Below are 125,275 nucleotides of genomic sequence, written 5' to 3'. Positions count from 1 at the left end.
GTCTTCTTTAGCATGATGCTCCAAAGGGCCACAGCAGACCTCAATGAAAGATATATTATTCTGCAGACTGTATGTGAACTGCTCACTTTACCCTATATCTATGTAGTTCCTAGCTACATGTTCACTGATAATACTGTCATGGCCAAATAACTTCTGGTTGACTTAGGGAGCAGACAGAATATCTTTTTGCATGCAAAAAGCATATGGACATGAATTTAATCCACCTAATCTCTCCATGCATACTGCTTTTGGCTGGGATAGAGTTAATTTTCTTCATAGCAGCTCATACTCTATGTTTTGAATTTGTGACTGTTCTTGCTGAGCAGTACTTAGGCAGCATCAAGGTCTCTCTTCTGCTTCTCACACTGCCCCACCAGCAAGGAGGCTGGGGGTGCACACAAAGCTGGGAGGGGACACAGCCGGGACAGCTGACCCCAACAGAACAAAGGGACATTCCTAGGCATATGGCATCATGATCAGCATATAAAGCTGGAGGAAAAAGGAAGAAGGGGGAAACGTTCAGAGTTAAGATGTTTGCCTTTCCAAGTAACCTCTATGTGTAAGGGAGTCCTGCTTGCTCAGGGATGGCAGAATAGCTGCCTGCCCATGGAAGTACAGAATGAATCTTTTATTTTGCCTCACTTGTGTTGGCAACTTTTGCTTTTCCCATCACACTGCACTTATCTATAGGTTTTCTCACCTATTCCTTTTCCATTCTCTCCCCAGTCCCCCTGGGAGAGTGAGCGAGTGGATCTGTGGGACTCAGCTGCCTATCAGGGCTAACCCACAACATATTGGAGTGAAATTTCTAGTGGGCATTTGACTGCCTAAACAGAGCTTTCACTGTCCAAAGAGAATCTAAAGTGAGCTTGAGGCTATGCTTCAGACTTGGAGGGTAAAGGTCAGTGCTCTAAGGTTTGAGGTAGACAGGCTTCCTGAGCCATCACGCTTGGCTTGCAGTTTTGTGTGTCATCATTTAGATAACAGAAAGGATGGCCTGTCTGTCCCAAAAATCTGGGAGAGTTATTCTTAACCATGGGATTGTATTGGTTTCTCCAGCCGTATGCTTTCCCTACGTACCTTGCCTTTACACCCTTGTTTCTTCTATAAAGATGGCAAGAAAATGAAATTCAATTATATTTTATTCCTGTATTTGTCTTGTTTTGCTTGTTGGCTTTTTTTTTTCTCCTGGAAAGTCAGAGAAATATTTGAAACCAATCAGTGTAGCACAGTGACAGGAAAAATCCATCAGCAATTCACCAGAGTTTACTTTTTCACTGCTAATGATGGAGGATTTAATAATAATCATAAGGTAAGAGTTGGGAACAGGCTTTCTAGTGCATTTTTTATATATCTCCTTGGTACTGATATCTGGGATGTCGTTCCTGGACACAATATGTAATGATATTTTTCTGCTTTGGGCTTCTCAAATCTCTTTTTGGATATCTTGCCCTCCCCCAGTTAACCACTACATGCTTCAGGACAGGGCCTTCCTCATTATTTGGAATTGTACTACGCTTCTTACAATGAAACTTCAATATCTGGAGCTACTGCCAAGGGATACATTAAAAGAAAAAAAAAAAGGAAATGAAGAACTTAAGTTCTTCCACTTCATTTGGAGTTCCTTAGCTTTCTTGTATTTCAAACTTTTTTTTTCTGATGTTAGAATCATAGAAACATAAAACAGTTTGGATTGGAAGTGATCTTTAAATGTCACCTAGTCCAATCCCCTTGCAGTGAGCAGAGACATCTTCAACTAGATCAGGTTGCTCAGAGCCCTGTCCAGTCTGACTTTGAAAGTTTACAGGGTTTTACCACTCTCATTGTAAAAAACTTCTAAATTAGACATAAGGATTGTTGTACCCTACAAGCTCAGAGGACATCAGTCCCTTTGCATTATCCTAATGGACTTAAAATATAAGTTGCTTACCAGGAACTTGAGTTACAAGAAAGATGTAGGGATATTATCAATTTTATTTTCATTCCCTCACATGTAATCCAAAAACTATTCTTCTTGAAGATAAGCAAAAGTGACATGAAGTTAATAATCAGCTCTTGCTGTAGAGAAGCATCTCAGTATTAATTGTGTCTCTCAGTAGGGAGACTTCAGGCATATCACTTCCACCCACACTGACCATAAAAACAGTAGTGTGAATTGTTTCACGGTTATATCCGTATCAAGCTGATGCCAATTTATGACTGTCATGTTCTTTTTAAATACTGAACTCTTATTTTGTTTTGATCTATACAGATAAGACCAGTTAGCTTCATTATGAGGTATGATTCCATAAAGCTGTCTATTATTTATATTACTGAGCTGTTTGAACTTCACTCCCTTCTGAAACACCAGCCTAGCAAGAGAACTAGCTTATCAGGCCTATTGTTACTGAAGGGCTTTTTCATATTTGATGGTTTAAACATACCTAGTGTTCTCATTTTAGCTTAGCTTTCTAAACCATATGTTTAATTATAGCATGTTCTTGTAGCAATGGTGTTTGTTTTACTCTTTCTTCAGAATGGTCATGCATGTGTTTGTTCAGATTACACAGAGGGCTGGTGCTTGAGCCTGGTAGCACCCACCTCTGTCCTTCTCTTTTCTGTCCTACTAAGTTCCATCTGAGAACAAGTTGCCAGTGGGGATCTCAGGAACAGTGCTGACTTTGAAAACAGTGTGGCTTGTATTAGGCCTGGTAGAATCATGGACTGAATTTTTTACCTAAGTGAGCTGAAAAGAGTTTTTTTTCCCCTACTCCTTATTGAGTACAGACTTATAAATTCCATACTCCTACAGCCTCTGACACAAGAGACTTTCACTGAAGTAAGGCTGCATGCTACCCATCAAGGTCTTCAATGCTGTAGAGAAATACTTGTTCAGACTGTGAAATTATCTTTGAACTGTTCAATTCTGCAAGTGCAAGACCCTCAGGGAAGAAAGGCCTGCAGGTTAGCAAGTGCAGCCTTTTCTATTTACTAGCAAGCCCTCTGTGATGTGGGGTCAGCCTCATCCAAAAGAACATATATGCCTCACTTACTTGCAGATGAAAAGTTCTGACCTCCTGTTCTTGTGCTGGCCAGTGAGATTCCTGTATTGATCATCCTTGGTCTCCGTGTTCTCCACCTGCTGAGTGGAGACCTCTGAAGCACTTTGAATCTCATCATGCAGAGAAAAAACAGTGTGTGGCCTCTCTCTGGCACAGCAGGCAGCTTTTTTGGAGCTATCAACCTTACAGTCATATGTCTTTCTAGAATCCACTTCTGCTTTACAGGTTTCAGCCACCTTTTCTTTCAAACTACTTAATAGATTAACATATATCAAGTTAAAATCTCATTCAAATTTTACTTGGCTTTGAGGATGTAGCTTCTCCTTCAGACCAGAAGGACTGGGTGCACATTAGTTTGCCTGTCTAACTATATTAGTTTCTCTTGGTTTATTTAATAAAAGACATTGTGACTCACAGTAAACAATGCAACACAGAAAGTAGTGTAATAATTTTTTATGGTGAGTTGCATAGTAGTTCAATGACAATGTTTCTTGAGAGGTGCAGCCCTGGTTGATCAAGATCTTCTCTTCAGTAGTGAACATGTGATTATGAATCTTCTGTGGGAAAACACATTTCTGGCAGAGAGTGATACCTGCTGTAGGTATCCTCCTCTACTAAGGAGGAGCCAGCGGGAAGGAAAATACTACAAATTCTGGGATAGACTGAAGATTCACAAACTGCTCCAAGGTCCCTTAGACCAGAGAATGAATATCTGAATATCACCTCTCTCATGTCTAAGGGAATGAGGAATCATTTTCATGTTCTGCCTTTGTGGCCGTCACCTATCTGAGCACATGCCCATTTACTCCCTGCAGGAGAGAATGCACCACTCCCTGCAGGCCCACCTGAGCTATGACTTGAGCTACCAGAGGAAGAACACAGACTGCGTAAGGTAGTAGGTCAAGTAAAGCCTATGTGTCAATACCTGCAAGGCATACCAATATTAATGTGCTTGGTAGATCATCCCTGTCTAGGGAAAAACATGAATCTGTGAAAAGAGAACAGAAGAACTGCAGAGAGAGCAGCCCTTGCCAGGAAGACTGGGGATACTTACAGTGAAAGATTTCCTTTCCTCCAGCCTCATAGCAGCCAGTTCCTTACAGGCAACTTCAGGGACAGTTGAATTTCAGTTCAAAGGTCTGTGAGCACTTGTGAGCCTGATGTCTGAAGGCAGAACTGAACTTGGGGTCCCTCCTTCCCTTTAAAGAGGGTCCCACCCCCCAAGATAAAGCTGCTTTGGCTTCCACTGCAGAAGGGCTCTTTTGCGCAGCACAGCAGAATCCATGCAGTAAAAGCACAACTCAGACTGCAAAATCAAGTAAGCATAACCTGGAAGAGCTCTTGGTTTGGGCAGTTAGACATACTCGTGATTTTCACAAGTTAACATGTCTTATCAGTTACAGAGGGTGAATGTGACTTTCTGGTAATGCTTTGCACACTGCAGCTCTGCAAATCTTAGTGACATGGAGCACATTTCTGTTTTGTTACTTACTAATGAATGCTAGGCTTGGCAGTCGCTGCAGATCATTTTGTTGAAGTATGACAGAACCATAATCTGTAGAATGAACTAGGATATAATGCCTGTGACTCATGAGTAGTTTCATGGAAATAAAGCTCCTTCATATCGAACACAATATTTAGAAAACCATATCTGGATTCTATTGGAATTAAGTCCACCTGTTCCTCTTTCCTTGCTTGGCTTACAAGATTGACCTGGAAACCTTTGAGGGCTTTTTTACCCCTCCCCAACTCGCAGAAACAGCAGCTGTTCCAGGAACAAGAAAGGGTGTAATATGATAGCTGAAAAGAATTTATTCTGTGGTCAAAATACCAAATGAAAGGGATGCTGTGCTAATGCATGAACAGAAGGACTAGATGAGAGGATCTGTGCAGGCACAACCTAGATAAGTTACCACAGCTGGGCAAGAGAGCATAAAGACTGGCAAAGGATTAATCTATTAAATTCAAGTATAGACTGAAGTATTGGGGGCAACTTATTCTTTCTTTTCAGAAGTTGTACTTGACTGAGAAGTAACTGCAAGTGTTGGAGTACAATTGTCCAAACATTTGATTACTGATATTTGCTGGCTGTCAGAGGGAGTTGTTTGTTTTAACCTGTGACAGTAAATAGAGGGATGAGGTTATTCAAAGCCTAACAATCACTTAGTATTTTTGAGGGAATTAGGGTATATCTAACAACTATAAATAAATTTTAACATTGAATTACAAGTTTGGCTCATAAAAATAACTGCAGGTTACATGTAATATCTGCTCCATGTTCAGATAATCACATTAAAATGCAAATAAGCTTATATCAGGTGGGGTGCTTGTTCAGATTTAAACACCTATCAGTGGCAAGTCGGCACAGGTATAAACTTACTTGGCTATTTTTTTATTTTATTATTAAAAGGTACTTTAGAACATGGAGCCTGTAGAGAGGAACATGGACTCCAGGTCACACAGAAAGAAAAAAGGAGTATATGCTAGAAATTATGATTCTGAAGATGTTTTAAAGACAGTTTTAAATTATCAGTAAAGGACATAAATGCTGTTATGAAGGAGATATGTCAACTCTATGCCTTACTTAAAAGAAGAATATGCAGAATCAGTAGAGAGGTGATAATTACTTTTTCTGTGGCTGATACTGGCATAATGCCCACATTCTGATCTATCTTCATTGAAAAATTAAAATGGGTTACTAAAAGGAAAAAAGAGATGCAGTGTTCAGGACTAGGAACCTTATTCAAAGAATGCTAATAATAATTACACAGCTACCATAAGAATATACTAGGAAACAACTCACAGAAATGGTACTAAGAGCTTCAAACTCCAGTGGGAAAGGAGACAGCATTTTCAATAATTGAGTGTAAGAACACTGGAACAGAGCTCTGATAGGAGAAGGTTAATTCTCTACTGCCACTGTGGGCAAGGAGGGTCTCTCAGAAGCTATTCCACTTGCACAACACGGCATTTCCCCATAGTTTTTCTGCAACCTTAAATAAATCTATTAAAGCCATTAATTCAATCTTAAAAATTATCACTTGTGAAATTGATATGGCTACAAGACATGAACACAGTGTGAGAGTAACACACTTTTTATTCATTGTAGATTTGCACAGGGGGCTTCTGTTAAAACTTCACTCTACATTCATGGATATTTTAGTCTTACCTTCTAATTTACTTTCATGTTGAAAGGTACATAAAATATGCTTTGCCCTATAATATTTCTCCTAACACATGACAAAGAGAGGAATTCAGCAGAGTTTGAGGAAAAATCAAAATCAATTTTTGGCAACTTTGAACCCTGAATTTGTAAGTACAATTGTCTATCAACAGCACTGGGAAGATAACTTGGGCAGCCTGTTGCAGATCTGCAACTCTGAGAAGATCTTCATAGTGTAGTATGAAAAAATTATAAAAATGCTGAAGTTTTTTTTCTTTATATCATTTTTATTACCGTACAAATGCAACCAAACAACTTCATTCTTGTAACATACTTATACTTGTCACAAGTGGCACAGGAAAATCCCCCTATTGCCTTCTGTTTAAAACACCAGAAATCTGGAAGAACTGCAGAGCTCTTCACTCTGTAATAATGTTCCTTTTCAAGACTGCTTTTTTTATTTGTCAATTCTAAATAAGCTACAGTGAGAAGGGTTGCTTTTTTGCTTTGTTATTGCTTTCTAGATGGCTGCTGAACCCCAGGCAGCTACTAACTACACATGAATCTAAAGATTCGGCAAGTGAGAATGAATGGCAGAATGAATTTCTGTAGAATTCGTCCTTTAATTGTAGATACTGTTTCTATCTCTGTTTCACTAAAACCAGGGCTGATGCCGCAGCTGCTGAGCCATACGAGGGCAGCTGCTGCAGATGAAGCTCCATCCTCATTCTGGTCAGCCACAATGTGAATGCCTGCACTGCCTCTCCTCTTCCCTCAGCTGAATTCCTTTGCCTTTTAAAAATTCCCACTGCTGTCTCTATTAGGTGGAAGAGACACTAATGATGTGCATGAAGAGTCAGAAAACGAAATGACAGGAGGAATGGAAAAAAGACTGTGCAGCACCCTTATCTACACTTGGAGTTGAGCACCTGCAGTTCCACATCTCATCAGGCAAAAACACTGTTTCTTCCACTGCAATATCAGTCATGTTGCTGTTAATGAGTAGTCATTAATTCTGCATTTTCACTAATCAGAAGTGTTAGAAACAAAATTAGGAATCTTGAGAAAATGCTACAATTCTGGTTCATTAATCTGTGTTTTTTGTTTGGATTCTTCTGCATTTGGTATAAAAGCTCTAAAATCTTAAAGGACAAAGCATAGGAGTTGTGCTAGAAGTGACATAGTAGCTTCACGAGGCTTTTTTCTTTTAGAGGGAATTTGAATGCCAGATTTTTTTAAGGCACAGAAAAATGAACAAAAGCCTGAGTCATTCTGACTTTTCAATCACAGTGGAAATAGCAGGAAATGGGATGTTCCCAACTTGCCATTGTGCTTATCACATTCCTGTTCATAATCATGAACATGTATAAGTGTCAGTTCTATATTTTTGAGATGAAGATGAAAGTATTGATATCTTTTATGACCATTGCTGGAGAGGGACAGTACTGTCCAAAGTCCTGCCTATCAAGAAGTAGATGAAAACAGGGCTAATGAGTAAGTGCCAGAGCACTATCAAAGATCTGCTGTAACATTAGAGTGTGAGTATTTCAGCAGGCCAGTTGCTTCATTGGACAAGTGTGTGAGACTTGTTTCCTTGCCACGGATAGAAAAATGAAGTCATGTTGTTCATTACAACACTTGATCACTATGAGGATGATCAAAAGCATGAAGATGGTGAAGGGACAGGGCAAGAGATGTATGAGAAAAGACTAAGGGAGCTGTGATTGCTTCGCTTAGACAAGGCTCAGGGTGCTCTTATCAATGTGTATAAAGAATTGATGGTGAGAGTAAAGAAGGTGGGATGGGATTGCTCTTAGAGGTGTCCAGTGACAGGACAAGAAGCATTAAACACAAATTGAAGTAGATGACACTTCCACTGAACATAAGAAAAATTGAGGTTTTTTGCAGCGAGGCTGATCAGATGTCAGGATGGGTTGCCCAGAGAGGTTGTGGAGCCTCTCTCACTGGAGATGTTCAAGAACTGTCTGTATGCAGTTCTGTGACATGTGCTCTGGGATAATCCTGCTTGAGCAGGGAGGTTGGACCATGTGCCCCACCTGGTCTCTTCCAACCTTACCCATTCTGTGATTCTGTGAAATGGTTCAAGAGGCCTGAACTGAATCCCGATAGATTTAGGGCACTGCCCTTCACATCCTGGCAGCCGAGACAGCACTTCTCACAAGCTCCCCTGCCCCCGACCAGGTCCCACCGTCAATGGCTCCCTCTGTGATTCTGTGAAATGGTTCAAGAGGCCTGAACTGAATCCCGATAGATTTAGGGCACTGCCCTTCACATCCTGGCAGCCGAGACAGCACTTCTCACAAGCTCCCCTGCCCCCGACCAGGTCCCACCGTCAATGGCTCCCTCTGTGCAAGCACCTCCAGTGCGGACCGGCCATTCCTCTCCTTCCAAAACTGATGTTCCCCCTTGGAATGTGTGAGTTCCTGCCAGGCAAGCGACACGCAGGGGTTACTCCCGACTGGTGCTCTGCCTGGAGCTCGCTGCCCGCGGCCGCACCCACGTCTCCTCCTGGCACCGCGCCCTGCCCGCACCTGCGGCCGCCCGCGGGGTCGCTCCCGCCCGCACTGCCCATTGGACCAGGAGCGTCACGCGCCCGATCCATGCCTAGCGCCCGGGCCGGGAAGCCGCGGCTGCTGATGATTCACTGGCTGTGGCGGGGCGCGAGTCTGCAGCATCCCGCCCGCCGGCAGCATCCCGCCCGCAGCATCCCGCCCGCAGCATCCCGCCCGCCGGCAGCATCCCGCCCGCCGCATCCCGCCCGGCTCCCCCGCAGCGCCGGCTTGTCTCGGGCTGGCGGGGCCAGGGAGCTCCTGGGAGGCTGCGCCTTGCTCTCGGGACGAAGCGGCGTTTCGGGAGCCAGCCGGCAGCGCGGCCGTGCCCGGTGCGGTAAGCGCGGAGAGGGGACGCCGCTGCGGGGCAGGGGGTGAGGGAGCGGAGCTGGGAGGGGACGGCCCCGCCTTCCCTGCCCTGTCCTTTCCTGTCCCTTTCCGCCCCTTCCCGCCCCGCAGTAAGGCTCACGTCGGTGCCTGCTCCAGCCTGGGCGCTTGGGAAGCTCCGAGCGCCCGTAGTTCAGCCTGCGGTTAACAGGTGTCTGAAGCGTTTTGGAACAGAGACCAGTCGGCTCCCGCAAGCCTTAAGGTCTGGAGTGCTGCGCTTTTATGTTAAATAACAATAATAATTAAAAAAAGGATGAGGTGGTACTGTTCGTTTGGGTGACATGGAAAATGCCGGCTGTAGAAACGCTTGTGTTTCCTTTCTGAATTTGCAACGGAGAGATTTCTTCTGTATTCAAAAGCAAAACAGCTACAAAGCACGAGCTTGCTTGAAATACATAGAGATTTTTTTCAGTGTTCTCAAATTGTATGTTGTGTTTTGCTCTGACTGCTGAGCATTTGAATGAACTTAAAAATTGAACATAAAACGTTTAGGGGGGGAAGAAAAAAAAAGCAAGATAAGTTTATTGTATGTTTCTTGGGTTTTTTTTGTTTGTGTTTTTTTGGGTTTTTTTGTTTTTTTTTGTTTTTGTTTTTTTTTTTTTTTTTTTTTTTTTTTTTTTTTTTTTTGTTTTTGGTTGTTTTGGTTGTTTGTTTGTTTTTGTTTGTTTTTTTTTTTGTTTTTTTTTTTTTTTTTTTTTTTTTTTTTTTTTTTTTTTTTTTTTTTTTTGTTCCAGATGGCATCTCCTTCCCATTGTACTTTTAGGCTGAAGGGATGACACCTCTTCTCCATACCATACAGCCTTTGATTACTTCTGTTCTGTCTTGCCTTCTTCCCTTTCCCTGTCTGCTCTTCCCTAGTCTTCTGTCGATTCTCATACTCCTTCCCCCCCTCCCCCCCCCTTTCCTTCCTTCTCCCTTAACTGCCTCTTTTTTTAATAGTTGTCATCTCAGTGGTCTCCTACTCTGGTGAGCCCTCTCTGTTGACAGTGACTGTTCACGGCAGTTCAGGTCCCTCTCCTGAACTGTCTGCCATTCTTTTTGCTGGAGAGGATGACCTCAGTGATGAGCTGGCAAAACTCTCTGAGCAGCCTCTGTTCTCTGACATTTGCCTTGTTCATCCTATCCTACCAGCCTTGTTTGGCACTTAAAACTGGACGGTAACTGAAAGCTGGTTTGGCACTTTTGCTGCGACAGGCATAGCTGGTAGAGGGACGGGGCAGCAGTGGCAGTGCTGTCTAAAACCGCCTCGGCAAGGCTGGTCGGGCTTCACTGAAGAGAGCAGGTTCTGTTCCCAGGTGTGTTTCCCAGCCCACTGCTCTGTCTTGGAGCTGCTCCTGTTTTGCTCCATTCCTCTCATTTGAGCTTTCCAGAGGCTGTATTCACAGGGATGCAGATTTACGTAAGTGCTGTGGAAATAAATAGATGTTTTGGTTTCTGCTTGGAGATAATCAGGCAATGGTCTCACACTCAGCTTGTTTTTCTTGTCCATTTGTGGTTTTCTATTCAGGCTCCTAATCAGAGAGTCAAGATAATTTTGACAACAGGAGTAAATACCTGGAAAGATGCCAAGGGAACTGCAGATCTCCATTGGCTGAGGACAGTGCCGCTCCATTCTTCACAAAAATAAGGAGATATTCTGTGTATGAATCACAACCAAATATGTATAAAATAAATCAAGCTATTGCAAGAAAATAATTTTTTTTTAAGAAAACAAAATCCAGAATATGAAGATCTGGACAAAGTAATTTACTGCATATTCTTTTGCTGATCATCCATGTACACATTATGGTGGAAGAGGTTTTGAGTCAAGCACAGATGATACTCCTGCACCTTTTCAATAGTTTAAATCAAATTTCCAGTCTTTGAACCTGTAATAGCAGCTATTGCTGGTAAAATTTTATTACAAATCTTATTACAAATAGCTGAAGGCTTTATTCTGCATACTTACTGCAATGGGCCATGGTTGTACTGTTTTAGTGATGTTTCCCTGGCATCTAGTTACTTTTTTATAGCCTAGTGTAACACAGAAACGTGGCAGGGATTAAGAATGGGAACATTCAGGTGTGTGCCTGTGAGTTGTGTACTGCTGTCTGATTTACCTGGGAGGAAATCTGCATTTGAGGCACCACAATAAATTGTCGTCTTCTTAAGCAGCACTGGAGGGAAGAATTAGATTAAAGACAGGGAAAAAACCCAGTTCTTGTTCAGAAAAATCCCAAGGCAATTTGACTTTTAATGAACAGCTCTATTTCAGTGAGTGCTTGAAATTGTCACTGAATCAATTAAGGCAAAATTTCTGCATCGTGTCGTAGGCTAACTACAAAAGTTCAAAAAGTACTTGTCATACAGGTGTGGAAGTTTTCAAGAAAAGCTGCATAATTTTATTTTATTAGTTCTTGAGGAAATGTAATACATAATTCAAATTGAATTACGTATTTTCAAATTTAAAAGCTTAAGCGTTATTCTGCATCAGAGAGATTACGCTTTACAGACCCTGTGTGGGTGAGAGCATCAGCTGAAGATTTTTCCACCACAGCACTGTCAGACCCCAGCTGTGAGATACCCAAGTGTGGGCGTAGCTCTGACAAATGGTCTTTTGTACCTGGGAACAGAACTATTTCTGCAGGGAGAACCACCAAGAAGTAAATAGGTGCTATGGGAGGTGTGCTGTGGCCTGTACTTCAGACCAGATGAACGTTACGTGAAGATTAGGGTTTAATTTTGCAATGAGAGAGAGGAAATTGTACTCTGCTTCCACTCTGCTTGTCAGCCTCAGCGCTGCGGTGGCTTTTTCACTGATGCAAAGCTAAACCAGAGCTCTTAAATGGTGCCTGAACACACGCTTCCATTTTCTGGGCTGTGCAACCCTATGAACATCTGCTCTGCATTTAAACCTGGGCCTTGCACATTGTGGTGGGGCTCCCTGTGGGGTTGGTAAGAGAGGCCTGTGCAGCAGCAGCTGCTGCAGGGCACGGGACATCTGCAGGCCCAGGTCATTGGCAGGAAGGGAGCCCAGGGAATTCTAGCTGTTTATCAATGCTGAGTTTCCCAGGAACAATCACACAAGAGTAGTTCCTTCTTTCAGCCTTGCCCCTATTAAAAATAGTCAGTTTAGTTATGGCTATTTGAAATATTCCTGAGTGTCTCCTGTTCTTGGATTCAGTCGTTTTCCTGGCTACATGCAAGACTATGCTTCCAGTGTTTCTTCATGACTTGTAGTCTAGTCAGTTTGGGTAAATCTAGTCTAGTAACCTTATGCATTGAGATAAATTCTCATTAAGATTTTTTTACTTTAGAAGTTAATTTCATCTTTTAGTTATTAAAAGTATGATAGTACTTGTTCTGTCTCTACTGTGGAGGCTGCTATTTTTTATAGGTTCTTACATGATAAAACAAGTAGAAGTTATTTTAAAAGCAATTTATAGGTACTCGTATTCTGATGGAGCCATTCCAGTTGACCTGCAGTGTGCTGTTCAGTAAGAGTGTGGCGGGGAGATGCTTTCCTTTCTCTCTGCTCAGAATAAAGCTCACCATCTAAGCACTGAGCTTTCTGTGAGAATAAAGCTAACAGAAAAAGACATTTTAAAAAAATTTAAAAAATTAAAAAAAAAAAAGACTACTTTGCTAAGCCAGGAAAATGAAGAAAAATAATACAGCCCAAAAGCAGAAACTTTTGGGGCAGGCCAGTTGCAAACTTGCATTACAGTTCACTCTTACCTCATCAGTGGATATGCCAGGGCTCTTTCACTTCAGGGTTTTCTATAACAAATCAGCCTGGGATCTCTGTGATATTACTGAAAGGTGAAAAATTTGTAGTGAGAAAGGTTAAAATGGGCAATATTATAAACAGCTGAGGGAAAGGCAGCCTTTCTCTTGGAAAGTGTTGAATATACTTATATATAACATTGATGTCAGCATTTGTAACAATATAGGACTGAAAAAGCCTCAGTATTTTAGTGCTCACTAATAGGGCTTCTTCCAGTCAGGTTGATCTTGAGGGAACTTGGGTTAGCAGCTGCCATACCTGCACATCTATGAGAAGGTTGACTTTTAGTGAGGAAAGGAAAATGGGCTCAGTACTGATTGTGTAATCCTGCCCTAGATGCAGGAAATAAATGGAATTATGGCTAATCCTTTTTACTTTTAGATAATACTGTCTCTTAAGACTGTGCATGCCAGCTGTAATTTTTAAAGCTTTTGGTGCTGGAGTTAAGCTAAGCTTCAGTGTGTTTTGGGAGCAAGTCCCACTAGCTCTATACTAACTGTTCCATGTCCCTTTACTGTTAGTGCAGGACTGAAACTTTTTAAGAGCAAAAGGAATACAGAGCTTCTGTGATGCTATGTTAGGTATAGAATTCCTTGTCTTCTCAGAAAGGCTTATGAGTGATCTTACACAGTATTTGCTTTATTTGTTTTTAGATCCATACAGTTGCCTGTGAACTCATACTGTGATATTATTTCATATTAGTTTCTGCCCTAATTTCCATGTGGCCCCTACCGAATTGAGCTGCTAAGTGGGCATTAATGTTTGCATATATTGTTATTGACTTTAGGAAAATAGTTGGCAAACTGTTTTGATCTTTGTTAAATTTTACTTTAAAGTCATAATGTTATCACTTTTAAACTAAGTGCAAACAGTATCTATACAATTAGCATGCAAATTGTGTATAATGGTGTGGAAACTTTTTACAGCGCACATAATGCAGGATATTAAGTGTTAGTACCAAGATATTAAGCATTAGTACATGGAAAGTAAGATATTTTAATAAGAATTTGTGTGTGATGCATAAATAGTTAACTGTTGGAGTCTAGTTTACATTGCACAGTTATAAGGATAATAAAACGTATGTTATATGATGTATAATATAGTAGTATGAAGCGCAGATGTCTGTAACTCTGTTACCTTTCTCATCCTTAGTTCCCAGGTTAAACAGTGACTAAACCAGCTTTTTTCCATTGTTATAAAGTCCTTTTGTGATGAATCCAACATTATTCTTGTTATTTTAGTGCAATAGCCCATGCAGATAATGCTGTTTGTGAACAATGGTCATAAACATAACCACTGTCACCATTGTACTTCCTTTTCTCTCCAAGAAAAGACCTAGGTGTCATGCACTCAGAGTTGGCATGCATGATTGATTTTAAATTGTACTATCAGTTTCCAGATATCTTTTTTTTTTGCTAAATTTCACTTCTTTTTTATAGCTTGCTTTTCTCTCTTTTATTGCAGGTAGGATTGGGTATTCCCCTGAAAAGACCACAAGTTTGATCTCAAATCATGCCCATCTTGGATCTTGAGAATTAGAAAGAAGCAAGGACCATTAGGGTAAGAATTTGCTACAGACTACCTCCTTGTCTGTGGCTGGGAGTGGCACAGCTTGTTCAAAGCGATAGCTGTGTGGTAGAATTGTAGAAAGATGGGGTCTGTATTACTTTTCAGCTGATGCAATGCAGCAGAGTAAATAAGTTTGTGGGGTTTTTTTATTTGCTTTTTCTCTGACTTCACCTCTTAGTCTTTGGGATGGAGTAAAAAGGAATGTGGGGGTGGCTGCAATATTCCTCCCTGCAGAATATTGTTGTTGGTCTGGGGACTTAGGGGATATGGGAACAGCCTGTGTTGTTAACTTCTCATAGCAAATAACTTCTGGTTTAATTGTACTGCCCAGATGATGGAGCTGATGCATCAGGGTGTAGTGCTAAGCTTTCTCAGGCTGGGGCTTCTCACAGTTTGAAATGTTGCTACTTTTTTTCCCATGTCTAGCTCTTGGGATCTTCAGAATTTGCAAGGGGGAAACTTCTATGAAGACTATGAAGTGCTTAGATTCCATGGCAGTAAGCAGAATAGAAGTATGTAGAAAATAAATGTAGTTTTTCATTGAAATTTTTTGATTGAAAAGTTGTTCGTGTCTACCATACTGGTAATTTCTCTTGCTCCAAAAATGAACAGCACATGATCAGTCCACATGATTTTATTTTGTGCATGCAGGTCAGCTTCGGAGGTAGTTGTTGCTGGTTACATACAAGGCCAATTTCAGATATACGCAAAAACAGATATGCCTTTGTGGCCCCAGTGATGGTGCAAGCCATGAAGTTGTGTTGCAGATGTGATGTGTGTTCAGTTTTGCTTTTACAGTAACTCATTTTGAAAGGTAAGTGGCTGAGACCCTCATGCAATTGCATGGATGATGTCCAGATTGAAGCAAATAGTCAAACTGCACAGCATTTGATGCCCTGCTGCTGCAGTTCAAAGTTGTGGATGTGGTGCAAATATAGCCCAACAGTCAAACTAGCTCAGGACCACTGGCAGCTCTCAGGCAAGCTTGTAGCCTTACAAACTTTCCCACAGGTTACAAACAAGTTTTCATGAAGGTATAATTTAACTCCAGGAGTTGCAGTTGGGTCTCCATGGGGAGTGTCTGGGTATCTGTTGACATCTGCAGAGAGCAATCCAATGCTCCAGGAAAAGGCCATGAGCATTTGCCCTTTTTAGTTTCCAGGAAACTGATCTGCCTGAATCTCCTGGTTTGCAGCACTGAACACAGCCCTGCTTTGGGGTTTCTTGAGTAGTCAAAGTGAAGCTTTGTGTTGCTTACTTACTTGCTCCTGAAAGAAGTGAGCTGGACTGAGGAAAGACTGTCTGCCTCCATACACATCAAAGTCAACAGAGGGGCTTTCATGTTTACCTTAAACAATTCCTGTGCCCCCCAGAAAAACCCTCAGCAAAGTCATTTGGAGAAGCCCTCTGTCACGCTTCAGACTGTGGGATGAATCACTGCTTTCCATGCCTGGCAGAAAGTGTGTTTTAGTGCATCTCCTGGAGGAATGAATTCCTTGAAACCCTTGCCCGAAGTCCCTCTGTGACCTGCTGCAGCCTGGCAAATGCACCTGACAAGTGGCTAGCATGCCAGGTCACCCTGCTTTGCTCCTCCTCAGGAGATGCAAGGTCTTTCACTGTGGTGCTCCTTGTACCACCATGCTAGACTGGCTTTTTAAGTAGAATGAAAGGTTGGTATTCACATGCTTCAGGCTGAGGTTTTGGAGGTATTTGGACAGACAGAGCTTACAAGTGAGCTGTAAACTGGTTTGGGACAATGCTAATGCTTAGCTGTACTGGATGATTTAGAGGGATATTTTGTATGTCCCTCAAAGCACAGATTAGCCTGGGAGCTGATGACCCAGGTTTCAGTTAGCAGCTCTCCCTCTGATAGTGGCTTGTCTACAGTGAAAGTAAATCTTGAAACGTTGGCAGTCAGTGGTGAAACTCTGGAGCACCCAGTCCAAACTGCATACTTTGTGTTCTGGAGGTGGCTATACTCACCATAAACCGTAACTGGGCACTAGAGACTAGACTGGGAGAGAGATTTGCATGTAGCCCAATTAATCCCATCTGCCTGCACCTGAGATGGAAGAAACAAAATTTTTAAGACTGTTCATGTATCCTACTCTGAAATTTACTGCCTGTAGATTTCAGCTCTTTTTATGATACTAAAAGGAGGGAGGTGACTGAATATTAGTGATGCCCTATGAGGAATATATAAATGACAGACTTGTCTGGAAGGCTCTAAAAGAGAAAAGCAGCCCTTAAACAAGACTGGGCTAATAAAATTTGTCAAGACGTCATCAACAAAACAAAGAGAAGGGGAAGAAAAATGGTGGGAACCTTGTGTAGCACCATGTAGTCTCTTGGAGTGCAGTCACAAAATGAAATACAAACTCTTGTCACAAAATGAAATACAACTGACAGAGCTGAGATGGGAACAAACTAGGACAGGAATCCCATGAACTGGGTTGTCCATTATTGCCATCTTTCTTTCTCCTCTGTGCTTTGGGCTACTTATTTTTGCTGGAGGCTTTCTGGGTGGCTAGTAGGGGGGTGAGCATAAAGTGGAGAATCTTCTTGTCCTGACCCAAGAACAGGGTTGGTCACTTCTCTCCCTGTCCCCCTGACCTTTCCTGCTGTCAGGTTGCTTATTGTGAAAACTAAACTGGTTTGGGTTGAAAAATAGGTCCATTTATTGTTTTAAAGGATTTATCACAAGTCAAGTTTTGATACGTGTTTAAGGTTATGAACATTGTAACTAGGTATGAAGTTTTACTTTTTCGGGTATAATATTTATTTAAAATTGTTTTGAGGCATTACTGCCAGCATTTGCTCATGGTAAAATAGTTGCAGAAAGAACAATTTTTTTAAATTTGAAATGCTGTTCATATTCCCTGGGTGAATGCGTTTCTCATTTTGTGCCTCATTTTTGTTCTTTATGTATGGTTCTCCTAGCACTTGAAGCCTTGGTCAAAATTACCCAAAGCTCAACTCGCTTTTACATATAGTATTTTGTAATATGTTTTAAGTTGGATGTCCTGACTCCAGCTGCTGCAGCAGCAGATGTTTTGTGCAGAGATGTGCTCTTTTTTGGTGTGCATAAAACAGTCTCATATTCTGAAAAAATTACTCTGCAAAATGCAAGTCCCTAATACAGAGTGGTGGTAATGACAGAAATATCTATCCAGATAATTTAATGATGCTTAGGGTTGTATTGCGGTTTTTGTTAATCCATGGGGGAAATCACTCATTTTATTTTCCTTCTTTAGTGACATATTGAGCCCATTTATCAGCGTAGAGAAATTTAGGTTGGAAGGGACCTTTGGTGTCATTTGGTCCAACCTCCTACACAAAGCATGTTTGACTAGATAGGTAAATTTTAATTTGTATCTAATTTGAATTTCCTGTTTCCCAATTTTTTGTCCATTGCCTCTTGTCCTCTTACTCTGCACTTCTGAGAAGAGCCTGGCACCATCATATCTGCACCCTCCAACTCTAACTGTAGACAGCACTAAAGTCTCCCTGGAGCCATCTCTTCTCCAGGTTGAACAAATCCTTAAGCTTTCATGCATCCTGTGCTTCAGCTCCCTAACCATCCTTGTGGCCTTTCACTGGACTTGCCCCAGTGTACCTATGTCTTTCTATAATTAGGATACCAACTGGTATATGGTCTTCCCAGTGGTGAGTAGAGAAGAGTAAACACTTCTCCTGACCTGCTGGTACACTCCTGTTAATTCAGCACAGTACACACTTGGTGGTCTTCGCTGCAAGGCACACGGCTGACTCGTGTTCAGCTAGTTGTTCATTGCAGGTCCTTCTCTGCACAGCTACTCCCCATCAGTCAACCTCCAGCCTGCACTGCTGTGTGGGGTTATTCCCTCCTGGATGCAGGACTTTGCATTTGCAGTGATGATCCTCATGAGGTTCCTGTTGCTCCCTTTCTCCAGCTTGTCCTGGTCTCTCTAAGCAGCAGTCTGCCCTCCAGCCTCTTGACTGTCCCCCACATAATTTGTGAACTTGGTACATGTCCGCTCCATTTCAGCACAGTATCAGTCCCTGAGGGGTACCACTGACAACCAGCGGCCAGCTGGGCTTTGTATGGATAACATAGTAGTAGTCTGGCTAATTCTCCACTCAGCATTCATCCTAAGATGCAGAGGTTGGTGGTGTTCATTATGTATTATTTTCAAGCTATGAAATCTATATTCAATCAGAGGAACCTGGTTTTGATATTCTGTACACTTACACACATCTCTGTGGAGGTGAAAATAAGTTTTCTTCTTTCCACTGAAGAGAAGATCTGTGTTAACTGTTGGTTAGCCAGCCAAGACGGGTGAAGGAATGGGAGGGGATGTGATAGCCTTGTCTGGATGAGGCAGTGGCTGCTCCAATAGATAAGAAAACATTCTTTATAAAACCAAAAGATGTGCTAGAAGTATGTAGTCTCTATTAACACAGTTCATATCCACAGATACATATTTATTGAGATGCAAGATGTCTGCCCTGAGGCTGACTTCTAATAGAACTTCCCAGCAGGCCTCATCTAACTCTGATTACACCTGGGACTACGAGTACTATGAGTACGGACCAGTGTCATTTGAAGGCCTGAAGGCTCATAAATGTAAGTTCAGTAGAGACATATTTTATTGCAGCTGAGCTTCCTGTCTTAATGTTCCTACTCTTCATTTGTGGCTGATTATTGCACAAAAATATCTCTCTCCTAATTCTTAAGATTTTCTGCAATGAGAGGTATTATTCTATTTATTAGATTATTATAATTGTCTATTATTCTGTGTCCTTTTGTTGACTGTTTTTCTTGTGCATGAAAGAACCAAGGCTGTGGTAGAAATTTGTCAATACTAATACTGCCAGAAAAGTTTACAACAGCAGACACAGCCACTGCTGCTTCTGGTGACTACTTGGTATGATCTGTGTTGCTTTGCTCTTGCTCCTTTTTTAATGGTAAAAAGGCAGTGGTGGACAGCCTTACTGCTTTTGTTTTTCTTCATGGAAAATAAATGTAAGGCTTTTATAAGATCTAAAATAAAAGAAGAATTTTCTCCTTCTGAGCAAACTTTTATCATTGGGACTTTCCTCATGGGAGGAGTGTGCTAAATTCAGTGTTCTAATAATACTGTTTTACAGTAGAAGTAATAAGTGGACAATAGGGACCAGAGAGATGAAAAATATGGGTTGGAATTGGGAGAAAATTTAGCTAGGACAAGCTAGTAGAGCTAGACCAACATTTATCTAAAATCTAGACAATGGCTTTGGATTTTATGATTTATTTTTTTAAAGGAGATGGTTGTGGGGGGGAAAAACAAATAAAGAAGGGGAAAAAAGTAACAGAGACCAACTCAGATTTACCTGATGGTTTGCAAGCACTTTGTCAAAGACAAACAAACAATCTTGTTTCTTTGTTTCTGATCTGGATACACTGTGAGAGGGTTTGAGCATCAGTCGTCAAAGTACTGGGAAAGGGTCTCTTCAGCGCTGGAGCACTGGTCCAGGGTGGGATACATACTTGCTAAAGTTATTAATGCTAAAAAAAAAGGAAAAAAAAAAGAAAAAAAGTAGAATTTGGTTTTTAGTCTGAATTGTACTTAACCTTATTTTTTCTTTCTGAAAAAAAGTCTGCTGGTTAGTGTCTGTATTTTTACAAATGAGCGGTACCTGAAAAACTTAGGTTAGCTTTTGTCATGTTTCTAAATTATCTTCCATACTTCCACTTAATCAGAGGCCAAACCTGATTGCAAATATTACCAATTGCAAAGATTAGCTGCAGTGTTATGTACATACCTTCTTTTTAGCTCGGTGTGTCAACCAGCATGATGGGAGAAAAAATATAAATGATAGTTGTCTCTGGATTGTGGAAGGCATAGCTGCAAATCAGATCTTGGATTGCCATTGAAGTGATTGCCGTGCTAAGTGTGGCAGCTGAGCTTCCCTGTCCGGCTGTGTCGTTCACAGAGCAGGAACATTCTGGACAGCTCTTACTAGAGAACAGGACAGAAGTAAAAACTGCTTTTCAGGTGGAACTTGATGAAAGATGTCGTTAGTAGTACTGAATCAGTGGCCTAGGAAATCCCTTCTGGTTGTTTTTTTTTTGGTGGTTTTCTTTTGTTTCTGTTTTTTAGTTTTGTTTGTGTGTTTGTTTTAACTGATAGAATGGAGTTGGCTCTGTTACCTTCAGTGTTACTGCATGCATTCCTCTGAGGGCAGAGTAATCTAGTAAAGGAACAGTCTATGCCTGTGTTGTGTATGTGATGATATTTCTTGACACGGTGTGTTCTTGGAATGTGTCTTGTTCTGGCTATTAGCAGCTGGGTTGAGACTGTTGTGAAATATGGAGGTGATATGATCAGACATGAAGTTCACTGAAATCCTAAGACGAGGAGGAAGGAGGGGAGGAGATTACACGGGGTTGTATTAGGAGGGACACCTTGGATATTTATGTTAATGATGTTAATGAACGCCTGTAACTTTTATGTCGGAGATCTCAATGGGGAATGGACTCCAGTCTAGGTGAGGCAGGCTGGCAGTAACACTTGACCAGCTGTAAAACATCATTGGCTCTTCTTAAAGATAGAGGTGTATGATTTTTTCTTATTATTACTTATTTATTTGATATACACTGTATTCAACCCAAAATGAGAGGGCACTGTTTTCAACCATAACATAGGAGGAATTCTACAAGAGAGAGCTGGAGGACACTTTTGGATTAACGTTGATTTAATTAACTGTAAGCAAGGGGAGATTGCTAATATTTGATGTATATATAAAGGAACTCAGAAGACTGTTTCTGAAAGCAGAGAAAAATTATTCAAAGTGACCTGTGAAGAAAAGGATTGACAAAATAATCTAGTACACAAAAATACATTTCTTTAAAAAAGTGGAGGTGGGGAGAAGATGAGGTATTCAAATGCCACAGTGACTTTTCAAATATATGACTGGAAAAAAAAAAAACAAACCAAAAAGGATGTTCTGTCTGAGGAGGATTGAAAGCAGGAACTAGAAATCAGAAAATCTACAAGAGTAGAGACCAGATGTTTTGTAAATTAAAGCTTTAGAAAGTAAATAGACAAATATATTAAAAGATACTTGTGACTGGCAGAGAAAAGAACAAAATCCTTTTTTGTGCCTTTGAAACAAAGACAACCTCAGAAACATTGGAGAGGTAAGATAGGTAGGAATGATCAGGGCAGTCAGATCTGCTGTCAGGATGTTATGAGTCTATTATAAAGAAAAGGATGGTTGAAACTGCAACTTGAGAAAGTCATGGTATACTTTTACAATCTATTCATAACTTAGGGCAGTATTATAAACGTAAGTGCTTCATGCCATATTTTTTGAACAGAAGTTGTGTTATGTACTGTTTATTTTGAGTAAGTGTTCAGAAGTTAGTAGATTTGGATAATTTGCACTTGAGTGAGACCTACATGAAATACTGAAGAGAACTCAGGTCGTCATCTTGTATTTTAAACAAATCCAAATAATGTAACTGATACAGCAGAGGGTTCGAAGTGTGGCAGGAGGCACAATTAAGCAAGGCAGATGTAGCTTTATGCTCAGTAAATTTAGGAATTCCTTTGTGGGGGAGGAACAACAAACAAACCACAAGACAGGCTTGTTATTCATCACATAATGCTGGTGGGTGTGAGTTTTGTGGGGAGTAGTAGTTTATCAGAATTATTTTTTTTTAAATTCCCCCTGCCACCTTAGTTAATGGCTTAAGTTTTGCAGCTCGATCAATATAATCTGTGTGCATATTTTTTAGTCATCTTGGTCACACTTTACATTCTGGTTATCAATGCAGTTGCATATAATTCAAGCATGTCTGACTAACTGGCCATTACTAGTAGCTGGTTAAGTGGTAAATTTTTTAATGGGAGTATTTCTTTTTAGATGAAATTTTCGGGTATTACAAAGTCCAGCAGGATGGTAGATAATCATGAATTATTTTCTATTAGTAAGGTCCAACACCAGGTGCATCTTGAACCACTGCATACAGGCTATACTTACAGAATGGTTCTGAAAGGAAAGTAGGGCCCACAATTAACAGAAATAAACTTATTCCAGTATACTTTAAGTAAAAAGGGGTATTACAAACTCAACTCCCCCATCACGGAGACCTATACTTGCACCGCCCTCTAGTTATTTTACACAGGGTGTTGAGAGGGGAAGATGTGGCATAGGAGAGATGGAATAAATATTGCAGTGGGAGACTTGAAACTTAACCTCCTTACTTTACTAGAGAAAGGAATTAAGGAGCGACTTGATTTTCAAAGGGAGAAAATCTCAGGTTGCAGCAGGCATTTTGACTTTGCAGGGAAAGAACAAATGATTTGAGTTGATTTCCAATTTTCACATATGCCTTTTAGCATGGAAGATATTTCACAGTGGGAGTGTGATTAACAGCTGGGGTCAAGTACCAGGCAGGATAGCTGATTCCTTGCGTTTTTGTTCTCTTTAGTTAGTGCTGTAGGAAATTCAACAGTTCTGTGCTGTGCCTGCTGCACTGGGTCAGACAGATCATCGTGCAGCTTTAAAGCCAGTGAGGATCTCTGAGGTTTGGTAGTGGCTGTGTAATGAGGGGTTAAGGGTAGAAAGGATTCCAGTCCTGACCAAGACTTCCTTCTTGCATGTTTGTGTGTTAATTGTTTTGAACTTCTACGGTGGAAGTTTTGAAAACTTGCATAAACAAAAAATAACTAACTGATAGTTGAAAAAGTAGCTGGACCAGGTCATATTTTGTGTTGGTGTTCTGCATCTTTGGACCTTGATTATCAGTTAATTGTTGTCTGGAGATATGTTTGTCCCACTTGGACCTCTCTAAATCAAGCTTCTGGAAACTTTGAACTTCCCTCAGGAGCAATTGTGGATCAGCTTTTGTTGTAGTTTTATACTTTTTTATTTTTCCTAGTGAAATTTCCCATACCAACAGTCTCTTGCTAGTAGGCTTAGACTTCATTGTTTGTCTAGCTCGGGCCTTAATGCTAAATAACCTCGCCACACCACATAAATTGCGTAAGGGAAACTCCATCCCCTCTGCAGTCACATTTGGGGGGTGGGGGCGGAGGGGAACATTAGGCAGTGAGGCTTTTATGGGGGAGGGGGAGACCGGAGTTTTTGTTTGGTTTTTTTTTTTCCTCTGCGGACGGCCAGCACTGCCTGGGCGCCCTTGGGAGCTGCCGAGGCCCAGAGGAGCTCCTGTTCGTCCCCCGGTGAGAGAGTCCTTGCTGTGCTTGCTGTAGAGGGTGGTCGCACACCACTCTGTTGTCACAGGGGCTGCCACTCCCTTGTGCGGTTTTTTTTTTAGGGTCTCCCTGCTCTTCGTTGGACGGAGCAGCAGCTCCGTCTCTCGCCAGCCGCCGCGTCCTTGGCGGAGGGGTGGGGGCCGGGCCCGGCGTGGAGTGCCTGGAGCGAGCATTTTTTCGGAGACGGCTGGCCTGTAGCCGGCACCATCCGCGGAGGAGCTTCCGACCACCCCCCCTCTGGGATACGGCAAGATAGTCCGTGGAGGGCGGGTAGGGGGGCTCGTTTTGGATTCTCAGAGCAGCTGCCGCCGCTGAGATCCGCCATTTGCCAGGCGGGGTTCGTCTGGAGGTCGGCCCCGCTCCCCTGGCCCTCCCTTCGCCTGTCCCCCCCTTCGCCTGTCCCCCCTCCTTAGCAAACACTTTCGTGTCGTTAAACTGACACAACTTTGAAGTCATAAGTGGGCATAGATTTGTTTTAAGTAGGACTGGCAAATTTATCTATGGTCCATTTGGTACAAATGAGAACAGTAGGTACATTTTATGCACACGGGTAAAAAGCCATGCTCTTCGCAATGACTTCTGTATTTGGCTATTGCATTGGTGTTTTCCTTTTGATTAACTGGTGGCTTGACTTTTTTGTCCAAATCCGCTTGGCTCCTCTGACGTTGTATTGCAGTTTTCTTTACTCAAGTTGGAAACTCAAAAATTATCCAAAATTATCGTTTATATGTTGATTATTCATATTTGTTGAAGTAGCAAATAGTTTTATCTGTGGTTCTGTTTATTTCAAAACCCTCTGTCTTGCCACTAAAAGAAAGCTAGGTCTTCCTAAACATACTGTGTCAAAGAAATCCATTAAAGGTCAGAAACCTAATGGTCTGGGGCAGAAATAATTTAAAATAGCAGGAGTTCAGTTCTACAAGGACAAAGGATTTTCCTGCAAATCAGATAAATCTCTCTTCTGAGTTCTAGCACTGAAGTTGTTTCCAAAGCACAATGCTTGGAAATGGGCCAGGCATCACAAAGGTAGCTGCTCTTATTTTACTAACCAAGGGAAATAAGCGTCTTCCCTCTTTAATTTTCTTTCTAGTTGGTCTAGATATCAGTAAAATTCAGGCTAGAAATGAGAATTTCAATGGCAGCTTTCTGTTTAAACATAGATAATGATAAATTTTATCATTCTTCCTCTTTGCTGCCCAGGAATAAGCTACAAATTATTTTAGATTTGCAGTCATGGTGTATGTAGAAGGCAGCTTTCTGCAAGTGCAGGTAAAATACTGATCATCTTGTTTTCTCTTTTTTCACCAGATTCCATTGTGATTGGATTTTGGGTTGGTCTTGCAGTTTTTGTCATCTTCATGTTTTTTGTCCTGACCCTGCTGACGAAGACAGGAGCACCTCATCAAGAGTGAGTTTGAAAATGGGAATAAGAAATCCAGCCTACTAAGTGGCACATCTGGTCTCTTGCAGCCCCCAAACAAGCAGTGACAATGCTGACATTGTACTGGCTCAGCACGGTCTTGTTCTAGTCTGTTCTTACGAATCAGTGCAGTCTGTCTTCATTTCAAACAATCTGAGCATACTCATGCTAAAAGGAAGTTTGTGGGTAGGCTGCCAGACAGGTACAGGTGCTTTTAGATTACTGTTCTGCACATAAATGGCAAGCTCTAGGTGAGCTCAATTTATCTTGGAGTGGAAGTGTGAATATTGATGGAGTATATGCAAATAAAAGATAGTGCGGATGCTAAAGGAAGGAAGCTGAAATCTGGAGGTTTCCACATTTGTGTGTTCAAATCCAAAAGGTAGATATCAGTAGTCTGTACAAAATCTTCCCTTAACCCCCGAGGTCTCAGAGTGTCTTAGTTTCTGCTGAGAAATTCCAGTAGATGCTGAAGTACAGATCAGCTCCATGTTTGTTTAAAGCCAGGGTGCCTTGAAAGTCCTTTATTTCTTATTCTTTTTGGCTGATAATTATGTGTAGACTGTACCTTGCCTCAATGATTTATCTGCATTTGCACAGCACCCAGGCTGCCATTGTTCCTTCGTATGAGAAAGTTTGAAGCCACATCTCCTCTCAGACTTGTGTGCCATAAAGTAGAAATAAAAAGCCTCTCTGGAGGTGAGAACACTTGCAGACAGATAGCAGTGATGAGAAGCTGATTGTGAAAGGCAATTGTTAGTGCTTATTGCTTCCTAAAGCAGCCTGTCTCTGCCTACTGGAGGCCCTTTGCTATTTAATCATATGTAGACTGGCTCTGAAACTTCACATAATAGCACATCTCTAAAGACAGGGACACATTAGAGAGGGCATATGTATATTGTGAGCTTCTTCTGTGCTCCTGAAGTTTTGTTTCTGTGAGAAGAAAATAGAGGCAGAAGAATTGAGCTTTCCAGATCCGACTTGTTGGTATTTTTGTTTCCCTTACAGACTGTTATAAAGCAAACAAACATTGCTCCCAAACAAATTCAAAGTCCTTGTGTTTGTGTGCTGCCCCTTTCCCCTAAAGACCTTGTTAATTAGCTGAGCATCTGAATCTGTATCCCACGTATAATTTGAGAGGGGAAGAAGTAATTAAGTCAAATATACAACACAGAGAATTTAATATGAATATTTGTCAAAAGTTTTTACACTTGTAAAAATGTACTTCTAGGTAGCGGAGGCCTGCTTAGTGTCTCCCACTGTTTTTCTATGTTTTTCATCAATTTTCTTGAACAGGTTGTCTAGAGAGTTTGTGAAACCTCCATCTCTGGTCAGCTTCTTCATCCAGATAAACTGATCTGAATTCAGGCCTTGCCTTTATCATCAGGCTAGAGACCTCCAGAAGTCCCTTCCTTTCTAAACCTTAATATAATTTTTCTTCAGTTTCTGAAGCGAGCCCAATTATTCCTTTCTGTATTTACTTTAAACCTCTTTGCAGCTTTGGGATCTGTGTGCTTGAGTGCTCACCCACTTACTAGGTACGCTGAGGTGGCACTCAACAAATCTGAGCACTATTTTTTTGACGTTTGATAATCAAATGTGTGTGGTATTGAACATGGATCATCCAGGAATACACTAAGTGCAGGGAATCCTGTGTCCTCTTATTTCTGATACATGTATATAAAAACTGGAGAACACCTACCTGTAAAACCAGTGCAGAGTGTGATTTTAGTTTGCCTGCATCTTCTGTTTTTACACCTGACTGGATTCTTCATGACCTGGCGTTTCATTAGCGGGCTGTCTTGCAGCCCTCCTTTAGATAGATGTTAATGGGATTCCTAGGTCTTGGGAGAAAGCCAGCTTGATTGATGGATGTGTCTCTGACTTCAGCAAGGCTATTTGGCTGTTCTTTAAAGTACCATTAATGTGAGAGATAAGTGTAACTGGGCTCAGATGGATGGATCCGAGGTAGAATACTCTGATTTTTCTAGTAATATGCTTTTCTTGGCTTAATATAAAGGGGCATGATAGGGTGTATTTTCCAGAATTATAAAAGATGTTCAGAATTGGATACATTCTCAGACCAGAAGGGTCAGGATTTTGATGGGGAGAGGCAGAAATTTAATCAGTTATGGAAATTTTGTCTGTTGCATTTCTCTTTTGTTTGCCTGCATATTAGGATGTGTAGAAGATTTGCTTGTGCGACAAAAAAAATTTGTTGAAAATCTTACTGGATTTCTATCTGAGAAATGCTCTCATTCATCACTCAGGAGTAGCTAGTATGCTTTCTTTGTTTCTGGATGTGAAAATGTCCTTAAAAATACATTTGTGCAATAAATGCAAGAGTTTGTGTAACCTGTCTGTAAAAAATATTGGCTGGTGTAGTGTCAAAGCTTCGTGCAGCAATTTAGGCAAGTTGTACCACTACTTGCAGTAAAAAAATGACAGAGAATTTTTTTTTTCCCAAGAAATCAGTTGGTTTTGGTTAAGGATTCTAAGGTGAAACCCAGTCAGAGAAATGCAGACTCATTGAAACAAAAACTTCTACAGATATATGTATGTTTTTGCTGAATACTTATTCAGGGAGATTTCTCAGGTTCAGGGTAGCACTTCAGGATTGCTACTAAGGATATGTTCAGATGCCCAAGTTCCCCTTAGGATACCAAACCCTGCTGTTTTGGAGGATTGGCTCCTTATTCCTTTCCATCGTTTGCCAAGTACCCCTTGTACCCCAAGTACCTCACTTCAGAGACTGTTGAGAGAAGGGATATTTAAGCTATAGAAGAATCTCAAATGTCAGTCCCAATCTAGTATGCTTCTGTTAGAATGATATACTGGGCAAAATGGTCTGTACCCTGACAGTGCACTCAAGTCCAGTGGGCAGTCGAGAGCTTAATGCTGAGTCCAGCAGACCAGAACCCATAGGCTGGAAGATTCCCATAAAAGGGAGGTTGGGTAAGTTCAGTGGCAGCTGCTTGTTTTGAGTGGTTTTCAGTATGTATGTTGCTCAAGGTGTCTCCCTGAATAAGTCATTCACCTTTCTGCTTTCTTGTTGGCAACTTTTGGAACTCAGAGGGTTGTGTTGGCTCAAATATTGCAAAAGGAATTTGATTGTCCAGGTGGATGTGCTCCCTTACACAGTAAAATTAGGATTTCTGAGGCTGCTTTTCTTATTTTAAGTGTTCTGAAAAGGTATCTGCTGAAGTGTTCTTGCATATTGTAATGAGCAAGACTATGCAAGTTTCTAGTCTAGTTAAAAAAAATTCCTCTCCAAAATACCGAGATGGTGTTTTTGAATTTCAGAATCCAAAAATATCACTGTATATTAGACCACATGTTCCCTGCTCATGAATACAGGATTATTCCTTATAGTATGTCCTCAGCATTCTGGGTCATTGTAAAATTTATTGACATCTTCTATTCTTCCATTTAGATTAGGTTGCTGTTGCCAGTCTTGTGTGCCCCTCTGCACTGTCAGCCTTTGCTCCTTCATAGCTCACTGGATTGTAAAGCACTTTCTGCACCTATGAAGAAATTTTACTTCTCTAGTGGATGCATTTTAAGCTTTCTTCTGCAGTCACTTCTTCCTAGGCTTACAGTGCTTGTTCTTCTTTCTGTGCTTATTTACCACCTTCCCTGTTTGTGCCACAGTACTGCATAGAAACTCGTGGGACAGATTTGCAAAACTATGTAGGAGACTTATATAGTGGTGCTTTTTATTGCATTACAAAGATATAAATGTCAGTTGTCAGTTCTGAAGGCTACTGCAAAATTATTCCAGTCTGTTTGCATCCTGGTGTGTATACAGTAGATTATTAGTTACTGGTCTGAATTGCATCAGTTTAAATGTTATTCTTCCACATGCTTCACTTTGACATGCAGAATGAGCCAATACAGTTTTGACAAACTAGAGAACTGCTTTGATTTGAAGGCTAGTGGAAGTGATTTTGTTAGGACAGGATTCTATCATCTAATGGAAGTAAATTAGCATTTAAGAAGCAGAGATCTTTAAGGTTAACTATGCCTGAAAGACTAATGGTAGGCATTCTGTGAACTCGAAGGTTTTAAGGGTAGATTTCTGAAGGTGTCATCTGAGGCTTTCAAAAACATGTAGGCACTTATCTCTCACTGCAGGCTTGAGAGAATTAAATTACAGCATTTTTCTGAAAAACTCTAAGTGCTGGGTGCACCTTTAGGTGTCCAAATCTGACTCCAGTGTCATTTGCTACATGTTCAGATGTAAACAGTATGATTTTTTAACAAATTCTATATTCTGAGAATAGGTTTAGATTTTCATTGCTCATCGTCTGAATACCTCTACTGCATTTCAGATGCAAATAACTTGCATTTTGTGATGATAGCATATAAAATCAGCCTGAAAAAGAATGTATTACTATCTGTATGACTTCCATCTAGCTTGAGTTTTTCTCACTCCCACGTGTTTATGGCTCCTGTAAAGTCCATGCAGATTGGTGCTGATTTGAGCTAAGATTTATATAGAAAGCTCCAAAGAAATATGTTTCACTGTCCTTCCTGGGCTGTGTGCCTGAATTGTCTTTGAAGCAGTCTTTAGTTCCAGCCCTTCTAATTTGTAAATCTGAATGTCATCAATTGAAGTCGGGAGAAAAGATGGTTTGATGTCTGGACAACCAAGTACTCAAGCTATGCCTTAGTGAGAGCAGTGCTGCCTGTGCCTCAGAAAGATTTTATCTATCAAGGATTTTTTTCTCCAAGTGTTCTTATAAGCCATTTAAAAAAATGTTATTACTTGATACTACTTGATATCAAGAGGAAATCCTGAAGAGTATTTCTAAGCTCATTCAGTGAGGTGATTATTACAGTATATTTACTGGAAGTGCCATTTAAGAGTGCTGGCATTAACTTATTCCCATGGAAAATTATCATGACAAATCAAGACTTAAAATAGCTTCAGCAGAAAATAATCAATATTGCTGGCTTTAAAAGTTTGTGGTAGATAAACCATAGGGTTTCCTTTCTTCCTGATCATAGTGGTTGTTGAAACCACCAAATTTGCTGATAAGGACTCAGATAGTTCTACTTTCATGTTTACTGTATTTTTCTTTTTCCTCCCTAGCAATGCAGAGCCTTCTGAAAAAAGATTTCGCATGAATAGCTTTGTGGCAGATTTTGGAAGACCTCTGGAGTCTGAGAGGGTCTTTTCTCGTCAAATGGCTGAAGAATCCCAGTCACTTTTCCATTTCTGTATTAATGAAGTGGAACATATGAACAAAGCAAAAGAGAGTCAGAAAGGTCCAGGTCTGGAGAGTAATATCCACTTCCAGGAGGTTCCCAGAAGCAGTGGAGTGTTCGAGGAAGACCTACATTGTCTTCCAAAATTTAACATTCCTAACTTTGTGAACACTGAGCAGAACTCTTCATTAGGTGAGGATGATCTCCTCATCTCAGAGCCACCAATCATTTTAGAAAGCAAATTGGTCATGCAATCTTCCCATCGGATCCTTGACTGAAAAAATCTTTTATGTTAAGGTAAAAGATTTGTCCAGTTTGGACCCTTTCTTGGCCTTCTGCTATTTTGACAGAAGGTATTTCAGACCTGTGCTTTTTATTGTACGTAAGACTGGCTGTGCTACTAGAACTCAGTTTAGACAAGAAGTAAAACACTAAATGCTTTATTATGATATTTTCTGTGGTCTAAACTTTTTGCCCAGCCAGCTTTATTTTTGCTTCGTGATTTTTTTTGTTTCTTGTTTTGTTTTTTGATTTTAAAGGACTGCTTATGACCAGCTTCTGAAGGATCCCGTAACAATTTATGAGGACTGTGAAGGCTGGAGCCTGGTACTGGGAAGTGTATGAAAATTCCTTGGCCAAGAAAAGTGTAAATCTCAAAGTGAGACTGAAGTAAGGAATAAACAGGCAGCCTCTGGGGAGGTTCTGTAGCTTCTGCTACTTCCAGTAACGATGCCTGAAACTAAGCAGCACAATAAATATCTGCTTGGGATTAGCTTCAGTTTCTGATTCCTAACTGTTTTTGGTGTAGGTTAAAGCCAACTTACAAAGCTTCCAGAGGGAATACCTTGCAAATTAAATTGTTTGGCTACAGTGTTTACAAAATGCCATCACCACATGCTGCTGACTAAAAGCAAATTGGTGCCTGTACTTACAGTACTTCAGAGTGACATTCCAACAGCTGCCCAGTGATGATGAGGAATTAGTATTCTGCACACAAACACAGACCGTGATTTGACTCTTTTTTTTTTTTGGTTGTTTTAATTGCTGATGTGAACTTCCAGTTCAGTAAGTGTAGGATTCAATAGCTAAATCACAGGAAATAAGAAAAAAACTATTTTTCTTTTGCCAGTGCAGTTACTACATGCAAATGTAACATTAAGCTGGTGTTATATGTTGCTTATAGGCTGAACCTTCCTACACTTTTTGGCTTTATAAACAGCCCTTTCTTTATTCATGGGCCATGGAAGGGCTAGCAGGCTTTGAATTGTTGAGAGCACCAGCTCCAAATGTGAAGCTAAGCTCTGCTTGCTCCATCTTCTTTTTGTACTCAATTGGGATGGTGTTGCAAACTCAGCTACTCTTCCCAATTAAAGGTTTGTCAAGGAATTGAATAAGTGTAGTTTCAACCTTTATTTTTTAGAGACAGAATAAGGTTCTGAACCTTAGAGAGTACTTAATTATATTTCAACTTTCCTCAAAAGATGGTAATTAATGACCAAATGGTTTTAGAGCAAGCACAGAAGATACAGAGGCACCAGGTTCAAATCTTTTGCTTGATTTGGAGTATGCTCTGCAGGAAATTCTTAACTGAAATGAAAATAAGTGGATGCCATATACTGTGCCTGTTTTTTATTTTTTTTTTCTGAAACTGACCTACTTTGTACACAACATGTCTGTGTCGGAGGGAAAATGTAGTAGTGGCCTGCTGATACATTCTCCAGACACTTAAGTGCTGATTAATTAATTCTTCCTTCACCTTACAGATAGGAAAAAGTAGTGAATGGGTTGAATATTTAAAGAATTAAAAACGTGCAGGAAACATATTTGGTTTTTATCTTCTGTGCCCTTGTTATAAACCAGTTATTGCTAAATTTCCTGTTCTCAAATGTAATTCTTACCCTACTTGCTGGTTGTTTAAAGTAATGGGATTATAGTTAAAACAAAGCAGAGACTGTTTTAAACTAGCAGATTTTTGTTGAAAATATTCCAGGAGAAGAGTGAAGTGAACCCTGTTCTAAATGAGCACGGCTCCATGGGCTGCAGATCTCCAGTAAAACATTTCAAGTGCAGAAAAGGCCTTCTTTCACAGGAAGTAGTTAACTACAAGTTTGAAGGCTGTAACTGTGGACTGTTCTCTTCCCAAATTAAGAAGTTTGGGAAATCTGCCTCCGAATGTGGCAACTACTTCCTGCTGAGGCATTTCAAATAACTGCTAGCTATCTGAACTGAAGCTCAACATTGTTCTTGCTAACAAGTTCTGGGACTTTTACTAAGCGTGGCTTTTATAGCCTATTTCTGAATTAGTGAGCTGCCTTCAGTAATGATTGAGCCATTCTTCTTAATTTTTTTTCTTCCTTTGCCATGCTTCAAAACAGAAATGCTGCTTAAAGGAGAGAAAAATCTGTGTAGAATCCCTCTCTTCTGCAATCAAGAAATGAACAGGTTTTTAAAAGCATTTAAAACTGTTTCCTTGAACCATTTAGGTTGGAAAAAGATCTTTCTGAGTCCAGCCATTATCTCAGCACTGCCACAACTAAACCATGTCCCCAGGTGCCACATCTATGTGTCTTTTTAAATCCTCCAGGGATGGTGACTCCACCACTTCCCCAGGCAAGCCTGTTCCAGTGCTTGACAAGCCTTTTGGGGAAGAAATCTCAAAAGTTTCAGATGTTTCAAAAAATGCAGGTCTGATTTTAGAAAAAGAAAATGCTGCCATTCCCAATAGGCTAGCCTAAGTTTTTCTTCTGCTACCTTAAACCTTTGTGGCTTTTCTTTGGGTGTATAAGTGCTACTTTGGGGAGAAAAGGGGGAAGCATTTTGTGTATGGATGCTGGTGACAATGCCTAGATGAAAGGTATTTAATAAAATGACAAAGAGATAATGTCAACTTAACTAACACTACATTTGAATTGTATTCTAAGTGTCCTTCTGAAGCATGTATTAATCCTGTAAAGCTATTTAAGTGTTTGGTTCCTGCCTCTGTTATTCCCTGATGATGATTATACTTTTTTCACCTTATTTCCCTTCTATTTTTAAAGTCCTTCATGCTACTTTTTACAGAAAAATAACCTGGCAGTCCCCACTGCAAAGCTCTCACACCACTTCAGAGACACAGTGGCAGCAACACAGTCTGATTCAGTTTTTCGTTCTGCCTCTGCATTAGAGTCAAAGGCAAATGCAGAAACGTTCTGCAGTCTTCAAAAACAGTTATTTTAAAGGTTTCTTTCCTTTCTTTTTCCTTTTTAGGAACTAACAGAGATATTTTGCCTCAGGGGAAAGGGCAATATATAACATGTTTAAAAAAATTCATCGTTATCCAGAAAACCAATAAGTGCATTCATTATAAAGTGAATAGAAAGTGTTCTGACCAGAGTAATCCTTCAAAATGAATAGTTGGAATTTAATGGTATTTGAAAGTGGAATTTTTGTGAGTTTTTGTATTGTTTGGCCTCAAGCCTCTTCTCAAAACTCACTATAAATGAGTGAGTAGATTTAACTGCAGAGATAGACAGCTCCTCTAAGATAACTACATGCATAAACATGTCTTGTATTCTGTAAGAACTTACTAGGTTATTTATTCCAGTTTTCAAAGGTGAATACTTGCAAAATGTTCTTCTATGTAAACAAGTTTTAGCTGTGTACCTTTTTTAAAAAAAAAACCCCAAACCTAAAATGCAAAATCAGAAAATGCCTGCTCAATATAGAAAAGAAAGGGAAAGGTAAAACTGTGAACTTCTCTACTAAAATCTAGTGCTATACAGTAGTTGAGCTCCAGGTCTTGAATACTATAACACATTTTTTGCCACTTTTTAGCCTCAGGTATGGCAGATATGGGCGCTGAAGAAATCAGGCTGCACACACACACAGAATTCGATTTCGGAATTTCTCCACAAATCTCTGCATTCTCCTTTTATTAACCTCTTCAGGTAAACAGAGCCTGCTGTTGCCATTCAGTTAACTAGAATTCCCAGGACTTTTTGCAAACTCAGTGTTTTGATTCACACACTCCCTCTCAGCTCCAAGGCCGAAACACTCCCTTTTGATTCCAGTTAACTGAATGAAGATGCATCTGACTCAGCTTGTTCCCACATTGGGTAGTGACAGGTAGCCAGGACAGCAGAAGGCAGAACCTTCTACCACACATTCTCCAACAAGAGCAAGAGTTGGAGGCATGTGCTTTCTTGTTTTTGGACAAGAGATATGTGGTTAGCTTTATGAAAGCCTAATTATAACTCAGAGTTATCATGGAACTTTCTGTTCAAAAGAGTCAGGGCAGCACTTGATGCAAGGTCCTCCCCTCCCTGCAGAAGTGGATTTGCACAGCTAGTGCTAGTATACCCATTATTTATCCTTATATTTTCCAAAATAGGTGAAATATGGGATAGAGTGGCTGACTTCAAAATGTATTATGTGCTATCAAATAAAGTCTTCATACATGATAACCTATTTAATTTGCTACATGAACAATTTTGACATGTATTTCAGAGAACCTGAAATGGAACACATTGCTGCTGTCTCTGCCCCAAGTGCCATGACGAGATCTGATCCTTTTCTGCACATCCTGTTGACCTCTCTTGAAGCAATGCATTCTCTGTAATCTGGGTCACTGAGTCACCTAGCCAGCTGCTCACTCGATTTCTTAAAAGCTTCAAACATGAGAATTCAAATTATTATACTCACCTGCTTTGCTATAAACAGACGAATTCCAGCTAAGCATTGGACAATGATTTAAAGACATTATGTTTGATTCTTTTAATCTATCCATCATGCTGCCTCCTGGAAATGCATGATGAAATAGGACAGCATAAGAAGAGGAAAAACATACATAAGGAGTATAGAATTATGTAACTCCTGGAACGATCTCACTGAAATAATTAGTAAAAGCTAATCACTTGTTTTGTCAGCCTTTGCACAATTTCAGGGTATTTTCCCCTTTCTGTACTGTGAAGACTGCTGGAGAGTAAATAACTAATAACTTTAGCAGAGAACTTAAAGCTTGGACCTTAGTTCTCCAAAAGGAACACCCCAACTACAGTCATTCAAGCCCAGAGATAGTCTGTTACTGTGTGGAGTGCCCAATTCATGCTAAATGCCTTAAAAACTTCAGTGAGTGTACAACTACATAAATACATGTAAGAACACAGTGCTCATGGCATTCAAACACTTTTTAAAAAAATTCTTATAGTCAGTTCTCAGCAAATGCTGTTATCTTACATAGTTTGAATTAAATTCTCTGTCTATTTTACTGAGCAGGGACAGTATTATTTATCATTACTGTAAGATATAATGTGGTTTATACTAAGGCACTCTTTTGATGACCTAAGCATTAAACATTTGAGAGAATTTCCAATAAGCAGAAATACTCCCCCTCAGATTCCTGTCCTAGGCAGTGCCCTAGAGTACCCCCATCCAGGAACTGACCTCTCTGGTAACACAAGGGTTGCTCTAATTTTTAAAAAGTTCACACTTCAGGTCACACACTTTAATACAGTCTTACATGTATAGCAAATTGTACAGGAAGTAAATGGTAAGTTGCAGTATTATTCAATTTTATCCTTTTCATTTGCAAAACAGACTCAAATCAATAAAATACAGCATATTTACATAGAGCTGATATTTTATATACAAAGCATTATTATATTTACATATTTTATGAACATACACTAGTATTTTTTAGATAGGATCAAAATATCCATGGTAGAAATACTGAAAATATCTGAATAAGAAAAAACCAAGATTACTATATTAATTGGCAACTGGCCAAACTTTTTTAATATCTATATATACATGTATACAGTCTCATGTTTGTGTATGGGCCAAAAAAAATAATAAACCTTGCACTTGGGTATAATTTGCTACACTCTGCTGTTCTTATGCATGCTCAGTCCCATGCTTGTATGAGAGAAAGTGCATGTTTACTGCTGGTCCCTGAAGAACATGACACATAAATACACATGCACAGGCCTGAACTATTTCACATTTGATTTAAACGACAGCTTCAACCAATACCACAGGGACCTGAAGAGTACATTCTAGCTTTTATCTTCTCTTTGCCCTAAATGAGTATAGTTGATTGAGCTACAACCTCAATATATGTGCTATGGGATTCTTAAGGACTTGCAGCACTGAAACTTCAAACTAATAATTTACTGATTTATTGGACACCCATCCCTTCCAACCACCAAATAGCTATCTTGAATTTTCTTTATTTTAACTTACTGCTTCTTCCTTTTAGCAGCAGGTTTTTCATATATATCAAGTATAATAGCCATGCTCATATTCCCTCCCCAGTCTCCTCTCTGGAACAGGGCAGCCCCTGTGGCTTCAGAGATTCCTAAGGCTACGTTTTTTAGTGGGATGATTTTTCTTTTCCCTCCACTGGGTCCATTTCTTGAAATAGGAGACCAAAAGCTTAGCACACGAAGGTACACGTTGGTGATGCAGTAGGAATTGCTTGCTCCACAGCACAGGTGTGTAACTCCAGCAGGGCCTGAGGAGAGGGAGAAGGCAGTAGTCTCTAACATTGCTTGTTACCTGCCACGATGCCTGTCAGTTCAGCAGAAAGTTACATCCACATTTGGTATTTGGGTAGTGGATTACTCCTGCTTAAGCATACTTGTCTCTTTTGTCACTCAAGGACGATAGTAGTTCATTGGATTTTTTTCTCTGGCCCCTTTTGTAAGTTGCTCAGTATTTTAACTCTAAATTTGCCCACTGACACATCCCTGCAGTCTGAGCTTTAGCACACTGTCTTCACATCTGACTGGCCTCTTTGGTCTGTCAAGATTGTCTATAAAGATATTGCTGTGTCAGATTCTGAACAGCCCATTGTAAAAACCTTATCAATATGGCCTTCCCTTTTAAAAGGGATACCAGTGACTACTCTCACACTGTGTTTTATAGCCTGTTTTAAATCTGCCCCATAACAATTCAGCTAGACCCACTCTGCCATCATTCTGACCAGCACTGTTGGAAATACCAGAGAAGTAAACAAAGAACAGTTTGAATCTGAGCATCACCAGGGAATGTCTGGTCTGCTCCAGCCCTCCAATCATTCACTAAGTTGGAAGGGATTTTAAAGAGAAGGGAAGGAATATTATATGAATTGGAGGGAGAGAAGCAAAATGCTGGAAAAAGATGATTTTCCTGCCCTACAGAATGAAATTCATTATATACTAAACATACAAATAGTTACTCAGTAGTTGAGCTAGTTACTCAAATTGTTCACAAAGGAATCACAATAACACAAGTTATAAACAAAAGTTAAAAATATTCAGGCATGCAGTACACTATCTGAAAAAGGGAATTTTTCAGTGGTAACTGAATTTATGGAATAACCTCAATCAATATTCCTATTATTTTAAAAAAATTGTATGTAGCTTTATTACTAACAAAATATAAGACATACAAAATGACTGGAGTATTGCTCGATGCAAATCTACCTTTGGACATGCAAGATTACAGATAAGATCAGAATGCAATTCAATTTATGTGTGTTACATTAATGATTTTCAATAACATTTTGTACACATAACTTTGAATATTAAAATTCTACTTCTCTAATCAACTGCTACCTAATCATGTCTTCCAGCAGCTGTCTGTCATTCTGAATCCACTGGAATCAGGTGCAGGAATAACAACCCCTTGTTTCTGCAGTTCACGTAAAACATCTAATATTGAATCCAATTCCACTCGAAATTTCTCCAGTTCTTGATTCTTCTGCTGTGCCAGTCTTCGCCACTTCTGAGCCTCATGGGTTTGCCTTGCTTCAGTAACATGATGTGTTAGTTGGGTTGCCTGTAAATTAGAAGCAAGCCAGCGTTGCCACTTCCTAGTCCAGTACTCAGCCACCACTGCCCCTTTGCAAAAATACACCACTTCATTATATTTGATGCTGAGTCTCACAGCGAAAGGCTGACATCATGTGGAAACAATTTGTTCTGAATATTGCAAAAATCATTCTGATAGCAATAAATTCCTTTAAATAGTTCCATTAATGACAGAAGGGTAGAACTGATTATTGACTAGTGAGCCTCAGGAGAATTTAACTTATCCTCTCCAAAGTGGCAAATAAAAGTTTGAATATTTAAGACAAAGCTGAGCATATAACATAAAATCAATCCCCTATAATGAAAATTAACTTTTTAAATTTCTATTTAAATTAAAGTGCTAATTAAAAGAATGCTCTGCAAGACAAACAAATGAAATCTGATGATATATTGTAGGCTACTACTGTACTTTTAAAAAACAAAAGTCCTATGGATTATTAGAAAATGTCCTATAGTCACAAAGATCTGATGCTGCTGCAGATAAAAGTCTGAATTAACTTTGACATGAATCCCTGACATAATCCTATTAAATTACACAAAATAAAAGTGTCATAAGGTATCAAAATCTCCATACTGCTATTAATTGTAATAGATTCTTCAAGGAAAGCTGTACCACTTAAAGGCCATAATTATGTTTGCAGTTTGATACTAAGGATAGCCTGTTAATTCCTTGCTCAGCAATTACCTTTTCTACATTGTTCATTTTTATATCATTCATTTGGAGGACTGTTCGATGCCCCAGTAGAGATGGTTAAAGGTGCAAAACTAGGATAAACAAAACCCAAAGCTTAATACATAATAAGGGCAGCAGCAGGAGGAAAGATGAAATTACTTAGTAGTAATTATGTATACTATTATTTCTATTTTTTAAAACAATACATTATAAAATATCTTAGTAAGTACTATAGGTATTCAATGGAGTTAGATCTCAGAATAGGCAGCAGCAAACACTTTACAGAAATGGTAAAGAAATCCTCACATTATACAAAAGCAAATGAATAGCATAAAAATGAACTGTATTACAGTTGCCTTTAGCAGGACATAACATGAACAAAAATAATAAAATCTTTAGTAGCAACAGGGTTTGTTCTTAATCCAATGACTTGTTTTATGCAGAGCTCTTTTTGGAAAGAAAATGAAATATCTGATGTAGAAATGTGTAAGAGTAAAACCTTTACCACAAAAAATTGTGTACATAAAAGTGTATTCCTTGAGATCTGGTTACAGAATTGTAGAACAGCCCCCCTAAACTAAGTACTACAGGTTTGACAATCTTCCTGTCCAACTTCCCTATTTTGACTTCGTATATTTAATAAAACCTAAGTTAAAATACTAACAAAAGACAGTAATATATTTAAGTGATACAAGCGTTGAAAAAAAATCTATGTGAACAAGAAAACTTCTTCCAGATGACAGAAACTCCCCCGAAAGATAAAAAATCAGGATGGAGACCATGACATAGAATAAAGATGAAGAAAAGCAATGAAAAATTGTTTTACCCATTCAAGCTACAAAAAACTGTATCACAAAGATCCAACCTTCAAAATCACAAACTTTTAGTTTTTGGAGGATAAAGGCCTTTTTTCATTGTTTTGGGTATTGAAACCAGTATGAGCTAGACTGCTATAAGATGTGTCTACACTTTTAATGCAGCTTTTCTGAATAGCATTGCTGGGACTAGAAAATAAAATGACAGTTCAATTGAGGAATATATCATAGCTTAACAAACTCTGCATTACAAACTCTTATCAGTTTTTCAATACCTTGCTTTCCTTGTGTAACTGAAATATGAGATAACCAAATGATACAAGGGGCTTCCAGAGGTCATGTGATCTAGACCTCTACAATAATATCAAGGCCTTTTCAGATCAGGTTGCAAGGAAGTTACAGACCTGATATGCAAGTCACGCACAAGTAATTTTAATTACCACACCAAGGATGGGCTGACCAGGACTGCATCTACATTCACTTGCATCATCAGGCAGCAAAGACAAAACCACGGCTGTAGAAAAAGTACTTGCCCTCCCTGCAGTGCGAGCTAAATGAGCCTGTGCAAATACCATAAAATTACAGTTAAACCAATAAATTGCTCTTGGAAATAAATGCAGTTATACTCTGGTGTACCTTTTGAATTTCTTGCTCTCTTTCTGCATGTCTGGTCTCTATATGCTTGATTTTCTTTTCCAGGCACAAGAAATGTTTCATTTCAGGACTCTGGCTCTCCTTAGCCTCTCTCAGTTCTTCCAACAATTTTGTCACCTACAGTTAAAGAGAAATTATGAAAATTGCTATTGTGTTATCCAGTGTATAAAACAGATTCCTTTCAAAATATATTTGCATTGTTTAATCATTCCATTCAAAAGCTGCAGAACAGAAGACATAAAAGAGAAATCTTCTTTATTCAAAAGCTTTTACAGGGGTTCAGGGACTTAGATTAACATTTTTCACATCTAAGAAGTAGCCTGAGAATATGAAAGTCTAGTCCTCTTTGATAAATCCAATCTTGCTCATACTGTTATGAAGTGATTGTATTCAGTCAATTTTTATACTTCATTAAAAAAAAAAGACAATATTATAATTAGATCTTCTTTACACCCTGGATAAAGACCAAATATAAAATGTACCAGTGTATTTCTAAGGACTAAACTGAGGAAAGACACGCTGCTAAGACATGATTACAAGCCTCCTTTGGTGTAACAATTACCAGGTCAAATCAACTCAACCAATGACTTAAAATTGATTTCCTCATCCTCCAGAAGATAAGGTAAGTTTTCTTATAAAGCCCTACTGGTTTATTCTCATTCTTTGCCTATTTTAAGTAACTTGATATTTCTTCATTTAACATCCTAGGTATTTTTTGGTCACTTTTAATACGTATAATAGTAAACTCAAATGAAAACACTGAAGTCTTTATCCTTAATGACAGCCCTTTGCTCCCCTTAACCATTACATTTGAGAACTTCTAACCCTCTTCAAGCACTCAGCCATCCTTGGCTCTCTGCTGCTGAACTCAAGTAGCTGGAAGCATTGTGTCTTCATAAGATGTTGTCACTCTTACTGAGAAGTGACTCTAAGTTGGCTTCTATTATTTCCATTTTTTAAGGCAGCTTTCTAAAATAACATGGCCTATGTTAGTGCATTTTTGCCTGTCCATTATTCCAGCAGCTTTGAACCTGTGGGCCAAGTTCAGCCACATTTGGGAGCAGAAGTCTTTGTTTCATAAGGTCCATGAAAGTGAGGGTCTGCTGCTTGACTGCCAAGTTGCCCCACTGAAAGGAAGGGCTGATGCATGATCTCACATACATAATTAAATATAATTTAAAAATTATGCTGGAAAGATGTTATGAGGCAAAAAAGCCCCAGGAAAAATGGGCTCCGTGTATTTTGCCAACAACAGAACCTTGTCAAATACAACGCTGTGCTGCGTGCAAGCTGTTATGGAAGAGAAGTACATAGTAAATGGAAAACATCCATAAACAGCATTTCTGAAATCACTATTCAAATAACAATCTTCCAGGAAGCCTCAGGAAAAAATATGCCTTTTTTGAGGTACCATCATTTTAGATAGAGGACTTCATCCTGTTACCAATAATGGTGCTTTTCCCTATCATTACTAACTCAATTTGCAGGTTTTGTTGTCTTCTTTTTTCAGCTCAACTTATTTAACCATTTAATGCTTAAAATGTATTTTATAAGCAGCACAGCAATCACACTAGAGGGCAAAAGCAAGGCTTCATGTAGACATTTCTGTCTGTATAGTCGTGCAATGATTTCTGTAACAAAGACACTCATTTACATTTCCTTAAATGCCAGCACTTTGAATTTGGCCTGTAAAATGGGGGTCATATTGGATGACCACTCTCTTAAATCATCACTGTCATTAATAATCTGTAAAGCAGTCATAGAGGAAACAAATTTATAATATTTGTTTCACTGCACTCTTGCCCTGTTTTCCCAGGAAGAACTATTATATATACTGAGATCACTGGAATGAAACAAGCTTTATATGGAAGGGAAACATCTATCATTAGATTCTTAATATGAACCCGAAGTCTCAGCCTTTATGCTGCAAATACAGAACTTAGTTAATACAACACCTTTTTTGTCCCCCTACAAACCCTCACTTTTATATAAATATGTCACAGCAGAGGTGGAATTTTGCATGGGTAAAATAAATACTGAGTGGCTTTAGTGAGATTAAGATCAATTGCTTTTAATAGCCCTTGCAGATTAGAGTATTATTAAAATTAAGTTAAACTTAGTAATGTTCTTACATCAAGGAGATGGTGAATTAAGTATAGGCACAATGCTCAAACAGGCTATATCCTCTTCCTGAACAGGAGGTGGTAACAAAAAGACTGGTAGTACTTCAAGAATAACAAAAGCATACATTAAAAAAACACTTGAGCTAAAAGATAGACAGCAATTTGACACAACATTAACCCAAAAGCAAAAATAAGAACAAATGTAATTTTTAGGTTATATGCTATTAACAGAAATAGAAGATCAGAAAAAAACCCAGTGAATTTCAGAACTATTACAACTAACTTTCCCTTCCTAAGAGACCTTAACTTTCATAGATAGCAGAGGAGAAAACCAAGCATATAATTGCCTAAGTGAGTTTTATGGCAATGAAGAAATTGAAAAAGGAAGGCTTAATCTGAACACAGAACTTGAAAACAATAATAAAAAAATCCTCTCAATAAGGAAAAAGTCCTGTGGTCTATTTACTACTTATCGTAACTCTCAAGGTAGAGGCTATGAAAGCTTGGATTAACCTGCTGATCAACAAAAAAAAAAATTCAAAAAAGGTCAAGGTGCTACTTCTGTTCTATGTTGTTCTCTCACATTAAAATAACATATTGGATTCTCAGGTATAATGGATGTAGAAGCAACTGACAAAGATACGGTTTCTAAGACTTATTTTACTATATATTATTTGAGGCTTTTTAAGGATGAAAGTGAAAACTCTTACTAGAGTAAGGTACCTCCAATCCAAATTTAAATATACCTCTTTTTGTAGGAGTTGCTCTCGTATCTGTGAAACTAAAAGAGCTTCCTGATGTCTCTGTTGTTCACTGATTTGTTCTTGAAGATGTTTTATTAACACCTACACAAAAAAGATTAAAAATAGTTGGTCATTAACATAAATACCCATGATGACATCTGAAAACCTATGCAGGAGAAGTATGGCAAAAATATAAACAGTATTGTAGTACTGCAGGTGTAAGTGATGTGTGTGTTAACGATACGGCCTCTAACATGTGTGCAAGCTAGATAATAGTCCTCTGCATGGACTGTTAAATAGCACACAGCTACATATATAGTATATGAAAACAAGTCTCAGTCTTCGAGTAACTTTCCTCAATTAAAAAAGTTCTTAAATAATCTAAATGCAATAGCTCCTTCTACCTTCATATTGTGTGTAAAACTAAGCCCAGAAAGCCTGTGGAATCTCCCTCCTTGGGGATACTCAAAAGCCATCTGGACATGGTCCTGAGCAACTGCCTCTGGATGACCCTCCTGAGCAGGGGGGTTGGACAAGATGAACTTCAGAGGTTCCTTCCAACCTCAGCCATTCTGTGATTCTGTGAATACAGTGGCACAAGCTGATTTTTAAAACAGTAGGTCCTGCTTCAAAGAAAGATAAAGTTTACAGTACTATAGAAAGAAATAACTTCAGGATATATCTATATGTAATCAATGCGTCTACTGTATCTTACCTCTTGTGTTGAAATTCTGTTGTTTAGTTCAGCTACTTTAGAAGTAGAGTGCTCCTTTGCATGCTGGCAAACAATCTTCTCCACTTCCCTCTGATGGGAAGCTTTCAGAGATGCAATGTATTCTGCTGTGTCCTCTTGTATTCTGGACAGAGCAAGGCGAAAATAATATGTAATAAAACAGCTACAGGTAGTTCTTCAAAAATGCAGTAAAGTTTCTCACTTGAACATACAAAATATCAAAAATGGTAAAGGCAGCAGGTCTTTGATATTTCATACCAAAACCTTGCAAGATACCAGCACCATCACTTCATTACTTGCTCTGGAGGGATGACAGAGTGGGAAGCCAAAAATATTGTATATGTGCCTCATTTAACTAGAGGCAGCTAGGATACAGAAAATTCAGTCAATTACCTTTTTTAGCTGCTTTTATAAAAAAAAAGGAGAGAAAATATGTGCTTTTAAATCATAACGCCACTTTCTCTTTTAAGTATCTATTTTAGAAAAGAATGTTTTGCAATATAAATATGCCAATTTACTTCTACTTTGACTATGAACAGACCTAAGAGAGACCAGGTGAAGTATAAATATAAGGTATCTACAGTTGGCCAAGTAAATCCTGCTGAAAGCATACCCCAGTTTGAAGGAAAGTATGGGTACCAAATATTAATGCTATACAACACAAAGCATCTAAGATATAATCACAGAATCAGCCGGGTTGGAAAAGACCTCTGAGATCATCAAGTCCAACCCTTGATCCAACACCGCTGTGGTTACTAGACCATGGCACTCAGTGCCACATCCAGTCTCATCTTAAAAACCTCCAGGTACAGGGAATCCACCACTTCCCTGGGCAGCCCGTTCCAATGTCTGATTACCCTCTTTGTAAAGAATTTCTTCCTAATATCTAACCTAAACCTCCCCTGGCAGAGCTTAAGACCATGCCCTCTTGTCTTTCTGATAGCTGCCTGGGAGGAGAGACCAACCCCCACCTGGCCACAACCTCCTTTCTGGGAGTTGTAGAGAGTGATGAGGTCTCCCCTGAGCCTCCTCTTCTCCAGGCTGAACAGCCCCAGCTCCCTCAAGCCTCTCCTCATAAGACTTGTGTTCGAGTTCCTTCACCAGCTTTGTTACTCTTCTCTGGACCTGCTGCAGCACCTCAATATCCTTCCTGAACTGAGGGGCCCAGAACTGGACACAGTACTCCAGGTGTGGCTTCACCAGCACTGAGTACAGGGGAAGAATCACCTCCCTGGACCTGCTGGAATTTGCCCCATGGTCAAAAAAACCAAAATTCTGCTGGTGGCACCAATCCTTTAGTCACCTATTGATAAGATGGGCTTTCCTACTCCTCATTCATCCGTGCTACTGCAGGAATTGAGGCGAACACCACCTGTGCTCCTGTCCCATTAACTAATCGACCCAGCGTCTTGAAGTCCTTTTTAATCGCCCTGGTACTTCTTCCATTAATGTCATCACTGCCAGCCTGGGCTACCAACAGTGGATAATAATCTGAGGGCTGAATTAGCTGAGGGAGTCTCCTACTAATATCCCTCACCTGGGCCCTGGAAGGCAGCAGACCTCCCTGTGGGATGGGTCTGGTTGACATATACGGCCCTCAGTTCCCCTCAGAAGGGAGTCACCTACTACAACTACCCTCCCAGGGGAGCTCCAGCAGATGATTTACATGATTTACATTGAGATATTTTTACTTAAAAGCATAACAAATTTTAGTATTAATAAAAGCATTAATATAGGTTTGCCTGTAGAAAGAACTGTGACAGTGCACTGCTTAAAACAAAACCCAAAACAAAACATCAAAAAACCCTCTGAAACACTCTCAAAATAAACAGTACTAATAAAACTATAAGCTAGCTTCACACATGGCTGACATGTTAATGTGCCACTTCAATTGTGCATCAGCCAACATTTCAACAAGGTTTTTAAAGGAACATGTTGAGCATTTACCTTCGTATGTTATTTTCAGAATAAGCCAGTGCTGCTTGAGACTTCACCCGCTGCTGGCTCATTTCTAGAGACAATCTCTCTAGCTCCTCTTTCAGCTCTGCATTTTCTTTCAGAACTTCTGAGAGATGAGAATCAGAAAAGGTATGTGGTTGGTATATTTTGTCATCATTGAAAATGCTTAGAAAGGGTTCACTGTAGTGGGAATTCCTTTCATCTGTTGCTGAGGTATTCTTTTTCATGACTTCTGTACAGTTTTCCTTATTATTGGTTATGTTTCTCAAATTATTATCAGATAGCATCACCATCCTTTCTTTTTGAAGTTTCTCTACAGTTTTTGTAAGGTCTTGTATTTCTTTATTTTTGGTGACCAGTTCTTCATTTAGTTTTAACAATCTGTCTTTTGCGTTACCTTGTTTCATTTTAGAATCTGTGCACTCTAAGTCTTTATTATCATTTTTACTTCTGAGTTTTAATTGGGAATTTTGACTTTTAAGTTTTTCGATTTCTGTCTGGAGGTTTCTAACAGTGATTTGATGGGTCTTCTTTAGATTCTGAAGCTCCTGCTGAAGTTCTGTAGAACCAGCTTTATTGCCATTCAGTTTTGGTGTTTCACTCATAAATTCACAGGCAAGCAGTTGCTCAAGCTCTGAAAGTCTTTGCTCATACTGTATCTAGGAGAGGAGTAGAAAGAGGGGAACAAAAAACAGTTTCGTAAGTGTACTTTTATTATTAGCTCTTCCTATTATTCTTTAAAGTTACTGCACATCTGAAGCAAGATTTCAAAATAGGATACACATCAATATTACTAACAACACTACTCAATCAGTTCAGAAATTAGTGAGTGAAAAAAGTCTGTGGTAAAACAGACTTTCTCAAAATATTTACTACAAAGTCATCTTATCACAATGGATGCCGTAACCATGGGACAAAAACTGTATTGACAAGAAACTATTTCATTTTTATATAATTGAGTTCTCTTCAGATGTTTCCAACTCAGAAAGGCAAAGTAACATCTTATTTTAGTATAGCAAGAAGGAGTTAATTTTGTCATTATGTATTTGCCACGTGTCAGTTTGCAAACATTCCTGTCACACGCTCAAAATTGTACATATTTCAAAACATCTTAAATTTTAACAGAACAGGTCTTCATTTTTATTTATTTGTAAGTATGAATATAGAAGTATGAATTCAGAGAGACACAGAATCTTTCTTCCTAATGAACTGAGAAAAACCTGACCCTTCTTAATAGCCTGGATGGCCTCTGAGGAAAGTATGATGAGTGATTCATATGGAGAAGAGGTGGAACAACTGGCCAGTGCTTTCCTTTCTTGCTCATTAAGAACCTGTGCAGTTCACTTTTTCCTTGAACTAAAATGCCAGATTTCCATGCTTGCTAACTCAAGTCTTTAGGCTCACGATCAGGTAATTTTTTGATAGAATGTTTAGTGTTCCCAGACGTTCCCTGCAGAAATGCTCTGTCAGCAGACCTTTGAAAGCACAGCCTTTGGTACAGCAAGGAATTAGGTAAGCAGCTACTCTGACCCACAGAGTGAAAACCACCTGTCTTAATTGTAAGAATTAAATTATTAGGCCTCAAGAACCTGTCCTCTCAGTCTCAATACTACCCTAATGATTTCAATGCTATTTTTATCTTAGATGCTGAAGGTACTGAAATTCTGGTTATAAATTCTTTGAATATTTTTGTTTTCCCTTGAATGTCTCTGCCTTTAGTTTTAACCACTGCCCTGTCTTTTAACCCTGCCCCGTTACCTTGTGACTGTTACTTGCAAAGTGGACTATTCTACAAGGCTCCAACTTTTACCTTTATTTTTTGAAATTGTTGTTCCATGGCACGGAGACTTTTCTTAGCTTCATCATCTTTACCTTCAAGTTCTGTTTCTAATTTCTTTATTCTTCTCTCCAAAAATTCAACTGTGTTCGTTTTAGCCGTTTTCTCAGCAGCAGCAGCAGCATAAATCAAAGCAGGCAAAGAATTTGGATACCTTCTTTTTAGAATTCCTTCCATTTCTCTGATCTATCAATTAGAAAATTAAGTCAGAAGTCAAAAAGAATAAAATTCTAAAGAAAAGTGAAGAGAAGTAAGTGATAGAATGTTAACAAATTTCATCCACGTTGGCTCGGTGAAGAAAGAAAACTAGAGATTAATATATTGAGAATTATTTTACATTCTTTACATTTATGCTACTGTTTATAGAAAAGTAAGACTCATCATCTCTTACTGATTGACTTATGCATAATCTTAAAATATTGCTCTGGTCCTTAGAGAGCCTTATGTCAGAAGTACTAAGAAAGTAAATAAAAGAGCTTTAAGTGGAATATGACTCAATGCTGTGAATATGTTTGCTTTTCCTCTGGATTTGCATTCACATTGTACTTTTTCAACTGTTACAGAGATACTTCATAGCGGTATTGAAATTATTCTCCCAATAACAGATTATATGCCTTTTATTTTGGAGTCTGCAATAAAGTAAGACTAACACCTTGCATACAAGATTAATAACACACTCCTCTCTTATACACGGATAAGATATTCTTTGCATTAAAATTCTGCAGAGGCTCTTTCCCATGAGTCCCACATCCCTAACTAATGCAGCTGCCACCTCTTAAAACTCAGGAAGACCCACTTCCACCTGACACTTCCTCAGTAGAAACATGAATTTTAAGGTCTCCACTCCCCTAGTTTTCATGAATCTTGTAGGAATCCAGTCCTACTCTTGAATCAACTTGTTTGAAATTGGTCATAATGTTAAGGGATTACTGAACATGGACAGAAGGAGTCTTAGATGATAAATAGCAAGTTTTGGCTTTTGCCCTGTTGCCCCTTTCCAAGAAATTCTAAACAGTATTTTAAAGGATTTTAAAAGGGATATCAGGTTGTTAGAAGACAGTAGCAAGAAGAGGTCTTTCTAAGTAAATAATTGCAGCTTTTTGTGTTTATGAGTGTTCAACAACACAAGTTACCTTATCATAGGACTTCATGCAATGTTTTATCCTGTGAAAGCACTGGTAAGCGTTTTAAGAGACCTTATCTAAAATAAAGGTTAAATGAAACACAGTTATATTATTGCATACCTGTTGCTCAAGATCCTGAATTCTTTTAGCATCTGCTGCTCTGTCTTGCAAACGTTTCTTCTGTTGCACACACTGATCTCCTGCTTCAGCTCTCAGCTTCTCAACCTATTCAATTTATGAGAAGATAAATTGCAATATATATTCAGAGACATTGTTCTATAGTACAAAAGCAGTTCAAACATGCACAATATAATGGAAGTATTCTGCCACTTAAAAACTGGTAACAGTAATTTCTGTACTAACTCATTCTTCAGGTTCTTAACCTAAGTGACAGCTGAAACTAGCTACGGAAATCAGCTCTGGGACATTCTTGTCTTCATACCAGTAGAACTGTTTCTTTCTCTCATACTTTCAGTATGCCAGCTTGGTTAATAAGCTATAATATAAAGTACTACAGTGCATTCCATGAATTCAGGGTGAGCTTACGAGACAGTTCATGATTTCCAAGGCTATGCTCTGTGATGAGATACAGAAACAGCCAAAAGGCAACATTATGAGGTGCCTAAATAAATGCTGACTCCCAGAATCAGGGGAAGGAACTGTAATGCTCCTGCACTCCCAATGAAGTCTGGCCATGAAGTCTCAAAGCTATAATCTATAACTGAATTTCCTACCCTTATCAGCCACTATGATCTCTGTACAGCAATATTACATCCTGAATATCTGGAAGTATTCCTATCTTGATTTCTCTCCCACACTGGCAATATTAGCATAAGTAATGTTTTTATGTCAGCATAGTTTAACTAATTTGATTGTGTCTATGAAGTCAAAGCTCTTCACTGTTTTTAGGCACTGGTCCATCCTGGAGAAAATGCAAATAAAAATATTTTTTTTCACAGCAGTGATATGCTGATCAAAGTTTGGTACAGTGGTGTTTAAAGGATCTCCTTTCCTGGTTTCTCCTTCAGAAGCACCTCCTTTCATCTGTGATCTCTCTAATAAAACATCATGAAAAAATTCCAAGATCAGTTATATATTTTATCACTGGTAAAATTCTTCATTTCTGTGAATCCTAAATCCAGTGTACTGACAGGTCAGCAATGCAAATCTCAGCAGTATTCAGGATTCATGTATTAGTTTTGTTTATATTTTGAGTGTTTTGGCTTTTTCCTTCCTACTATAGGAACCAGAGATTTTTTCTAAGAAAGAATTTAGAACTAGTACTTGAGAGAAAAAAATAAGTGTTGCCTATGCTACCATGGAGCAAAAAGAGAGAAAAAGAGAATGTCCCTAGTTCTTAATGTAATAATATACTTCTTTTCCTTAGGTCAAGAAATTTGCAGGTTTTAGGGAACCACATTACTTTTGTTTCCAGAAGCATCATCAAGATGTCAAAAAAACCAAAACTAATACATGAAAAAAAAGGGATTATTATGGACAGAATTACATTATACTCATCACTAGTAAAAGAGACAATTTCAAGTTCCAACTTCTTAGATAAAACCAAATATTATCACCTCTAGTCTTAGTTTCTCAATTTCTTGTCTTGCATCTTTAAGACGGGCTGCATCTTTATCCAGAAGATCTTGATTTTCTGCATACCACTGAAGTCTTCTTTTTAAATGAGTAATTTCCTGTTTGTATGATTCTTCCATAACTTTAAATTCATAGGATTTATCACCTACAAGAATAAAAAATCCTTAGAATTGTTTTATTAGTAATTATGTATTGAAGGAGTAATTAGTCAACACTATCCTCCTCAGCACATTTCCTATTTTAACAATCCTGTTACTGCAGTAAAAATTTTAAACCAGATCCTAATTAGAATTTTAAAAGCAACTATATTTGAAAAAAACCCTTTTCTTCTCTCATACATAGTAGTACTCAATGGCTTACAGTTCACCATGGAAAGTATTTAAAACAGAATCTCAGGGATATTCTTGATCAGACTCCAGTAAACAAATTTTCAGCCACAAGATGAATGACAACATAGAATATATTCTTAGATGTGTATTGATCATACTCCTCCCATTTAGCAGATCATACTTTGAGAAGAGACATCGAGGTAAATATCTACTCTTAGCATTGGTGATGCCTGATATTGGAAATGAGAGAGTCCAGTTTCTGGCCCTTTCTCATTATTTCAAACTGGAAAAAGCTCTGATAAGAATGCTGAAAAAAGTCCCAAGACATAAACTATAGGTAAAAAAATGGGCAAGACCTAAATGGGAGACTAAGATGCGACACAGTGAATATTTTCTTTTGAACAGAGCTGTCATACAACTGGAATTCTTCTGTTTTCCATGTCCAGTGAAAGATGGGCAAGAAATCAAACTTAATAGGCAACAACAACGAGTTTGGTTCCATACAGGAAAACACTTTCTAATAGAGTTCCAAAAGTATTGTAACATGTCCTTCACTGTATGCTGTTATTAGAAGTTTAGACAATATTTGGAAATGGTCTAGATGCCTTTCACTAAGTAATATTTTAATAAGAAACAAGTTTTTGTTATATATGCAAAGTAGATAAAATTATTCAGCAAAATCAAGGTGCTTTACTTGATGCAGATGTAATCTGGATTTTTGCTAAGTCTCTCTCCTTCTTTGCTTGTACCAAGTCTACCTCAAGAGCTTGCTTATCTTGTTTGAGATGTCTTATCTCTTCTTGTAATTTAGTTTCTTCTTTCTGGATTTTAGAGAAAACAGTAAAACAAGAAAAACTAAACACATAATGTCACACAAAGAAACCTGAACATGCCTTTTCACCATAAAATGATTAAATCACAACAGTTGTGTCAGACCACAGTAACCATAAGGTCTTCTAATTTTGGTATTCTCAGCCTTGCTATAGCAGAGCATGGGAAAACTTAAGCTAAACATTAAAAAAAAACCCAAACAGATTTTTTAAGTCTTACATAACTGTTGTAGAAATAGAAAACCTCTGCCTTTTGAGAGGGTCAATAAAGAAAATGGCTTAACTTATTTCTAAGACTTAAGACTGTTGGTTAAATGGACAGAGGTATTGTCCAACGGTTCACCTCATTACATTCTATTTCTTGCCATTTTCTGCACACACTCTCTCTTCTGTTTGTCTACACATGATCACTAGCAAAATTCAGGACGAAATGGGATGAAAGGTCTCAGTGCCAGTGTCATATCTGGAGATGGAGCCCCTCGATCCAAGGGATCCACAGGTACAGCAACCAGCAACTGGGGGGCTGAGATTTTGGGGCCAGCCAGTAAACAGACCGATATCTAGGACCAGCATGTGCATGTAATGTGTGTTACTGCTACTGAACTCCCATTCTGATCTGCTGAACAATATCAGGCTGCATGTGCTCCCCATGTTTCCAACAGTATTATTTGTATTTCTGTGGTGCAAGCAAAGGCACTACTCTGTTATCTGTGTGCCTGACCACGTTAGTGTTGTCTGTGTGTCTCTCTCCATCTTTGGATCTTTTGTTCAGTCTCATTACAGGCTGGACCTAAGAAACAGGGAAGTGTAACAGCATCACCTCTGAGGTCACGACTAGAGTAGCCCCTTGTGCCTTAAGAGCTCAAAGCCAGCTTTGCCAGAGCAGGAATGTCTCCACTGGTCCTGCAACTCACAGGATCCAGAACATCTTTTCACTTGCTTAACCAGTTATTGTTTATAACAACAACAAACAACAACAAAAAATGGAAGAAGCAGATTTTAATTTTTCTGGTCTAACTATCAAAGGAAGTGTGTACCAGAACAGTCCCCCCACTTGCAGTAAGCAGAGCAATAGAAATTCCAGAAAACCTTTAATTTTAGCATGAAGCTTATGTAACATACTCCCTTCATAACCAGAAGCATCTGTAGGACTACAAAAAAAGTTACATGAGAGAATAACAAAAGATTCTTTTTACTCCAATGTTCTTTTCTAGAACTTACTTGGTACACAGCAAGGATAAGCAATCTTCTGGCTTTGTCTTATGCAGGAAAGCTATAGAGGTATATCATTAGTTTCTGCAAGCTCTCACAAGGTCTTTCAGAAATGCCAGTAAACATGGAAACACTTAACTTCTTTCAGTGAATCTGTGTCTTAGAGGATTACTTCTGAAAGTTTGTTTGATATTTGTGATGTGTGGAAAATAATTAACGCTGTAGAAGAGTAGCATGCTCCACTACTTAATTTACATTATTAGTCTACAGTATGGATGGTCATGCAGGTTTTTTTAATGAAAATAAGGCTTGGTATGTAACTACCTGTGCTGCTCGAAGCTCTGAAATCAATTCTGTGAAACTCCGATTGCTGGCTGGTTCAGAATCCTGTACAATTCGTGACTGGTTATTAGTCTTCTCTATCTTTTCTCTAAACAGCAACAGCAAAAACAGTTAAGCAGTGTGGTGACTCGGCATACTAACACTGGCATACTGAAAAACAAACACAATCCCCCCAAATGGTACCACAAAGTCAGTCCGTACAGCTTCAAAAGAAAGAAAGAAGCAAAGATGCACAACATTTTTATACAAAAAAAATTCACCTATAAGGTGAAATCTTCTCACCTCACACAAACTTGTTTGTTGGGACAACACAAGGGAGGGAAATAAAAATCTACCTTGCATCAGTGGAACTCATCTGTGGGCCTCTCCAGAGCAAAGATTTGTAGATTAGGAGTACACATGATTGCTAGGTCATTTTTCCTCATTTTCCTCACAGGATGAAAATCTTACAGGACCTACAGTGCAGTGAATTGAATGGTTCCTCCACTACCAGGATCACTTGTGTCTCCTAATCTACTGTGTATCTTACAGCAGTATCAAAACATTTTGACACATCAGCAGAGTCATAATACCAGAACAAATGTAGTGTACGTGTCACACATTCTGATATGAGTATGAATTTCCCCAAGTGGGAGACTCTGGTCTTCCCACAGGTTTGCAACATCATCAAGAAAACTAAGAATTAAGTGCCAATAATTGACATAAATAATTTCTCAAAAGAAGAAACAAACCACAAACCCAAGAAAAACTTGAAAATATGCACTTGACAGACTCTGCAATGGTTCTTCATATATAAAATAATAAATAGCTGAAAACTCCAGAGACTTTAGGTCAGATGTGTAAAAGGGCCTACCTTAGGTCTCTTAATTCAGACATTAAACACTGATTCTCCTTAAACATTCGTTCCTCATTTTTTTTGTTTTGGATTTGTAGATCTTTCATTTGTTTGTATAACCTCTCATTTTCCTAAGTTGAGACAGACAAAGGTAAAGAATGGTAATAAATTACTGTTTTCTCCAGTCCTAAAACAATTGTCTATGACTTGCATAGTTTGCCTACTGAAACAGTGGAAGCAAACACTAAATATTTCGTTACTAAGCTTCTAAAATGGATATCTACTTTCATTATCTACAATTTTGTCCAAACACGTGCTCACTCCGGAGGATCTAAGCCAGTTCCTCTCCAAAGTTATCCCAACTATATTCTAAACTATATTCGAAAACCCACGTTCATGAGTGGGTGCTGATAGATCAGAGCTCAGCCTGCCCATTCTCCAATCTCGTGGACGCAAACCATCACCAATTTGGGATGCTCACAGCCATACTGATAAGACTTTGTTTCTACACCAAGAAACTCCGCTGAGCACCAGCTGGAAGGTGGTTAAACTACCTATTGGATTTGCAAGCATTCAAAAGGATTATTAAGCGTGCGTCGTCTATTCTCCACTTGACTAAGTAATAAGAATCAGACACCTTAATAAAGTTACCTTGAAATCAGCTGCTCAGATTTTGAGAAAAATATCTTAAAACCAGAACTCTCCGGATTTCTAATAGTGCTTAAAAATACTACTTTTCCTCTACATTTGGGGAGAAGAGCTTGTGGCTATTTATTGGCCATAAAGTATTTTCCCAGTTCTCAACTGACAAGTCAGTGATTTTTACAATGGATTTTTACATAGAACTGTGGAAAAACTGAGCCCAAACTAGACACATGTAAAATACTTTTTAAACATGCAATATGTTTGCCCATCACACCCAAATTTCATCTACTTTTTAGATAGCAAGACAACTGTTTTCATGTGAAAGTAATAACCATTAAACAATTAGTTTCTGACACTGGCTAGAACACAGCTCAACATGCAGTGTGGTATACCTGTTGATAACCTTGAATAATGACCTCTTGGTCTTCAATTTCTTTTTGTATTTGTGTTAGTTTTTCTTGAGTTACAGGAATTGTTGCTGTATGGTGGGTCCATCTCTTTTCTTGAGCCATCTCTTCCATGCTTCTTAACTTTCAGAAAGAAAAGGAACACACAAGCAATAAAAAATTTTTGTTAGTGATATGGAATTCTCTACAAGACTACACTTTTATAATATTAATAGTTCAATCTCTTCATTAATGTATGACAGCAGACCCATGAGCCACTCTTATTACTGGAGTTTTATAGAAGCATTAAGAAACAGAAACAAGGTGTAAAACGCTTGGAAAAGTTAAAGTTTTACACTCCCTCTTTTGTTCTCATGTATCTAGATAGGAGGGTATAGTGGAATAACTGGGAATATTTCATACAGATAAAAGACAACACTGAAAAATGCATCAAAAACTAAAAACAGTATCTGGAAATACAGTACTTATCTATAACAGGTCGTATCTGGTAATCTCTGTGAGAGTGAGAGAAATATTTGCAAAAAACCTTGCTGTAAAACTCTCAAAATAGCAAAGTAAAGGAACTGAGGATAACCTAGTTTATCTCTGAAGAAAAAAAACAAGGCAATAAATATAACTGCAGGTATGCATTTATAAAGTAGCAGTGTCTGTGCAAATCTCGATTTTCTGCTCATGAACGACTCATGTAAAGTAACAATAATTTAATTTTCAGAAGCAATGTTCCTCCTCTTCTATAGGGACAGGATACAAGCTGATAAAGTACCTTACTCTGAAGAACATAATTTTCTTGACCCAGATGAGAAAGTTCTTTTTCATGCTGTGTTTTCAATTCTATTATCTTTGTCTCCATTTCCTTCTCTTTTTGTGAAACCTTGCTGGACAGTTGTTGAATCAAATCACGAGCTGTGTTCAGGTCCTCCTCTGCAGCTTGTACTCGTTTTAACAAATACAGTTCTCTATCACAACTTTTGATAGGAGAAAATGATAACTCCTAGTGAAGAAAATTCAGGGAAATGTTACACTCAGCTGATTGTTTACCAGAACTGTGCTCATCAAGTTCACTTAACTTGTTTGTCTGGCTCTCAGCACTCACATAAAGCACTTGAAAAAAAACCCCAGAAAACAACTCAAAACACAAACTCCCCAACATTCTAATAGCAGGACATCCTGCATTTACTTTACTGAGCTACTTTCTCATTTCCAAATTATATATGAGGAAAACCAATAAAAAAACCAACAAGAAAAATACCTTGCATATGAGGGCCACTACATTGCTACCAGAATTATTTTATTATGCATCTTACTTTTTGAAAAGCACTAATGCTTTAGGTATTCAATGAATAATTTTTTTTACACATTTGATAAGGGAGAATGAAACTCCATCATGGTGCCAAAAATTCAGTCATCTTGGAGAAGTCAGAAGATAGTATTAAATATTTAATGCAATGCAAACAGGAAAAAACCCCAAACAGTAGTACTGTTTGACACTCATAACAGAGTATTTTAAGTAGAAGTTTTATTTAACCTTATTTTACCCCAGAATAGTAATTTTTAGAATTTAATAAGCAACTTTAATTATATAGAACCACTCAAGCAACAGAATTATGCAAGCAATTGAAAAGCAGTATGATTATACTTGCATATTTTAAAGGTAAAAACTGGTGTTTGGCAAATACTGAAATACTGAATAAAGACTTCCCTTTAGTCAATCTTTTGATAATTGGTAAAAGTCTTGACAAAATAGGCTTGCAAATGAAGCTGTACGTACTATAATTAGGAGCATCACTGGTTTTTACTTACATGCCTCTTATAATCCACAGCCTGGTGTCCAAGACTATTAACAACTGATTGGCCAGACAAAACTCTGTTAATACTTCTCTCCAAAGTTGGTTGATTCGTTGCAGATCTGATTGTCCTAGTAGCAAATAAGGCTTCTTCATTTAGGTAGAAAGTAAAATAGAACAAAATTAAATACAGAATGTAATGTCCTTTAAGAAAAAATCTGTTCATGTGATCCACCCTGTAGGTATATAAATTAAGTATTCTACAACCTCAATTTTTAATTAAATATAAAAACTTGAGAGCAATGAGATAATACTATGGAAAAACTGGAGTGATTTTTTTTTTTAAGTAAGGAATGACTTGTACTGATGACAAGATAAAATAAAACCAAATGGAACAACTGAAAAAAGTATCTGGATAATAAATACTTCATGAAACAAGGTTAACTTCTCTGCTTGAGAAGTGGCCAATTCTCTAAGTATACATAAACACAACATATTTCAAGCTATGGTGAAGATAAAGCACAGCAATTTTCAAAATGGACTTTGGAGTGCAGACAGCATACAAAGAAATGCAACATTTACTTTCTGCATCAAATAGCAACTTGAATGGAATTAAAAATCAGGAAAGTGCACCCTAGAGTAACTAACATAAATGAAATATTTACTTCTCAGTTCTCTGAAATACAGATAGTAATTACAACTACCATTTCATGTCTGCCTATTAATTTAAGCAAAGAGCTCCTGCTTAGGAATGCTATACCTGAAAAAAACCAGACAATGATCCTTTTTCAAATTTAATACTTTTTACATTTCTCACACTATCCCCTCCCAAAGGTGCTCCCTTAGTGCTGATAATGAGGATTGTTTGATTCAATGCCATTCTCTTCTTAGCTACAGAGGCCCCTGCAGAATGCAGCCAAGTGAGATTAACTTCTGAAATCACCTGAAATTGCTATGGTGAATGGTTACAGCTAGAGAGGGAAGAGCATGTTTGAATGAGGCTAGTGGCCTCATTCTATGATTCTGTGATTTTCTTGGTACTCATCATTCACTTCACCAATTTCACCAGGATGTACAATCTTCTGTCCCCAGGGAATGACACAACAATACACTGAGGACCTCAGTTTGACTGCTGCCACCGAAGCATCTCCCTAGGACAGGTAACATAATCCTAAACTGCTTTTCCCAACACTATTTTCAGGGTTTTTAAAAGCATTGCATGCTCAAAATGCACTAAAACCTGGGTATCTGTAGAGTTACTTTCCTGTGCCTCAGAGATAGCAAACATCGTCTGCAAAGATGCTAAGCTGAATTATCTCATGAAACTCTTCAAACTTTATCCCAAAATAAAAAGGTTCGGACCTTTACTTGCAAACTCAGTTTTCACAGGACTATATTGGTATTCTCCCTTCCACAGTGTTACAAGAGACATGAATAAAAAATAGGACTTCCTTTTTAGTATTTTCTTTGTGCTCTAGAATAGCAAAGATCAAAAGAAGCTGAGAACAGAAATTTGGCTTCAAACGCAGAAGTTAGTGTGTCAGCAAATCTTTACTGTAATGAAAAATGCCACTTGTAGGTATTAATTTTTAAACATCAGTTCTTTCTATTGTTTTGGTCCTACTAGTGAAGTTTCAAACATAGTGGTGGTATATGTGAGTGGAAATGAAACAAGACTACAATGCAAAGATTTATTTGAAAGTCTCTCTCCCAGCAACTTCACACTAATACAAAAAAAAAAAAAAATCAGTACTTACCTGCATCAGGGTTTAGATTTCTTCTACAACATTTGGAATTTGGATTTTTTTCTTTTTTCTTTTTTTTAATGTGAAGCATGACCAGCAAAGATCTCTGTCTCTTAAAACTCAAGACTTCTTACCATAGAATTACCTTTAGACTTTGCTCTATCTGCAGGACTTTTGGCTTTCATACACGTCTTTCTGAAAGTTTCTTTTGGTGTTTTCTTCTCACTAACTGGAAAAGACTGTTTTGAGAGAGAACTGGGTTTCCCATAGGCAGAACTTCTAACCAGCCCGTGAGGACCATATGAAGGTTTCTTTCTATGTAAGGGTGCTGGAGTTCTGATATTGTATGACATTGGTTTAGTTGATTCTGATCTTTCATTCTTCAAGGAACAAGACCGAAGAGCCTGTGATAGAACACATTTGTTTAAAACAAGCTTTAGGTTCTACTGTAATCTCAAGGTAGCCTTCACTAATAAAAACCCCATAGAACCATTTACCAAAACTACACATCTGTAAGACTCAGGATGATGGGAAGCATTATTTTTAACCAAATTAGCAGTATGTAAATTTGCAGAATTGCATTACTTCAGAAGTACACATAGGGCAAGTATTTTGTGCTGACATTTTAATTGTTTTGGGAAATTGTATTACATTACAGGATCTTCTGCTTAAAAAAGCAGGTAGGTCATGACTAAAGACAGTGAACACAGAAACCTGGCGATGAAGAGAGAAACAGTGGCAGGCAGAGGAACCCTGCTAAACTTGATCATCAAAAACAGAGCACACAGCTCCCAAGCCTGTTTGCCCTGGTGGGAAATCCATCAGGATAAATCAGCCAAACCTCTCTCCCTACAATGCCTTGCAGACAGAAGAGGTGATTGTCTAAAGAAGTGTGAAGCTAGTTTAGGGGATGCAAAGAGAAAAGAATTTGTGGGTGCAGGAAGAAGATCTGGGATTGTGTAAATCTTGTTATGGAATGTCTGAGAGGATTGCAAGAATGTGCAAAACTTGCAAAAAGTTTAGGGAAAGAACAAAAAATAGGTAAAGAAGCAAGTTTGGGAAATAGAGGGAAAAATCTGACAAAAAAAGCTGATGACATGACCAAGGTGTTGGTCAGTACACTTTTCTGACTGAGCTCGACACTGATCATTGCAGTCTCTCCTATATTCTTATTGAACTTTATATATGTACATATGCTCCCTATTCTGAGCCTGTTGTGTGTTTATACATGCCCCTCCAATGTTCACATGATCAGACCCATTATTAGCTTAAGCTGGGAACATGGCACTGCAGCAGCCTTGCACATGTTAGGCTGGGACAGGAAGGATCCCACTGGTCCTGAAGTCCACTGGATTTGGCTATCTCTAACAAGAGCAATGGCAACATAAGAGTTTCAAGAAAAAGAGCAACGGTGTCTCATTTCTAAACATCAGAGCATAATCAAATGACACAAAGTCTAAAAATCTATACATTTAAAATTTACTTCCACAAAACAAAAATCTGGCTGATAATACTTACTTGTTTAGTTTTGCTGCCTTGTGAAAGCAGAGAGTCTTGTACTACCTTTTCTCTTGGCATGCCAGGCTGTACTTCACTGGTCTGAGTTTCTTTCTCAGTCACCCTCTGAAAGTTATCATCATTCACACTTGTCTGTAGAAAGATGCTTTTTTCTCTGTTGAACTTCTCAACTAAGTTTGTCTCCCAAACTGTATCACTCTGGGGGTCTTCAAAGGGTGAGTGGCTGACAAGGTCATTTTCTGTGCTGCCTATCAGTTTCACAGGACTATAAGAGAAATGAATAAAAGTCATATATAATAAGACTTTTGCCATTTGCTTTTCTATCACTCTGGAAAAAACAGGGCTTTTTTTTTTTTTTTAGTTATCAGCTGTAAAGACTGCCTGAACTTCAAGGAGCTACCAGGCTTCTTTTAAGAACAATCCTGCAGATTTAGTCATACAGATTTGCTCCCACACTGTGGAAAAAGAGCCATTTCCCAGCAGTGACTGTTTTTGTGGAGGTACCAAACTCGACTACCAGATGAACACCTGTAAGCATGCAAACACTAATAAACCAATGAATGGTAATTTCTGCTGGGTGCAGCTCCCAAAACTTATTTGCTAAGTATAACCTGTATTTCTAACAGATCCAAGGCCTGTGCTTTCTGCTCTAGACACAACAGTTGCAGCAAACAAGGAGGAGGTATGGAGTATAGGTCAGTAAGAATCACAAAAGTAGGCAAAATAAGAGGATTTGATCTTAAGATTATGAAGGTTGGAGAGCTAGGATAGGATGTGGGCTGAAATACATGTATGGAGAAGGGTAAACAGCAGAAGACTGGGAAAGCAGAGATCCTAGCTGTGAGAGTAAGGAACACTCCTCCAAATGATCTGGCAAACATCACTGCGTATCACTCAAGTAAGTTTGGGAATTCCTGGTCTAAACCTATTAACACAGTATATTCATTTTACAGTTCCCTACAAATGCCATAATGACAGTGCAAGACATAACAAAATTTCAGTACTTAATTAGGAAAAAAGACAGATGAGTTATATAGTAAGCTGTTTTCCACAAACAGTGGATTTAAGTTACTACAATTCTTAAAATGCTTCTTGAAATAAATACCTTTCAGGCTCCACATCAAAACTTCTGGTATTACATGAATGTCCTTTAATTGTTTTCATCAATTCTTCCACAGTAGGTAAATCTAATTAGTGATAAATATAAAATAAATACAAAGAAACTTAGGAAAAATACTTGTTAAAAGGACAACACTTAAAAATGTTTCATAAATGGAGTGTTAAAGATATTACTAGCTCACTCATTCTACATGCTTGTACAATACATGCCTTCCTTTCAGCTATTTACCTGAATCAGTAGTTGACATGTTTTTTGAGTAGATGTCATTATTTTGTGAAATGCTTTGCCCTAAGCCTTCTGAGACTGCCATTGCAGAATTGTGCAATTTCTGCTCATCAGTGTCTCCCAAGGACTGATCAACATGATGATATGCTTGGTGTAACGCTTCGATGTCACTGGTGGTTTGTCCATAGGAAGTACCTGTAAAAATGCAGGCTCATAAGAGACACTACTGGACTTTCTGTTTTGGGGAACATCCCACTGGAACCTGTGTTTCAGTAACTAGCTTGGTCTATCGTAGTGAAAACAGTTATTTCAGTTACTTAAAAAATCCCCTGAAAATCTCAATTTTACTATAAACAGTTGCCAAGTTAATCAGTACCTACTGAATAGTCCCATCTACAGTTTGCATGCCTCTCCACCATCCTCCCTCACATCAATATTTTATCAGTGCTAAAGCTAACAGTGTATGTGATATAACTATTTTAACAGATGCCATCAGAGCCATACTCTGGATGTAAGTGGCCTACACTGTTGTGCAAAGTTTGATAAGAGAATGTATTTAATAATTGTGTTCAATGCAGTCAAAGAAGAATTTTAGCTACGATGAACAACCAGAGGAGATGCTATTTAAATACAAAACTGCAATGTCAAAAACTACTTTGCAATAATCAAGTGTAAAAAGCTATCTTTTTAGCAGAAACATGACTTTTTCCTGAAATATGTCCTCCTGCTTTCAAGATTTGTTGCTAAAAGGGTTTCATGTTCCCCAATAACTTAAGAACAAATGAAGACATCAGTTACCTATTCTAACAAAGTAAGGTTTTAAGGTTTGAGTTTTGTTGTGTGGTGGATTTTTTTCTTGTTTTTCCTTTTTTTTTTAAGCACCCCTTACCTGCATCATTCATTTCAATTCCACTGACTTCTTCAGGGTGATCATGTTCGCCTGGAGCTACATCTGATGTTTCAACGGCCTTCTGAAGTTCTGTTGAATCTTGTGAATCAAGTAACACAACTAAGAGCAAGAAGATAAATGTTAAAGAAAGCACAATTCTCCTATTTATACTCTGTCTGCACTGGAATTAGAAGTACACCAAAACTTATCTTGATGTCCTAAACATACAAAAAAATTCTATACAGATTATTCTAATGCCATTAATGGTAAACTGATGAACTCTGATTGCAAGTCTGAGTTCTGACTAGATATAATAAGTATAAAAATACATTGATGATCAGTCTGAAGTGTCAACATGTAGATTATTTTTTAATTACTTGAATCCAACGGATTTCCAGTACACAGAACACAATAAAATCAGGTGAAAAATATCCAAATAGTAAAAATCAGATAAGCAACTTTCAAAAAGTTGCATTTAGTCTTCTCCCACTGATCAAAGTTTATATTTTACCTTTAGCCAGCATGCCAGTGTTTGCTTCTTCCTAACAAAAATAAAGAAAAAAACCTCTTTTTGAATATCAGGGGAAAAAAATGGACAAACTTTAGAAGTTGTTTCAAAACCTAAAAACAGTTTTTAGATCTCAGAACTAAGCAGTTCTTCATGCTCCAAGAATATGAACTTCTCTAAAACCCTTCTTGGGATGCCAAAAGGTTCCTGTACTCTGTAAACCCTCTCACAAGTGAATAAGAATTAAATGCTACTCTGCATAAATTGAACATTTTTGCACCTTCCTGGTTTTCTTTTATCATAGTTTGAGAAAAGAAAAGAAAGTAGCAGTAAGTACATTACACATCCATTCTACTTTTTCTTTTCAAACATTTATTAGAAATAGCACTCTAATAAATTTACTTAAAAAGAACTAAATAAAAGAAAAAAAAGTTTACCTAGTGAAGAGGAATACATGGTACTCTATAGACTTCTTTTGTAAAAAACCCAAATCTGAATGTGCTTGAGGGATGCACCTATGTGCTTCAGCCACATGTGCTATACATCAAAAGACCTGATTAAGCCAGTGGACAGCAATCTCATACAGGGTGGATTTTTTGGTCCTCTGCCCAAAGTGCTTCTTTGTACAGAACTACTTTCATCTGTCTACCACTTGCTGGTATAGACATCACCTTAACAGCTCAGAGAGATAATTCACTACCCATTCTGAGGCTGAGTCTCCAACCTGAGCTCATCATTTACGCCATCCCATCCACATTTCTTAATTCAAAGGAGTAAGCAGGAAACCCCATGAAGAACTTAACTCTTTCAGTGATATCTCACAAGAAAAAGTATATCCTTAATAGAATGATACTCTTTCAGACAGTACATATTATATAAAGGTTTACTATATTTACAGTTATACATTGCAGAGCTTTTAAAATTCACGCAAGTAATAGAAACATTTGGTAAGATATACCTGTTCTTGAGGACTTAAATCAACTTCTGACGTGATGTTTTGATTCACTTCATCTCCCTCAGCTTTAAGGGCAGGATTATCATCTGTTTCTTCAAAATCTTCACTGTAGCTACCTGAAGAGTAAAATAAACATCAAAGAGAATGAATATTCACTGAAGATAAAGCAGCAAGAGTAAGCTGTTTCCTTTTCCTCAATACCCCATCTAAGAACAGCTACTGTTAATATTACTCCTTTTACAAGGGCAACAGAAAGGATCCAGAACTGGGTGTGATACTAAAACTACAGTGGAAGTCACACTTAATCTCTCTAAATTCAAATGAAGTTTGTTTTACAATCAGATATGGTTTACCTCTGTCTCTTCAAGGTGTACTTGAATTGACCCCTTTTACTCAATCACTTTCTCTCACCTAGGGGTAAAATGATGCAATTCCTACCCGGTAGATGAAGTACTCTGTACATCCACTTTGACAACTCCAGCAGTTTTTAGGCTCAGAATCTGTAATTTGGCTTCTTCTGACCTGCTGTGGTGGGCAAACAGCCACCCTCAAGGGTAACCATTATTTAAAAACGCAAGTGTGTCAGGGAATGAACTTTAGAAGCAAGCCAAAGGTTTTCCTTCAGTTATCTAGATCCTTCCACAAGTTTCAGTTCCCTTTTACTGTATCTCTCCCACTCAGCTCCTGTGATTACAGGTTTCAGTGTCTGCATTATCTGTAACACTTAAATCTGGAAGCATTGCAAAAAAACTGGTTCATAATGTGTCCTTTCTGTGTTTTGTCACCAATACAACTGACACACAGTTTAATTTGTATGTAAAAACTGCTCTACGAAGAATCACTATTTCAGCATTCTCTTTGGTTTTGGACCACAATAAGTCTGATCAGCTGAAAACAGCTTTCTCATACTGACTTAAGGCAAACACAGTGCTTATACTGTTCCTGCACACCTATTACCCACTATTTTGCTTGCTATTTCATGAAATACCAGTTTGACAAAGACTAAACCAAACCATGCACAGCACACAGACTGGTAATTCCAGGTATTCCATGGCAACTTTTTCCTAAAAATCAGAAGTGTCAATTTCATAAAAGTAACCTTAACAATCAAGTAATTTCAACTGTTTTGTTAGGAAAAAGGCTACAACTATCATGATTTCTTGCTGTCGACAGAGTAATCAAGTTTTCAAGAAGAGGAGACTTCCTGTGATTAGGGTTTACAAATATGTTTGGGAAATACAAGCCTGACAACAGGACATCTCAAAAGTTCAGCTAAATGTATGAATTTGAAAATACAATCTGTTAAGTTACAGAAATACATTCTATCATATGCTATCAATGAAGCATGAAACAAAGGGAGATGACAAGGGAAAGGCAAATAAGCAAGATGGAAGGACTCTAGTCTGGAAATTTTGAGGAAAAAAAATAAGATAAGAGTAATATTGCAGATGACAGAGATTAAACTCAGGCATGAGAAAATGGCACAAAAATACAAATGACTGTTAAGACACTGGAGTAAACATTAAAACATATTTCAACATCAGAGTATTTTTTTCATTTATGATTGATAGAGGTTTTTTACAAATATTTTTTCCTTTTCTTTTTTGTTTGTGTTTTGGGTTACAACAGATTAAAAATCCACTTAAAAAAAAAAAGAAGGACAAAAGCAGAAGTTAACACCCAAGCCCCTGTGTCTGAATAACAGCTGCACAGTCATGATGTAAAGGCAGCCTAAGAGGCTGATGTAAAAACTACTGATAAGAAAAATGATTGTATTACCAGATTTCTCTTCATATGCAGGTTCTTCTTCTCCTTTTTCAGTTTTTTCATTTCTGAGAAACAAAATGAAAATTCTACTCTCATTTTGAACAGCAAATAAATATACTTTTTTTCTTGGAACTCTACACTGATACTTCTTACAATTATTAATAAAATAAAAAAACTGAATTTGTCCAACATAGCAAATCATACGTAAGAAAGGTGGAAAAATGTCAGCAATTATTAAAATAGAGTATTTCAGATTTTAAAACTACCCATAGTTAAAATTCTCAATCTATCTCTTAAAATCACTCTTTCTGCATTCTCTTCAACAATCTACATCAGCTTCTCAAAAAATATTTTACCATCTGGTTTGCCTCCTGTTCTGACCTTCTTATTCTGTGTTAACAAAATAAATAAAAAATAAACCCTCTCCTTTCTTTCCCCTTTTCCCATAAAATTAAAGTTTTTCCCTTACCTAAAACTCTCCAGAATTCTGCCCCTCAACTGTTTTCATATCAGAAGTTGCCTTTGAGCTCACCATTTTCAGCAACAGCAGCCTGAACTTCCCTTTCATCCATTTCTCTCACAGATGTTTGGACATTATTTTCACATAACTGATTATAAATGGAGTGACCCAGTTTGTGAATTTATATCCTTCCTCTAGATTCATTTGTAATATTATGTCTGAAGGGACACAGAATCTTTCCTGATCTATTTCCTTGTTGCTATCAGTTGTTTCCTCTTCATTTAGTTGCACCTTACAATTAAGAATGTTAAACTGACTTGTTACTATCAAATTAGGCACAAACTGTGCAGCTATGTTGACTCATCACCAAGTTGTGCTTCCACCTTACTCCTTTCTTCTATTTATTAAGCTCATTTCTGCCCTTGTCTTAAAAAAAAAAAGAAGCCAAACCTCAATAAACAAACAGAAAAATGATGGAAATCATACAGGATGTTGTCCCCATAAAAGTTCAGTGGCCATACCCAAGTCACACACGCCCACTAATACAGCCCACAACTTTTAGTCCCTTGACATTACCGTACAAATGGTGCTAGCATGAAAGAATCATTAGAATCCAGCTCTTTATTTAATCTTGAATAATCAATAGTAGAGGAAGCTTCCTGTTCAAGTTTGGCAAAGAAGATCTCTTTTTCTTCCTTTTCTTCCAAAGTATCCAATCCAACTCCCATAATACTTTGATTAGGCCCAGAAGCTAAAACTGAATCTAAATTTCAAAACAAAGAATAAACTCTGTCTATGCTCAATGTCCACATAGAATAGCCATAACAGTTAGCAACAATTACAGACAGACTTATAAAATATTAACAGTATCAAATAATCACAAACTAGTACTAGGAGACTTCACGAGATGCAGCTGAGGGAAGTGAAGAATCCCATCTTGCAATGAATTACGGTAAACTGCTTTTAATAGTAATTTATTTAGATATACCTAACTTCATGAAATGGTTGGGCACTCAGTTCTCACCATTTTTTTCCAGGCTGTCGCTACTCAAGGAGACAGCAACCCCATTACTTTTCTGAAGCTGCATCTTTTCCACATGCATATTCTCATAGCTTTCTCCCATAGGCTGTGAAGTGTTCTGTATCTTGGCAAAGTTTCCATTGGCTCCAAGAATTCCTAGGAAAAAAGTTGCAATATTCTTGACTACCATCCAAAAGCTATTTGTATGACACTTTGGTCTTTCGGTCACCTTCCAGAACCAGTTTAAATGTCATGTTGCAACTGCAAAGATATGCAGGCTCACAAATCACATTCACCTTATTTCCACTGCTATAATTCTATATGTAAATCTTGTTTAATTAATTAAGCTACTATATATACTGTCTTCCTATCCTTCACATCTACACACAAACCTAAAGCTCAGCATGAAGCAAATGTAGAAACTGTAAAAACTGACTTACTGTCACATTACTCACTGAAGACAATCACACACACAGGTCCCTATACAAAAATTACATTTCTTTGTTAAAAGCCTGTTAATTTTATTTGATCTACTACCTCAGATCCCTCAGGTTTTTTAAAATTGTAGCCATTGCCTTAGCAGCTACATTTCATTCGTTGCTTGAATGCTTTAAGGAAAAAAACAGTACTCACATTTACTTAAAGGTCACTGATGAACACCCAGTTCTTCCATGTTTATGCAACTACAACTTGCAGTTGCTCTCCTTATTGTAATTTCATTCTTGTGAGCATTCAACATCACTTTACCAACTTTATGCTGGGTCTCAGGCACAACACTGCCTTATCTACTTCCTTAAGGAAGATTAAAAGCCAGATATTGCAGGACATTACTAATTCAAAAACTCCCTTCTGCTTACCCGTAAAACACACATGTTTATACTTAGATTCTGTATAAGTTCTTGTTGGAGGGTGGGTAGGAGAAAAGCTACTTATGCATTTTATCAAATAACATATGAAATTATTTAACAGTTCTCACAGAAGGGAACAGAATCTAAGTCAGTCTTTTCCAATATGAATCTTCAGTTGGTAAAAGACTCAGAATTTGTTGTTCTGCCTGGCCACATGATGTTCAGACTGTGTCCTTGTACTGAAAATACCAGGAATGGTAAAGAGATTGACAACAGCTCATTTCCTGCTGCAGGAGACTGGAGGAGATACATGCATCAATAACACTAAACCAGTCTTCCACGTGCTGACCAAGTGCTTTGGCTCTGGGCTCTTCCTCTGTCCTCTACAAAGGTTCATACAAGTCCCTTTTAAAAAATGCCATACTTGCCTATATCATGACAATGGAGAGAGCTCTTTCCCTTTGGTACTGAAAATGTGGGGAAAGCAAGAGTCTCAACACCTTTTCCATCTCTACTGGGCAGCCCTCAGCATGTTTATTCTAAGAAGTAGAATAGGTTTATTTCCTTTATTTCAATGACAAAGTCCCCTTGCATATTTTATTGGGAGTCTAAGATTCTACATCTTAGAAATCCACATTACTTTATCTAACTTCAGCTCTGTCCTCACTACAGAGCTCTGACTGACTTCCCTTGCAAGCAACAAATAAATGTCAGAGACATTATCTGATGCTCCACATGCATACAAGTTAATGCCTAAATAAACACATACTGCTAAATGCCTAAATAAATACATATTGCTACTACACTGAAAAGTATAAAATGGAAAGCTCAAAGTGCTGAACAGAGGCAAAAAACTGCAAATAGCCCATTTCTCAGGTAGCCAAATGCAGTAATTCAAAGCGATTTACCCCGATGGAACTCTATTCTAGTTATCAAGGCAGCAAATAGGAGTCTGTTTGCAGCGGGGTCACAAGTTTTTTGCAGAGCTTTAGATTAGCCATAATCTCACCAGACCCCAAACACCTGATTTTTGAATGAGAATATGTTAGCAGAATCAAATGATAAACTGTGACTGACCTCCTATGTAGAGATTTGCAAGAAAGGAGAAGTGAATATAAGTCAGTAAAAACCCAATTAGAATGTTTAATAGAATAAAATATTAAAACCCCCCACATCTTCCCGTGTTGTTTTATTTAAATAATCTCAAATTCAATGACATTTCTGAACAGATGTACATTGATCTTGAAGGCTTCCTTGGATTTATGTAAGCTATCTAAAAACTTTTAAGTATTTTTCCAGTCAGTGTTTGAGTCAAATCAGTTTTTTTTAAAAAAAGCACCTCCCATAATAATCTGAAAAACAAATACTGTTTTTGTAGCCATTAAACTTTGCAATTTAGCCACTCTCAACACCCAGACACACACCCCAGATTACAGGGGACTCTACTGTTGCTAATAAAGGTAAGACTGTTTGTTTTCCTTCATCCTACACAATCTGAACTTTGAGAAACCTATCAAACTTGGAAAAAAATATCAACTTCTATGGATTTTGAAGTAATTTCACTGTGTTTTGGCTGTTTGAACAGTTCTACTTGTTTCTGGGGGGCTAGCAAGAGTGATTTTTTTTTTTTGAGGAGAAGGGTATTTGTTATTTTTTGTAAAGACTTCTTAAAGCAGCAGTTTTCTTGAACTCTAAAGATTCCTACCTGTTACTTCAAATGCAACATTTTGTAAGGCTAGTGATATACAGAATTCTTTTTTTAAAGTCCTGCCACTTGTAATTAATTAAAATAAGAACCTGAGTTTCACTTAGAAAAGTATTTCTAACCACCACATTTGAAAAGTTGAAAAACAAATAAAAAGGACTCAAACAGACAATGACAAATATCTACTTAAAAAGTAACTTTTTTCCCAATTTGACCAAGACTGTCAGAACTGAGCCATTTTATTTTTTTAATATCATATAGAATGCAGTAGATTCGTTACCCTCAGAATTGTCTGGACTGTCAGAAGCAAGGGTTCCTTCTTCTTTGTTTAAGTATGGATCCTTCTTGTCCTTATGAAATTTTTCCAACATTTTGAATTTAGACAAAGCCTTGCTGCGAGATGCACTAGAAGAAGGTTTAGAGGGAACTACTGCTAAGTGTACATAAACATTTAAACATTTTTACGCATAATGGACAGGGAATAAAGAGAAAAATAAGATGTGAGACTTCAAATTAACACTTCTGAAAAAGTAATACAGTTTAGTTTCTTGTAGATTGAATTGTGTCTAATTTTTCTATCTATAACTAAAAATTAAAGTTAATATTTATAACTTCTGAGAATATACATTCTTTTCTCTTTTATTTTTAAAAGAGAGAAATTCCTTCTTGCTCCATGTATACTTTGCATTCAAATATACTGTTCGAGGAGCTCAATATTTTACCTGAAGGAAAAGGAAATCAGTAAAACTACTTCAACAGGTTTTGGAAGCAAGCATCTAGATCAGCTCAAAGGAAAGTGGAAAAACATAGGTACATAAGTGTAAATTACTACTGTCTTTATCATTGTCAGGTATAGAACTGCATGCTGTTTGCTCAAATCCTTGTGGGGAACTTGCTGAACAGCAAATACAATCAAGCTCCTTCCATTCACATTAGCAGAATTAAGTTTTAGATAACAGTACCTATGCTGAAAACTGTGCTCTCATGAAACTTAGATGATAGTCTCACTACATCCTTTATATACCTTAGGTTGGCCAGATGATTTGTATGAAGTCTTTTTTCCTTGTTTAAATTGTCAGGGTGGAAGAGGCTTCTAAACTGAACTAATTCAGAGAAAACTCATAGTTACAGGTCTTTTGAATTTACCTTGGCACAAGAGACAGAGTAGTCTAGGAGATTAGGCTACACACCTCTGCCACCTAGAAACAGGAGCATGGGGATATGTGACCAGAAACTAACACAACTCCAACATCGAAGATGACTAAACATTTACTGGGAAACAAAGTGTTGACAGCATGCCTTCCCTTGTACATAATACAAACATCTGATACCTTTTAAAAGTAATTTGAAATTTAAAAGTAATTTGAAATAACTACCAAAGTCTTACCATTGCTCATATTTCAAATATTAATCCTAATTTGAGAAATAAATTAATTTTTAGTGTTTATCTCCCAGACCGAGATGCTTTATAGCTATTCTATGAAAGTGAGGCTTATGAAAACAGGGCAGCACATACATTCTAGAAAGCTAACACAGGGAAATATTTTACAGGCTATATACTAGCTCACCAACATGATCTAGAGACCAAGTGCCAAATATTTCATTGCCATGGCTCTCCAAAGCATTATTGATCTGCTTGAATTTAACACCAACGCCATGTTTAAACTAGTACAAGTTAATTGATAGTGTCTTTTAGAGAAAAGTATTTAATGGGTCAATGCTTATAATTTTTAATTATTTTTTGGAGTTTCTCTTTGGATAGCATAAGAAGTGACTTCATATGAAAGGCAGAATCTGAAGTTACGCTGACTAAAATAATCCTACAGATTAAACAATTCAAGTTTGTCATTTTTACACCAATCACTGTTTCCATTGCAGGGGCAGCATGCACAGAGCAGCACACTGGTCAGCAGAGCAAAAAGAACCACATCAATAGAAAATGAGTAAAATGCTTATCTGACTGTGGTCTTTGAAATTAAACAAGTAAAACAATGAATATTAATATTTCTTGAGTATGTAATACAGAAAGTTTAGTAAGCAGGTATTTACTAGAGGTGAGAGATTTTTGTTTAGACTTTCAAAGTTACCCCCTCTCTTCCCCAGGCTTACATTCAACACTGTCCTACTACATCAGTATAGGTAGTGATATAGGATGTTACAACAATTGAGCAAAAGTTCACGCAGTTATTAGTTTCTTCTGGAAATGACAAATGAAGTAAGTGGCAGCTTGTTTTCAGTGAGAACACAATGCTCAAATGGACAATTTGCTAAGGGTTTTCTATAGGAAACACAGTAGTAATACAAGGTTAGTACTAAATAAATATATCAAAACATATTTAATCAAATACCAGACTGGGAATCTGAATGGGGACTCTTTTGTCCACTATTTTCCAGTATTTCAGCATGCTTTTCTGTCAGTTTCTTCTCTTTTCTCACTTTAACAAATTTTGTTTGAAAATCTTGAAAAGGCAAACAGCAGGAACAGACAGGCAAGCAAGACAGGACAGGAATTCTTATTATCCAATTTCTTTTTTATCGTTTAAATGACAAAAGCAAGTAGAAAGGACATTAGTTAGAGGTAGGTCTTTAATGTGCCCAATATGGAAGACAGTGTCTTGAATCATAATTTGCACATTTCAGTTTAAAGCTGAAGAACAGAGTTTAAATGTGCCTAGAATAACTAGTGGAATTATCTTAAAATGGAATTGTTTTAAAAGAACTTTATAGTTCTCAGCCAAATGAATAGAAGTAATCTACACTGTTACCATTAATCTACAAAACCTGGCACAAGATGCGTTGGGAAAAAAAAAAGACAAAAAATAAATGTACAGCACATATTTAGTCTTATTCTCTTTGCCTTTCAAGAAAGCATGATATAGATACCAAAGCAACTCAAAATTAAAACCTCAAACTGGAAACAACCTATCAGCTTGGTGTACTGCACAAGCTAATTAGACAGACTTTGTTAGGATAACAATATATCTCTATACAGTGACACCCAAACACACTAACTGATAGATATGGAGCATGTATTTGTAATGCAGTGCCACACTGTGGGTGGAGCTGGGATTTATACATTTACATAAGTTTGATTCACCATGATAAAACTCCTTGAAAATACTAATTCTAAAACTCTTTAAAAATACTAATTCTATACTAATTTTTGATAATTTCCTATCTGCAACCAACACGGAGGTTCAAGCCTAGGAGAATACACATGGATCTCCACAAAATTTCAAAGTATGCCAACATTACACTTTTCAGAAATTAAATCCAGCTTATTTTCATATTTGTAACCATCACATCAGTATTTTTATTTTTTCCCATAGGACCATTGTTTTGCTCTTTAGGGGACATTTAATAACCTTATGAAGAACTACAAATCTAAATTGTCATCTTCTCAGTCATCCCATGCAGTAACTTACATTGCAAACTGCTGTGCCTTCATCCACTATTAATACATCTGAGCAACACACTACACAACATACACCTGCTGAAGAATATCAGATCTGGCAAAACTGTATTTGATAAAGTACTTGGAAGCATAAAAGACAAACAGAGAGACACACAGAGCAAAATATCAGCAGCTCTATAAGCCTATCCACACTGAATTTCTTATCGTCACCTGACCTGTCAATTTAAAACACCATAAATGTATCTACATGAACTAAAATCATAGCACAGTTTGTGGTGTGTACGCACGTCTAAATCCTCCTCTATGTATGGGATTCATAATTTTCAGTTATAGCCAGATAAAACTGCCAAGGAAAACTCAGTTTATCCCAAAGGTGGCCAAGTTCGTGTCTGCAGACGTCTCTCTTTTGACTCTAAGCTAATTGCCCTCCAACTAAGTCCCTGGTTAGCAGAATGGCATTCATCATAGTACACATTACGCAATTGCTACCATTTGCAAGTGTCCAGTATGACAAATATAGCCCTTTCCTCTTGGGATGATACAACCAGCACATCCGCTTCATGCCACAGACTATCCTCGTCTTGCCAAGATAGAAAATGGAAAGCCTTCCAGTAGGAATTAAAGGCCTCTCTGCCTGGCAATATTACAGTACTAGCTCGGACGTGGTTTACTGCATGTGCCCCACGAGCATGGAATTCTATGCTGAGTGGTGACAGAGGGGTAAATGAAATAAAACTAATAATCTGGCTGGCAAAAGTGGTGCTTGGATAAGAAGTCAGTGCACACATCTGGCATATTTGGTGTACGTTCCTATATTCTCACTTTTATTATGTCCAACTGCCAAGACGTGTTGGACCTTTGATTCAAAAAGCATTACACAGATTACTTTCAACTTCCTCCCAAAAAATCCAGCCCCTCACCAAGACTATGAATATGAACAGGCTAGCTTCTTTTGCATGTAAATTGATTCCATACTGGCAAAACTGGGTAGGCTCACCATTTGAATGTTTTTCTGTTAAAGGAGGTTTTCTTAAGAGAGACCTTAAAAAGCTTACCAGATATTTCCATACATCAATAAACTGCAGATCAAACTTGTTTCAGTTCTAATGGCTTTACCCCTAGGTAAACTACATAGCTGATAAGATACTCTTAATTTAAAAAATGAAAGTGGTGAAATTTGCATGGAACAACTTGATATAACCACTTTGCTGCTTCTGATTCTGCTTTTAGTTTTTCTTAAGCCACACAAGCACTGTTCTCTAAAACTTGTAATCACCTTGCCTTTTAAGAACCCATTCCAATGTGTTTTGTACCACGAGAAGCATCAAAGTTGGGTTGCCTCAAGCATCTCAGAAAAACCATGGAAACATGCTGAAATTCTAACATCACCAGATGAGGTCATGCTAACCTCTTAATTCTCACACTGCCCAGCAAGAACACTCTGTCCTTCCATTTTTTGAAAAGCTCATAACTACCTGATAAGAACTTGCTCATATCCATCTGAGTTTTACAGCAACATCTTAAAAGGCCAGAGACAGATAAGAAGTCCACGCACCACCTATTAGGGTTATGCCTAAATGGCACAAGTGCTGACTAGGATTTGATTCCTAACTAGGACAACACCGACAGGACGGAGCTATGCTAAAAATTAGAGACTACCAACAGTATTTTAACTCTGTCATATGAAAAACTGATTTTTGTAACTTTCTGTTAAGCTCCAGTTATAAGAAATATAAATCATGAAAATTAAGAAGCCCCCAGTTACTACAAGAACAAGAGGCAACCACCCTGTGGAAATTCACTACTCATGCACTTTACTATCCAAGAAGAAAACAATGGAGAAATGAAAAAACAGAGGCAGAGACCTTGCAAACAATAATATATTTTCTTCAAGAACTATATGACCATGTCAGTACTGAACAATCATGTCACCACAGCCCATTTCACCTTAAGCCATGGCTCTTGGCAAGGCAAATGTTGAGGATACTGACATATACATCAAGCTGATGTTGAAGTTTTTCTATGGTTTTCCAACCTATTACAAATGTTGCAGTTAGCATAAGTCTATACAAATTGGTCTTTCTCCTCTATAGTTTTGAAAACAGAAATATATAAAAAGGCAGTATAAAGAACAGGTTGGCTACAAAACATATCTACCAATATTTTAGCAGAATTCATAAGTAATGTTTTCTAATTATTTTACTATTTATAATGTGCTTATTCTTTAAAAGTTTCAGTAATTCAAAAGCTACAGAAAAAAACAGCAGCTCACAGCTTGAATATGAACCCTTTTAAAAAATACAACTCTATTTGAGTTTTATACTTTACAAACTTGCATTGTAATGTTCTAAAACACTTGACTGGCATCAGCTTGATCTGAAACCAGGCCTAATATGCAGTATGAGAAAGAACTAGCCTGACCCCCTGTGGCCAAAATATCGCAAAACTATGTATTACCACCATCATCCAAATCTTCCTCAGATATCCACCATGGCATTGAATTCTTTTTCTTCCTTCCTTTTTTCCTGGGCTGTCCCAATGTCTCAAGGATGCTGGACTTTTTCTTTGAATTTCCAAGTGAATCATCTGAAAGAGACTGAATCAATTGCATACAAGGTTAAAGAGAGCTTTTATATTTTCACATTGTTTAACTGTTTTTCAGCCACTCGATTCTGGACTTTTGAGTCCAGATGCCTTTCTTTACTCCCCACTGTCTGCCTTTGCTGTATATGCATGACAAAGCTGATTAAGAAAGAATAACTATATTCATGTGGCATAAATACTGAGTATTATAATAACCCCACTGCCAGAGTCTGAATATGTTAAAAGCTAATAGAGAGTATATGTTCAAATGAATAGCATAATCAGCTCTTTTTCAATTAGTTACAACACATAAAACCCAAAATCCTGACTACATCCCTGAAGATAATAAACTAAAGCAGAAACAGTTTTGCCTTGTTTTGCCTTGTTTTGTACATGAATATTATTAATATTCGAAAAATAAACATTCTAGCTCCCAGCAAATCATATTTCAGAAATTAATTTTATACTTCGTATTCATGGAATATAACAGAAATGCCAGAGCCATTCCTACCCAACTGTGTATTAAGCTTTCTATGTGTTAGTCATCCACACTGATTTTGACTGATGGCTTAAATCAATGGAGAGAAGGTCTATGAGTATGAACATCCTATGAATTTAAATTACTGAAGAGTAACAGGAAGGAAAACACAACTAACCTCTGCTCTTTTCCTTTATTAAAGCTCTTTGTGGCCTACAGCAGGCTCAGCATCACAATTATATGTCCAGACACTGAACGAGGAAATACACTCATTAAGCTTGAGCAGTAAACTGGGGTTAAGGGGAGTGGAATATTTTTTATCTAAATTTTTAGCTATAACTGCTGAAACCAATTGTCCTACAGTGTCTTAAAGAACACAGTGAATAGTTAGCAAAAGCCGTAAACAGTAAGAAACAACAAATTCACAAATCAAATGTATCATATGGTAAAATTTCAAAAGCTTCACTTTCTTAATAGTCACAAATAAGAAAATGTGATACTATAAACAGAATGCTAGAGGCAACAGGATTGTGGGTACTTAATATGTAAAACATAAGGGTATATTTTATTAAAACAAGCCTCTGCAGTCCACTGCCTGATTCCTATTACATAAAAGCACTACCATAAAAGCCTACCTTTACTATATGATTAATGTTTCAACCTATATATGCCTAACAAGAACATCCATAAATCAAATGACAATTACATAAAACAATAATTTAAGAAAAATTATAATACCATCATCATCATCATCATGGCTAGGCTTCATGAACGAAGATTTGGGAAAGGCTCTATCCACATCTGTTACAGGCACGCTGGTGGCTAATAAGGCCAATATGAGATAGACATGTCTGATTGCAAAAGGCACAGCAGAAGAACTCCTTAGGTGGTATATTCTATTCTTATTAATATCTCTGACCAAGAACATCTTTAGAGCTTATGGTTTCATTTGAGAAAAATAAATGCTTGTCAGAAAGAAAAAAGTGCTCTGAGCCTTGCATTTTAATAAAACACAATTTTAATAAATTATGAAACTGCTAGATAACCGGATATATTGCAATTTCTTTAAGTTGGCTCAGTGACATAGAACAAAACAGCTTTATGTTCCTAACGCATATCCTATAAATAACAACTTCCTCACACTAGTCACCACACAGGTACTAATGCCAGTGTCTCCGAAGGTCAGAATGCCTCCTGCACTAGAAGCACTGACAAGTGCTTGCAGCAAGCTCTGTTATCACTTGCTCTTTCTTTTACAACTAACAGTATCCTCTGTTCATGATTTTAGTTCATGATTTTAGTTCTGCTCTGCAAGCAGAACTTCAGTGATGCTCATACGCCTTAGTGTATTGTAACTAAAGAACCCGAAACCCCCACAGGTTGGTCTCAAGTTCTGGAAACTTTCTGTGTCCACCCATCTTGTCAACTGCAGACAGTTGGGAAAGAAATGCTGACACAAAAATATTGGCGCATTTTTCTCAACATGTCAGTTATCTTGACAGTGAAACTTCCAGATTTTTTCTCTTCCTTCGGAAAAAAAGTAAATAAATAAATCAATCAACTTTTGGGAGATTTGCTTAAACAATATTAAGTCTTCCCCAAACTACTGAGAAACAGTTTTTATTACTCTCCCCACCATTATCCCCTAAACACAAACATCACCTACAGAGAGATTTCAAACAATGGAACACATCAGCTTCTCATCTTTCTCACATTAAAAGGCCACGCACTTTTTATTAAAAAAAAAATGAAAGCAAAGACAGGAACATAAAAGAGGATGCACGTGTAAAAGTAACAGAGAGTAGACACTGTTGTTGTTATGTGAGTCTGTATCCAGCTGGCAAAACACAGAACAATGCACATTTTTAATGACTCGTTTTGTAGGTTTAAAATAGTTTTAGTTTGAAATGAAGATACGAGTTGTTAAAAGTTACATTATCTGGAACGTGCCAAATACCACTTAGACTAAGTTAATACAGCTATTGTGATTTTTTTTTTCTAACTTAAGCATTCTCAATGTGGGCAATAGCTGAGGAGCAAGAAGAGCATGTCAAATGAGGAACAAATACAAGAAGCAATCATATGCAGATTTTTGACAGATGCTCAAAACAAATAAAAGAATAAACCTTTTTTCTCTTCCCCAGAGCAACTCCCTTCATAACAACAGTAAGTAAAGAACTTTTAAAGGAACTGCACAGGCTAATTTTTAAATTCTACTAATATTAATAATTTTCAGTGAATTCAGGAGTGTTAACTCAGCTACATCATCAAATTAAATAACTTTTAGTAGTCATTAAATTGTAGCGCAGCCTCTACATCAGAAAACCTTCAGGCATACATTATATATAACAGACTCCAAGAATATTCTCTGCCATCACTAGCTATGCTTATATAAGGTATAAAATCTAGTAAAGACCTTATGTATGTGGTATATATATTTTAGAGTTACAACACTGTTTGTCTGATAGACTGGAGGGCTAGTTCTGAAATTACAGGTCTAGTTGCAGTGAAAAAACATACCTAGTCAGGGCATTTCGGTCATGTCTTAGCTTAAGTCATAACTCACAGACGTGCATGATTTTGCCTGTACTCAAAATCATCAAGTGCCACGAGGAAGGAAATTAATCTAATTCAAATTTTCTAATCACTACAACGTGCTTCATTTTATACAAGAATTTTTAACTAGACTTCAGTGAAAGTAAGTATAGCATAGAAAAATAAGGAAATTTTTAAAACATAGCTTGTGTCTATACACAGGAAGAGTTTTAAACCTCATTTTTAATTATATATCAATTTGAAGCTTCTATTACTAAGTAACACATGCAATAAAATCAAAGCAAAAATCAAGAAGCAAAGGATCTTTCTGAAGATACAACCTAGTAATTACAAAATATTTATTTAATCACAAAACTGTTCTTGACTTCAATACAGCAAAATAGTATGAATTAAGTTTAGCAATTAAAACCTTGCAAAGATCCACACATAAGACCGCTATGTAAGTTATGCGATAAAAGCACATTGAATCTCCAATTTCATATTCTTCCAGATTCAAATTTTCTCAGTATTTTAACAGAGAAAAGGGATGTGACCTTGCCCTCAAACATACCTCTTTCAGAAACTCTTCAAACTGCTCATCTAAATCTTCTTTTGAAAATCGATGAGCCATAATCTTCAACTGGATGTTACCTTCCACACAACTGAGTTTAAAAACTAAAATCTAAAATAAAAACAAACTAAATTGAATGCATTCTGAAATTAGATATAACCTGGTGATTTGAATAGAGAGCTATAAGGAAAAAAAAATCCTGAGGGATGAAACATCATTCCTCCCATCCTTAATCTAAACTGAATGAGACATATTAAACTTTTACTGAATGAGACAATCAATGCAGATATACCTAAATTACCAAAATTTCTTATAAACAAAGTACTCATTTCTAAAACAACAGCTTCAGCAACTAAACTTTGAGGGACAAATAAAATATGATCCTCTTCAGCAACTTTATATTTTTCTTCAAAAAACAGCACTCTTGGCTACCCACAGTTAAGCATTTTGTCAATAATCAAAAAAGAATATTTGTAATATTCTGCAGTAATATTTCCCATCCATTTTAGGGGCTTTTAATTCCTTTCTTTTAATTCCTTTCTTTTTTTCTCCAAGACTGGACACATCTGGCACTGTAGGTTTTGTTTCATCATCTCTGCTGTACTTAGGACTTGGTTATCAATAAATATATGAAAATCTTTTAAGATTAGAGAATGAGATTTTTTTTGATCTACCGTGACACAGAAAGCCAGTGGCTCTTGCCTCCCTCCCATTCCCAAGAGTCTGCGTTGATTTTTCAGGTACAAAATAAGCCCCCCGCTCAAAAGGCTACAAAGCTTTTGTGTATCACACTGCTCAAACACATATGGCTGCCTTCAAAACTGCATATGTATCGCAGCATTAAACTACCCTAGCATCTTCCAGGCTGAGAAGTGCTACGTAAACATAAAAGGGCTAAACATTTGCAAAAATGCTTTTACCATTAATAAAAACTTCTCCCAATATGGAGCCCACTCAGTGCACAGGACTGTTACCTACCTAGTAAATTGATTTTGACAGGCGAGTTGTGACAACTGCTTCCTGCTTTCACTCCTTAAGCATCCATAGACCACCCGACACTTCGGCTTTGGCAGTTAAAAAAAAAAAAAGTTTTATAGCAGACTGCCCAGACTTTGAATTGAATAAGATATCCTTATGTAAGCATTTGGACAATATCTCTGAAAACATGGTAAGGAGATTAAGAACGCTCCCTCTCAGGACACACATAATCCAGTACCCTTTTATACTTTTGCATCAAAGAACACTTGACGCTAAATGTAAGATGCTTTAGCAGTTTACTAGCTGTGCCAACTAATTCAGCAAGTGGGGAATATTTCATCCTAGCCTTGCCAGAAAAACAAAGTGATTCTTCTGATATTATCTGTACTTCTGCCTACCTTATAACTACAGATTTTATAAAAACTAACATTATAAAGCTTTATTTTTCAAAAGGACAACAAATACGTCAGAAAACTTCCGTAACAGAAGATCAGAAACACTGCCCTTAACAAATACACTTTTCAGTCATGCCTTTAGACTCGGAGGCTCACAAATGGCTTTGTGCACAAAACAAAGGCGGCACTTGCTGGGATATATGCTACAACACAGCAGCGCAGGAAGCAGTAGTTTTGAGGAGGCATGGCTAGACCACATGGATGAGGGAAAGCTTAAAACAGCCCAACTCATTTCATGTAACCTTTTAATCATTGCAGCCGTGACCTGATCCTCCGGCGGCTTTCCCTGGAGCACACGCAGGCTGGCACACGGCAGCGCAGGGGCTCGGACACGGGCGGGCAAGGCTCGGCTCGGCTCGGCGGCCCGAGGGGCCGCTCCGGGGAGCGGCGAGGACGGGGGAGACGCGGTTCAGAGCGGGGCGCTGCCCCGGCAGCGCACCTGGACCGCGCCGGGCCCAGTCGGCGACGGCTGCCTCGCTCCCCGGCGGCGCGGTTGCCTGGGAAACCCTCCCGGCCACCGTCCCGCCCGCCAGCAGGGACCGCGCCACGTGATCCCGCCAAATCTGCCGGCTCGTCTCTGCCCGCCGCGGGACGCACGTGACAGGAGCGAACGGGCTCTGGCGGCCATTCCCGCCGCGGGAGAGCCCTGACGGGAGGGGACGGGCTCTGGCGGCCATTCCCGCCGCGGGAGAGCCCTGACGGGAGGGGACGGGCTCCACCGGCCATTCCCGCCGCGGGAGAGAGCCCTGACGGGAGGGGACGGGCTCCACTGGCCATTCCCGCCGCGGGAGAGCCCTGACGGCAGGGGACGGGCTCCACTGGCCATTCCCGCCGCGGGAGAGCCCTGACGGGAGGGAGTCGCGGAAGTGGCCGGGCGTGCGGAGCGGCGCCCCCTGGCGGGCGGCGGGCTAGCAGCGCCGGCGGGTCCGGGAGCGGCCACGGGAGCAGCCACGGCGGGATTGTGTTGGGTAAACTTCCCTGTCCAAGCATCCAGGAGCCACTCTGGTGGTCGCACTCTCACCACCTGAGCTGGGACCGAAGCCCCTCCACAGTAACAACACCCCACACTCACACAGTCAGACAAGGTTTCCTTCCGGCTCGACCCCACACGCTTCTCCAGAAGTCGTTCAAGTGATCCTTTGGGAAAGCAAGAAGGAAAGAGTTAGAAGTGTGTCGCTTTCCCTAATGCAAAGGTCAAACTCGAAGCAAACCTTTTCGCTTTTACACAGAAATCCCCTCCTAAAGCTTTCCTAATGTTTCAGCCTTGGTTGTCGGCCCTTGTGCTTTTAATACGTTTTAGCACATCTCTGGAAATGTTTAAAATAGGCAGAGAAATTAATGACCCCTGTTTCCCTGACCACTGTCTCTCAAATAACCACAGAACAATTGCAGTCTGTGCTTGCATGTGCTCTCCAGTGAGGGACTGTCAGTTGTGTTTGTTGTGAGAGTCACGTTGCTTTAAGAATTTTTATGCCAACATTTAGTAAATGGCAAAATAAAACAAGTTCGCTTAAGAATACAAATGAACATTGTTCACACACACACACACACACACACACACATTTTGATTCTCTCTTCAGCAGACTTGGAACAAAAAGATTTTGAAAGGAAGTTTTCTTTGGTAAGTGTTGGATACTCATCGCAAGTGAGAAACTAGTTAAAGTCCTATTACTGTCTCATTTCCTGTTAGCTTGAGAGATAAAGACAGTGCTTCCAATATGGTCTTTATGTATCCCAGATTTTTTTTTATGCTAGTATAAATTATAGTTTAAATTCAAAGAAGCAAAGAAATATGGGCTCTGTATTTTCCACACAAGTCTACAGGAATTACTTTGCTAAAGGTGCTGCAGCACTTCTTTCAATCAAACCTATTGTCTGCAGATGGAGTATTGTATTTCTATTTGCAAAGTATTATTTTTCATCTTTGTGGGCAACTTCTGCTGCTCTCTACAGAAAATGTGGGATCTGATCAAGGACAGGACGCCCACATGAACTAATATACTAGAACAATTTGTTACACGTGACAGCCTACTGATGGTGAAAACATCAGTTTCCAACATTTACTCTTTTGTCGCATGAAAAAGCATGGAGTGAGGCATGAGCATTTAAAGAGAAATATGGAAATTAATTAAAAGAATGTCAGTCTGATGCTTCATGCCTTGATCCTGCTCAGATTTAAGCCAATGCAAATTTTGCTATTAACTTCAAAGTGATAGCTGTGACATCATTCATTGATCATGAGAGTTACTTCATATATGATCAAATAATCACATCAAGGGCTTGGTCCTTCAAGCTGCTAAAAAACTGTTGCACATTGAAGCTTTTCTATTTGCAGAAATATGTTCAAAGAGCCTTGTACAAAGTATAGAAAAATGTGCAGAGGGATCAATGCTGTTGGAAACCTCAGTGCCCATATGGGAAAGAAAAAAAATTCTAACCACTCTTGATGACTGTGGTGGAGAGGAGGCATAGCCTGGTGTTGAAATGTCATCCAGTGCATTCAAATAACATGCACAATAGCCACTTAAAAAGATTTTCATTTCCTTCTAATGCCAACCAGTTGGAGCAGTTTTCTCAAGAGCTCTTAACAGTGGAACTTAAAAAAGGGGAGAGCAGGGCTAACCACAAAGTTCAGCCAGGAACATGGCAATTTGGGCGGCAGTGCTAGTAAAGCAGAAGGATGGACACAAATTCTGAAATAGATCCTACTGGACAGAGCCCCAAATTATAAGGTAACATTGTGGCTCTGCTGGCATGTGTGGGAAGCCTTTTTTGACTTCTATGAAACCAGATTTCACTGCTGTAGTCATTAGCTTCTCATTTAAATGTGTGGCATGTGTGCACTTAGCACATATGTTTTTCTTGCCAAAACAGCAAAAAATATAAGGCGTCATGTGTTAGTATAGTAATTTCAAAATATTAACAGCAAAATTAAAAGGGATAATATATCCACACTTTTGTTTCGTTGTCTAATTTCAGTTTTGTATCATCTATAAATGTCAATGGGGAAAAAGACATCAAATAAAAAAGAAACAAAAATGTCTGCCACATTCAGTTTGGCTGAAGCTTTGCATCAGATAGTATTTCAGTACTGAACTTGCAAATATGTGAAATATGAGATTATGATAATAAATATTTAACCATATTCTTGGTTATGTTTTTCTAAGGGTTAACAGTTTTCTACTGAATGAAAAGCAAACAAACAGTGGTGAACTAAGAAGTTAAAACTGCATTGTCTGTGTATACCCACTGTGATAATACTTCCTTAAATGACAATGCAATAAAAACCCTTTCCAGTATACGCATCAGAAAAAGGATTCCCTAACTACAAGTTGCACAGAAAATTGAAAAATCATGTGGAATGTATTTTGTGTGAGAGAAAATGGTAGCTAAATTAGGATTAGTTATAAAATAGTTCACCCCACTATAATTTCAGTTTGAAAGCACGTTTTTAATATTTTCGCTTTTGGTTCACTGCAGGTCTTATTTTGTTCTGCCACTGATCACCATAGTCCTCGCATCCCAAGGGTTGGATTTATGGTTGACTGTGTTACAGTAGCTAGGCTGAACTTAGCTTCTCACCCTACGGGTTTTTTCCATCATGCAGTTTCTCCACGGGCTGAGAACTGAATTCTGTGCTGTGTTTCAAATTATCCCAGAGACCCAGATTGGTCGCGAATCTTATTTCCGCTTGTGTCCCGTGAAGGGAGCTGCAAAGTTTGGAGTTTGGAAGCTGGGCTGTCACATTTCTGGCCATTTCCTGTTTTCGGCAAGTTAACAGACATGCACTGTTTCTTATACTGTTTGAAAGTGGATCTTCCCTATGTCTTATTTGTGTAAATGTTTAATTGCCTTAATGTTGTGCCCTGTCCTGCCAAATTTTCAGTTCCTCGGGAAGAGTGCAAAGTTGCTGTAATTACTGGCTGCAGGAATAAAACCTTCACCATCATAAAGGAAACTTTCCTATCATCAACGGTAAGCATTTAAAGGTGCCTTCAAGAGGGTCAATGTTTGCAGTCAATAATTAAAGCTGCTTCTCACTCAGATTAAAAGAACTGCATTTGCTAACATTTAACACTAGTCTTTCTTTCATTTCCTGATTCTCCATAAACTCGTTCGAAAACATTGCTCTACTGTGTGATCCAGCTAGTGGAGCAAGATCCCTCCTGTTTGCAGCCTTTCACTTTTGACAAATCCTGGGAAAATGTTGCACAAAGATACAAACATAGCTGGTTTGACCAACTGTAACATTTTTGAACTAGACTAATGTTGTCCTATGCCTACTGTAGGTCCTTCTTTGCCAGTGAATATTCTCGGTTCTTGACATCAGGCAACATGATCACAAATCCCACTCATCAGGACTGGAGAAACAACTTGGGTCGCTTCCACGTCAGAGTCATTTGAACTGCAAACCCTCTGCCATGAATATTCTCCTTTGTATATAGAAAGTTTTGTAATAAATTTTTCTCTTTGTGTGAAGACATGCTGCATATGTTTGGTTTAGAAAAAATTAAGGTAAATATTTTTATAAAAATTTCTTGGTGGCTTAGGAAAGATTAAACTCAGAAAATTCTGCAAAGAAAAATTAAGTGTTTTGATTTATTCAAATTTTGCAGATCCATAACATCTTTCATTGGTTCTGACAACATATCTGCTTAACACTGGCAGGAATATTAGCTGTGCATTTCAGATTTTCACTTGGTTATTTTTAGTTCTTCTGAAGCCTGGGAAATAAGAAATATAACCGCTTTGAACAGTCTGAAAGAGCCAACTCTAGCAGGGCCTCTGAATCTGATTAGATAAAACAACAAAGAGGTTCTGTTAGGGCAGAGGCAGGAAGAACTAAGGTGGGTGGCAATATCTGTCATAACTCAGGGGAAATGTAGCCTCAAAGCACTCAAAAGTGGGTGAAAAAATAACATAAGCAATAGACAACTTTCCCACATCTTAGGTCACTCTACGAATGCAGTTTGAAGAACTTTCTCTGCCTCCAGTTTTTTTTTTTTTTTTTTTGCATTTTTAAAGTACAATAAACAGCACATGCATGTGTGTTTATATTAAAAAGCTGGTTTAGAGGAACATCATTTCTCTACGGATAAGTAACCAAAAAAGCACAGTGTGGCAACTGCAATTACATTTGTCAGTACAGAAACAGTATAAGATTTAAAGGGATAGATTTGCAGTTTTCAACATTTTCCTGAAAAAGTAAATTAGCTTAAGAATTGCCGCATTAGGAGATTTCTCCCTAAAATAAAGCTAGTCATAACATTGCATTGCATCCTACTGTCCAAAAAAGGATCAAACTGTTGTGTTCAGTGCAACTGGGAAGTCTTCAGTTTTTTTGGGGGTCGATTTAAAAATGATATGTTATTGGAGTGGTGGAACCCTGGAACACCCACTCGGCTAAGGATTATGTTTCCCTATTTTCGGTGTAGGATGCTTATTTTATGTTGGAAGAGATTGAAAGAAAGATTTGTGCATTTTCTCAGGAAAATCAGTCAAAATGTTTTTGAAGTTGCTGTGCATCCAGGATGTTGAAGTTTGTCTGTGGTAGAGGCTGGGAGCGTTATCTGTTTGAAGCCCACCACTAAGTGTGTCCCACTGAGAAACATGCTGCTTGTTCTTTCTATTAGAGGTGTATGAGAACAGTCTCTCCAACCTGCTCTTTCCCTGCCTGTAGCTGCCAACATTTCCCTGGTAACTCTGTCTTCCCTGGGACAGACGGGGTGTGTAATGGTAGGTCCATACAGGTAGGGTAATTAATGCTAATCGGATACCAGTTTGCATCGCTCCAGTGGTTCAGCCCCCGCTGCCAGACTGAGGGTGTTCAGCCACTTGCATGGCTCCTTGCACTGAAATGGAGCAGTGGAACTGTAAGCGCTGGAATTCAAGCTTGATGGATGAGTTTTTGCATCTTCTGGCAAAAGGCTTGTTGCAGTTATGCTGCTAAGGTAATACTTATTTCATTAACCAGTCAATTACTGGACAAGATTTTCTAGTGGCTTGAAACGTCATTTATTTGATGATTGCTTGCTTTGCCATATACTAGCCTACAGTTTTAGAAAGAAAATTTGGAATGACCACTTATTTATTTGCCAAAAATTTTATTCAACTTTTTAACCAATATTGTAATCCACAGTTTTCCTGACTTCATCTCTGCTATAAACAGTATACCTGTGAAATAGCACGTGTAAGTGGTATTTCTATGGCATTTTCAGCATGGCAGAGGTATTTACGGTGTACATTTAGGCAGGAGAGCTGGAGTGTTAAATTTATCCTTATTATCTTTTTCCTCAAGTTTTTTCTCACTGTAATTTCATAAAAAATAATCTGCTCCACATTTTTTATTTTCTTTGAAATCTCTCTGTGAGAAATTTCAGTCTTACATTTCTATACAGGGAATTGACCATCAGATCTTAAACCTGAGGGGGCAAAACCAGATCCTTGTCAGGAATTGTTGCCTATACAAGTTCTGCTCCACTGGCTGATCCATGGACTGCCCAGGTGAACACAAAGGAAGCCTTTTTTCCCCGCTGAGTAGAAGAAGGCAGATAAGTGCACATGGATACCCTTTTTTGTCTTTGGCCAGTGCAGGAATAACCCCCTTAGAACCAGGTTCACGTGTAATAACAAAAGCCCAATATTGATGGGGGAGACAGGATGAGTATTGCAAGTCTGTTCTCTGTGAGAAGCAAGTTTACATATTTTGTCAATTTATTGTAGCTGCCTCACTTGTTATACTTTTGCTCATGGAGACAGAGGGCCCAGTCCCACGCTGTTTGTACAGATGCTGTTAGTATAGAGATGGGGGATGGGGAAGTCAGGGAAATCTGAGGTCTCCTTCTCTGCAGCCTACTTGGGGATGTTTCCATTAGATGCAGATCCCTCACCTACAGCACATTTCTAGCATGCTGCCTTTGTTGCCTTGTGCTGGCAGCGCTTGACAAGGAGATCTCATTCTGCACCAGGTGAAGCAATATTTCTGGAGTCAGCACGCGGCCTGCTTTTTGGTTTAATTTTTCCATATCTGGGAATAAAGATAATCGAAACGAGTGTTCTGTGTACAGGGAACAAAAGCCAGCAGATAGGTACTGTGGAACAGAAAACCTCACTACTCTGGAATTCAAATGTGGACAGGCAGATTTTTTTTTTCTATAAACAGTGCTTTAGGTAGGGATATCACCTGTCATTACTTAGAGTTTTCCAGCAGTGGAACCTTTGGTGTCTGTCTACCACCCACCTAGTACCAAAAATGCCACCAAGAGATTGACTTGTCGAAGGACTAAAATAGTCCTTAAAGCTTAGCCTCAAAGGACTATGACACCTGCATTCCCATGTCTTCTCTTTCTCTCCATATCTACCCCACTAATCACCTATTAGCTCTTAAGGTGCCAGAAATAAACACCAGCAGTCCCAGGGTTCAGACAGCGTATATTGAGACCTGTGAAAACAGCCTTTTGCAAGCATTTGTCTGGAAAATAATACCTAGCTTAAGGATTTAAAACCTATTGACGTTCTTTGTTGTTTCAGGCTTCTGGGAAGTGGTCATTTTCTTAATGTGATAAGAAACTGAAATGTTTTCACAGAAAAGACACTTAGATGTGTGGCCTGCCTGGATTAGTAAGACTGGAAGCTGCTGTTCCGTGAATCCCTTAATTATGAGAAACCTTTCTTGGCAAGCTGCTATATTTATTTAATAGAATATTAAGATATGATTTTTACATGTCTACTAAGTGTATTTAGGTGTCATGGTTTTCTTGCAGTCCAATAATATTTGATTTTATTAAAGTTTGGATAAGCTTGGGCTTTTTGTTCATTTCCTCTACTCTGAGGGATAAAATAACCCAGTGTGAAAGCCTTCTAAGGTTCAGCAATATTATTCAAGCATGGCATCTGCAACTAATAACTATGCAACTTTGAATAAAAAAAATGTCTAATTATCATGGAAAAGGGAAGATGGTTGACTCATCTTCTGCAGTTTGGATTACATGTGTGGGATTGTGTTTTGGATGGAGCACTCCAGAATAGCAACACTCCATCAAAAACACAGTCATGCACCTGTACTCCAAATGGCTGAATAAGGCAAAACACATGTCATCTGAACACTGTGAATCAAATTAAAAAAAAAAAAAAAGAAAAGAAAGGAAAGCTGGAAGAGAAATAAAGACAAATACCATAACATTGGTGTGTGTGAGGACTTGTTTCTCTAAAGCTCCTTGAGTGATTTATATTTTGCTAAATCTCTGTTCGCAAGCCATGTTTGATTTTATTCAGTGCTGTTATAGACACTGCAACCGGATCTTATGGAAAGGGCTGCCAGCAACTGTTTGATCCTGATAAATTACAATAACAGACACAATTTACAATGAGAAGCTATTGCTGCTTCTGGCTGTAATGTATGATGAGATTTAAAACATGGTGGGCCAAAATTCTCCTTACTTGGTGGCCCCCATCAGACCACTTACAGAAGAGTGTTAAAAGAGCCACTGAGCAGAAGAAATTTGCATTCACAGCGAGAACCAGGCCTAATTTTATATCAAAGGTGAGCATGTGTGTGTGTACATGTATCTGCCCACTTTTGGAGTGAAAGAGATGTGAGGAAAAGCAGTACAAGAAGCGTGTATAATCCATGTATTTGGGAAACTATGTGTTAACTGAGCAGCCCATTCCCCTGGTTCTTTCTACATGTGCACTCACGCCTCACTGCTCCCCCAGCGCTACCCCTTCCACCCCCCTTTATGCCTGCAATGCATATGTGTTGTGAATATTGAAGTATTTACTCTGGAAAGTTAATTGATGACTGGCTGCTTATTTGATCTTCATAGTGTCGAGTTCAAAACATAATGAGTGATAAAACCCACCCAATAGCTGGATGTGGAAAGAGGTGCAAATTTAGAAAAGTGATACGAATTAGAACCCCCTGCATATTTTCTTTGCAGTAGCATTCCTAGCCACCTGCCCCTGATTTCAGAAACGTATACAAAGCCACAGTCCACACCCAGGAGAGTAAAGCCTGATTTCATGAGATATTGCATTGCCTAGAAACTTCTGATAATCTCAACAGATGCTGTTTTGCCTATTTAGGGGACTTTAATCAGTTCAACATACCCATTCTTACTGATGTGCCAAGAAGTAGCTGTCCTGGTGGCAAATGTTAATAATCCAAAAAAGATACATATTAAAGAATGAAGTGGTGAGAAAGAGATGTTGCAAGAAAAAGACAAACAAGAAAAAGGTATTGACCATATATACTTAAATCTGTGCTATTTCTGATAAGCTCATATTGCTGGTGCATATGAAGAACCATGGGGAAGCATACAAGGGGAGAAGAGGCAATCTCACACCCTTTTTTTAGTGAAATGTTGAATGAGGCTTCAGAAAGTCTCTAGTAGTGATGTTTAGGGGCACTGACAGATTGTTTACTAGACTTCTGAAGGACTGTAATGCACCTCTTCTAACACTGGATTCCTGTCTTTGGGAAGTGTTCACTAAACCAAGACTGAACCAAGGCTGTAACTTGTTTGACCTCACCTTCTGTTAGTTGCTTCATCCAGCTATTGTTAGGTCCACATGGGGTGTGTCCAGAGAGGATAAGGAGAAGTTTTCCTCTATTCCCAGTTTGATTCTCCCTCACTCCAACATGTATAAACACTTGCACGTGAACAGCAGAAGCTGTCCCTAGTCCTGTGTTCACAAATGTAATTTGTCTGTGTCCTCTGCCTTTAACAAATACGCTTCACCATTCCTTTGCTTTTCCCTCTCACTTCCCATTTAAAAACCTGTATATATTACACTAACCATTCCTCTTCTCCTTTGAGGAAATATATGCACACATGTATCTATCACCCCCCCTTTCTCTGCCTCTGCTCCCCAAGTTTTTATATAGTATCAGTATTTCCCATCTCACTTCTGGAGGAAGGCAGGCAGACTTGTGCATGTATTTAAAATGTGAGTGCATGCGTGTGGACACGTGTGCACACACATGCTCCTGCGTATAAGTGCACCCCATCTCGGGGAGTGAATGGCTGCCTGGATCATGGAGAATGAAGTGGGAGAGGTGAGCATGGACTTGTACCTCAATAGCATGGGCACAGTCTAGAAGAAACAAAGTATGCAATATAGGTCTTGAATGCGAAAGGGACAGCGTTTGAGGAAAAAAGATAGATGTTTCTGTAATTCTGAACATGGATAGATGTTTAATGTCAGTATCTATAGTCTCTGTGTAAAGCTGCAAACCACCTAAGAAAAAGAAGCTAAGAATCATTTCTAAAGAGATGCCTATTTGTATTAACTATTCTGCAGGAAATATAGGTGCCAAAAATTAGGTTGAATAATTCCAGGCCAGGTTCCAAGATTACATGTCTACCAGGAAGGCATATGATAGAAACTGAAATGAGACATGACAAGTTGATCACAGGAGAAAAAATGTTGAAATCAAAATAATCTAGAAAAGGGATTCACCTGAAATTAGAGTAATGGTTGCGAAAAGTGTCCTGACTATTCAAAATGAGGGCAGTCCATGGTAAATGCCTTAAATGAGTTTTGGTGGGGTTTTTTTTGTTTGTTTGTTTGGTTGGTTTTTTTTTTTTTTTTTTTTTTTTTTTTTTTTTTTTTTTTTTTTTTTGTTCTGAGCAGGCTGTTCAAATCGCCAAAAATCAGCAGAATTTAAGGAATTTTTTTTCTCAGTTTGTCCCATAGTAGAATAAGAAGCATGATTGTAATTTCTCTGCAGTTCTGGGGAGTGTGAGTAACATATCCACAACTTGGTGGATTCCCAGAATGTATGGATCTGTTGTCCCGCATTTCGAAGTACTGAGGTACTGAGGCTGATAACTTGTGTGACTATGACCTACCCTTTCAGAAAGCAGCCATAAAGACATTGTTTTCCCTAGTAACTGGTTCTGGTCACTAATAATGATTATCCTTTTGTTAAAAACCCATCTAATTCATCACTTAAATGTGTTTGGTTTGAGCCTTTCACTTGTGAGACCATCCGCTGTTAGATTAAAGAGCTCTGGAGTGCACTCTATTTCTTCCCTGTGAAAGTACTAATACGTTGAAGCCAAACCACGTCTTGACCAGCTGTGACTTGAGGCAAGCAGACTTGCTGTGGGAAACTACTCGTTTCATTTTAAACCAGCATCTACGATAATATAACAGCAGGATGTGCAAGTCACTGGAGTTTGCCCTTCCACCTGCTCGTGTGGACTCTGAGCAGCAAATGCAAACAATGAGAAGGCTAACGACCAGCGACAGCAGAGCTGGCCACACGCAGTCCCCCCGTATGTCAGCTTTGCTTCAGCTGAGCCGACATTGCCACAGGGGGTGTCGTAGGTTTTGAGAGAGGGATTTCCACGTGTCCCTTCTGCCTTCTCTAGGCAGCTAACTACCTCACATAGTTCAGATTTCGTCGTGAGTTGTGTTTACTGAGTTGTCAGCGATAAGCCAGTCTCTGGAGGCAAATGTTAGCATGGGGAACAGAAATGCCAACAGTGAACACATATGGCACTGTTTGTACTCTTTAAGTTTGAAAGAACTAGACAAGTTAACAAATACAGATGTTTAAAATCAGTAAGAGTGTTTAATGAAAACAAACAAAATACTGTAGTCTATAAAGCTAAACGTGTTTTTCTTTTGCTCCTTTTGACAAGCTGGGATTAGTGTTTTTCTGAACCTATACCCTCCTTGATATACGGGATATTTTTGAGGGACATTAGTGCCAGCAGATGCTGGGTGACGCTTGGGTGTATGCCTCTGATTTTTAGTTAGTTAATAAATCAGCTTTTACAACCATGTGTATCCTATGATTTAGCACATGCGTAACAATAATACTGGATTAGGAATAACAAACTGTTTCACTGCAAAGGATATTTTATTTCTTAGTAATATTGCATACAATAAGAGCTTTTCTGTAACATAAACAAAAGATTCATGCTATTTTTTCATTTAGCCAATTCCCTTCAACCCCATGGGTCAAATTTTACTCGGAATTGCATTAGTACAAATGCAGAGTACCTCCACTGAGCTCAGTAAAACTCTTTCCATTCACTTCAAAGGGTGCTGCTTCAAACCTCATGCAGCCTGCTTTCCACAGGCATCAGCAGCCACTTCCTGCCTAGTAAACTGCTTAAGTGACGTTCCCTCGATTAAAAGACTCATGTAATGCTTTACCTAATCAGAAGGTTAAATAGTGTCACGTTGCTTTCATACAAAAATCTTTTTCCTATGTGTCCTGTTCTGGTTTTTGCAAGGAAAACTTTCTTTTTAATCTTCAAGGTCACGCTGCAGATATTTGCTAAGCTACTAGTGCACATGACATCATCCTTGGCTTCAACCTTTGAAAGTGAAATGGTATTTAAAAATATGAAATTCTGGTAGCAATGTCACACCCAAAGTTGATGTTTAAAACAAAACTGAAAACTGACAACAAAATCACTGCCAGGAAATGGACTATTTTTTAAATTATACATCTATCATGTCGAATTTGGGTTAATCTCTGGAGCCAGCTCAAGGATGGATGAGGTAATATTTGCACATGTTGTGGATAAGATAGAATGAAAATGGATTTTCTCTCTCTTTTTTTTTTTTTTTTTGGCTAATGTGCTACGAAGACTTTGAAGGCTGATGTTTGGAATCAATATGAGCTCTGATTGAGGGGCTATGTGCGAAGCAGCAGATTAGAATGGTTTTAATATGTTGCATGATGATCTCTGAAAGTCCCAGGCTACATACAAAGTGTTGTGAGTAGGGGCGCATGCAGTAGGTAGGAAGATAGGTGATAAGTGGAGGGTTGACATAATTCTGGAAAAAGCTCTCAGAGCCAACACATTTAGTGGATAAGTTTAAGGACTTGGTCTTGCTGCTTTAGTTATGAGTGCCAGGGATTGAGGCTTAACAGGGAGTCAGGACTTGCTGACAGAGCGAGCTAAAAGATGGCTGAATGTGCATAAAAGAAAATGAAACGTTGAATCATAACCTGTTATAATAGCAACCACTTTTACTATTAGAGAAACTATCTGAAAATTTGTTTTTGTCTGTGTTAATAGTGCTTAAAACACATGTGAATTACAGCTGGGAAAGGAATTCCACTAATTCCTGTTTTCTGTGCTGTTTGTGAAAGCTTTTCTTAGCCTTTGTCCACACTGTTCTCTAAAGCATATTCCTGGCAAAGGCCAACATTTGCTCAGCGTTTGTACCAAACTGCCTGTGAAAGGCTGACACGTGCAGAAACTCTCACAGGCATGGCTTACAAAGTGTGGGGCTCGGGTGGCTTGTTCTATCTTATTCTCCTTTTCAGTGGCCTGAGTGGTCTTCTGTACAATATTGGCAGTTCTGGAGACCTGGTTAAGTTAAATAAGTTCTTTCCAAGATCCTACCCAGGGGTCCATGCTGTAACCCTGTCTGTAATGAACAGCTATGAATTGCTAGTCTTTTGATCTGTCTCTTCACTCCACTGGAGCTGCTTTGCACCTTCTAGAAGTGTGCAGGAGCTGAGGCAGGAGTTCTACAGGCTAACAGTCCACCTTCGACAGGCAGGGATGTGAGTTTTCTTGGACCTTTTGTGCCTCTTTCCCTCGTAGACTCCATTGGAAGAAGACTGAAGGACATACAAGGAGCAGGGAGAAAAAAATGTGCATTTCTTCAGGAATATGAGGGTCAAGTAAATGAATGAGATGTTGTTCTTTGAATCATCTCCATCCCTTTTAAGAGATATGCAAGCAAGAGGCAGATTTCAGTCAGGTTTACAAGTGTAAGAGGTGAACTTTCTCTCAGGTATTTTTACTGTGGGCAGCTGTTTGGTACAATCTTCTGGAAACCCCACAGTCAGGGGTGCTGCAGTCTTTATTCACAAGTGACTATTACATATCCAAACATAGTAGTTGCATGGGTAGTGTTTTGTGCTCAGATATGAAAGACATATGTGATGCTGCAATATACTGCTCAAAACACATCAGAATAATGGAAATATTGACTTTCTTGTACATCCCACCCTATTACATTTATTTCCACCTGACAACTGTGAAGATATTAGAAGAGTCTTCTTTTAGAGTTTTAAGGTTATCATCATTGTCACAAGATATTTCCAAGAATCCACAAACAAACCATCAAGGAAGAGCAAGATTTAGGCCAGACAACAGGACTGATGACACTCCTTTAATGTCAGGAATATTAATTCAAAAATTTACATATCTGCTTTCCAGCTGAACAATATTTCTGAAAACTGATTAGCTGTTTTTAGGGCAAGGACACTGTTCTGCCTGAAATGCCAGAGAATGCTCAGGTGAGAAGCAGCAAGAGGTGAAAGAACTTAGTGCCAGCCTTGGCTGTGGATGTGACTCAGCCAAGGAGCTCAGCATCACACAAAGAAGAGCATACTGAAACTTCTTATAGGACCACACAGAACAGGACACAGCACAGAGTATTTTCACAGCCAGCTGCTACTCTGCAAATGGATAAAGAAGTAAAATCATGAATTAAAAGAAAACAGTGACTGTGAAAGTTTGGGATTTTTCAGTAGAATATAAAATGTCTACACAATATTCACTGCTTTCAAAAGAGAGTCAGTGGAGAAAATCTGAAGTAACCATGACTAAGATTGGGAAGGAATGGAAGTGAAAAAGTTCAAAAAACTTGCAGTTCTGTATTTTTTATTTCCCTAAGAGTCTTGGTGTTTTTCTGTGTTCACTTTGATTTGTGGAAAGCTGTTTACATGATATTTATGCTGTATACTTCTCTGTGAAGAAAGTTATGCAACATATTTGTTAGTTTATGCAGGTATTTATAACTGTAAATTTTACTTTTGTAGTTTGCCAAATGGAAAATACACCCAATGGCATCTTCTTGAACCTGTAAATAAACTGTTTTCCAGAGCAGCCATCAAGCATATCGTGAAAGGAAATGGCAGAGCAATTCCACTGACAATAGCATGAGAATTATTATGAACCAGATGTGAAACAATACAAACATTAGTGAAAAGAATAGTTTCTGTCCACCCGAGCATGACAAAGCTTCAGGAAACACAGTGATACGGATTGGATGTGCAATGAAAATAAGAGTGTGATTCTCTGACTGAAACTGCAGGCTGAAATTCTTCTGGATGAGCTCATGAATGACATGATATTGGTATGAACACTATAAAAAGCCACTCATCCCTTTGACCAGGGCTGAGCTTTTCTTGCTGCCCATGAGCAAGGAGCCATGGCATCTCATCAGGCATCAAAGCCAGAGCTCCTTTCTGCCCCCTAGCCACAAATCTGTTACAGGTCCCTGTAGAGCCTGATCCTGAGATGGCTTAGCAAGTTTACACCACACATGTAGAGGATTTGATTCAGTGTTTCAACCTTTGGTGTCTGGCTCTGTTTGCGATGCTGCAGGATGTCCCCAAGGCAGCCGGCTGGGAGTCAGGGACATATGGAGTGCAGTGAGTGGTGCACCATATCTGCCAGCCCACTGGGGATGACTCAGACACAGCAGGGCATTTTGAAGGGCACCAAGACTTATTGGGCAGCCAAATCGTGCCCTAGGTGTTTCACACTGCAGTAAGATCCAGCTAGCTTGGATGTGAATGTGAATAGCAATGCTGCACTCTGGGCTATGGCAGAAGGTTGAATATAGTGCAACACTGGCATTTCAGAAACAGAAGATAATGTTTCGCTCTGGAATTTACCAGGATGCTGGTGCTAACATGTAAATTAGGTGGAATAATCACATTTTGTCTATTTAACTAAGGTTAGAGCTCTTTCTTATCAGCAAATGAAGTGTTTACCAACTGACCAGGTTTCTGTTGAGACTGGGCAAAGGCAAAGCGATACGATTAAAACCTCACACTTTTTTTTTCACCACTGGTGCTCCATGTGAGAACTTCAGCAGCCCATCTGGCCACAGTTGGTGGTTTTCTAACTTGCCAGCTTTACTTCAGCATATTGTGATAATACTATTTTAAAATAGTCACATCACTGAGTGTCTTTCAAGATGTGAAATATTTATAAAAATATGTATTCCTGTTTCAGTTTATCCCTGCCATCCTTTACCTACCAAACTTGTGTCATGTGTGCTTTTATTCCATTATTAAAAGGGAGATGTGAAGTTATGTGGCCATCCTATCACAAGCTTCTGCCAGCTGTAAACCTCATCACAGTTCCTGTAAAGTACATTTCCATGGATCAAGTTACTGCCAGGGAAGACTTTAACAATCTTCTACCCTACTTTCAACCCTCAACAATTAGTATTAGCAAATGGTCCAGGCCACTGCCTGGAATCACATCTGATTTCTATTCAAGAAAGACAAACTTTTATTCAAACCAGACCCATAAGCTAAACACATGAGTTTCCCTGCTTAAAATAATGAATCTGAAGTAGTTTCTATCATTCATTTTAAAAATCACTCTCACATTTGAAATCAAGTTGGCTATTTTCCCTTGTCTGTATTAGCCATCTGGTAAGGGTGACTTTTCTAACACTGGTGTCTAGAGCTAGGATTTATTCTTTACAAAAAAAAGAAAAAAGACAACCGGCCTTCCCACTTTAGTTTTTTCATTTTTGGAGCTTGCCCTTGTTATACAGACAAAACTCATCCTATCTTTGAAAAGAGGAAAAAACCCTACACATGGCATAACTTCCTCTATAAGATTCTTAATATATTTTATAGTCAAAATGTAGTTTTGTATGTGATGATTTAAGAAGACACACACATGCTTTCAGGTCATTAAAGTGCATTGTAAAAATAATAGAGAGACAAAGGGCTTATTCTCAAGAAAATATGCACACCCTCTTCTTCATGGAATATTGAAAATCTGTTTCATTTTTCAGTATAAGGCAAATTCAAGATGCTATTTCCTCACCACATACCTCAGCGATGCATGACCCCTGAAATAAAAAAAGGGAAGGGATTTATATGCAGAAGAAAAACCTTGACACTTCTTAGCATTTTGCTATTCTTCTTAAATAAAAGACCTTCAGAACAAATTCTCTTACTGCTGTTGCAAAGGAGTTGTTATGTCAGACAGTGTGCCCCTCATTCTCTGTGGATGCTGAGCTGAATGAGTCAGGGAGTTTAATAGACACTGCTTTGTAACAAGCAGTAGTGAAACAATGTGTATTTAAAATGACCCTCTTTCCATACCTGACGACTGGCTGTTCACAATAGGTGTGGAAGAGAGATGGTATGTGTGGTTTTGATGCACTAACAAGAGCTGAAATTAAAATCCAAAAGTCAGATCAGCCAGAACATTTTTCCAATTAAGTATAGCCCAAGGTCTCTTAACAGGTACTTTTTGGCAGAAGAAGGCTGTCTATATGTTTTCCACGTCTTTTAAAAGTATAAAATATCTTTATATATAGAAGCAGGGATCAATAAATTGCCTCTCCATGCAGTATAACATGCACAGTATTTCTGATAGTGGTTGGTCTTGGCTTGCTGTCTGTCCTTGCAACGGTTCAAGGCTGTCCTCTATGAAAGTGTTGGTTGTCCCTGGGTGAGTGAATGGGAAAGAATTCAGCCTTTACCACAAATCTGCCTTTATCCCTGCCCTGTTAATAGCAGACCAATTAGATAAATTCTATCATAGAATCATAAAATGTTTTGGGTTGGAAAGGACTTTAAAGAGCATCCTGTTCCAACTTCCCTTGTCATGGGCAGGGACACCTTTCACTAGACCAGGTTGCTCAAAACCTGGCCTTGAACACTTCCAGGGATGGGGCATCCACAGCTTCTCTGGACAACCTGTTTCAGTGCCTCACCACCCTCACAGTAAAGAATATCTTCCCAATACCTAATCTAAATCTACCCTCTTTCACTTTGAAGCCATTCCCCCTATGTTGTATGATAATCTGAGAAAGCAGAGTGTAATGAAATTTGGTAACAGCAGTCCTTGCAGGAATTCCTGGTGGTGTAGCCGCCTGTGAAGACATGTAGCCCTTAACTGAGGTGAAGATCTGTACTGTGCATATGAAGGAGTCTATGACAGTTCTCTGTGTATCAGCACACCACTTGCCCAGACTGCACAGTGACACCTCCAACTGTGCATCAACCATCAGCATCCCAGCATGAGGACAGCAGGAAAGGGTCTGGGGCTCACAAGCAGCAGTGTGAAGCAAGAGGTAGCCCAGCCAGGGTCTTTGGTGCGTGGTGAGAAGACACTGAAGCCTTGGCCTCCATCCTACCATGAAGGGTGTCCAACAATTATTCATGGTTTCTGCTGGAGCAAAAATGGGCTCCTGTGCCACAGATTGGAGATAAGCAGTCACAGGTTTCAGGCAGGAGGATGTCAGTTTGTTTTCTAGCTAGTACATAGCTTTAGTGCAGGTTTCTAAACCTGCCCATCTAATCTGATTAATAAAGCACTGCTGGAAATGTTTTCAACATTTTGATCAATCAGAGAGGCAAAGTTTGTAAGGGGAGGCAATATCTTTTATTACAGTAGTCTGAAAAAGCAGACAAACTTCCAACAGACATACCCTTCCTCAGATCAGTAAAGGTATGCCTAGAGAGCCATGAATGTTTTGGGTTTGTAATCATTTTTAGTAAAAAAGTGTCCTAAGATGTAAGCAAAGTTGAAAGCAAATTGAAATTGCACAGTGCCCCAGAAAGCTTTTCTGTAACACTTGTACCACTTATTGCATTTTGGGAATCTGAAATTAATCATCACTTTAAAATCTCTTATGGATTCCTGATAATGTGAATAACCATTAACTCACCAATTAGCAAATACTTGGAAAGTGTTTGAAACATTAAAAAAATATTTTTAAAAGTGAAACAGTAAATAGACTTACTGTTCATAGAGATAGATGTGCTAAGAGTAGGAAGTACTTGCCACCAGCATTCTTGAGCTCCACAATGGTTCTTTATTAGCAGCCATTGCTAGATATGCCACCTTGTTTATTTATGAGGATCTAGTCCACATGTTCCTGACAGAAGATTTTGTTCGACTGTTCACACCGTTATTACTGACATTTCCAGCTCTGGAGCTGTCACAGATGGGAAGGGATTTGAAGATCCACCAAGTGCAGATTCCTAGAACTCTTCTTCTCAGGCTGTGACTGCTGGTCCAGAACTTCAGTCCCACCTACAGAGAGTTGGTCCCCATCCTCTTCTATACTTCACTCAGACCTGGGATGAATTAGGAATATACCATTACACACAATAGCCTATTTTCAGTTGTATGTCTAGACCACTTGTTTGTGCCTTTGGCTCAAGTGGAGCCTTTTCAGTGTGATTGCTAGTGCATGCACACAATGAAAATGCTGTGTTTTCTGCTTCACGAGTTGGGGTTGCGTTACAAGGGGTTCCTGAGGATTACATGTTAGTGTATTCCCACTGGAGTCCTTTTCATTTGATCTTTGCTGGGACATTAAGCTTTTCTATTTGCTGCAGAGTAAGGTGTTTAGCAGTCTCCATGACCCTGGCAGAGCTGAGACACAGCATCCTGCAGCCGAGGGCTGTTCCCCGAGCAGCCATGGTGGCCATCATCCCACCACAGGGCTGTCGCCCCTCACGGGAGTCAGCAGAGGGTGCTCCTGCAACAAGGCAGCACGATCCCGCTGCCATACGCCCCTACGTTAAACAATATGCCCAATAGGAAGTATTGGTTTATAAATTATTAACCACAGCCCTCCGACACACTAGCAGACTCACATCTGTGGACGTTTTATGTAAAAGACAAGTAATGGGAGAAGGTGAGATCTTCAAAGTGTCTTGTAATCCAAGAAGGTCTGTACTGTATAAGCACAGGAGGCAGAAGGGATTACAATAAGTTGTGTTTGGGCTACAGCGAGAGCCCCTGCCCTTCAGCCAGTGTTTGATTCCTGGGGCCAGCACAGAGCTTTTGTCAGCGGCAGGTTTCCTGATGGCGATGCTTAAGAGAAACCCTGGAGGGAATATTTAAGCCGCTCTCTTTTGGGTGGCCAGGCCATGGCCAGCTGCTGAGTATTTGCTGGTTGCCACAGGATGTGTGGGAATGCACAGGGATGTACAGGGACATAGGAGAATGCTTGATGGGTGGGAGGAGCGCTGTGGCAGAGGGGTAGCATAGCTAAGAGTGGAGAGCAAGAAAGGGTTGCTGCCATGGGGAGGGGGAGGATAAAAGCAGAAGGAGAAAGCGAAAGAGGAAAGGGAAGAAATGCTCCAGTGTCCACAAATACCTGCCAGCTTTGTTGTATTTTTTGTTTCATACTGTGGTTACTTTTCTGACCATTTTAAAAACTATGTGTGTGCCTTGTGTGCATGTGTACACAGGAGGTTGTAGGGATGTTTTGCAATGGGGATCCCAGAGCCTGCTGTGTAGAGGCTGTTTTATGACTTGGAAGTACCCTCAACTTGATGACCTGGAAGATTTGCTGTAGACAGCTAGATTCTGGGTACTTATCTCATTACTCATCTCATTAAAGCCAGTTAGTGTACCACTGAGGTCATGAATGCTTCCTTCTGGCTGGCATTCTTCTACTCAGTTATTGGCCGGTGTCCAAGACGTTGGGAGTTTTAGAAAACAAGATTTTTTGTTTCTTAAATAATTTTTGCTATTAAAATTCTCACTTAGCATGTCTTCTTGTCATATTGAGAAAACCTAGTACAATTATCAAGTATTTGGGTATAGGCAATAAAACAAAAAATAAAATAAAATAATTGAAAGCATTTTTTGTGCTATCTCACCCTTTTGGTTCCTGAGGGATACTCTCATAAAAATGAGACTGGAAACAGACATAAATTAGTCTGTAACTACAGCTGACTAAATAATAGCAGAGGTTTTTGTCACATAAGTTATTCAATTAATATTTTTGTGTCTTCAGCGGGAAGAAATTACTTGACCAATATTGTATTTTTTTTTTCTGCCAATAAAACATAGATAAATATGGGCTCATTTGCCTGTAGTGACTGTCTGGCTTTGTCTTCATATTCTTTTCTTTTAATCACTTCCTTAAAATACACTTTTTCTAAATGGCATGTGTTCTTTTCAAAGATGAATTTGCAAATCAGAGGAAAAAAATCACCCAAACTGGCCTGCAGACCTTTGCAATGAGCAAGGCTTATTCCAATGCATTTTCATTTCCCCTTCACTTGACCCATCTCTCCTATCAGGGGTGTATCTGCGCTTTTTATCTGTTTCTCCATACAGGTAGACCCAGCTGCTCCTACTGGAGCCCCCTGATCGCAGAGGCATGCAGGGTGTGTGTGAGAAGATGAATCTGCCCCTGCAGACAGGGCCTGTAGTTGGAAAGCTGTTCCAGTAGTGACCTTCCCTTCTGCTCCACAGTAGAGCCTCCAGCCAGCTATCAGTGCTCACGGAACAGCAATAGCCACGTGCACCAAAACTGAGGTAGGTCAGCAATGATGTGTAGCAGCATACATTGAAAAGTAGCTGCAAGTCAAAGAACATATAATAGTTGGGATAGAACAGGATTGTCTGGTGGATATGAGGAAGCTCAAGTCCACTGTATCCATTGCTGTTGACAGTCTTTATAAGAGCAGATTTTTAGAAAGAAAACCAAGGTGCAATATCAGCTATACATTAAACCAGAAACATTTCAGCTCCTGTTTATCTCAAATTCCTTGGATTATCTTCACCAGTGACACTATTAACTTGTCCTGCCTTTGAACAACTGCAAATCAGAAACCTAATTCCTCTGGATATTGCATTATAGAGATGAAACAGATTGTGTGAAGTGACTTTTTGTTTCCTGGATTCACATGATTAGCCAGGAGGATGTGGATTGTGAGAAATTAGGAGACAAAGGCATTTTAAGCCATTACAAATTAACCAAATTAACTACCTTTAATTCAAGTAGTTTCAGTTTTATCCCACTTTCATAGTGGATCCAAGCATAAACTTACAAGGACTGTAATTGCAGCATTACAAAATGAAAATACAGATTTTGCGTGCAGAAAACTTTTCTGTAGCAGAACAGCAATGCTGGCTAAAACCACAGATGGCATGGTTATAAACATGTTTTCCTCCATGTTGTTACAGAATTGACCTGACTCTCGAGTATCCCCCCACCACACCAGTGGAATTCAATGGCAAAATTCCCGTGAACTGGGAATGGACCGGTACTGGGAAGGATAGAACTCTTGAAGCCAAATCAATTGCTGCAGTATCCCCACTGAATTTGAGGACTCTTCACGTGCATCAAGATTTGTTTAATGCACTACATTAATGCACTACTATATGTGTTCAACAAATTGCAGGATCAACCTGCCTGCCAAATAAGTAATGTAGGGTTGCAGCTGCTTGACTTAGCCAAATTCAGAGCGTACTGAGGTAGGTTGCTATGAAATAGCAATTCTGCCCTGGGGAGTCTTCAGGCTCTGACTCACATGTGGCAATGGAATAATATTGAGTGGCTGAAGGGGATCCTGCCCCCCAGCCATGTGCTCTGGCTGGCTGAGGGGGCTGGCTTCTTATGGGAAGGTGCTACCAGCAGCCCATGGGCACCACCTGCCCTACTAATGGCATTGAGGGGAGCTGGAGTGGCAGGGTTGGGATGAAGTTACTCCAAACCTAAAACATTCAGATATTTTTGGTGGATTACACAGTTAAAATCCTAAACCATTAGAAATGCCTATAGGTCTGTGGACTTTAAAAACTTTTCAAAAAAAAAAAAAAAGGAAAGATATTTTGGAATAAGATACTATATTTTAATTAGGAAACATAAAAATATTTTTATAAAATGTCACTGTGAACAATTAGCAATTTTTTTAATGTTTCCCAGTATATAAGCAATTTGTTTAAAGTGAAATGTGTTCATAAACTATATGTTCATAAACCTTCTGTTGTCAGATCCAAATCTATTAAAACCCCCCCAAAAAACAAAAAAATTCAATAAAAATTCCCTTTATTCATTATTCTAAAGTAAAATGCCAAAGAACATTTTGATGTTCCTCCTGTGACAAGTCCCTTGATCCAGCTGGAAGCTTAACTACTTATCGTATAGCATTAGGTACATTTGTAAACATAATGACACTATGGTTAAATTTCATAGAAACACAAACTTAGCTCTTTGTCTATTGCTTTATCAGTGATGACCTGAAATCTTAAATCTTAGATAGGTTTTACTTGATACTTGCAGTGAATATTGTGTGTCTAGTCTGCAACATGAAACTGAAATTACTTTACAGTAAATAAATAAGCAGTCAAATTACAGCATGTTCTTAGTAGACTTGTAAATAGAAAAAAACAAAGAACCTAAAATCAGTAACTAGGCTGTTAGATATGGCTATACTAAGGGTTTTTCATTTGCTTGTTTCTCTGAAGGGCTGGGAGACGCAGGATAAATTGAAGAACCTGCGTCAGAGGTTCATGAAAAATGCCCTGAGTTTTATGGATTTTGGGTTGAATTCATATCTATGGATCAATGGCAAAATATTGTGATGTCACAACCATTTTTTTGTAGAATTTTGTTTTGTGCTTATCTAGTATAGAAGACAGTAACTGAAATGTTTTCTGAGTTTAATTCCATTTGGCAATTTTTGTCTCCTGACAGTTGCAATTCTGACTGTTTGCATGCTCTGCATGAAATTGGCCACTTTACAAAGGAATTACACAAATCGTAGAATTCCTGGCTTGCAAATGGACTGGAATGAATTATGAAGTTTTCCATAATAGCATGTCATCCTGGTTGTTGTGTATAAAATTAAAACCCTGAGTAAAGCAAAAGGACTTCAGCAAACCCTTTTCTGCTACTAGGCCCTTTCTAAGAGATCATGTTGAATTAACTGTTTCTTGAACTTCCAGGAAATGTAGTGGCTGGATTATTACAAAACCCTTGGCTCTATGAAACTGTGATCCTTTTGTTTTAGGAAAACAATAGGAAGGCTTCTTTTTTTTTTTCATTTTTATTTCGTTTTCAATGGACAGATTCTCCTGGGCTGAGCAGCGTGATGCCTGTGCAGTTACATCATGGTCAGCAGAGCCTAAGAAAGTGAAATGAGTTGGGTCTATTCCAAGCGTATTTATTCCTGGCATACTTATGTGGAGTCCCCACACACAGGAGAACTAAAGGGTCGTCATAGAGTCTATGTGACACAAATGAAAATTTTGTTTCTTGAGTCAAATCACAGAGAAAAATCCCCTATTTGGGGATAGATAAGAACTAAACAGGATGTTTAATAACTGGAGCAACATTAGATGCACCATATAGATGAAATCTGTATTCTGGGGAATAGTTCTTACCACAAAAAGGGGCTCTGTCTTTATTCCTTAGAGGTTGAGGAGAAGAACTGGGGATTACGTATCACTTAAATGTGCCACACACATTGTCTCTGAACACTCGGGTAAAGAGAAAAATTCTTTCTAAGGCCATGTCTGCCCCTTTCTTAGTTGGATAGCTTTCAAGAAAAAAAAAGAATGAAAAAGGAGGGGACTTTTTACATGTTTCACATTATCTTTGTTAAACTGGAGTGTGATGTGTGGAAAAATGTTAAATCTTCAAGGCATCTTTTAATATTTTAGTTACCTGAAATATTAAGTGATTTATTAGGTTCTATGATATTGGATCCAGGTCAGTACAGGAAATACTCATCTGCAGTGAGTTTCTACAAAAAATAGGTCAGACTATCCATATATCTTCTTATATTATTTGGAAATTGCTTCCCAGATAGAACTGTAAGTAGAAATGTGAGTTTTTTGCATCTCACCATATCCCCAGTAGTCGCACTGTGACTTCCAGCACATGCTATTCCAATGCCCCTCTGCCCTGGTCCATAAAAAAGCTCACTTCATATTCCCCAGAATATAATGAAATATGTAGACAGTGATATTTTCCAGTTTAGGAGAGAGCATGTTGTGACATTCTAGGAAAAAACTCCTGGGTTAGCATCTCAAAGGCAAAACAGCTTCTAAAGCTAGGGATAAACAATATATTATTTTCATGGAAAAATATAAATATTTTTGAAAACACCTTGTATTTATTGTACTACCAGAATGATTTGTAGCAAATCAAATTCTACTACAACTTCATGAATTTGGATGAATTATTATACAAAACCAAACTGTACTTTTTGCTCCAGAACCTTCTTTCATTTCATACTATACATGCACAGACAAAAAAATCAAGAGGATGAGTGAAAAATCTGCAATGTCAGAGATAAAACGGTGTGAAAGTGTAGTCAAGAGTGGCTGTTTCAGGTACTGTTTTTTGCGATTCTTGTTTATCTTATCCCTTCTTATAGCATCTGGCAAAAATATCTCCAGATGCTCCTCTCATTGCACTCAACTGAAGCTGCAGCTTTCTGCTGCTGTGTTGCAGCCAAAATGGAAAAGCAGCAGCTGGATCCCGAGTGCTAGAGTTGAAAGTCCCATTGAAAGTCAAGTGCTTTAGCTCAAGCTAGTTGCAGCAGGATGTTGTGTAAGTTACTGTCAACCAGGATGCTTCCTGCCCATCTTGATCATGCTGTACAATAACACATCGAAAAACCCTCCATGCCTTTAGGAGTGAAAGTCTAGAGGCCTAGGGTCAGTCAACCTCATTTATCTCCACAACCCATTTTTAAGTGTTTATGTATTTCCTTGGATGCCTGAAGGCATAGAGCCAGTCACAGAAAAACCTAAATGCAGGGATCTATGTGAAATTAGGCTTCCCGAATCTGGTCCAAGGAACTGTAGGGAGCTCTTCCATCTCAAGGATGGGCAGGAAAACAGTTTTTCCCCTGAGTTATGAATCAGGTTCAAGGCGTTGATGGTTGTTTTCAAAAAAAGACAGGACCTGAGCACAGGTTTTCCAGAAGACTGGCTAAGAGGTCAGGAAGCAAAGACTATGGATAACTGCTGCTCTTCTCCCTGAAGACTCTTGGAGAGATAGGGATCTTTCATGTCCGTGGAATAACCCATTACAGGAAAGGAGGATCATCTGCACCTGACCAAAGAGCAGGGTATCCGTCTATGACCCATTTGCTCCAACAAACCCAAGCTCTCTGTTGTACCCCAAAAGCAAAGCAAAGGAAGAGCCCAAGCAAAATAAATGACTGCCACATCTGCAACTCTTGTCCAGACAATGGGCCATATATGACAGATACCATCCTAAGGAAAGAGGCTTCCATAGTTGCATACTCTTGTGATGACCAAAGTTATGTGGAATATAACAGGTAAAGTGACTTTTCTGACGTCCAAGTCCAGTGTTTCTGCATAGTTGGGGAATTGCTTTGCTTACACCCTCACTGTGGCCCAGCAAATGTTGGGTTCCTGTTATATTTGCAGACTGGGGCAACCTGGCATGTTGTTTACACAATGCTATCTGAAACACACTTGTTTATACAGTTTTAGTCACCATATCATAGGAAGAGGATATAATTTGTCCATTTCCAAAAGCACAGTGTGCCATAATTTGAAGAGCAGTAGGTATTTAGGAGACCTGGTGATAAGGAAAGGTTATATAAGCAACATTTTTTTTTCCCTTTTTTTTTTTTTCTCAAAGGCAAAGGAAATCTTTGAAGTGGCTTTGTCTAGTAACTCTAAATTATTAAACAAAATTTAAACTGGTGACCAGATCTACTACATTAAGCCCAAGTGTACCTCCTGAAAAAGAATTAGGCATTGTAACGCCCAGATTTTAGACGCTATCTAATAAAGATATTAATATTGGTGCTTGTGCAGTGGAATGCATGGGTCAACTGCCTAAGAACCAAGATCACAAAATCCAATAGGCTGAATTGGAGTCATATAAACTAAGAAATAGTGAAGAGAGAGTTATGTCTTAAAGGCCCATCCTGGTGTGGAATTTAGATTATTAACTCTGGACTCATTAAGACTTGTAGCCTTTAATGTCACCCTTTCAATGCAACATCTCTGGTTCGGTTATGTGCAGCTTTGGGGATTAGCCGAAGTAGATTTTAATAACTTTGGAAGCATTTGTGTTTATTTGCCCCATTATGGTTTATGTCTTCTAGGTGAGAAGGTGATTCTGTGTTGTGGTAGATTGATGAGGTTTGGTGGGTGCAGGGGTGACTGCATGGGAAATGTGCTCTATTTATCCCACAATTTACTAGATTAACTCAGCATGTGAAACCACCTTGTCAAACTGCTCAGTGCTTTGTCTTTTCACCTTTTCTATTTAAGGGTGTGGTCCTTCAGTGGAAAAAGGCCCACAGCATCTGTTAGCTTGGTGCTCCGTTAGATGCTTTTTGTCTCTAAAAGCTCAAATGAGAGGACTGGTATCTGTCCTCAAAGACCTTGCCTACATCATTTCAGCTGAACTTTTATTGTTATACCTCAACTGATAGAGTAGTGGTTACCTCATTTGGACAGGACAGAGTGGTGCTGTATTGTGGCTAAGGAAAAACACAAGTAGTTTGCTCACCTCTGTATAGGGCACTGGAAAGTTTACTCATTTGGAAAATTCGGTTAGCCACTGGATGAGTTGTCATTACTCAGTGGTGCTCCGCATGGAATATCTGGAACCTCTCCAGTGGTGGGACACGTCTTCTGCATAGTGTCCAAGTCTCACACCTGCAAAGCAACATCAGCTTTGCTTACCTATCATCTGTGGAGAACTGGATTCCAGGCTGGCTCCATGCTCGCTGGGTGAACCTGCCAGAGGCCTTTCGGACGTGAGACATTACCCCTCTTTCAATGCTGGCATGGCCATTTGCAACAGATCCAAGCTAAGTGAGAACCTATGGCTGTTAATAAGGAACCTGTCCCTATGGACCAGTTCCTCAGCATCAAACAGCTTTCTTTTCTAACGCATATATCTCCTTTAGAAAAACGTTGCCTCTGAATCAGTCACTGAGAACATAAAGATGTTATTTCTTCCTCTGAATGTACACGTAATGAATTCTCATAGAATAAAAGCCTCTGTTTTCTCTCTTTCACATTGCCAGTCTTCCTGCCGTTTTATTCCTTGTGGAACAGAGCAGCTGTCAGAACGTGCATGTGTTTCACTGCAGTTACATCCACAGTGACAACTAAAAATAATACAGGAGGGAGATAATTAACATATTGCTACTTTTCTCTTTGTACTGTGCTGCTTACACATGTATTTACTAACATGCTGCTCTATCATGGCTCCCATTAGAGTTATAAAATTTTCCTACATATGGGCTTTAAGCTTTTCTAAGCACAAATTTGACTTTTATTAGAGAAACTTGATATAAGACAGTAATTTCAAAACTGACTTATTGCACACTTCTTGGCTCAATTTGTGAAGTTTTATAGGATGCCATTATTTAATTCCCAGAGCCTGCTTACAGCTGCTGCTGCTCTTCTTGGAATACCTTTTTGCTTTGGCAAAATTGCATCCTATGACCCCCTCCAGTTGGTAAACACACAAACAGACCATTGAGTGCTGAAACAAAGTATTCTGTATGCTTCTGTAAGTGATCCTATGCCTGCCTGAAGGGTTGAGTCAACACTTTCAAAAAACAGAGTTTTCTGTGCATGACCACAGGCAGTGGGTTATCTCTGGAGCCAAGATTGTCTGCGGTGAGTTTGGGATGGCGAGTGCGGCTGGAAGCATGATGCAGTGCAGGCATACTTAAGCCAGTTTTAAGCAAGGTGGCTGAGGTATTGAAAGGAGGCCAGAGGATGGGGCTGTGAAACCCAACAGAGAGGCTGGCTAAGACCATGGGCAGGCAGCCACCTTGCTCTCTGCACCACCACAGCTGCTTGTATGCATCATGCCACCTCCGAGCTTCTTGGCAATACTACCTGATGCTGCTACCACACAGAGGAAGTGGAGGAGGACCAGGGGTGTGCTGCAGAAAGACTCTGGCCAGCTGTCTCAGCAAGAGGCATTCCTCCACATGTCTCCACCTCAGGGATGATAGCAGCACAGCAGGTCAGATGTCAGAGCGGCGGGTGTTTTCTGCACCCCTATCAAGCTCTCTGTAGGCATTACAGTGCCTGTGCTGGTCCCTAGCCACAGATCAGTAGGCTGGTGAGATTAAAGCTAGTTCAAGTGTGTTGTTTCTGCTGAGCCTGCCAGGCAGGCAGGGATGAGGAACTGATGATATTTAGTAAGGCGAGGGGATGCAGTGTAGGGCACTGTGCTATGTCGTAAACCAGGACTAAGCAGATCCTCACTAGCATTTTCAGCCTACATCCAAGTTTTCCCTCAGTATAGAGTTTAAAACTTTGTCTGCTAATGTTTGTGGTGTGGACCATTTCTAAGGTCAGTTAAACCTCCCTAATTGTTTGGTGAAGAGACCCAAACTCGGCTGTGAAGAGGCTGAAATTTCTTTTAATTGCTATCATCTTACAACTTGCACAATAGATTGTATAATTTTTGGCTGTTATAATAGATTTTTTTCTGGAATTGTTTCCCTTGAAGAACCAAGTAAGCATTATGTTGTTTTGGGCTGGGGGAGCTAATAATGAAAGAGGTAACGCTAGTGCTCCTTAGAATCGTTCTGCTAGTTGGTTGATATCATTCTAATCTTATTCACCTAAACCTGCAATGATGACTGGTAGCTCATTCTTGCTGTCTCAGCGATCTGGCATCTGGTGCAAGATACCATAAAGAAAGCAAAACCATTACACTGCAAAAGCCTAATGTGAAATGTTCTTGTGTGGGCTATGTACGTGTTTGTTTTAAAATGTGGCCATTTAGAGAGGTGTAAGAAGGTGGAAAACAGTCAGATTCATTTAAGCAGACATGTGGAAGGATGCCTTTATTCGAAGGCTGGTCCAAGGCTCTCCTTCACTCTCTAACCACTGAGAGCCTCAAGCTTCTCCAAAGGGAGGTGGAGAGCAGAAGGTTGGTGCCTGAAGTCAGGAGCTGTGAGCGTAGCTGCACCTTCTGGAGCTGTCTCTCTAGGACCATCTGCAGCACAGGTTTATTTTTTTTTACTTGATGAAACTTCAGTCTGAAATATGCTTTTGAAACTGACCCTCTAAGATGCAATTTCAGAACAAAGGTGCTGATGTAACTTTAATTATGCTTATTTTAATGCTAGTGATTCAACTTTATTGAAACATTTAAAGTAATTTCATTAAATATACCCATTTATAGAGCGCATAGTCAGGTAACCTGAATCTGTTGCTGCCCTAAGCGAAGCATACCTTATTTTCTGAAGCTCAGGGTAATTTCCTCTGTAGACTTGCCACCCTTGCACCAGCTAATAAATAAAGTATGCTGAAGATTAAAAACACTGTTTGAGATACCAGGTGATAATTTGGCAATCCTGCAATGGGAACAAAAGTTTTCACTGCTTATTCATTTGTTTGCTTTGTACTGTTTCAGTTTATAACTTTATTGTCTGGATTCAATGCCTGGCAAGATGTCCTATGAGTTGTTAAGGTCTCTAGAGAGTATAAACACAGTCTTGGCATTGCAGAAAGCTGAAGATCACTCAAGCATCGTATCTTGTTTCCAACAGTGGTTGGCAGCAGGCATGGAGGGACAGAATACAAGGTATGTAGAGTTTCACCAATCTTCCAGTCTTAAGTAATCAGTGCCTTAGTGATGCCCTACACTGATATCCTCTGTAATTAATAACCTGAGACAGACCTACTTCCCATAATCTGTTTGATTCTTTTTGGCTTCCATCACTTAACCACATGCACTGTTAAAAACTACTTCTCTACAGGCATCTTAAGCATCTGAAAAGGGCAGGGCAAAGAGTAGGTTCAAAGACATTGTAGCTACCTCCAAACAATAAATAATGATTTCTTATTCATCTTTGCCAAGCCACTTACCATAATGTTGGTTGCTCTGTAATACCACTTTTCAGCCGCCACTTTTCCAAACTGAGGACATGTAACCTATGTATTCTCTTGAATGACAGGTGCTGTGTAAGTGACACAGTTGACACACCAAAGGATGGGATGCCATTCAGAGAGACCTGGACAAGCTTGAGAAGTTGGCTTATGTGAACATCATGAGGTTCACAAGGCTAAGTGCTGCACCTGTGTCAGAGCAGCTCCAGATATCGATATAGGCTGCAGGATGAAGGGATTGAGAGCAGCCCTGCTGATGCAGGTGGATGAAAAAATGGATATAAGACAGCACTTGCAGCCTAAAAAGCCAAACATATCCCAGGCTGCATGAAAAGGAGAGTGGCCAGCAGGTAAAGAGAAGTGACTATGGAGTACTGCGTCTGGCTCTGGGGTCCTCAACCCAGGAAAGGCATGGACCTGTTGGAGCAGGTCCAGAGGAGGGACAGGAAGATGATCAAAGGGCTGGAACACCCTTCTGATGGAGAAAGGCTGGGACAGCTGGGATTTTTCAGCCTGGAGAAGAGAAGGCTCTAGGGAGACATTATTGTGGTCTTTCAATACTTAAAGAGGGCTTATAAGAAAGCTGTGAAAATAGACTTTTTATTAGGGTCTGTGGTGATAGGGCTGGGGTAACGGTTTTAAAGTAAAAGAGGGTAGATTTAAACTAGATTTAAGGAAGAAATATTTGGCAATGAAGGTAGTGAAACACTGGAAGCCCCATCCTTGTAAATATTCAAGATCAGATTGGACAGGGCTTGTAGCAACCTGATCTAGTTGATGTCCCTTCTATTGCAGGGGTGTTGGACTAGGTGACCTTTAAAGGTCTTTAACAACCCAAATTATTCTAATGATTCTATGTGTAATTGTTCTGGTTGTCTGTCCTTGTATTTTCTCTAATTTTAATACATAGATTCACAACATTTGAGGACCTGGTCCAAAGATGTGTGCTTATCCATACACTTAAAATTAATATGCAGGACCAATGCCTCGTTTTTTTACTTAATTTTTTCCCACTGATATGTTCTCTCCAGGTCTACCTAATGGTTGATTTAACACTCCAGTGGATAGTATATGTACAAAGCAGATAATAAACATCACCTCCTAAGGGCACAGGAGCAGGCAAACCCCAAATGCCTGAAGTCAAGCAGGCAAGGCAGAAGGCCAACTTCACTGAACAGAAATCTTCTCTTGAAAATCAGGCAAAAGAAGAAGGTGTATGCCCAGTGGAAGCAAGGTCAAGTGACATGGGAAGAATTTGGAGATGCTGCTTGCCACTGTAGGGAGAAAATTTGTGAGGCCAAAGAGTTCAAGGAGAGTTCGGACAATATTCTCAGGCACATGGTGTGACTCTTGGGGATATTCCAGTGCAGGGCTAAGGGTTGGACTCAATGATCCTTGTGGATCCCTTCCATCTCAGCAAATTCTGTGATTCTGTGATATAGGTACACTTAAAAGTACAGGCAAAAAAATCCAAAGCTTCTTCCAAGACAATGGATACTAAAGTGCCATGGTACCTCTTCAGCTTGCCTGATTATTTGCTTCCAGTTGTTTCTTCGGACTAATTCAGTAGTTTCAATTGCATTTCTGAATTTTCATTTGCTGTTCTCCATCACACCTAATCCAACTGTGTAAATGTTTTCATAATGTAGGACTACATCTTCACATTATGTGCTTCATTATGAATGCCAATGCTGCTTTAAGGGCAAAAATTGTGACTTTTTCAAATCTCTTTGGAGATTTGAGTCTCTCCTGGTTGGTCATCAAGAGCTTCCTCTTCTGTTGCCTTCATTCTCTTCCTACAGCCATCGTGCTGTGGAAGACATGCAGGTTAGGAAAGGGGAGCTCTTTTCCCAAGCCCTCTCAAGGTCTTGTACTGCAGTCCTCTCTGTACTTTCCCTATTAGACCACTGTCAAGGGCTGCACTTATTTTTCCCTCCCAATGGTAATATATTTTGGCACACAAATGCCTGCAAGGCAAACCCACCATCCTCAGACCTGCCCCCAACATGCCAATCACGCAGCGACTGTTTTCTGCAGCGATTGCGTTTCCACTTCAAAGCTATTGGAAAACTCAGGAAAGGATTAACCTGGTCTGAGGACTGCTTGGACCACAATTTTGTCTGGGAAAGGCTGGTTCCCCTTGGAGCTTTTTGGGACCTGCACCACTGCCCTTCTCTGTGCTTAATGAGGCCTGTGGGTATAGAGCTGCTTTACTGGAAAGTAACAGTCAGAGTTTAAATATGCTCTGATGACAGCTGACTTTACTTGTTAGAGCTGTTGCACAAGGCTATTGCTAATGATTAAAGCAGATGGACAGGAGGAAGAAAGCAGAAAGCTCGAATGTGTGAGAGGTGAAAGGGCAGGAGAATTAGCCCAGAGATTTCCTGTGGTCTGTGGGTGTTTTGTGTTGAGCGCTAAATCAAAGAATTGCTTTTAATGAATGAAAGTGCTATACTTCAGCAGCTTAATTACAGCTAGTCCTCCTCTCCCGCCACAGTGGGAGTGGGTATTATTTTAGATGTACTTGTGGAGGAGTATAAAATTGCCTTTTCTTTACGTTGGCCTTCATGTGGCCCTGCTGCCACACCATGTTTTTAGTTTTATAGGCCCTGTCCCAGCAGTATGCCTTGCCCATGCTCCCCATCTGCCTTGCAGGAGAGCACAGGAAAGTTTGGGCAGCATAGCCAGCTTCTATGCAAGGGTCCAACTCCAAAAAAGAGCATGCTCTGGTAATGGAATTAGAGGCGTAAACAAGCCCAGGATGAAGCTCTGAGGTACATTTTTCTCACCATGTCTTTCCTAAGCATTACACATTGCATTTCTGCACAGTCTCATCATCTATATAAAAACCTTATTGATTTTAAGACCAAACATAGTCTTTGGAATTTCTTGAGTTACACCCAAAGGGCCCTGATTCTACAGCCAGTTGTGTAAATGAACTCATAATTACATCATATTCTGCTTTACATGACCATGGTGATACGAAAATGTTCTTCTTTAGCCTCCAGTGAAGAAAATATTAAATATATCTTAATTCTGTCTTAAGACAAATTGCAGTACAACTGCTGCTATGTTTATTCCAGCATCAACTGCATTATAAATGAAACTAAATGCATTCTTCTGTCAAGGAAAACATCTGCATTTCAGAGCAAAAGTTGTGTTTGATTTGGTGAATTTTATGATTCAAACCTGAAAGAAAATTATTTTGTGCAAACATATGAGGAAAAAATGTAGTGCTACCTGTCCAAGTTCTTTAAATTTTGCTATTTCATATCTGGTTTTGTGAGTAGTTGGCTACGTACCTGCATAAGCTTCAAGATATGAATATATTTAATTTTCAAAATATTTATTTCACTAGGAAAAAAATATTTAAAAATATGAATGAAACAAAGATAAAACTATTTGCAACTTGCATTCTCCAAAATCTCTGTCTGGAAAACAACATTCCACTTGATGATTTCAAATAATAACAATGATGATGATATAAGGAAGTGCTATAAATTTTGCAATCCATGGGAATTCCAGAATAGCAAACTTAACCTCTTTCCTTAATCTTTTTGTTGCTATTTTATTGTTGCTTTCACATGCCTATTCCCTGTAATTTAACATTTGGAATAGTAATTTGTTTTAACCTTTTCAATGAAACCATAAGAGTTTCCCTCTGTCTTTTTAGCTGAGAGTCTCTGCATATTTTAGGCAAAAAGAGTTCTTAGTTCTGGAAGAATCTATTTGCTGTGAAGATATCAACTTTGACAAAATTGTAGGACTTCTGGTGAAGATAGGTAAATTATGATCAGGAAAAAACTTGTACTGAAAATCAGCATGATTTTCCATTTGCATATGTGCAGGCAGACACAAGGCACAGATAAAACATTTTATAGAGTTTGGCTTAAGATGAAAAAAGATCCAAACCAAAACAACTTTTGTTCCTGTGGAAAAAAGGAGAACCCCCCCCCCCCCAAACCCCAAAATCTTTTGTTCCAGTAATGTCTCTCCAGCTTTGATTTAAGCTTTAGTTTCATTCAAATTAAACCACTTAGCTTTGTCTGGTTTGAGAATCATAATCATACAAAACAACAATGTTTTGCCAAACACAATAAATCAGCCCAAGTACAGTCTAAATTTGTCTCACATTTTTTCCAAATTCAATAAATATTTAGCAGGTTGGACCATGGTTTGAGGTTTCTAATGGATTCCCTGACTGTGTTTGGCCTCTTTTGATGGTTTGATGCAGAAAGAAAAGAGTTCCATTGAAATCTAGAAGGAGTTGACCAAGAGAAGCAGATGGAGATCCACATAGACATGTTTGTCTAGTCCCCCAGAATTGTTTAATCCGTTAAAACCTCTGTCTAATGGAGTACTTTGGCAATAATTAGCCATGCACAGGGTAGCAGGCATAAATATTTCAATGGTGACTGAAGTCCCCAGTTCCCCAGCTGAATGAACTATGCTTCTCCAAGTGATGCAAAGTTCAAGTCCTTTGATTTCAGTCAAAAATTTTCTTTTGTCTAGGTGATGCTGTGTAAAATTATGACAAAGTGACTTCTAATCTCTATTTATACACAGGATCTTCTTGATATTACTGCATTTCTGATATGTACTTACTGAGCCTGGAGACAATCTTCCCTATCAGTGGAACGATTTGTTGTTTGATGGATCTCATTAATTTGTTGAGGAAGTAGGGAACCATGGTGATCATGTGATTTAGAGATTGAAAAATCCTGATTTTTTGTGAAATTTCCTCATAGGAATTTTGAGATTAGAGAGTATTAAAAACAAAATGAACAAATATGTGAGAAAAACAACACTATTGTCAGTAAAGTGTGAAACAATCAGAGAAAAATTATGTACATAGCTTCAATTCCATGATAAGCTTTTTAAGAATTAAATAATGTGGGGTTTTTTTCCTACCGTATTAAGTTAGTATTATTGCTACATTTGAAAAAAAAAACAAAACAGGAATGCTACTTTAAAATGTGACATAGTCCACTTTTGCTTTAACCAAACTACAGTTAAATGAAGAGACAAGATTACGGCAGGGAAAATAATATCTTTATTTATTATCAGTAGAAGTAGAGAGTTGATTTTAACTATTTTCCCTTACAAAACACACAACTAAAGTATACTTGCTAGTGAAAATTAGTCCAAGCTACTGATTGTGCTTGTTTATGAACGCTTTGGTTCTGACTTGTGCGGCTGTGAGAGACTTCTGCTGTATATACTGTGATGCAGCGTAAGCAAATAGCAGAACGGATATAAAGCTATCTTTCAGTCACATTGCACGTAGTAACATATGATGGCAATTATGGAGGACAATGAGCTTGCACAAGGCAATATGAACAGGTACTTGAAATATCCAGGCTGGCTCCAACACTCCTGGTTTTGTTTAAACCCCATGCATTGCCTGTGCTGGGGATGCCAATGGGACCCCAAGATGGGGGAGAACTGGCGTTGGGATTGCTGGGCATAGTCTGATTTATGTTCAGATTCCACCTGTGTTCAGAGCTGTGCTTGTGTTACTGGTTTATCTCTAGAGAAAACAGTAGGGGACAACTGAATGTATCTAAAGCCAAGATGAACTTTTTTTAAGTCACTTTATAAATCTACCATTTGAGACAGGGAAACAAACAAAAAAGCCCTGCTGTCTTTGCAGCTGTCCTTTGCAGCTGTCTTTGGAAGGAAGAGATATGTAAAAAGCAGAGCAATTTTTTTTCCACAAAAGTTCCTAAAAGTCTGTGGCATTATTTTTCTCAAATTATTAGTTTTCTCACTTGATTACAGTTGCCCAGTTCTTCATTCATCTCTGTTTCATCCTCATAAGGGCAAGTATTGTCTGTAAGATAAATTGCATAGGCAAAGACCAGAGAGCACACCCAAAACTTTTGAAGGCAAGAGGGGAATCAAGAAAAATGAGATTCAGACATTAAAAGAGAGTCCTGGCACTTTAAATTCTGAGAGCAAGGAAGCTGTCAAAAGCAGGAAGCAAAAAAAAGATGCATTTTGAGCAACCTGGTCTAGTGGAAGGTGTCCCTGCCAATGCCAGGGTGGTAGGAACTAGATGGTTTTAAGGTCCCTTCCAACCCAAACTCTTCTATGATTCTATGATTATATGTTGCATATTTTATTTGACTTCTGAACTGGCTTGAGGAGGACATATGGATAGGATTAAAGGAGAATGGAAGGTGCCAGGACCATGAGAGGGAAAAACCCCAAGGCAAGAATATGATTTGTAACTCTGTTTTTCATCCTTTGCTCTGGAAAATAGGAAGGATGGGATGTGATACAGCAAAAGAGCTGGTGTGGAGGAATTGGCACTGCTCAGAGATTTCCTCCTGTGGCCCTGAACAGGGCATGGTGAAGGAGAGAGGAGCCCCCCAGACAAAGACAAGGGATGGCAAAGCATAACAAGTGCAGAAAGCCCAAGGTGGAAGTGAAGGCTGAATGGCAAGTTGAGACCTGTCTGTTCAGCGGGGAAAGCTAATTTACAAAGGGGAGAAAGGAAGTGAACAAAAAAGGGAGTAAAACATGTTGAAGACTAGACTGTAATTTAGAAAAAAGGCTCTTGCAGAAAGGGTACAGTGTTTGCTACATGTAGCCTGAGGGAACTAAGTGTGGATGTGTGGGAGCCAGTCCAAGACTGTAAGTTAAAAAAGGGTAAGAAAACATACCAGCAGAAGTGCTGAATTGAGATCAAGAACAAGCATCCTTACAGGTCACTGGAAAATCAGCATCGACCCGTCATTACCTCACTGTGACCACAGATATCTTCTAGCCAAAGTCTAAAGAAAAAACATATTAATCTCAGATATCCTTGAGTGTGAATTCTAGATACATGACGAATGCTGATGATACCAAGTAAGGTCCTTAGGTCTGATCGGCTGCAGTAGAGATAGAGCTTGAGCCTTGATATTGCCTTTTAACCATCTGCTCTGCCATTTCATAACATAAGTGTCTGCAGGCCTAGCTCCTAGTGGAAAAAACCCAGGATTTGTCCTGCATAAGTAAAGACAGGAGAATACCCATGGTTCCACTTTAGAGAATGCAATGCTCTTCTGAGAAGAAACAGTTCACTTCCATGTGACAGTTGCTGCAAAGAAGCAAGTCCTTATAGAGCCTGCTGGAAGATGCTGGTTGTGGAACCAACTGCTGTTTTCTTGCATCTTGACAAAATTGCAAAAACAAATCACAGGCTTGGGACAAGCTGAAAATGAAGCAGAGGCCTGGGCTCCAAATGTTCTTTGTTTCATGGGGTGTAGTGAAAACAATGGTAGAAGAAGTTGTAAGGTCATTTTTTAATCTTTTCCATTGTTTCATATTAATTTTCATAAATACTCAGTAATGTGACACAAAGAGTTGACTTGTGTAATAGTTTGCAGTATCTGAGGCTGTTTGGTTAACCTGATTATTTTTTCACTTGTACATCTAATAGAGACAAGCTGAATGTCGGTTTGCTTTGTTTCTCCATTTCAGTTACTCCTCTCTTTTACTTGCTTTTTTAACCCTGTATTTCCCCCCATTAGACTGTCTTGTAGAAGATTAGCTGAAGGAAACTCACACTGCACCCTGGCTTCTGCTTTTGTAACCACCATAAACTTCTTATGTGCAATGTCTTCTTTCCATATTGTATGTGCTACACTTCATTTTCCAAGGAATCAGAAAGTCTAATGTATGATGCAACACTTGTAGAAGATGATGTAGGGATACGTTTACTAAGCAATTCACCACTAGCTTCATTTTCCCAATATTTCCTGCAAGCATGGAGCTCCCAATTCATGTTTCCCTGAGATATAAAGCCTTAAGTGTTTATTATTCTTATCATCAGCATTACTTTTATTATTTAAAGAATAGAAGTGGTTCAGAACGCTGTTGTCTCAACCACTCTACAAATAGGTGACATGTTAGAAGAAAGTACCTCTATCATAGACAAATGAAAATCTTGGTAAATGAGAAGAGGAAATGTTCTGATTAAATAAATGAAAAGGTAAGGAAACTGAGAAGAAAGATATACTTTCTCTGAAATGTTGTGACAAAGCTTCATTAGTAAGAAGAGAAGGCAATATGGGAGGCTTTTGAGAGCTGAGGGTCAAGAGTGCAGAGATGTGGCCAGTGTCCCACCTGCTGGAGACAAGCCCTTGTGCACCAGGTCACTGTTAGCTGAGAGAGCAGTAGGGACTTTGTTCCTCAGCATCATTCTGTATGCAAAGCTACCATGGCTGATTGCCATTATGGACTGAAATACACAGGTATTAACTTGAGCTCTTGTTGGGATTCATTGCCTTAAATAAGATCAAAAACCAGGAACGGAAGTAGCTGTTTCTCACACACATGCATGAATGTGCCACTTCAGGTTAGCTGAAAAGCTCCCCCACTGAGTCCTTAAGAATTTGGTATCCTGTAGGTATCTTACACCTAGGTAGTCAACAACCTCAGCCCCAGTGCCAAGGCTGGCACTTAGCAGGTTGTGGCTAACATGCATCAGGACTGGTGCAAGGTCTGAAGATGGGAACCACAGTGTCATAATAGGGGTGTCTGTGAGGGGCACCAGCTCCCGTACCCCGCCTTCATTACTCTCAATCCACGAGGAGTCCAGAGACAGATGCTTTGTGTCCATTACTCTCAATCCACGAGGAGCCCAGTGACCTCATGCTTCTCTAATGAGCAGCATCTCATGTATTTCTATGAGAACATATAATTTCTATGAAAGAAAAACCAAGTCTGCCTCATTGCCCATAAAAATTTGCCTGCTACAGGCCCAAGTAGTCTATGTCCACTCAATCAAGCCCTCCAGTATGTAGGCTTCATATTTTCTCTGAAGGCTTCATATGAACATCCTTGCTTATGAAATGAAGCAGTCAAGAAACTTGGATTGCAGTTCCACTGTACATGGCATGTACGTTTGAGGAGAAGGAGTCTACAGCTTAGGCTTTATATCACATACACAGAATAGGATCCTTCTGCTATCAGACCAGCCCCAGCAAATGCTCATGGCTTGATTTCCAAAGTTGCTGAACATCTGTTGTTATTGCTGACTTTGGTGCGCAGTGCAAAAGCTCAGCAAGAGCTTAGCAAGGCTGAATGTCAGAGTGGCTGCGTGACATCCTGAAGTTTCCTGCGGTACAGGGAGGTCCACAGCGGGTTTGACGCTGGCATGAGACTGGTTGTTTCATATGTGGGAAGGAAAAAACACTCATGCTTTGTGGCCAAACAGGCAATTGATGGAGGAAATGCAGCAGTGGCACAAAAAATGTGGTGCAAGCTGAGGCAATCATCACTCCAGCAAGCACAATGAACACCTTCTGGCTACATATATGGCTACATGTGTTATGCGTTAGAGTTACACATGTTAACTATACCCATATATTTTTTCCTTCTGTAGAGATAGCCAAGCCCTGGTATTGAAGGCCAGTTGACTGACATAATGTGATCCACTGGTTTCACAAGTCTGTGGGCGCAGGAGGTCCAAGATAAGTGCTGAGCTGGTGACCGGTACTTGACCTCCGGTGACTTTCCTTCTCTGCTATTGCTGTTGGTCAATCCATTCCCTGCAATTGTAAGCTCTTGTTAGGAAACACCAGAAGGACCTGGAGGAATAGAGGTAGCTACTTCCAATGGGTGCTACTGCCTGCTGATGATTAACTTCACCTTAGGAGGGTTGGTGGGGTTGAGCAGGATGGCTAAGCAGGAGAAACAGGTGTTGATAGAGATTTAGTCAGGAATATAGACAAAGGCCAAGCACAGACTTTGAGATAACAAGGGTGTGAGAAGCCGTGGGAGGACATTATCCATCTTCTTGACTCAAGAGTTTCTGTGCTGAAACTCTATCTGACAGATGCATTTCTTCTTAAAAGGGCTTCTAGTACTAGAAATTGCACAATATCCTTCAGGAACACCTTCCAGTACTTAAAGATCCTTATGGCTGCATCATCAGATTCCTAATAACTGACTTCATTATTCCCTGCTCCAATTTAAGCATGTTACTTCTTGTCATTTCTAAAGGGACGTGAAAAAAGCGAGAATAAGTCCTTTCCCTTTGGCAGCTGCTGTTGAAAGCCTTCAAAACCTATTACCATTTCTCATCTCCGTTTTCTTTTTTTTCTCAGCTAAGCATTACAAAATTTTTTCTCCCTCCTTCTTTTCTCAATCTCTACTTGTTCTTACTGTCTTTCTCTGAGTCCCTCTCTTCACATAATTTTGAAGTGCTGCATCCAAGACCAGACTCAATACTTCAGCAGAAGTTCACCAAGTGTGCCAAAGGGTGTCTCACAAATGTCACTCTTGTTTATAACTCCAGCATTCACCTTTTCTGCAGTTCCCAGCACCAGTCATTCACATTTGATGTCTAAGCCAGGGTCACCCATACGGTCCTTTTTCTGTTGGGCCTACTCTGTAACAAGCTGTCCCTCCTAAGGAATTTAAGCTGCCAATTGCTAAGGAATAAAGCACTCAGGACAAACTAGAAACCCAGTGATTTGACACATGGTTCATTTTGAAATGGACCATTATTTTCTGAGCAAGAGCTGGGGAACTCAGCAAAAATAAAACTTCTCCTAAGCCCACGGAGATCTGTCTGGCCCCCAAACCATTTTGATTTAACCTCCATTAGCCAGGCCCTTGTAGCAAAGAGAGCTGCTGGAACAATAGTAGCAGCTGTAGCAGTGAGGAAAACAGAAGCAGCGAGGTTTGCAGGATCTGGATGCTGGCCATACATCTGGGCAAGCCCACTCCACACAACCTGTGATGCAAGCCCTGCGCAATGCAAACAGACATGTGCATTTAAGCCCAGCCTACATGTAAGCTTTTAGCAATTGGAGGATCCCCTTGAGTGTCTCTCTTCAGCGTTAAGGGACCACATGATTTCCGTGATGGAACGCCACAGAGAAGGGTACAGCAAGGGTATAAGGGAAGAGTCACAGGTTCTTGCCACCAGAAAGGAAGACTCTTTGGCCTTTTGGTAGAAACAGAGGCTTTTTTCCTTCACTCTTTCTAGTCTCTTATTTGGACAATAGATTCAAAATCTAAAATAAATCAATATAGTGAAAAATAAGTAGTTTGAAGTGATGTTTTACTTTCACTCAGAGAACTAGCAATAACCATATTAATGGCAACATTTCAATTGTTCTCAGTTTGAAACAACAGTTTGCAGAAAGTACTGCACTGCTCTACATAAAGTTCACTGTTTAAGGCTTACTCTTTTCTTTAGTTTTAAATAAAACACAATCTCTTGATACAGCCGTGGTTAAAGAATACTCTGTGTGTGTGCATGTGAGAGTGAGAGAGAGAGAGAGAAACACGCAGTGGTTTTTATATTCTTACTTTTAATGGGGCTATTTTGCGAGGCTGAAAAAAAATTGTTAAACTTGCCTTAATTGATTGTTTAAAGTACCGTGGTGGATTTGTCTTTTAAACATAGCCCGTGGTTAAAGTTCCCATTGCATTGTATTTGAAGTTGGTCCTTTGTGCTTTAAAATGAAAACTGTAAAACTTTTGGTGTTTAAGGCTTTCTGACTCCAAGTTAATTGTTTTCCTTTAATATGAGCAGAATTAAAGATATTAAAAATCGACTGCTGAAGCACATAATTGTGGCCTCCCATCTATTCTTCTTGTGGAAATGAAAGGAATATTGAAAGAGTTTCTATTTTACAATACCAGAGGTGGCCGTGCATTTACAACTCTATATATTCTTTTAGTTGAATTCTTCTAAACCTCACGCCTGGCTAGCAGTTTTCTCCCAGACGATTTTCATTTTCAAAACATTCACATCCAATAAACTACACGAAACATAGTGTGAGAGAAAAAAGGGGACAGGAAATGGCTCTGTTGCATGGTTATTACATCCTATTGCCTGTGGGTTGCTTTGTTATGAGTTTTAACTATGTAAATATGACGTATATGACATCAGAATTTAATCTAAAGCTACTAGGTGGGAGATAGAGTGTGACTTTATTGTTAAGGCTAAAATCAACTGGGTGTTGACAGGTCTCAAAAGTCACTGAGTATAAGCTTGAAAAGGAAAAGCTCAGACTGATAAGCTGTTGTTTGATTGACAACTTCAGGCTTGACTGCAAGTATTGAAAACAGTTGAGCAAATGGAGGGAAAAAAGTTTTATTTCATAAGAAACTACACTGGGAAATACAGGAGGATTTATAGGCTGACGTAGCACAAAAACCTAAGAAAAACAGGTGTGAGGTTTATAAAATCTGGAAACTGGGAAAGCACATTGTCCATGAATGATTTCCCCATTATGGTTTAATTAACCTTGTAAAGGTCCCTATGCAAATATAATGCCAGAATGGGGGTGGGGGTGGGGGGGTAAAACACTGGTGTCCACTAGCTTTGACTTTCAACAAATCGTATGTCAACAGCTCATGGCAAGGAGGCGGGTTAAAAAAAATGAGAAGAAAATAAGAGAAAAGGATTTCAGTGGGAAATAAATGCACCAGGGAAAACAATGCTCTGATTTTTCATCTTTCTAGTGAAGTCAGACCAATTTTTGGCACTGTAAAATCCATTATGGATACAATAAAATAAATACAGTTTAAAGTAGCAATCGTGGGTTGATTGAAATGTTATGATAGCTACACATGCTATATCTTATCAAATATTATCCATGAGGAAGCATTCAATTCATATTGTGCCAATTATCATACTCTGTGCATCATAAACTTTTATTGCTTGTTATGGAATGCCACTCAGCCAACTTTTTCTTCAGATATTGCATCATCTGATTCAGATGGAAAACATATTCTAATGTGGCAAAGTGTTAAAGAAATCTAATACTCTGGGGCTGAATGAAAATGTTAAGGTTCATCTCCTGGATAAGAAAAACAATTTATGAATGCAATATTCATTTCCTGAGGTGGGCATAAGCAAAAACCTCATCTGAAACTTAAAACCAACATGTTTGCCTTCACTAGTTTCCTTAGTTTAACTCATTGATGGTACTATGGACCAGTGCTAAGACCACATCTGGGAAGGACTCCTTTTTTTCCATTCTCCAGGTCACTTTTACAGGGAACTCCTTGTATAATTGCATGTGTTGAGATTTGAACCTCAAGGCCCAGTGGATCAGGTTTCACTTTTAATATATTACTGAACAATATCAAAATAATCTACTTGTTTAATCTTGATCATGCCAGCCAATTAACACTTTGACACCCTGAATCACAGATGTTAAGTAGTACAGGGTAAGGTTTCAGTGAAGTGTACAAACCATAATGACGCTTTGTGAAGTTACATATCTGGGGTTAATATATTTACTTAAGCATTTGCAGTACACAAAGAAGTGTTGTAGCTATCAAAAGACAACTTGGACAACATTCATGAGAAGCACACATTGTACATGAGGGTAGGTGCTGAAATCAGCAGGAGCTTGCTGGGACAGGATGGGAATATGCTTCCTGGAGGAGGTGACAAAGAACTTCTGATTTTTCTTTTAGGGGCTTCATAAGTGAAGCAGGAAGGGTATGCTAATAAGAATTCAGTACAAAGGACTCCAAAGGACTGGATAAGGGACTTGTAATGAAATCTCAGACCATTTCTGATGCATCTCCGACACAGAAACACTGACATTAGTAAACAGCATGACTCCCCAGACCTGCAGGGAACACTTAGAAGGAGCTAAGCCAAGGGAAACCCTGAGTAATGGCCCCAGCTATAACTGGCACACCGAGGACCAGATTGAATTCTGTTTTCGGATATACTGGGTCAACTTGCACAATTTGTAGAATTCCTCTTTTCATCCCATCAAAAGCCCCATCAATTTCATTGATTTCAATTACAATTCACAAAGGCAAGGTGATTTAACACAGCCCTAGAAGAATACTTTTCTGAAGAAGATTTGGATTATTTTCTTTCTAAATTCCCATGGTTTTCACTTGGTAAGTTTACTGACACCAACTGTATAGTCTGGTAAAAGCATCCCAGGATCATTATAGGTGTAAAATATACAACAAAGTATCAAGAAATGAGACAGTAGGCTTGACTCTGACACCCATATTGATCCAAGTACCTGTTCC

The 125,275-nt window shown here is 39.0% G+C and overlaps 3 protein-coding genes and 1 long non-coding RNA gene across 17 annotated transcripts; 2 read left to right on the top strand and 2 right to left on the bottom strand.

Moving 5' to 3' along the window:
- Nucleotides 1-8,928: 8,928 nt before the first annotated feature.
- MRAP2 (melanocortin 2 receptor accessory protein 2) lies at nt 8,929-34,018 on the top strand. 12 transcript variants are annotated; one of them, XM_027710144.2, is made up of 7 exons: nt 8,929-9,111; nt 14,392-14,487; nt 14,923-15,008; nt 15,148-15,310; nt 18,953-19,102; nt 25,047-25,146; nt 30,254-34,018. In XM_027710144.2, exons 5-7 carry the CDS (start codon nt 18,976-18,978, stop codon nt 30,645-30,647), a joined length of 621 nt encoding a protein of 206 aa, XP_027565945.1. In that variant the 5' UTR covers nt 8,929-9,111; nt 14,392-14,487; nt 14,923-15,008; nt 15,148-15,310; nt 18,953-18,975; the 3' UTR covers nt 30,648-34,018. The 12 variants fall into 12 exon arrangements, with proteins under 12 accessions (XP_027565945.1, XP_039238162.1, XP_039238165.1 ...); XM_039382228.1 differs by having other exon boundaries at nt 15,148-19,102; XM_039382231.1 differs by having other exon boundaries at nt 8,929-9,148; nt 15,148-19,102.
- On the bottom strand, nt 12,782-24,089 carry LOC113982160. 2 transcript variants are annotated; one of them, XR_003538668.2, is made up of 3 exons: nt 20,281-24,089; nt 19,849-20,023; nt 12,782-12,955 (listed from the first exon to the last, which is right to left on the bottom strand). XR_003538668.2 is itself a non-coding variant. In XM_039382234.1 (3 exons), the coding sequence occupies exons 1-2, from the start codon at nt 23,909-23,911 to the stop codon at nt 20,018-20,020; spliced, it is 720 nt and encodes a 239-aa protein (XP_039238168.1). In that variant the 5' UTR covers nt 23,912-24,089; the 3' UTR covers nt 12,782-12,955; nt 19,849-20,017. The 2 variants fall into 2 exon arrangements, 1 of the variants encoding a protein (XP_039238168.1); XM_039382234.1 differs by having other exon boundaries at nt 23,198-24,089.
- A 1,818-nt stretch (nt 34,019-35,836) lies between the features above and the next one.
- Nucleotides 35,837-81,121, bottom strand: CEP162 (centrosomal protein 162). Of its 2 annotated transcripts, none has more exons than XM_027710138.2 (28): nt 80,858-81,121; nt 80,161-80,246; nt 79,183-79,293; nt 75,473-75,611; nt 67,051-67,203; nt 66,603-66,789; nt 65,579-65,631; nt 63,803-63,915; nt 62,848-62,878; nt 62,337-62,456; nt 61,451-61,642; nt 61,208-61,289; nt 60,103-60,367; nt 58,730-58,988; nt 56,856-56,989; nt 55,819-56,046; nt 55,041-55,178; nt 54,022-54,134; nt 53,151-53,256; nt 51,479-51,605; nt 50,437-50,600; nt 48,980-49,084; nt 47,709-47,921; nt 45,887-46,557; nt 43,922-44,063; nt 43,210-43,308; nt 40,323-40,457; nt 35,837-38,166 (listed from the first exon to the last, which is right to left on the bottom strand). In XM_027710138.2, the coding sequence occupies exons 3-28, from the start codon at nt 79,240-79,242 to the stop codon at nt 37,948-37,950; spliced, it is 4,248 nt and encodes a 1,415-aa protein (XP_027565939.1). In that variant the 5' UTR covers nt 79,243-79,293; nt 80,161-80,246; nt 80,858-81,121; the 3' UTR covers nt 35,837-37,947. The 2 variants fall into 2 exon arrangements, with proteins under 2 accessions (XP_027565939.1, XP_039238160.1); XM_039382226.1 differs by lacking the exons at nt 80,161-80,246; nt 80,858-81,121 and adding exons at nt 69,881-70,005; nt 76,255-76,327 and having other exon boundaries at nt 79,183-79,254.
- Nucleotides 81,122-81,177: 56 nt separating this feature from the next.
- On the top strand, nt 81,178-85,200 carry LOC113982159. The gene is made up of 2 exons (XR_003538667.2): nt 81,178-84,590; nt 84,905-85,200. It is a non-coding gene; the product is annotated as an uncharacterized LOC113982159 (long non-coding RNA).
- The last annotated feature ends 40,075 nt before the right edge of the window (nt 85,201-125,275 follow it).

The sequence above is a fragment of the Pipra filicauda genome, unplaced genomic scaffold (assembly GCF_003945595.2).
Source record: "Pipra filicauda isolate LSUMZ 115617 unplaced genomic scaffold, ASM394559v2 scaffold261_size1826302_pilon, whole genome shotgun sequence".
Classification (NCBI taxonomy): domain Eukaryota; kingdom Metazoa; phylum Chordata; class Aves; order Passeriformes; family Pipridae; genus Pipra; species Pipra filicauda.
Note: the sequence above shows the minus strand (reverse complement) of the source record. Positions and strands in the feature narration are given on the sequence as shown.

Coding starts and splice junctions, on each gene's coding strand:
- MRAP2 (XM_039382227.1), top strand. CDS start 14,915: ATGTCTAGCTCTTGGGATCTTCAGAATTTGCAAGGGGGAAACTTCTAT. Junction 15,009..18,952: donor TGGCAGTAAGCAGAATAGAA/GTATGTAGAAAA, acceptor TCATATCCACAG/ATACATATTTATTGAGATGC. Junction 19,103..25,046: donor AGGCCTGAAGGCTCATAAAT/GTAAGTTCAGTA, acceptor TTTTTTCACCAG/ATTCCATTGTGATTGGATTT.
- CEP162 (XM_027710138.2), bottom strand. CDS start 79,242: ATGGCTCATCGATTTTCAAAAGAAGATTTAGATGAGCAGTTTGAAGAG. Junction 58,989..60,102: donor AAGGCAGCAAAACTAAACAA/GTAAGTATTATC, acceptor GTTCTATCACAG/GCTCTTCGGTCTTGTTCCTT. Junction 54,135..55,040: donor TTATTCAAGGTTATCAACAG/GTATACCACACT, acceptor GTCTCAACTTAG/GAAAATGAGAGGTTATACAA.
- LOC113982160 (XM_039382234.1), bottom strand. CDS start 23,911: ATGCTCGCTCCAGGCACTCCACGCCGGGCCCGGCCCCCACCCCTCCGC.